Below are 144,179 nucleotides of genomic sequence, written 5' to 3' on the forward strand. Positions count from 1 at the left end.
TCAAAGTTCAATTTTTTTTTTTCTTTTTCTTTCTTTCTTATAAACGCATCATAACAACAACCCCCATCTTCTCTGTACCTTTCATTTCATGAAAAAAAGTTAAAGACTTTTCAAGTTTTCATCATCATTAACATACAGTACATATATTCTCGATCTCCATCAAAAGCTAGCTTTGATCTCTCTAAACTCTCTTTCTATCATCATCATCATAATCAACATGTTGCTTGTAGATTGTTCAAACTGCCGTAGAGCTTTAGAGCTTCCACCAGGTGCTCATTCAATTCGGTGTGCTATTTGCCATGCTGTGACTCGCATAGCTGACTCTCGTAGCCTCCAACCACCACCACCACAAGGTTTTTACTCCTCCACCCATCAACACCAACCGTACTACCCACCACCACCACCACCCTTCACTGCTCCGTCTCCTTACAACCACGCGCCACGAGGGCCGCCTCCGGCCGTGCACGGCCGCAAGCGTGCTGTCATTTGTGGGATATCTTATAGGAACTCACGGCATGAGCTGAAGGGTTGTATTAATGATGCTAAGTGCATGAAGTACTTGTTGGTCAACAAGTTCAACTTCCCTGAGTCTGCCATTCTCATGCTTAATGGTACTCTCTTCCTCATCTTTGATCTCTCCCTTTCATTGTTTATGTTGGATTTTTTGTGTATTTGTTTTGTCTGCTGTCTTATTTGGGCTGAGAGAGAGAGAGAGAGAGAGAGATTTCTTTTTTCCTTTTTGCTCATATGTTGCTGTTGTTTTATTCACCTGTTTCTGAATTCAGATTGTTGCTGAGCAAGTCCTTTTTTTTTTTTTTTTTTTTTGATACGAATTGCTGAACAAGTCCTAATGCTTATTTGCTCGCATATGCATTATTTGCAATACTTGCTATGTCTTTTCTGTGTTTGGTCTCAATTTTTTGTCAATTTAATTGTATACCTACTATGTTATGTGTCTTATTTCTTTGATTACAATTGATAAGCAGTCCCCACTCATTTGTTTCTAAAGGGCAACTCGGTTCTACCTGACTATAGGAAAGTTAATTTTGATCCCAAGTTCATTATTTGATGGCAAGAGAATTAATTGAACCCACATTTATCTTTATCTAGTTGGAAGTGTATGTATGAATTCAGATGCGGTCCATATTTCCCTAAAAGCAAAAACTTATTCTTTTAAAACCAACAAACTGACCATCACTCAATCCTTACTTTAGCATGTAACAATTTAGAACCAATAGTCTCCTCTCCTTTATAAAGGGATTCAGGGTTCGAATCCCCCTCCCCTGTTGTTGTAACTATCAAATTATCAAATGTGTTTTAGAAATGCTTTTTTAAGTGTAAACATACAAAGTTTTAATTGATTACAAGTTACTAGATAATTATATGTAGAGCCACAATCTAAAAAGATCCGTCCTTTTAATCTGAATTCAAAATTTTTTTTTTTTGGTACTCTTTGATGTCCCTGTATTTTTCTTCCATGCCATAATCTGAGTCTCATTGTGAAAGTTACTTCGCAGAAGAAGAAGCTGATCCTTACAGACATCCCATTAAAAGCAACATTAGAATGGCACTGTATTGGCTTGTGCAAGGTTGTCAACCAGGAGACTCCTTGGTTTTTCATTATTCTGGTCATGGTTCACAGAAAAGGAACTACACTGGAGATGAGATAGATGGATATGATGAAACACTCTGCCCCTTAGATTTTCAAACTCAGGGAATGATTATTGATGATGAGATCAATGAAACCATTGTCCGGCCTCTTCCTCGTGGAGTTAAGCTCCATGCAATCATAGATGCTTGCCATAGTGGCACCGTTTTAGATTTACCATTTCTATGTAGAATGGATAGGTGAGTCCCTTTTTTTTCAGTGGATATTATTGTCACACAAAATATTATGTTACATAGCTTTGATAATACAATGTGATAAGTCTACAAGACAATTTCCAAAACCTTATTAAGTCTCTGCCAGTGTATATTATCCATTGATGGGTACTAGTCTAGTTTTTCTACCATGTCCTTTCATTGTCCTTTCTTGCTTACACTTTCTTTATATATCTGTCTGTGTGTGTGGATTTAGGACTGGGAGGTATGTATGGGAGGACCATCGCCCTAGATCAGGTGTGTGGAAAGGAACAAGTGGTGGGGAGGTCATATCCTTCAGTGGCTGTGATGATAATCAGACCTCAGCAGATACTGACGTAAAGTTTTGGGCATCAGTTTATCATTCAAGTAAAATATAGTGGTATTTAAGATCTGAGCTAATGTTTTATGTGGACAGGCTCTATCAAGGATCACTTCAACTGGTGCAATGACTTATTCTTTCATCCAAGCCATTGAGCGTGGACAGGCAACTACATATGGAGCCATGCTAAATGCAATGCGGTCAACCATTCGTAACACAGATGATGATCTAGGTGGTGGTGGTGGTATAGTGACATCTCTTCTCACCATGCTTTTGACAGGAGGGAGTGGTGGCGGGTTGAGACAGGTATGGTTGTCCTTGCAATCACATTGATTTGGACACATGTATTGTGAAAAGAGACAATTGTGCTGATGTTAGTGAATTTTTTTTCATTGGCACATAGTGCAAACTGCATATGCTGCCTGAGCAAAATTTAGGGGGAGAAAAAAAAAAGCTAAACTATACTTTTAGTTCCTGAAATATTGGGTTAAGTTTTAATTTGATATACATAGATTTCATGAAGTTTCAATTTTATCCCTGAAAATTTTGATTTTGAGCAATGTGGTCGCATGAGAATAACAATGCCAAACAGAAATCAATGAGGTTGCACACCTTAATTTTTGCCATGTCATAATTTTTGTGACAACATCATTCCCATTTTGGTTGGAACAGACTAGATTGCTCAACGTTAAAATATTTTCAAATGCAAATTCAGAACTTAAAAAAAATTTAGGGACCAAATTAAAATTCACTTTGTTTATCAAGGGCCAAAGTATGGTTTAGCCTATAAATCCAAAACGCTAAAAATTAGGAGGAAATATAGGATTATAATTCTCTAGTTATTTGAATTATAAATAAAAATATAAGCACTGATCGTTATCTTTGTTTTTGTCTGCATTGTGTCTTTCACTAAGTTAATATTGTCATCATTTATGCATGGAAAAACTGAAAACTAGTTTTATATACAGACGACACTTGATTAGACAATGTTAGGGATTTTCTATTTTAGTGATTTAGAATTTGTTGGATTTGGGATTAGGGTGGCTTTTTTGAGGTAGCCAGGCCTCCTAAGAAATGAGAGAGGCTAGAAAAGTATAGAAGATTAGAAAGAGAGAAATTGGTTATTCCTTAGTTGTTCATTCCATTACAGCAAGTACAATCTTTAAAGAGCTAGCTGATTGTAACTGCCATAACAACTAACTGTTAGTAACTAACTTGACTTTAACGATTCACATGCCAATTCTTGATCACATACATGCTGGAATTACAATAAGCACATGGCTAATTGGTCATGATCTGATCCTACTGCCAGTACATACCACTCAACCTAGGTTACTGCTAACTATAACCTAGCTTCATGCTTTCAAGGACTTCACTCTCAGTCCAGCAGTACTTGTGAGGAATGGCAGCAACAAGGCAAGGCCAAACCTTCATTTATAGCAGCCTTGTGCAAGCCATTGAGACTCTAACAGACAAGAACTGAATTTCTAGTTCAGAATATAGCATAAACGGTTCATCAACCTCTGAAAAGTAAAAATTTCACCAGGCAAAAACTCATATTGGGGGTGGCATAGTATTTTCAAGGCTAAAGTCGAAACTAAATAAATATGCTGAAATTTTGCTGTCTTTCTCTCTCACACACAAATAAAAATCATCTTTGTTGAATTGTAGAATACCTAAATATATTGAAATGAGAGTTTGACATACTAAAATTCAATAAAAGCTTTTAGTCTCAACCATAATATAAGAATTTTAAAAAAGGAAGCAGATTTGAGTCATCCGTCTCTGTTATCAATATTTTATCATGGTTATATACTTATATGAGACATTTTAAATCAACTTATGTTCTTCACATTACTCCTCTCCTGTTGGATAAAAAACAGCATATGAATTCTCTCCTGTCATGGCCAAAATGTTATTTACCCACGGTTTCTGATGCTAGAGGGATGCCCTTGAAAATGCTTCTAAGGTGGTGAATGATTTTTAGGATTTAGTAGGTGATTTATGGTGTCTTTTTGCAGCTCTAAGAAGTGAATTTCTTTATTTTGAGTATTATCTATCCAGTGTTCTCTCATCCAACACATGAAATTGACTTAAAAAAGTCTGCATCTGTGCCATCAACGAACTTTCTAAGAAGTGAGTTTCTTCATTTTGAGTATTATATTCTCTCATCCAACCCATGGAATTGACTCAAAAAAGGTCTGCATATATGCCATCAACAAACTATCTAGGCAGCTCCTATGATTCCAACATGGTATTTGAGGCCTAATATTTGCTGCTTCTCATATTCAGGAAAGTTTCATGTGATGCGACACCCAATGTTAGAAAGCATGATGACTCATCTATACATATGAATTTTTAGAAAAGTAATGGTTTGTTTATCTCTTTGAATATGTCTGATAGTGTACTCAAAATTGTAGTAGGATGGTATATGCTTTTCCATTGCACCAAGAGCTATACCCTTTAATTCTTAAGTTTCAACAAGACATATGTTGTCTCCCTTTTCTTCGGTAACATTCATTAGAAGGCATTAAAGATGCACTATAGCTAGATAAATTGTATGCCTTCAAATTATATCTAATAAATTGAAATTTGATCACATGCCTTTCTGTCTTTTTGTATTACTTATATATTTATCATTGGTGCTGATGTAAGGAATGCTTTGCTGATTTTCGATTAGTATCTTTAACTTTTTCCGGTTTGTATTTTGCTACAGGAACCACAGCTTACTGCAAATGAACCGTTTGATGTGTATGCAAAACCTTTCTCCATATAACTATCAGAGCAATATGTTTTGTCCCTTGAGTGTGTACAGATAACAGGGAAAACCCATTTCTTGTTTCATTGTTGTTGTTTTTTTTTTTTTTTCCCCTGAATTCTTCAAAGAAGGGTGTTATGCATGGCTTACTTAACCTTTATGTAACATTTCAAGATTCAGAGGATGAGGATTGATGAATTCAACAAACCTTTTAGTCCCAAGGCCCAAATGGGGATTGAGTTCTTGAATATGCTGACCACTGTTTCACTGATCAATTAAATTTTCATTTTTCAATCAACACTTCATCTGAGTAGTCATCCTTTGTCATTTGGTGTAGTTCTTGAGTTTGACTCAAAGATCAGAGTTGCGTATTAAATTGAATAAAGTAAAAAGTGGGGATTATGCCATTGCCTTCGAAAGAAAAGGTTACTAATTGGAATTCTTCTCTCTTCATAGTCAGTCAGTCTTCTCTCTTCATAGTCAGTCAGTCATTCCAAAATATTATAAATTAATAATAAAAAATAAAAAATAAAGTCAAATGAGAACAACTGGTAATGAATAATACAAGATGTGAATGAGAGAAGACTCGTGAATTGGGAAAATGCTATCTCCAAACTCCAAAGGATAACCTGATCCAAGAAAAAAGACACCAGCTACACCTGAACCTGCATATTACTGTAATTTTCAATTGGCCTTTTATCATGAATTGAATGTAACTAAAATTTGATTGGAGTTTAGATTTAATATATAGTGTTAAATAATTTAGAAAAGTTACAACCATTCAATTTCATTTTCTCGTAAATCTTATAAAAATTCAAATTTTTTGATTTACTTGGCATAAAGAAACACTGGTTACCACTTACATTTTAATTTTATCTACCAGAACAATTAATTAGAAAATAAATCACATAAAATTAATTAGAAAATTTTATTTATTGGTATTGAATTATTAAAGCAATTAAAAAAAGTCATATTTTAAGCTCAAATCATGAGATGTCTTTAATTTGATTAAGATATCTTTGCAAAAAAATACAATTATCTTTTCTCTAAATCTTTCTCTCAAAAAAAAAAAAAAAAAACTCGTTAGCCACGTGGACGGATGGACCACAATAGACTACACAATGTAACCGCTAACCACTAACTATTGTTTCAAAACCGGTCATTGTCATTGTGATTCATCATTGTTCATTAGCTAAGGTCCTACGGAATTGACAACAGGAACCGGTTCATCCGGTTTTGACACTTTCGTACTTTCAAAAAACTCTGGAAAAATCATAATTAGAGGAGCATTCACGTTAAGTGATGGTTTAGATATACGTTTGCATTTAAAGTTTGCGTTTTTTTTTTTTTTTTTCGGTGTATGAACAGTAATATCATATAGATTTGTTGTACCGGAGACAAAATGTACTGTTCAACACTGTTTACACATTATTCATGGGTCTCACGGTACTATTCACACATTAAAAAATTATTTTGCGACAGTGTTTTCAGTTTCAGCAAAATAAGTTGTATTCAAACGGATTGATGTAGTGTGTATTAAAAAGTAAAGTGTTAAAATTGATAAAGTAATTTTTTGAGGTGTTAAATACTAAAATTTATAGCACCTTTGATATGAATGCTCTAAAGAGACATAAATAATACGCGAAACTAAATTGTTAGTCCCTAAAATTAACCCTATGAGGGCAATTGGTCTCTCAAGTTTCAAATTAGCATTATTGATCTCTCAAGTTTTAAAAATGAGTTGCATTAGTATTTTTGTTAATGGCTATTAGTGGTGTAATTTATGTAACTAATAGAATAGTGACCTAGCATTTTTTTTTTAATGATGTGGAAATTTTTTTAATAAAATAGTTACAATATTTTTTATACGTAAGAACCACAGAGACCCAATTCCAAATTAAATTTGAAAATTGAAATCCCAACTCGAATCCAAATTAAATCCCCATCCTTATCTAATTCTGAAACTGAAACTAAAACGCACGAGAAGGTGGCCTAGCCTGCAACATTGCCTCCCTCCGCCAGTGATAGTGGCTTCCTCACTCCACTTGGGCCCTAGCTTTTCTCTTCAAGTTTCCATTTGTCACTCAAATCATAGTACTGATTAATTGAATGCAGCTCATATGTAGTTTAACAAGATGATTAGTAAAGAAGAACCTTATGACTTAATTTCCAATCCCAATACTGGTTTTTGGGTGAAACTTATTAACTTTCCAAGAACAAATAAACACCAACTACCATAGAAATAGCAAAACTACTAAACTAAGGACACCAATTAAATTGAACCCAAAACAGATTTTGCCACACAAAAAATTAAAGCTTTAATATCATTAGCAACCAAATATTAAATTGTATACACATACACTTGGTCCCAAAAGTGTCCAACCTGTCAAAGACACAAACACAAACACAAAAAGAAATTCGTACACACATTGGGCCTAATTGGGTTGCACAACCACAAAGAGAGAAGAAAAGGTGTAATACTTGAGATGAGTTGGCTAGAGATGGGAGGAGGGAGTGGTGATGAGTGCGTGGGTAAGTCTTTGCCAATAGTGGCAATGGTTGTTGCTTAGAGGGCAAGGCCACCATCTCCAGCAGAGGGAGGTAGCGTCGCGGGCTAGACCACCTTCTCTCTTGTGAGTTTCAGTTTCAAAATTCAATTAGGGATGGGGATTTTTTTTTTTTTTTTTTTTTTTTGGATAAAAGACATAAACTTCATTAAACACAAACAGATAACAATAATACATCATGGAAAAGAGCTTGTTTAAGAAAAAAAGGACTCTCTTCAATGCAAGCAACATAGTCATCGATGCCTAAAGCATTTTTAGCTAAAAGATGGGTAGGCCTATTGCCTTGCCATTGAAGATGGGAAAAATTTACACATTGTGATCCATAGGTTGTAGCTATCATTCCATATACTAGAGGAGCAACTGACAAAAGTGCTAGAGAAACATCATGAAGAGCTTGAACAATAACTAAACAGTCACCCTCCACCACAAAGTTCTGAATGCCAACATCACCTGCAAAAACTATACCCTCTTCAAAAGCTTTGGCTTCTGCATCAATGCATAAAGCATTTTTAGCTAAAAGATGGGCAAGCCTATTGTCTTGCCGTTGAACATGGGAAAAATTTACACATTGTGATCCATAGGTTGCAGCTATCATTCCATATACTAGATAAGCAACTGATGAAGGTGCTGGAGAAACATCACGAAGAGCCTAAACAATAGCCAAACAGTCACCCTCCACCGCAAAGTTCTAAATTTCCTTGGCTATTTCTTATAATCACATCGATCCCAACTTGTTTCTGACTTAAAAGAAAACTACCCCATCCACATTAACCTTGTAGACTAAATCAACTGGAGGCACCCATCTCGACTCCAAAGGCAGATTATATTTAATTGGAATAGCCGTGGCAGCCCAATACTCATCAAGATACTTTGTACTCCAATGAAAAATCTGTTTTCCATTCTTTCTCAAACCACCATGGTGAATATTATTTCTGTTAGTCCAAAGAGCCCACACCATAGTAATGGCCAAAGTTGAATCTTCTTCTTGCCACCTTTCCTCCATTAAAACAAACCATAATAAATCCATGAAGCTTCGAAAATGTAATGATGACACAGAATGAAAGAGTTTTGAAGCTAGCCAAGTCTCACGAGCTTTTGGGGATTCCCAAGACAGATGAAACAAAGATTCAGAATTTATGCCTCACTCTTCACACGTGCCATCCCCCAATACATGCCTTTGAACTAAATTTGCTTTTGTTGGTAAAATATCCTTTGTAGCTCTCCATGCAAAATGTTTGACTTTATGAGTGACTCTCACCTTCCAAAGCTTTTTCCAAAATGATCTCATGTGACTTTCATCAGATATAGAGCCCTTATCATCATGTTTATCCAACTCCAAAGCAATCTTATAAGCACTCCTAACAGAAAAATATCCATTAGATGCTTCAGCCCATATTTGTTTGTCTTCAGGTAACCGAATACTCAATGGAATTCCTCCAATATTCTCCACTTCAAACGGCATAAAAACCTGTTTGAGCAAATCCATTTTCCAAGATTTTCTATCCACCTCAATAAGATCACTCACCAAAGAAATCTGTGGGTGAGAAACACTAGGAGAAATAACTGTGTATGAAGGTGATTTTGGAATCTATTTATCATCCCAAACTTGTATACTCTGTCCATTCCCCACATGCCATCTCATCCCCTTCCTCACAACTTCTTGAGCAGCAACTAGACTTCTCCAAATATATGATGGTTTCCAACCCAATGAAGCATTAATGAAATCACATTTAGGAAAATATCTTGCCTTGAAGACCCTATACACAAGAGAATTTTGACCTTGTTGTAATCACCATCCTTGCTTCACCAACAAAGCCAAATTAAAAGGTTTCAGAAGTTTAAAACCCATCCCACCACATGATTGAGGCACACACAATTTTTCCCAACTCAACCATGCCATTTTCTTTTCATCCTATTTTTGTCCCCACCAAAAATTTTGAATCATGCTAGTCAATTCATCACAAAGGGAATCAGGAATTTTAAAACAGCTCGTAGAATATGTTGGAATAGCTTGTGCAACTGCCTTAATCAAAACCTCTTTGCCAGCCTTTGATAAGAATTTCTCCTTCCACCCATAAAGCTTTTTAGCCAAATTTTCCTTAACCTCATTAAAAGTATTTCTCCTATTTCGTCCAACCAATGAAGGAAGACCAAGATACTTTTCATGCTGTTTGATAATTTGAGCTCCAAACCTTGTCTTAATTTCATTTTGAATACTTCTATCAGTATTGCTGCTGAAAAATAATGATGTCTTTGCCCTGTTCAACTGCTGACTAGATGCTTCTTCATAAACTTTCAAAACATGCTGCGAAGAATTTCATTCCTCTAGAGAAGCTTTACAGAAGATTAAGCTATCATCTGCAAAGAATAAATGGGAAAGACTAGGAGCATCCTAACAAACAGCCACCCCCTCCATATCACCATCTTGAACTGATTTTTTGGTTAAAGTAGAGAGACCTTTTGCACAAATTAAAAAAAGATAAGGAGAAAGAGGATCCCCTTGGTGTAAGCCCCTTGTAGGGGTGATATTGCCTCGGGGAGACCCATTAATAGGAACAAAATAGGAAACAGAGGATATACATTGCATCATAAGACCCCTCCATTTGGAATTAAAGCCTAATTTCTCCATTATTTTTTCTAAACACACCCATTCAACCTTATCATAAGCTTTACTCATATCCAATTTAAGAGCCATCTCCCCAATTTTACCAATTTTCTTTTGATTTATGTGATTTAGAATTTCAAATGCTACCAAGACATTATCCGTGATTAATCTACCATGCACAAAAGCACTTTGAGTATCACTAATAATTTTTGGTAGGATTTTTTTAAGTCTATTAGCAAGAGTTTTTTAGACTAATTTATAAATCACATTACACAGGCTAATAGGACGATAATTTGTGACCCTTTTTGGATCCTTAATCCTAGGTATTAAGACAATATGAGTTTCATTAAATTTAGAAGGAATAATACCAAGATCAAGGAAATCCAATACAGTTTTAGTCACCACACCAGCAGTAGTAGGGCAAAAATGTTGAAAAAATAAAGGAGGTATACCATCAGGACTAGGAGACTTCAGTGGATACATTTGTTTCAATGCCTTACTCACTTCAAATTCTTTGAACTCATTTGTAAGCATGATATTCATTTCCACAATTACCTTTGGTTGGACAGCTTGTAGCAACTCTGTAAACTCCACTGGATTTGAAGATTTAAATAGATTAGAATAATAGTCTAGCACTATATTCTCAATATCTCTCAAATCCTCCTTCCAAACATCGTTTTGGTCCAGCAGTCCATCAAAATTATTCTTCTAAAAAGGGCTAGTGGCCTTTGAATGGAAGTAAGTAGTGTTTTGATCTCCACCTTGGAACCAATTCAGCCTAGACCTCTGATACCACATTTAGTCTTGCTTATCTAGCCAACAATTAAGTTCAATCTGTGTTTCCCTCAAAGAGAATATTTTCAGGAGTTCCAACTTGCATCTCTAACCACTCTAATTTCCTTCTCAGTCTAGCAATATTATTTGGAATCGGATTGGGATTTCAATTTCCAGATTTGATTTGGAACCTGGTCTATATGGTTCTTATGTGTAAAATATTGCAACTTTTTTATTTTAAAAAATTGCCACGTTATTTAAAAAGAATGCTAAGTCACTATTTCGTTAGTCATATAAGTAGCACCACTAACAACAGTTAACAAAAAAACTAATACAACTCATTTTTAAAACTTGAGGGACTAGTAGTACTTATTTAATACTTCAAGGATCGATTGTGCTCACATGGTAAACTTTACGGACTAATAATATAATAATTAAATGAATCTTAATTAAATAAATCATAAGTGATTTTTTTTTCTTAATTAAGATTCATTTAATTACTATTCTAAAAAAATCATTTAATTTCAAGTAAAATTGAGAGATTTTTATTTTTATTTATTTATTTTTAAACAATGGGAGAATTTATTTTAAAGCAAGATTTTTGTTTTTAATTTAAGAAAACATCATCTTTTTAAAAATCAAATCTCATTTTAACCAGTTTTAAATTTATAAACTCTTTAACCAAAAAAAAAAAAAAAAATTTATAAACTCAAATCTCAGCCATGAATAGGTAAAGGAGCATCGTAGTCCAATTTGTAGCGAACCACCACATCCACGAGCTGCAGCGCCGGCTGGACCCAATAAAATCCTCACCACTCACCACACAAAAAGAGCTCTCTTTGTTTCGTTTCCAACTCCAACAAAAGTCACATAACAAATAACTATTCTATGGCTACCATCACCACCACCCACCTCTCCTTCCCTCTTCTCCTCTCCCCTTATCCTCACCACCAACAACAACACTACCTCAAACCCATTCCAACAGTGTCTTTCAGAAGTAGTATTAGAGTGAGGGCTCAAGGTGGTGTTGACAAGTTAGGTGATTTTGGAGCCAGGGACCCATTCCCTGCTGAGGTAGCGAGCGGTTTTGCAGACAAGGTATTAGGCAACGGAGACACTGAGCACAAGATTCTCATCCCAAATATCTCTGCTCTCTCTCTTTCTCAGCAGCAGTGTACTCCTCTTTCTCCTTTCCAATCCCCCATGTCCGCTACTGATGCTCAAAAACTCTTGAAGAAGGTCCTTCTTTTTCTGACACCCATTTGCTTATTTTCATGCCTTAGACACTGATGATGGTCTACAAAGCTGTCAATTTTCATATGATGAATTGGGTTTTATCTAATTGCTTTCTTGTACTTGGTGTCAGCTGAATGAAGTTACAATTTTGATTGATTTTCCTTTCTTTTTCTGATACCCATTAGCTTATTTTCATGCATTTGACACTATTGATGGTCTACAAAGCTGTCTTCTTTCATGTTATGAATTGGGTTATCTTATTGCTTTCTTGTACTTGGGGTCAGCCAAATGAAGTTACAATTTTGATTGATTTCCTTTCTTTTTCTGATACCCATTAACTTATTTTTATGCATTAGACACTGATAAACTACAAAGCTATCATCTTTCATATGACAATGGAATTGTTTGCTAGAATGAATTGGGTTATTTACTAGAAATTTTTTTTTATGCCCTTAGAGTAAGTTTGTTTGATAAAGTTGAATTGGCAAATTCTGTTTCGATAAAGTAGTTGTTTTTCTTCTTAGGACCCTTTTTCTTATTAAAAACATGATTTTTATGAATTTGTCAGTAGGTATTAGGTTGGAGACTATTGGAAGAAGAAGGTGGGCTTAAACTACAATGTTTGTGGAAATTGAGAGATTTTAAATGCGGGGTTGAACTCATCAATAGGATTTATAAGGTTGTGGAAGCTGCAGGGCATTACCCAAATATCCACTTGGAAGCACCCAATCAAGTCAGAGCTGAAATTTGGACAGCTGCCATCGGTAAAACTTCTATACTTGAAAATTATTTTTGTGCCAAGTGGAAAAGTTTTGTACCTAATATACCACATTATAAGTTAATTTCCTGATTTTAATTTCTGTAGGCAGAAATTAATTTTCTACATGGCCATTGAAAAGTTTCCACTTGAATTGCAGGAGGATTAAGTATGAATGATTTCATTGTGGCTGCCAAAATAGATGACATAAAAACATCAGATCTCGTGCCTAGAAAAAGAGTTTGGGCCTAGTTGAAGCTTATGTTGCTCACTGTTTGCTTGAAGAAGCTCCCAAAACCATCTTGCCATAAGGTTTTCCCAGTGACTGTAATGGCTTATTTTGTTATGAGAAAAGATGTACTTTTTTTCTAGGTGTGTCCCTCGTGTATAATTATCATTTGTTTATTTTATTGCCTTTTAAAACCTTGAGGGAGAGACTTTGTGTCACTCCCAAAAAGGACAATATCTTGCCAATGAATAGCTGGGGCATTACAATTTCACTTCAATAATTAGTGTGGCTTTTGGTGACAAGATATTGAAATGCCATTTTGATGTATGTAATTTAGTGGTATAGTCCTAGATTATACTTTTTTGGCTGACATTATGCGTTCATGGGCCTTTTCTCAAGTCCTGTAAATTATTCACACAATTTCACATTGATGCCTTGTTTTGATTTGTGCTAGTCAGCTAGTGTCAGTTTATCTAGAGATTATGTTCTCCAACTCCCATTTGTTGTGCTCTGCATCAAACTATCTCTAGTATAAGTATAAACATAATACTATAACAATTCTGTGCTTTAGTGTATGTGTGCGTGTGGCTCTGGGCACGTATCTGTGTGTGTTTGTGTGTATTACAGTAGAACATACCTCTGTTGGAAAATAAAGTGCAAGCCTTTGGTTGAGGGGGCCTGAAATGGAAGATTGATCATAAAGGAGAAATTACGTAATTATTCAAATGAGTGTAACTAGGAAGAGACTGGGGAAAAACAAAAAGATTAATAGAAAGAAGGCATATAAGATAAGTTAATATTAAGCATCAGCCTAAAAAGGCAACTTGTGTGTGAACAAGTTTGTATCTGCAACTCTAGAATTTGCATATTAACCTACAATTTGCCTACTTAAATAAAAATCATCCTACAATTTATGTATAAATAATGTCTCTTTATAAGATATACATAAATTTTTTTTCACCATTTTAATTATTGTGGAATGGTAACATTACTTTTTGGTTTGTCTATGATAGGTTTTATATTATTGGAAGGGGAAAAATGCTATTGAATGCCTTTTGTTGAACTTCTTACTTGATATAGACTCGAGTATGTCCTTGAATCACTTGTATTGACTCATTTCACTGTATGGTACGATGATTTGAGGTCTCCTTGGAAACACAAAGTTTGATTAAAAAGTGCAAGATATGTAGAAGATCCTACTATAGTGTTATAGGATATGTATGCATAAAAGTTGCTTTGAAATGTGAACGTTACCATTTTACCATTAATGTTATCTATTCTGTTGGAGATTACATTGAAAGAACACCCATTTATCTCACAGTTTTGATGTGTAAATTGGAGACATCTTTGGTATTATTTACCTGTACAATTATTTGTTGTCATATTTTTTGAGATGTAAATCTCAGAATACTATATAATTCTTTGTGAATATTATAGCTTTATAATAATGCTAAGACAACAATTTTCGCAACTGTTGAGTGGGGAAATTTTTATTGATTGTACATACACTACTTTATTATCTATCATTAACAACTTGCAATCTTGACAATTGTAAAATTTGTTAAAAATATGTTGACTCTAGACTTATTGTTGTAGAGTTGTCTTAAAGGGTACCACTTTATTGGAGAGGATTTTATGACATCCTAAGATTTTGCAAATTTCCTTGTCAATTACGAAGGAGCATTTGCATTTTTTTGTAAAAAATTTGGTCTACTCTATTCATCTCTTTGTATATATGTCATGATAAGTTTCTTGAACTGCACTTGTTAAGCATTGGCAATGGTTAAACTATGGATTGAAAATGTTGTAAACAAATGAGTACCATGCTTTGTGCTCTTGTGATTATGAACAACTCAAGGGTGAAACCAAAGGGGTGCAGAGAGTGGTGCCTCTTGAAAACATTAAAAAATTTCCTCAAGTGTGTCCTTTTAAGCAGCATGTTATGGACTGGGTCATTAGTAGGTAGGGTGTGAATTACAATTTAGCTTGTTTAAAAGGATAAAGATTTCTCCATTTCAAGGAACAATTAGCGTTCGAACATTATATCTTGTCATCAAAAATTTATTTATTTATTTTTGAAAAGGCACCAATAGTTTAATTATATACAGAAAAAGTGCTGCTTGCTTAAATGACGAGGATATGAGAAAATGCAGTTCACTGAAAATCTTTAATAGAATTACCTTAAAAACTCTAAAATCATAATGCATGTTTCTAAAATAATTAGTCCTACAGAAAATCATACGTTACATCACAAAAATTGTAAATACACTTCAAAAAAAAAAAAAATTTAATGATTCCAATAATCAATATATATATATAAAAGCAGAGACCTTATACGGAAGTGTATGAGGTCTTGCCAAGTGGCGCTTTAATTTTGCATTTAGCATTTTTTTATCTCTTTCATTAAGTTTTTTTTACCTCTTGCATTTAGCACTCATAAGAATTTAAATCAAAATCAAACCACAAAAATCATATAAAAATCACCAAATTAGAGTTTAAATTATAATTAAATTTTTAAAAGAAATCTAGGCACAATTGCACAAAAATTCCATGTAACGAAGTCATACTCAAGAGTATTGGACATTTTTTCCTTTGTATAAATAGGGGGGTCCCAATAGGATGGGGGGCTAACAATTTTCTCTCCAAAACATTTATTGTAGGAACATAAAAGTTTTCTATTGTAGACTTTTCATGCTTAAAGAACATGACTTACGAACTAATCAAACTAGAGTTTTTAATACCTACAGCAATTTCACAACATCAAGAACAAACCCCAGTGTATACAGTGTCAAATTCCATAGTCTCATGTTACATCAAATGAGTATTTAATTTTTCTCGCAAAGTATTGAATAGTAAAGCTTCTGGGCCATAGTCTCAACTACAACTCTCAATCATGTTGGACTTGGATGACACATTTACACATCGTATCATTATGAGATGTAGAAAAAATTTGGAGTGTACACAACGTTTAGTGTGGATGGGAAGAAATTCCATCCTATTCCAATTGGTTAGGTCAGTAAGGGACCTATTCCATTTTAATGATCCTGGAATTTTGTATACAAGTAATAATCAATGAAACTTCTGCCTAAAATAAGTCGAACTTTTGGCAAGAGAGAAAATTGATGTCTAGACAAATCAAGCTAAGGCCGACCAAAATGGATCATATTCTTAATTTCTTATCTCAATTTGTTCCATGTACAAGACTTACAATCAATACTTGGCGTATAAAAGTTTAAACATCTTATCTAAAGTCCATCCTTTGAAAGCTTGAGAAAAAATTCATTTAAACCAACAAAATTCTTATAAGGATGAACACAATAGCAATATCATTTTAAAAAATAACAATAAAGATAAAAAAAAATCTATGCTTATTTTGTACATATGATAAAGTCCAATCACAAAGTTTTTTGAGACTCATGTTGATTAGTGATTAGGAGTTATAAAGGAATAATCATCAATATATATATATAAAAGCAGAGATCTCATGCGGGAGTAAATGAGGTCTTGCCAAGTGACGCTCTAATTTTTCAATTAGCATTTTTTTACCTCTTTCGTTAAGGTTTTTTTTTTTTTTTTTTTTTACTGTTACTCAAAAGTTTACTGTAAGAACCAAGTACGAGGCCTATGGGCCTTGGATTATTATGGGCTCACAATCTATTTGTAGTGGGCTTGAAGATTTCCTACTATGGGTCGTTCTCGGCAGAGACTCAAAGCAACGCCCAGTTTGATGTTCACTCTTTCACTCTTTTCTCTCCCCAAAAAATCCCCTTTCTTCTCCCATCTTTCTTCTATTTATAGCCAAGGTTAGTGGGAAGATCATGATTACAGCCACCGTTTGTGCCATTGAAGGTCCAATATCATTTGATTTAAGTGGATGTTTAGGTGAGAGGGCGGTGCTGCATTTATGATCTTGGAACTTGATTCCATCTGGACCGATAATGCTCGGCAGCACCGTCTCCCGTGCATACCACATTTTCCCGGGAATAACTCATGTACATGACCGGGAACGTTTGACCGAGCCCACCTTGGAACTTAATACCCTACACCTGTTTGTTATTTATGAATCCCCGGGAATGGCGTAGGACGACTGGACCTTTCGGCTGGGCCTGTGGCCAAAGCCAGTACGGGACAAGGCCCAGGGCCTGTATGGGCCTGGGATCACCGCACTGTACAATTGGGGCAGGGCCCGGGGTCTGTATGGGCCTAAGGTCTCGGTGCCGTACAATAGCCCCCCCTTGATTCATACTCGGTCATCGAGAAGAATCAAGGAGCAGCATGGGACCTTTTGACCTCGGGAGTCTTTTAGCCTGGGACTTCTGGCCGTCATTTCTCATTTAATATTCATCTCAAAAGACGCGCCGTTTCGCGGCGCCAGGCGCAGTCGTCATTATTGCCTGACGGTTCGAGAACCGAAGCGACGTGCGGATTGGTTATGCTTGGCGTTCGTTGGACTGCTCGTAGACCGCGCCCATTTAATGCTTGATTCAGACGCTTCTTCTTCCTCCATTCATTTTTCTTTCCTCTATAAATAACCTCCCTCTGAACAGCATCCCATTTTTCCTCTGCCAATCTTTAGAGCTCTTTTTCTCTGCCGACCACATTTCTGTGCGCTTGCTTACCCAGTGTTCTTTTCCTCCTTAGAACCCAAAGTAAGTTTTTCTTCCCCTTCCTTTTCCTTTCAACTTTCATTTCTTTGAGTTTACTTTCGCATTTTTAGGCGTTATAGATGGGTTACTCTTACCTCCTAGAGTCCCCGGCTGCTTTGGCCACCTTTAGGAGTAAATTTAACATTCCCAATGACGTGGATGTGGCCTACTGCCATGAGAGCGATATTGAACTCCACCGAGGGCATGGTATAGCCTTCTTTCCTTTGATGTCCATTCTAGAAGGTGGGGTCAGGTTCCCCGTGGATCCCCTCTTAATAAACACACTCACTTACTACGGGCTGTGCCCGGACCAACTTCCCCCCAACTTTTACCGGGTAGTTAGTTGCGTCAGTAAGTTGAACCACACCTTTAACTTACAGTTAGACCACCATGACATTAACCAAATGTATAGGCTCTGTGGGAGCAAAGCCACCGGTTATTACCTAAAGACAAGGGATGCACGGGTACGGCTGATATCATGCCTACCTGATTCGAACAGGAACTCCGCCAATGAGTTCGTTAGGGTGAGCGGCAATTGGTTTGCCGGGGAGTTTCCTTGCCCCCTTACGCCGCGTGAAGTGGGTTCGTTCCATCCCCTTCATATAACTGCTTTCTTTCGCCTCTCATTTTCTTCCTCTCGGTAAAAAGAATTTTTATGATTAGAGACTAATGCGTCATTTGATCTTTTGCAGACGGCAAAGTGTTTGTGCAGGACCTCAGAGTCGTCCACGCCAAAGACTTAAACTTCGTCCTCCGCTCTGAGATATACGTGCATTGGGACGGGCAACTCCGGGCTTCGCATTTGATCCTCGGTGTGGAGCCGGTTTATTCTACTTGGCAGCCGTTCAAGCAGGCCCTGATAGTTGACAGCCCCCTGCTGTCGTATATAGACGTTCGGTACGTGAACTTTTTACCGCCGAGTCTTACAACCGGGGAAGCGAGGGAATTTGGCCGGCGGGTTACTCGCGCAGACGAGCTAGCCCCTTTGAGAGACGAATCCGCGGAAAAAGCATCCCGGCGTATCAGGGAGTTAGCCCACGAAGCCGTGCAGCAAGGCCAAGCGCAAGAGCAGCCAATCCCCGAGAATCCGGCCGCCGTGAACCAACAACAAGTGATAGAAGCGGCCGCCCTTTTAGCTAGAGCTGCCCGGCCTAAGGGAAAGATGGTATCTAGAAAAGTGCTGTCGGTAGAACGGTTTGTGCCCAGTGCCCGACAATCCAATCAGCCCCCTAATCCAGAGGGCCGGGGTCAAGTGCCGCAGCCTTCACCCCCACCGCAGGCCGGACGTGCCCGGAAGAAGCAAAAGGTCACCGATCAACCTTCCACTTGCCCGGGCGAGGTCGCTGCCCAGACTCCTCCCCGTCCAACAGGTGGTATTGTTATCCGTGAGCCGCCGACTGAAGCCGGCACGGGGGGCGCGTCCTCCTCCCAAGTGGCTCCTGCGTGGGAGCCGAAGATCCTTCTGGACGGCAAACCATTGCCGTCAACCGCCTGCATTCGGATGTGGGATAAAGGGGAGGGCGGCCGTATTGCCCAATCTTTGGCCGAAGCTCTCCAACTTCCCGAGGATGTGCATGCTTTCGAGGATGGATCCGAGGAGTCCGTAGGGCGCCGGTTAGAGTGGCACGCCATTGCGGTAATTTTTTTTGTCTATCTAGTTCTTCATACAGGTTTCCTTTTGCCTTTTTTCTAACTTTTGTCCTTGCTAGGCTGCTCAAATGGCCCACATTGTGGCTGCTCGGGCACGGGAGCTTGCTGAGGAGAGCGAGCGCGAGAAGGAGGCGCGCGAGGCGGCGGTGAAAACGGCTAAGGAAAAACTGAAGGCCGCCGAGTCTGCTGAGAAAAAGGCTGCAGTTGCCGAGAAGAACCGGTCCCTTGCCGAGAAAAGGTGTGCGGAGCTCCTAACCCAGCAGAATGAGACGGAGCTTAAGCTAGCCCAAGCTATCAGCCTTAACACCTCCAATGCCGAGGAGATAGCTGACCTTAGGGCAGGCTTGGCAGCCGCGGAGCAGAAATGGTATGATGTCGGCTTTGCTGATGCCGAAAACTCTGTAGAGCCGGTGGTTGCTCGGGCTAGGAATATGGGCTTTGAGGCCGGGTGGTTTGCCGCCCTTCAGGCAATGGGTGTTCCTGAGGATTCGCATCTGAGAGACCCCGGCCAAATCCCATTCCCGAGCCCCGCCCCTGCTGCTCAGGGTACCCCGGTGGCGATTGACGAGGAAGAGACAGCCAGTATGAGGGAGCTGGTTGAGCAAATCGACGCTCACGCCGAGCCTGAGGAAATGGAAGTCACCAGTATCCCGACTGTGCAGGAGCTTCTCGGTGACGCCCCGCCTTTTTCTTTGGCCGGCCAGCAGGAAGTGATACCGCCGAACCAACCTCCCCGCTAATTTTTCCTTTATCTTGCTTGCTCATTTTTATTTTATTAGTTTTACTTGCTCACGTCACCGGGATGCGGTGACCGAACATTTGTTTTATTTTGTTGGTTTTATTTGCCTATGTCACCGGGATGTGGTGGCCGAACAATTGCTCTACTTTAATTGGAAGTCCGTTTTCTTTTTCCGTTTGAATTTGTCGAATGAAATTATCTCTGTTCGTGTTTTGCTTGAACCACGCCAGTGCTATGGCGGCTTAATGTAATAGTACCCCCGAGAACCATTTACGCGGCGCTTAGTGTATTTTGAGAGCGCTTTTTGACTTAGTATTTGAAAAAGGGTCGGGTTAGGCTTTGGCTGAACCGGGAATCTAGCCGAGAATCAGGTTTTCGTACTTAGAGAATTATTTGTAGGTTTCCACCTGCTCGGCGATAGTGATCGAGCCGAGGATCATGTTTCTATCCTTAGATTATTATTTGTAGGTTTCCGCCTGCTCGGCGATAGTGATCGAACCGAGGGTCAGGCTTCTGTCCTTAGAGACTTATCTGTAGGTTTCCACCTGCTCGGCGATAGTGATCGAGCCGAGGATCAGGTTTCTGTCCTTAGATTATTATTTGTAGGTTTCCGCCTGCTCGGCGATAGTGATCGAACCGAGGGTCAGGCTTCTGTCCTTAGAGACTTATCTGTAGGTTTCCACCTGCTCGGCGATAGTGATCGAGCCGAGGATCAGGTTTCTGTCCTTAGATTATTATTTGTAGGTTTCCGCCTGCTCGGCGATAGTGATCGAACCGAGGGTCAGGCTTCTGTCCTTAGAGACTTATCTGTAGGTTTCCACCTGCTCGGCGATAGTGATCGAGCCGAGGATCAGGTTTCTGTCCTTAGATTATTATTTGTAGGTTTCCGCCTGCTCGGCGATAGTGATCGAACCGAGAGTCAGGCTTCTGTCCTTTGAGATTTGATGGTGATTCTTCCGGCGTACGGCTAAGGAATGAAAAATAGCTTATACAAAAGGATTCATCATGCTCTTAATTTCAATGGGATACAAGTAATGGCTTACACCGATGATTATGCGTAGAACTTCTTCAAGTTGTTGGCGTTCCATGGTCGGGGGAGTGGCCTCTCGTCAAGGTCTTCCAAGTAGTAGGCCCCTGCACCCGCAATAGCTGTGACTCTGTATGGTCCTTCCCAACTCTGAGCGAGCTTCCCTGCAGTCAAGTCCCGCATGTTTCCCACTACCCTTCTTAATACTAGTTCCCCGGCAATGAACTCCCTGCTCTTTACATTTCGGTTGTACCTCTGGGCCAGCTTCTGTTGATACTCGGCAAGACGTATGGTCGCAGCCTCCCTGCATTCTTCTAGCCAATCCAAACGCTCCATCATCAGGTCGGCGTTCTGTACGGGGTCAAACCCGGCGACCCGTGCACTGCATAAGCTCACCTCGGTTGGTATGACTGCTTCCGAGCCGTATGTCAGGGAGAACGGGGTTTCACCCGTGGATCTCCTAGGGGTCGTGCGGTACGCCCATAATACACTGGGTAGCTCTTCCGCCCATCTTCCCTTTGCTCCGTCCAACCTTCTTTTGAGCCCGTTCAAGATAGTCTTGTTTACCGCTTCAGCTTGGCCGTTGCTTTGTGGGTATGCCGGGGTTGAATACTTGTTTTTGATGCCAAGCTTACTACAAAAGCTCCGGAAAGCATTGCTGTCGAACTGCAGCCCATTGTCTGATACCAGCGAATTCGGCACCCCAAACCGTGTAACTATGTTTTTCCATACAAATTTTTTCACGTCGGAATCCCGGATATTAGCCAAGGCCTCTGCTTCAGCCCACTTTGTGAAGTAATCTACAGCCACCAATACAAAACGGCGGTTCCCCGTTGCCCGGGGGAAAGGCCCAAGGATGTCAAGCCCCCATTGTGCAAATGGCCACGGGCTGCTGACAGGATTTAGCTGTCCTGCAGGTTGATGGATCATTGGGGCGTGCTTTTGACATTGTTCGCAACTTCGTACGTATTCGGCGGCATCCTTCTGCATCTGTGGCCACCAAAACCCCTGTGTCATTGCTCGGTGTGCCAAAGATCGTCCCCCGGCATGCCCGCCGCACACTCCCTCATGCAGCTCGGTCAGGAGCTCTTTGACCCTGTCTGGATGTAGGCATAAGAGGTAAGGGCCTGCAAAGGATCTTCGGTACAATTTTCGGTCTGAAGACAGCCAGTATCTGGGAGCCATTCGCCGAATCTTGTTGGCCTCGGCCTCATTCTCCGGAACTTTATCCTCGGCAAGGAAGTCTATGATCGGGCTCATCCAACTTGGACCAGCTACTGCCACCTGCGCAATCTCTACTCCGGCTTGGTTGGGAACATTCTTCACCTGGATGCTTGGCTCCTTTACAAGTTCTACCGTGATGAGCCTTGGCGTATCCTCGGTAGCCGATGAGGCTAACGTGGCAAGAGAGTCAGCGTGCTTGTTTTGTGACCGGGCTACCTGGGATATCTTTACCGTTCCAAACTGACTGATAATCTGCTTTGCCGCGCCGAGATAAGCTTTCATTCTGGGGTCCCGAGCTTCGAAGTCCCCAGTGATCTGACAAACCACCAGTCGAGAATCAGAGTAGATCTCTATGTCCTTTGCGCCCAGATGTAATACTGCCCTCAATCCGGCCAACATGGCTTCGTATTCGGCTTCGTTGTTCGAGGCTTTGAACCCCAGTCTGAGGGAGTGTTCCAGTCGTATACCCTCCGGGGTGACAATGACAATACCAGCCCCGGCCCCCATAGCATTCGATGCACCGTCCACAAATAACCTCCATGGGCGAATCTCCGTACTACAGATTATTTTGCCTTCATCCTTGGGTGTAAACTCTGCGATGAAGTCAGCCAGAACCTGTCCCTTCACCGAGCTTCTAGGCCGGTATCTTATGTCAAACGATCCCAACCGAGTCCCCCACTTGGCAATCCGCCCTGTGAAGTCTGATCTCTTCAATAGTGACTGCAATGGATACTCGGTGAGGACGAACACTGTGTGTGCCTGGAAGTAATGTGGCAACTTTCTCGTGGCGTGCACCAGAGCCAAAACTAACTTCTCGAGAGGCAGGTACCTTGTCTCGGCATCGACCAAGGTTTTGCTCACGTAATACACCGGCATCTGCACTCCCCGGTCCCTCAGCAACACAGCACTTACCGCATGGTCGGTGACAGCGAGGTACATAAACAGATCCTCTCCGGGATCCGGGGCCGTCAACCTCGGCGCATTTGCCAAATATTCCTTTAGCCCTCGAAAGGCTTCATCGCAGCTCTCGTCCCATAGAAACCCCTTCCACTTTTTCAGAAGCTGATAAAAAGGCCGGCAACGGTCGGCAGACTTGGAGATGAATCTGTTCAGGGCCGCTAGCATTCCAGTGAGCACTTGCACCTCTTTGGGATTGCTTGGTGGTTTGAGGCGGTTCACGGCTTCTATCTGGTCGGGGTTGGCTTCTATACCCCGAGTAGAGATCAGATACCCCAGGAACTTACCAGCCCCCACTCCGAAAGTGCACTTTTCGGCATTCAAGCGCAATTTATACCGACGTAGTATCTCAAACACTCCCCGGAGATCTTCGGTGTGCTGCGACTCAATTCTGCTTTTCACCACCATATCATCGATATAAACTTCAACCGTGCATCCAATTTTTTCTCGGAACATTCTCGTCATCATTCTCTGATACGTAGCCCCGGCGTTCTTTAGTCCGAACGGCATGACCTCGTAGTGATAATTCGCATTCGGGGAGATAAATGCAGTCTTTTCTCGGTCTTCGGGTGCCAAGGCAATTTGGTGGTAGCCCTGGAAGGCATCCAGGAAGCTCATCCTCGGATGCCCGTACGTTGCATCTACTAGCTGGTCAATCTTGGGCATCGGGAATGGGTCCTTGGGACATGCTTTGTTCAAGTCTGTGAAATCCACACAAACTCTCCATTTCCCGTTCTTCTTCTTTACCACGACAGTGTTTGCCAACCACTTCGGGAAGAATATCTCCTTTATGGCTCCGGCATCCTTCAGCCGCTGTACCTCCAGGTTTACTGCCTCGACGTGTTCCCTCGACGCTCTTCTCGGTTTCTGCTTCTTTGGGGGGAATAACGGATCCACGTTGAGTCTGTGGACAATGAACTCGGGATCTACGCCGGGCACTTCATACGGGCTCCACGCAAAAACGTCCACGTTTTGCAATAAGAACAGCAACATATCTACCCTTTCCCGGTCGTTCATGCTTGTACCTATCTGGAAATACTTGTCAGCATCTGGGAGAATCCTTACCTTCAGCACCTCCTCGGCAACGTCCGCCCCAGCTTCCCCCTGGGGTTTCTGTAATTGCTATGAATTTTCTTTCTCGTTCTCCTCAGTTCGACCGAGCTGTTCGTTCTCCCACCGGACCGCGGCGACTAGGCACTGCCTTGCCACCTGCTGATTCCCCCTTACCACGGCAACTCCATTCTCGGTTGGAAATTTCATTTTTACGTGAAGGGTGGACGGGACAGCCCCCATTGCGTGAATCCACGGCCTTCCCAGGATTGCGGTGTATGGTGCGAATGATCGGACCACTATAAATGTAACTATAACTGTCTTGCTTTCCATGTTCACTGGGAGAGAGATCTGCCCCTCGGGAATTACAACCCTCCCATCAAACGAGACCAACGGCGTGTCATACTTCGCCAAATCCTGGGTCTTTAACCCTAGCCCTTCAAAGAGATCCGGGTACATGACGTCGGCTCCGCTTCCTTGATCAATCATCACCCTCTTCACCAGGAATCCGCCTATCCGGGCTGTCACCACCAAAGCATCGTCGTGGGGTTGGACCGTCCCCTCGAAATCATTTTCTCCGAACGAGATGGTCGGCCGTCCACCTTTTTTCTTCTTTTTGGATGATTCTCCTTCCGCGCAGGCTACTGTCAGTATCCTTTTAGCCGCTGCTGCCCTTCTTGGTGCGGCATGGATGACTTCGATTACCCCCAGGGGTGGTGGAAGGGGATTCCTTTTCTGTTGGGATCCCTGCCCGGTTTCTCGGTTAACGGAATCTGTTACAAACTCTTTTAAGTACCCGGCCCTTGCTAGCTGTCCGAGATGATCTTTTAATACCCGGCACTGTTCAGTCGTGTGCCCCTTGTCTCTGTGATAGGTGCAGTATAAGTTTTGGTTCCTCCGAGATGGGTCGCCCCCCATTTTGTTCGGCCACCTGAAGAATGGCTCGTCTTTGATCCGTTCCAGGATCTTGTGAACTGGCTCTTTAAACACCACATTGACCCCGTCGATCTGCCCCTCTGGTCCCTGCATTCTGAAGTCTCGTTTCGGTTTTGCCGGCAAAACGTTTTGCCGAGATCTCCCCACTAACGGAGCTTTCCCCCTGCTTTGCAACCGGTCATCTTCCAGGCGTTTGTACTCCTCTATGCGTCTCATCAGTTGCCTCATGTCCTCGGGGGGTCTTCTCGTCAGTGACTCCCGTAATTCAGAATCCTCAGGGAGCCCCATTCTGAAGGTGCTTGCCGCAATTTTCTCATTTCCTCCACCAATCTCGTTATAGAGTTCCCAGTATCGGCTGGCATAACTCCGAAGGGTTTCCCCAATCCTCATCTTCATGGAAAGTAGTGCGTCAACCGGCTGTTGCACCCGGCTACATGTCACGAACCTGCTGCCGAATTCCTGAATCAGCTCGGCAAAGCTGTGTATGGAGCCCTTCCGCAAACCATTGAACCATCTTAGTGCCGTGGAACCGAGACTAGAGGGAAAAACCTTACACATTAATGCATCGTTGTGCGCATGCAAAGACATCATGTGGATGTAATGGCTAACATGCTCCACAGGGTCTGTCCTTCCCTCATACGAATTGAATGGTGGTCGTGTGAATCTGCTCGGCATAGGGGCCCGTTCAATTTCATCGGAAAACGGTGACCGGGCAGCCATCCGTAGAGCCCGGCTCATTGCGTCCATGGAGGCATTGTGGTGTAGACGTTCTTCCGGTGATTCTGATCCTTGGTGATCATAACCGTGCGACCGTGAGCGGTTCCGTCGATTGCGTGGTTCCCGTGATTGCCGTTGCGACTCTTGGGAGCGCGACCGGTCTCGGGACCGATGCGTATTAGACCGGCTGGAGGCCTCACCCTGGCTTCTCCTTTGCTGGGAGTTGCGATTCCTTTCATCTCGCCGAACCCTTGCTTCCAGCTCTAGGTCCATTACCAGTCTGCGTAACCGTTCCAGCTCTCGGTCCCTTTCGTCATGCCGCCGATGCGCCGAGACGTCCGAAACCGTCCAGTGTGTCTGAGCCGATCCTTCTCCTTGTCCGGACCCTTCCTCCCTTCTTGAGTGCTCCCTATCTTCCCGCCTTTTTTGCCTTCTCTCCCTCCATGTTGACCCCCGAGAAGATCCCATGGAGCCGCTTGGTGCACGCTCCTCAGACATCCTCGTCGTTTGAGTCCCAGTCGAACTACAGCTTTGTAGGAGAGCCCCACGGTGGGCGCCAATTGTAAGAACCAAGTACGAGGCCTATGGGCCTTGGATTATTATGGGCTCACAATCTATTTGTAGTGGGCTTGAAGATTTCCTACTATGGGTCGTTCTCGGCAGAGACTCAAAGCAACGCCCAGTTTGATGTTCACTCTTTCACTCTTTTCTCTCCCAAAAATCCCCTTTCTTCTCCCATCTTTCTTCTATTTATAGCCAAGGTTAGTGGGAAGATCATGATTACAGCCACCGTTTGTGCCATTGAAGGTCCAATATCATTTGATTTAAGTGGATGTTTAGGTGAGAGGGCGGTGCTGCATTTATGATCTTGGAACTTGATTCCATCTGGACCGATAATGCTCGGCAGCACCGTCTCCCGTACATACCACATTTTCCCGGGAATGACTCATGTTCATGACCGGGAACGTTTGACCGAGCCCACCTTGGAACTTAATACCCTACACCTGTTTGTTATTTATGAATCCCCGGGAATGGCGTAGGACGACTGGACCTTTCGGCTGGGCCTGTGGCCAAAGCCAGTACGGGACAAGGCCCAGGGCCTGTATGGGCCTGGGATCACCGCACTGTACAATTGGGCAGGGCCCGGGGTCTGTATGGGCCTAGGGTCTCGGTGCCGTACATATACTATAAAAACCCTCAAACCCTCAGAAAACAAGGTACGCATAATTTCCCCTAGTTCTAGCACTCTAGAGTTGTGAATATTCTCTAACTTAACCTTCAGAGGGTATTTGGCCGGTATCAAACCGCTACTCTATGCAAGGCCTTCTTCTTCTTTGTTATTGTGTAGGTTTGGTCTAGAGAACGTAAGGACTGTGCAGCTTATTGACGATTTTTGGCATCATCAGTATTTATTTTGTTTCAAAGAAAATCAACGGTGGAGATCAAATTTAATAAAGTAAACATGGAACCCACAAAAATAACTTGACATATTGTACAAATCTCACCACATTTTAAAGACAAATTCTAGACAAGTGTCTATTGAATGGCTTGACACATCACCATTATGTAGGATTTGCTACAACCAAGATTGCAGCATACTAAAGATCCTATACCAAAAAGGAAAAAAAAAAAAAAAAAAGGGCTTATTTTGGGCCTCCAAATGGAACCCAAAGTTCCCAAACTAATAAAAAAAATGTAATAAACAAATCAGTTCAATAGCCATATTTTTAATGTTATTATTTTTGTAGGGTGTGTATGATAATAGCTAGAGGGCTAGGTTTCTAAAGAGTCAGCAAAACCACTTACAAAACCGTTTATCCATTACAAGGAAGTAGTGGTTTTGGGCTTAGTGGTCGACGTGGTGGTACATGTGTCTTTCATCCATGTATATTGAACACCACCGCCACTGATTTAAGAAGAAAACAAGGACCAAAGTGGACTGAACTAGACTAAATGGACCAAAATGCTACATTGTTGATAATCAACATAAACATAGCAACAATAAATATAATGCTTCAGCTTTTAAATTAAATATTTTATTAATAATTTTTTTTCCTTAACACTCAAAATAGATTGTTCTCAATGTCGTTTTATATCATGCAATTATCTACTATCACAACATTTTTATGAAATAGAAAATGCATGTAAATTTATACTAAACACAATCCTAATAACAAAACCCTAACTAGTACTTATTGGATTAGATTGGGATTGTAGGTATAGCGTTTTATAATAACTCCTAATAAATAGAATTTAAATTATAATGAATATCAGTTATATCTATAATTCTCTCACTCTTTATATTATCTAATTTATTTTAATGTTTCTATAAATAAATTTATAAATTCATGACCAAACTCGTGCAACGTTTGGGCCTTCAACTAATTATACCTTAAACTAGGAAAGTGTTTTTTAACATATTATTATGATATACAACTCATGGAATTGGGATACAATAGAACTATTGTCGCTAGTGGGTAAAAAATAACACTTCATTCCTCAAAACTATAGGGAGGCACTTTCACATCTTCAAGGGTTAATTGACACTTAGGCTAGAGACCAGAAAATTAATTGCCCAAATTTATTACAACAAAAGACACATTGAGAGTGGGTTTTAGTTAACTCAAATTGTAAAGTCTTTTGTCATCAAATAAAAAATTTAGGATTCAAACCCCCTATACCAAAAATCAATTAATATCTTGGTCTTATAATAAAATGTAATCATCATGAAGCAGATGTCTATATTATAATTCTATCATATCTATATATAAAAATAAATAAAAACCATTTAGCTAACAAATGGCTAATTGGTCGGCCCGTGTAGAAACAAAATTAACTGACCAACTGTCAAAAGACTCTATATTGACATTATTATATATCTCACCCCCTATCCTCACTTGATATGAGAAAAAATAATATTACAAGAGATATTGAATAATTAAGTTACAAATCTTTTGGCATAAAGAAAAAGAAGCTAGTTTAGCCTAAGAAGCAGCACTAAAAGCTTGTTCAACTAATTATGCTAACTTTGCAATCCATTAAGGAAATTCAAATCCTTACATAGGTTGGTGCACACGCACAATATTTCTTTAGGTCTAAAGCTTCATTTTTAAGAACACAAATCAAAATAATATCTTAATAAGGACATACTTGGACACACTTAGAAACAATATAACAGTAACACTTTATTTTTTTGAGAAACCAGACTATCAGTAGCCTGGGCTTTTATTCCACAAGAAAAACAACTCAATGAATGTCAAAGATTACAAGAGAAGCAATGTCCTCAGGCATGAAATCAGTCCATACCCGAGTCTCCCTACAATTCTTGGCTTTTTTGGCTAGTGCATCTGCTACAACGTTGCAGTGCCTAGTATTAAAAATAAATTCAACAGAAGAAAGAGCAGCAACTTGAGTTCAGATATCCTCGAGAATGTGGCCATAAGTCAAGTGATCTGTGCTGTCCAGATTAAGAGCTTGGATCACCTGGAGGGAGTCACCCTCAAAGACAACATCTTGAAGGCCTAGCTCCACCGCAAACAGCACCGCTCGGCGACAAGCAAAGGCTTCTAACTCCACAACTGTTTGAGCAGCAGGAACTAACATGGATAATGGTCCAATAGCCTCACCACGCCAGTCCCGGACAATCACACCTAGCCTTGCTTGGTTACAAGACTTGAAGACCACAGCATCAAAATTAACTTTGAACTTATTTTCATCAGGTGGCTGCCATTGCTGAGGCAGAGAAGGGTCCGTAGCAGTTGGTGTCTGGTCTTGGACGTCCAAGAATTCTTGAAGGTAACTTCCGGCCAAAGAGCTGATACGGTTGAGAGGCTGGACTTGAAGGTTGAGTCTCAGAGCATTGCGTCGGTTCCACAGCATCCAGGCAATGATGACGAAGATCTTGACTCTGTAATCTTCCTTGACCTACATGTATCAGTGAAGAAGTTCTTGAAAGCTTAAAGCATGGGCATTGGCTGAGGGCAGGGACCAAGAATATGAGCTTCAGACTGGTTCAAGTTTCGTGCAAGACCATAGAGCGTGGAGGGTGTCCTCGGGCTGAGCTTGACAGGCGCTGCAAACCTCTGTGGTGGCAATATGTCTCATAACCAAGTTGGTCATTGTGGGCAAGGCATCATTGCACGCACGCCAGGAAAAGTGCTTGAGCTTGTTTGGCACTCTAAGCTGCCATAAACTTCTCCAGAACAACCTTTGATTCTCAGATGATGATGTACCTGCAAGGTTAGTAGAATTACAAGAAACAAGAAGCTTGTATGCACTCTTTGTTGTGAACATACCAGAAGGAGTGAGGCCCCATATGATTTTGTCAAGAGGAAGTCTTATGCTCAGGGGCATGCCGCAAATAACAGAGGCTTTATAGGGTAGGAAAAGCTGATTCACCAAGGACGAATTCCACCCTCTCAACTCCGGATTGATTAGGGAGCTCACCTTAGTTTCTGGTGCAACTGAAGGAAGAGATGAGATGACTGACCTGTTGGATTGAACCGGCAGCCACTTATCCTCCCTTATTCTTACAGATTGCCCATTCCCAATCCTCCAAACCATCCCTTCCCGAATCACATCCCTAGCACTTATAATGCTCTTCCATGCATAGGACCCCAAAGTAGAATCCTTAGCTTCAAAGATTAAACAATCCGGAAAAAATCGAGCTTTGAACACTCTATGGCATAAAGAATCTGGATTATTAATCGTACGCCAAACCTGCTTGGCCAGCAAAGAATCATTAAATTTTTCAATGTCTTTAAATCCCATCCCTCCCTTCTCCTTATCTTCACACAACCTCTCCCACTTAACCCAATGTACTTTTTTACTATCTTCTCTGTACCCCCACTAGAATTTTCGAATGAGAGTTTCTAGTTCCTTGATCAGACCTTTAGGGAGCTTGAAACAACTCATAGTGTAGGTAGGAATTGCCTGAATGACCACTTTGATAAGCACCTCTCTACCAGCCTGTGAAAGAAGCTTCTCCTTCCAACCTTGTAATTTTCTCCAAACTGTTTCTCTGATGTAGACAAAGCTTTGTTTTTTAGCATGCCCCACCAATGCTGGCAAACCCAGATATTTTTCATACTGCCGAATAGCTGGTACTCCTAAAAGTTGTTGAATCTAATTCTGCATGTCTTGATGGGTGTTTGTACTGAAGAAAATGTTTGTTTTTTCTCTATTAATTTTCTGCTCGGAGCCTTTTTCATAGACTAAGAGTAAATCAAGGACCCTCTGACATTCCTCCACTTTAGCCCGACAAAAGAGTACACTGTCATCTGCAAAAAATAAATGAGATACCCGTGGGCCATTTCTGCAAATAGATACTCCTCTGATGTCACCATTAGTTTCAGCCTTTTTGATAAGTCCCTGTAAACCCATAGCACAAAGGAGGAACAAGTAGGGTGATAAAGGGTCGCCCTATCTAAGGCCCCTTGTAGGTTTAATGTTACCCACAGGTTGGCCATTAAGGAGGATCCACCTTCAGTTACACCCGTTTTGGCCATTTTCTTTAGCTTCAGTGCATTTCTTTTTATACCATCATCAGAGAGCGATGTTTCTATTTTGTTTTGATTTCAAGCCTCGTGATGAGCCCATTTTTATTTGGGGTCAACCCTAAACCAATCTTCCAAACATCACATATGTAACTCCTATTATGGAATTGGTCTGTAAAGAAAGGCCAACATAGAAATTAGACTCCCATGCTTATACCCTCCAAGGTTGAATTTCATCCACAATGGCTTAGAAAACATACTATAGAAGGATGGTCTAACACCTTCTCTTGAGGTGCCCATTCAACAATCATTCAATGATCATTTAGTCTTATTCTAAACACAAGCAAGAATTTAGCAAGTGCTCCATCTGTTATGTCTGATCGGACAACCCACAAAAATGGCTTGTCTGAGTTCAAGACCAAGTGCTAGTTCATCAAACTGTTGCTGGCTGAAGGTTGCTAAGCTGCCAAAAGTAATATAAATGACTGAACCCACAGGTTGTTTATCTAGCCAGCTTAGACAAGTTGAATTCTGAGGCCAAAAGCTTCCAACATAATTGCTCAATTGATTGCCCAAAAGTAATAGGCCAACAAGTATGATCCCAGGAATTAAATCGCAGGCTGGTGAGTCAGCTTAGACAAGTTGAATTCTAAGGCCAAAAGCTTCCAACATAATTGCTCAATTGATTGCCCAAAAGTAATAGGCCAACAAGTATGATCCCAGGAATTAAATCGCAGGCTGGTGAGTCAAGTTTGTGAAATGAGTTGCAGAGAAGCCAGTTGCATTGTTTCACATAATGGTTCACTCTCAAAGAATAATATTCAAAAATAATGTTTTGCATCTTTGAGTCTCCTGAAAAGCTCCAAGGCAACTCGGTGCTACTCCATGCTGGGATTTCCTTTGACAACCAGATCAAGTTGCCTACTCAAATTTTTTTTTTAATCAAAATTAAACAAGAATATGTCACTAATTATGTACTCACTTCACTAATTATGTATTCACTTTTTCTTTCTCAAATTTTCAAATACGTTGTATTTTCTAAATGTCAACTCAACTTTTAGTTGGTGCTTTAGAGCACTAATATCAGTTTTTCTTAAAAATTTAACATTTAACACATCAAAAAAATTACTTTATCAACTATAACATATCATTTTACAAGTCACTCTACGTTACATCTATTTTTTGTTTCAATTATTTTTTACTTCTATTTATTTTTTTATTTCTCTCTCTCTCTCTCTCTCTCTCTCTCTCTCATACATAGCAGCGAAAACACAAAACTCTTCTACATCCCATTAGCTAAACCACTCCTCTCTCTCAGTCTTTAGCCTTTCTCCTTTCTCTCACTTTCTCGTTTCTCTCTTTGAATTGAAATCGGGCTGTGGGTTCACAGTTGGGAGACAGTGAATGATCAGCTAGATTTTTAGGTTTGCTATGGTGATGAACAAGATCACCTCTCTCCAGGGTTCGTTGATGGTGGTGGATGGGTTTGGCTTTGTGGGTTTAGCTGGTGCTTGGAGGTGCGAGATTGGAGGTGGGTTTAGCAGGTGATCGATGGGTTTGGTTCTGTGGGTTTTGCTGGTGATTTTGTTTGCTGTGATCAGTGGGTTTGGCTGGTGATTGGGGTTTAGTGGTTGAAGGGGGTGCTAGGTGGGTTTCACCAATTGTTTTGTTTGCTGTGATCGATGGTGATTGGCGGAGGTGTTGTTGAAGGTGGGTCTATGATCGTTGTTGCTGTGGTGATGGGTTACGAGAGAGAGAGAGAGAGAGAGAGAGAGAGAGAGAGAGAGAGAGAGAGAGAGAGATGAATAAAAATAATAAAAATTTTAGACCATATGTCCGTACCATCAAATCTAGGACATCACTATAGCTTAATGCTAAATTTTTTGATGTTTGAAACATCTGATGTTGGTAGGTTTATTGTGTTTAGCATTTATCACACTTGATGCTAATGCTCTTAAGAGCTTACCTACTCAAAAATTATTTAGTTCTGCCCAATTTAGCAAAACGTAAACACAGAATGCCAAATATTTATTAAGATTAGTTGGTAGTCTCATTTAAACCAAGTTAAAGATGCAAATAATTGTTACGTGCACATGGAATATTTGTATTTATGAAAATATATTATTTTAAAAAGTTATTATATCTAATACAGAATAACTATTACGGTCCTTTAGGGATGAATAACTATTCCCCTGTTTTAAGGAATTGTTATTCCAAATGAATAACGTGTGTGTGTGTACGGCTTTATCTTCTTATCCTTTTTTCCTTTTCTTCTTTTACTCCAAATTTTAAATACTAAAGATGCTTAATAATGAGATGCAACAGGTAAAAGCAAAATATTTTTAATAACAGAAACAAGTTCAATCATTAATAACTAGATATTACATCTAAGTCGGGTTAGGTTCAAGGAAATTTTCAAGCATCGCAGAATTCTCTTAAATTCTTGGGCATTCCTATTTGGTTGCAAATAGCATAAGAAAATTAATTGCCCAAATTTCTTACAACAAAAGAGCCATTAAGGGTGGGTTCCAATTAACTTAATTTGTAAAATCTTTTGTAATCAAATAAAAAATTTAAGGTTCGAATCCTCTATACAAAAAACCAATTGATGTCATGATCTAATAATAAAGAGCAATTATCATAAAACTAATGTCATAAGTTAAAATTTTAATGTGTCTATAAAAAAATAAACAAATAAAATCCATTTAGCTAACAACTGGCAAATTCGTTTGCCCTTTTCGAAACAAAATTAAACGACCAACCATCAAAAGTCTCCATATTGACATTATATATCCCGCCCCTGCCCTCACTTGATATGAGCAAAAATAATATTATAAAAGATATCGAATAGTTGAGTTATATGACTCTAGCCATAAAGAAAAAAGAAGCTAATTTAGCATAAGAAGCATTAAAAGCTTGTTCAACTAATGATGCTAACTCCTTCACACACACACACACACACACACAACTAATGATGCTAACTTTGCAATCCATTTAAGGAAATTCAAATCCTTACATAGGTTGGTGAACACGCACACTATCTCTTTCAATGTAAAGCTTCATTTTTTAGGAACACGATTCAAAATAATATTTCAATAAGGACATGCTTGGACACACTTAGAAACAATATAACAGTAACACTTTATAACATCCTTAATGCTTTATTTGTTCAATAAAGCTTTCGAAATTGTTAAAAGAGGATCCAACTTCAGTTACACTCTTTTTGGCCATTTCCTTTAGCTTCAGTGCCTTTGTTTTTATAACATAATTAGAGAGCAGTGTTTCTATTTTTGTTTTGATTTCATGCCTCGTGATGAACCCATTTTCATCTGGATCAACCCTAAACCAATCTTCCAAGCATCACATATGTAACTCTTATTATGAAATTGATCTGCAAAGTAAGGCCAACAAAGAAATGGGACTCCCATACTTATACCCTCCAAGGTTGAATTCCATCCACAATGACTTATACCTTCTCTTGAGGTGCCCATTCAACAATCATTCCAAGATCATTTATTCTTGTTCTAAACACATGCAAGAACTCAGCAAGTGGTCCATCTGTTATGTCTGATCGGACAACCCACAAAAATGGCTGGCTTATGAGTTCAAGACCAAGTGCTAGTTCATCAAACTGTTGCTGGCTGAAGGTCGTTAAGCTGCCAAAGGCAACATAAATGACTGAACCCACAGGTTGTTTATCAAGCCAAGTTAGACAAGTTGAATCTTGAGGCCAAAAGCTTCCGGCATGGCTGCCCAATTGATTGCCCAAAAGTAATGGGCCAACAGGTATAATCCCAGGAATTAAATCGCAGGCTGGTGGGTCAAGTTCATAGAATGAGTTGCAGAGAAGCCAGTTGCATAGTTTGAAATGGTTCACTCTGAAAGTACAATATTCAAATAAAGCGTTTTGCATCTTTGAGTCTCCTGGACAGCTCCAAGGCAACTCAGTGCTACTCCACGCTGGGATTTCCTTTGACAACCATATCAAGTTGTTTATTATTGGATTTCCTACAAAGTCGTTCAAATTATTTCTTATCAAAATATCAAACAAGTACCGGATCATATATTATCACTTTGTAGTTTTGTATTTTAAATTTATGTTCTAATCCTTTTTCCCTTTCCTATCTGATTCTATACTGAAGAATGAAGATGGTTTTTAAAATGAAAGAAGATACTTGATTATGACTTATGAGTATCTATAAATTAGCAATTGTCCTAAATGGTTAAAGGTAAAACTACACTATTGATCCCTAAAATTTGACTAAAAAATACTATTGGTTTCTCAAATTTGAAATAAGCGCAATTAGTTCTTCAAGTTTCAAAACAAAGCACAATTACTCCTTTTGTTAAGTATGTTAGTTTCAAAATCTACATAGCTAATGGAACTATGACGTGGCATTAAATTTAACATTAAAAAATAAAACACAAAATCTGAATCTCTAAAAAAAAACCCATCTATGCAGAACCCAACCCAATTTGAAATTTTGTGATTCGAAGAGAGAGAATAGGATTTAAATGTGTTCATTATGTTCCTAATTTTTAGTTCACTTATACCTTTCCTACTTAATAATCATGGGTTAAAACTCAAAAAAGAAAAAAAGAAATTGTTTTTCTTTTATAATGATATATTTGAATTAAAATTCGGTGCATAGATTTCTACTAATAAAATTTTGGGCATAAAGGTCCATTGTGGGTTGTCAGGAAAAGACGAGTATTGTACAGCACCTTCGTGGAAAATAGAAGACATTATTTTGTTTGTCCTTTGTAACCTACACCCACTTCTCTTTGATTCCATTCAAACACTTTTTTTTTTTTTCTTTTTTATTACGAAATTTTAACTTATGACGTTCACTTTTAATGATTGTATTATTTATCATTAAACCAAGATATTAATATAATCTTTTTTTTTTCTCTGATTCATTTCATTCTTTTGTTAATTTCCCAATCAAACGTATTGATCGATTCAAAGCATTTAATTTCATTAAGTTTGAGCCTCACAGAACAAAGGCACCGGTGCAAGACTTGCTCATCAATTGTGAATACCCATTTCTTAACAGTTCACCTGAAATGGGTTTAGTTCTCTAATGTGTGGATGGTTTTTTTTTTTTTTTTTTTTTTTTTTTAAATGAGTCAGATTTTATGTTAATTTTTTAATATTAAATTTAATTTCACATCAATTAAAATTTGTTACATCATAATTCTGTTAGCCATGTAGGTATTGAAACTAATTAACACTATTAACAGAAGGATTAATTGCACTATTTTTTGAAACTCAAGGGACTAATTGCACTCACTTTAAACCTGAGAAACTACTAGTGTTCAGTAGGTAAACTTCAGAAATTAATATTATAGTTTTGCCAAGCTTAAATAGAATGGTAATTATGAATTCAATTATTTAATCATAATCATAACATTTCCCTTCAAATGTGGGTTCAAAATCCCTTTTACTAAGTGAAACCTAGTATGTTGAATTTTTAACTTTAAATGGGAAGTAGATCATGAAAAGGTTCGAACTTAAGACGATCAATTTTGATACCATGATAACTTATTGATTGTCCTATGAAGTAATGTTGAATTTAATCAATAGTTTAATAATATCCACATGTAAACTTATTTTAATAACAGAAACTCAGAAACAAGTGAGCTAGATTTTACCTTTAATATCTATTATTCCGTCCTCAATAAACTTTGTGATACGAAGTTGAAAGGCCAAGGTTCCTGGTCCAGCAGGAAAAAGTGGAGCCCTTTTAATTCCCATCCTCTCAGCAACTTCTAGTGCCCACCCAACTGTTGTGTCAGCAATGATACAGCTGATCTGATCATCATCATTTGACTGATTAATTTTCTCAATCAAGTCCTTCAAATGGACTGACATAACTTTCAGCATACTTTGTGTCAGCTTAAGAGCATCATTCCGATCATCCCCAGGTTCTAGTCCATCTGGGATTGAGACTAGCCTTATTGGGTTCTTCTCTTCACCCTTCACTGCCATTGAAGCTGTGACTTTTGCATGTATGAATTCAGTGTTAACAAATGTGACCTTGATCCCATGATCAACAATCTTGTGTGACAACTTCATTAGAGGGGCAACATGACCCTGGAAGGGTAATGGTATGACTAGCACATGCGGTTGCCTGCCCATCACACCTTAGCCACAGATTTTCAAGCTTACTTGATCCTTGTTAGGACCTTTGCCACATACTTATATCATCATAGCCACAGTTTTTCTCAAAAAAAGAATATATATATATATATATATATATATATCATCTTAGCCACAGATTTTCAAGCTTTCTTGATCCTTAGCCACATGCTTATATCAGTACTTCTGTCGACTAGACTCACACGAGCAAGATGAGACAATACATGCCAATGTCGGTCCATACTTTAACCGGTCATTTGCCATTGCTTTCTTGAAATTTTAGGACTGTTTGGTAAAAAAATTTTAATAACATTGCTTAAGTTTTATAGAAATATATGTGAGTGAAAAAATGTGAAAATACGTATTGTGAAATTTAAACAACAGTTTTTGTTGTTTAAATAACGTTATCAAACAATACCTTATTTTGATATTTTAGGCCATCGTCTAAAAAATTAACTAAAAAAATTATGTTTCGTAAATTTCGTTTTCAAGCTCAAAGGTTTCCTCTGGCCATAACATATATATAAATATATATATATATATATATATATATATATTTTCAAACAATATATCTCAAGTTAAATTAAAAGTTGTAGAAAGTTAAACTAAGTGAATTAAAATATTATTATTCTGTTTTAATGAGTTGTCTTAATCTTATTAGTTGATTGCAAAATATTATTATGGAAAAAGTTTAACTATAAAATTGGTTGTAGCCTAAGGCGACAACCTTACTCAATAAAATAAACATTACTACATATTTTCAAAATCTAATCATTGAATTGTATGTTCTTTATGCTTTTAATACACACGTCAAATTTTATGTTAATCAGATATTATTTACTATATGATTTATAAACTTATATTTTATACATAATTTTAAACCACAAAACTTGCAATTAAACAATTTATTGATAACATAGCTATTGATATTTAATTTTCAATAAATTTTGCAAGCATAGAGAATATAAGAAGAAGATGTAATCCAATGGTGGATTTGTCAAAACCAATAAAAAATATTGAATAAGGTTGTAGCCTTAGGCTAATGGCTACAACTAATTTTATAACTAAATTTTATCCTATTATTATTCTATTTTAATGAGTTGTCTTAATCTTATTAGTTGATAGTAAATATCTTATTAAAGCCTAATTGTAAACATTAACTATAATTGAAATAATCTAAATTCTAGTTGTTGTAAATTAGCTTAGGATGATGCTCAACTCATGTCTTTCTTTGAAGTCTACAAAAAGTAAATAGAAAACAAAATTGTATCCATACTTTTTTTTTCTTCAAATTTTCAATTTATGATATGTTGTACTTTCTAAATGTTAATGCTCTTGCAACTCAACTTTTAGTTGGTGCTTTAAAACACTAGTATAAGTTTTTCTAAAAAATTTAATATTTGACACATCAAAAAGTTACTTTATCTTCTATAACTCACCATTTTACAAGTCACTCTACATCACATCTCTTATATATATTTTTAGTTTTTTTTTTTTTTTTTTTTTCATTTCGGTCTATCTTTCTCTCTCGTCCTCTCCAGGTCTCTCTCTCACTCTCTCTCATGCATAACAGCGAAAACACAAAACTCTTCTACATCCCATGAGCTAAAGCCACTCCTCTCTCTCAATCTCTAGCCTCTCTCCTTTCTCTCACTTTCTCGTCTCTTTCTTAGAGTTGAAATCAGGTTGTGGGTTCACAATTAGGAGATGGTGAATGATTAGCTAGATTTTTGGGTTAGCTATGGTGATGAACAGCTAAGATTGCCTCTCTCCTCGGTTCGTTGATGGTGGTGGATGGGTTTGGCTTTGTGGGTTTAGCTAGTGATTGGCGGTACGAGTTTGAAGGTGGGTTTAGCTGGTGATGGATTAGGTTTCTATGGGTTTGGTTGGTGATTTTGTTTGCCATAATCAATGGTTTGGCTGGTGATTGGTGTTTGGTGGTTGAAGGCGATGCTAGGTGGGTTTCACCAATGGTTTTGTTTGCTATGATTGATGGCGATAGGTGGAGGTGTTGTTGAAGGTGGGTCTATGATCGTTGTTGCTATGGTGATGGGTTATAAGGGAGAGAAGAGAGAGAGAGAAGACAAAGGTAAAGAGTGAGAGAGAGAGAGATGAATAAAAAATAATAAATAATTTAGACCATATGTCTGTACCATCAAATCTAGAACATCACTGTAACTTAATGCTAAATTTTTTTAGATTTGAAACATCTGACATAGGTGGGTTTTTTGCGTTTAGCATTTATCACACTGGATACTAATGCTCTTAAGAGCTTACCTACTCAAATTTTAGCAAAATGTAAACACAGAATGGCAAATATTTGTTAAGATTAGTTGGTAGTCTCATTTAACACACGTTAAATATGCAAGTAATTGTTATATGTATATGGAATATTTGTATTTATGAAAATATATTACTTTTAAAAGTTATTACGTCTAGTAAGGAATAACTATTACGATCCTTTTAGGGATGAATAACTATCTCCCTATTTTAAAGAATTTTTATTCCAAGTGAATAATATATATATATATATATATATATGGGTGTGTGTGTGTGTGTTTTGAGTACTTTATCTTCTTATCTTTTTTTCCTTTTCTTCTTTGACTCCAAATATTAAAAAGTAAAGATGCTTAGTTATGAGATGCAACAGGTAAAGCATACTTTTTAATAACATAAACAAGTAGAATTGCTAATGGCTAGATATTACATCTAAGTTGTGTTAGGTTCTCTTAAATTCTCGGGCATTCCTATTTGATTGCAAATAGCTTAAGAAAATTAATTGCTCAAATTTCTTACAACAAAAGACTCATTGGGAGTAGGTTCTAGTTAACTCAATTTATAAAACCTTTTCTCATTAAATAAAAATTTTTGAGGTCCGAATCCCTTACACAAAAAATCAATTGATATCTTATTTTATAATAAAGAGCAATTATCATAAAACTAATTTCATAGGTTAAAGTTTTATTATATCTATAAAAAATAAATAAATAAAAACCATTTAGCTAACAAATGGCTAATTCTTTTGCCCCCTTAGAAACAAAATTAAACGAGCAACTATCAAAGGACTCCTTTTTTTTTTTCCTTTTGAGAAACATTAAAGGACTCCATATTGACATTATATATCCAGCCCCCACCTTCACTTGATATGATCAAAAATAATATTATAAGAGATATCAAATAGTTGAGTTGTAAAGAAAAAAGAATCTAATTTAGCCTAAGAAGCATTAAAAGCTTGTTCAACTAATATAGCGTTTTCAATTCTAATGAATATCAGTTATATCTATAATTCTCTCACTCTTTATATTGTCTAATTTATTTTAATGTTTTTATAAATTCATGACCAAACTCGTGCAACGTTTGGGCCTTCAGCTAATTATACCTTAAACTAAGAAAGTTCTTTTAACATATTATTATGATATACAACTCATGGAATTGGGATACAATACAACTATTGTGGCAAGTGGGTAAAAAATAACACTTCATGCTTCGAATCTACGGGGAGGCACGTACTTTCACATCTTCAAGGGTTGATTGACACTTAGGCTAGAGACCAGACCTCCGTTCAGTACTCTAAGGCTTGATTTTGACACTTCCTAGGCACCCAAAGTGCAAATCAGCCTAAAGACCCCAGTTTGCTTCCAAATTTGCACAAAAACCACTTGGGGACACATGTTCGCTAACTCGAGTTGGATTCAAATTACTGTTTTTTCATATAATTAGGTCAAATAATGTTGGCGTTGGTTGATTGTATGTTTGTTAAGATCAGTTGGTATTCTCATTTAACACATGTTAAAGATGCAAATAATTGTTATATAGAAAATTTGTATTTTTTAAAATAAATTATTTTTAAAAATTATTACATGATTTACATCTATTAAGAAATAACTATCACAATCTTTTTAGGGAAGAAAAACTACTTCCCTATTTTAAGGAATATGATTGTTATTTTAAAAAGAGGTGCTACATCCAAAACATTTTCACAATATTTTCACAACAAATCATAAGTGTTTAGTTGTTATTAGTTTAAATTTGAACCTAATGCTAAGATTATTTTTTTGCCCCAACAATAACAACCAGTAACAACCTGCCACTTAAGATTTGTTATAAAAATATTATGAAAATGTTGTGGACATATCATTTCTCTATTCAAAATGAATAATACATACATATATATATATATATATAGTGCGGAAGCCAAAAGGGGGGTTGTACTGCAAGATCTAATGCTAGAGGATGAATCACTCCTTTTAAACATTCTATTCATCATTCTAAATTAAAGCTTAAATTAAACAATTATATCCTAATTACCTTTATCTCCAAATTCCTAGATCTAACCTTTAGGTCAGAAACAGGGTATACAAACGGGACAAATGCCTTCTCACAAGCTAACTACAACCTCTTATTGCCACAAACTCTCCACACGCTAACACCCTAAAACGCCTCTCTCTCGGCTGACACGAGCAAACCAAGCATGAACAGGAAAGACACTGGGTCTGACTGGGTTGCACGACGGCTTAGATCTGGACTTACTCGTCTCAACAGTATACATCTGTAACAAACTTTGGGCTAAAAACAGAGATATGGAAAGGCAGATAACTGGGAAACAATTGATTAGCTTAAACAAATAATATCAGAATAATAGACAGAATTTTAAACGGGAGGCTCAGCCTACCACCAAAAGAGATTACAGTAAACAAAGACTGAGAAGAAATAATAGATGAAGAGAGTGATAAATGGGAATGGTAGAGTTATCAGAAAATAGATGTAAAACAAAATATAACTTGTAGGAGAAAACATATTCAAAGTAATGTATAATGCACAAAATAATGGATAACTATGGCGGTTGAACTGGCCAACTTGATTGAAAATATAAACAGTAACTTACAACTTACTATCGGCCAAAACTTGGCTCTGATACCAAAAGGGGGGTTGTACTGCAAGATCTAATGCTAGAGGATGAATCACTCCTTTTAAACATTCTATTCATCATTCTGAATTAAAACTTAAATTAAACAATTATATCCTAATTACCTTTATCTCCAAATTCCTAGATCTAACCTTTAGGTCTGAAACAGGGTATACAAACGGGACAAATGCCTTCTCACAAGCTAACTACAACCTCTTATTGCCACAAACTCTCATAGCATGTTTCATAATCCTTGTTAATGCTATAAACTTGCTCTATAGTCCTAACATGGTAGTCTGTTTTGAAAGTCTTTTTCAAGGACCACGATGATGACTTATAGACCTGGTTTGTGGGTACTTTAGGTATGTTCCAATCTCCTAACTTCTGATCTGATATCAAAAGGGGGGTAAGTTACAAACATGGGGGGTAAGGGCCGACTGAGGCCGTTACAGTGCGGAAGCATAAAGAAAAGGTTACAGTTGTGAAGGCTAAGACTATAGCGTTACAAGTGTAAACTTGAATACAAACTGAGAAAGCCATCTGTTTACAATAGTAAAGAGAGGGGAGGTTTCTGAGCTGAGAGCTAAACTTGGTAGAAGACATACTGAAGTTAGAAGCAAAGGGCTCCTTAAATAGCTGGAGGAGGCCTTGGATTCTTTCAGGAGATTGCTGGAATCACGGAGGGTGAATTGCTTTTACTCTTAGGTGAAAATCTTTTCAGCCGAAAGTAAATAGTAAACTGGATGATTCTGTCGGGGTACTGTTTAGTGAACAGTAACGGTCACTGTTCATGAACAGTGTTCTGTCCCCTTGCTTTTCTGAATAGTGATTCTGCACAGTGTTCTGGTACTGTGGGTGAATAGTAGTCTGTCAGCAACTTTGCTGGTGCGGGTACTGTTTTGAATAGTAACTGGGTTGCAAATGTTGTTCTTGAGCTATTCTGGGGCTTCTGGAGCTATTCTGGAGAATCTTGGAGCTGTTCTGGAATTGCTTAATCGATATCCAAGTTATAACCATCATAGGGATCTTGAGAATCTTGGAATGGGTCAATTGGAGCACGATTAACTGATGCTTCTGAAGAGGCAGGAGAGTTCTTTTCTTCTGACTCTAACTGTTCTGATTGGAGGAGCAATTGCTGGGCAAGATCTTTGAGTTCTTTGCTAGATTTTCCGGCAATCTATACGGAGTCTAGACTAGATTGTGATCTTGTATCAAGCTAACTTAAGACCCAGGTGTGAAGCATGATGTAAAGATTCAGCCCAAAGTAAAACATACAGCCTAAGCATGAATTCAAGAAAAGACCAAAAACAAAGTAAGAAAAAAATAAGAAGGCCAGGATTCAATCCAACGAGGATGAAGTTTGCAAAGAAATAAACTCCTAAAATCAAGCAATGAGGCATGTCACAAAAGAAATAACAGTCAACGTGTAAAGCAAGGAGTCCCTTGCATGTACGTGGCTTGGCAATATGAATTAATTCCTTGTTCTACTTGTATTAGGATTGTAGCATAGTGGATCATGCCGCTCTCTTTTTATAAGAAAAAATTTAATTACAAAATTGGTTGAAACCTAAAACTACAACTTTACTTAATAAAATAAACGTTACTATATATTTGAAAAATCTAACTGTTGAATTATATGTTCTTTAAGCTCTTAATATATATGTCAAATGTGAGTTCCAGCTAGCTCAACTAATAAAAACTGATGGTTAAATAAGAGATCTAGATTTCAATTTTCGTCTACACCAAAAACTAATTGGTGTCTTGGTCTTATATTTTATGCATAATTTTAAATTACAAAAACTTACAATTTTGACAATTTATTAATGACATATATAGCTACTGATCTTTAATTTTCCAGGAATTTTATAAGTATAAAGGAAATTTCACCTACAATAAAAAAATATTGAGTAAGGTTGTAATTTAAAGCTATAACCAACTTTGTAGCTAAAATAAGCCTCTAGGCCAGTTTATGAAATACGAGAAAAAAAAAAAGGCTAGGGTTGTAACATGTAAAGCAAATCATTAGGAGAAGAAAAGGCACCCACATATGGAGCTTCCTCGGTAGGTTTTTCTCCATGCTAGCACCGTGACTATTTCTTTATTTTATTTGTCTAGTTTAATACTTAATATTTTTAATTTTGTGTTTTATTTCAATGAATATGAGTATCAAAATTTTCAATTAAGGTTAAGGATGAAATCTTGTTAAAGATTATAAGTAGTATTTATGTGATTTACTTTTCACACAATAATCGTTCTTTAACTTGCTTCATATCAATTGACTAGGATAGGATTCTTAATGATGAAGCCGAAACTTGACCTCGTCAGTATGCTCCTCGTCAATACCAATGGACGATCTCCGGTACCTGCTGTTAAGAAAACAAAGGCAAAGGAGGTTTTCACTGGTGTGATGCCAGCTGAGAATACTCCGATGCTAAAGTTAGCTTATCAATTCTCAAAAGAAGTTTCTCACAATTCTCTCTAATGTTTCATGTCGCTTTACCTGAGTTCCATTTCCCTTTTTATAGTTTGCTTTAGGTCGGTGCAGTTATGTCTGTTAATGCTACTCTGAGCGTTTTTCTCCTAAGAGGAACGCGGCATTAGTTGACAATGATGATTCCATTTAAGGTGTAACAAGTGACCGTTGAGCCATTACTGCTCTTGTAACTGGTCCAGCGCAATCATTGCTTATTAGCTGTCCTGATTGCATTTATTTGCACCTTCAATAAGTGCTGGCCTAGCTCACCTCAAAGGACGATGTATGATGCCAAGATTTTACGCTTACTCCCGTCCCCGACTTGGGTGTGGATAAGATCATCTTTTGCCTAGACGATCTTATCTTGATACTTGTCACTTAATATGAGTTTAATCATATTTTTCTCATATTTTGGATTTATCTTAATTAATTGAATGCTTGATTTATAAATGTTTTATTTTAAAACTGATATCTTTTGTGATTTGTTTGTCAACGGATACAATTGATATTTGATTTTAAACCTAGGAAGAAAATAATAGCATGCTTTAGATTTTTTAAATAGGGATTTTAATGAGAATATCTTCCATGGTAACAAGATTGAATTCTAGATTATCTTGCAGTGGGTTAGGAAAAATTAATGATCATGAATATATGCTAATATGAATTTACAAGGCGGATTCCAAAACCTTAATTTCTTTCTCTTGATTGTTTACATCTTTTTATTACGTTAATTAATAATATCTTTACTTAGTTTAATTATTTTCTAAGCTCTATATAATTTCAAAACAACTAATTTTTATTAAACTAGATTAGGATTAATTTGGTTAAAATTTGATTAATTTTCCTACGTTCATACAAGTACCTGTGGGTTCGACCTTGATCTTGTCAAATTAACAATACTTTAGTATAGTTTGTGCACTTGCGAGTATTTTAAAATTTCACAACAATATATATATAGTGGACTTTATCTTCTTATCCTTTTTTCCCTTTCTTCTTTGACTCCAAATATTAAATACTAAATATGCTTAATTATAAGTTGCAACATCTAAAGCAAAATATTTTTTAATAACAGAAACAAGTTGAATTGTTAATAGCTAGATTTTTTTTTTTTTTTTTTTTTTTTTTGAGAATCAAGACAATGAACTTTATTAAATAGTAGGCAAATGCCTGATAAGTAGCAATGGTGTGCGATAGGACATCTTCCATCCACACTTGAAAGCCAGTGACATGTCGTGCATGTCGAGCTAGGTTGCGGGCTACACTGTTTCCTTCTCTACGAACATGTGAAAACCTAATACAATGAAATAAATTTGCAAAACATTTAATATCTTGAATAGGTAAACCAGAGGATGCCAAAGAGTGCGAATCTTCATTCAAAGCTTTTATAAGAATCTCTTAATCTCCCTCTAGGATGACATCATTCAAACTCAAATCAGCAGCAAACTGTAAAGCCTTCGATGCAATCCAAGTTTCAATCTCTACGACAGTTAGGGGGAGAGGGATGATTTCGGATATTTGTGTCAAGCCCTTTCCTTGGCAACCTCGGATAATCACTCCAATTCCTACTCTATCTTCTTCTTGAAACATTGCATCGATGTAATTTATGCCTGAACCCTCCATAGTTACATCAATAGTCGATCTCCAGAACAACACTAATCCACCTCCCCTATTTGCTTTTGGGGCACTGAATATATTCTCATACCTTATCTTCCTCAACACATTTTTTAGCCTAGCTTCATCTGCCCATGTTTCGGCTAAAAACACGACAGAGGGATTTTTGCCCGCATCAAATTTGCAAGCTCATTCTCTGTACATGGGTTCCCAAGCCCACGACAGTTCCATACTAGGCAACTCATGGCGATTAGCGGGGCTGATGCACAGCCTCCACCATTAAATTTTATGAGCTTTCATCATCTTTTGAAACCCTTCTCCGCTTTTTAGGTAACTCCAAATGATCAATACAACCTCTCTTCACACCCAAGTGTTTACTCATAGTCTTACTACCCGTGCCTCTGGTGCGTGCTTGTTTTTTCTGATTTCTTTTGATGCTCATGAGAGTAGGGTTGCGTGTGTATTACAAATTTGAAATTTTCGGATCTATGTGAGTAAATTTCCTGATGGGTGACTCCACTGACTTGCACGTGCTCCTGGTATTATGATGAGTATTCTATTTTTGGGCTGAATTAAAACACTCATTAAGAGCATTATTTGGCTTTCCTTTCATAGACGGAATCTCATTAAACCTGTTGAGGTCAGCATCAATTTCATTTATTTGAATATCAAATAAATTTTCCATTGGTACCTGAACAGGGAATAAATCCTCCATCAAATCTGTTACACCCTCATTAATACACGGATTCCTTGAATTATGGGACTCAACTAGAGGCAGCTGGCTCGGCAAAGAAATCTGATTCGAATGAATGACTGGAACCGTGTGGAACATCTCCCTCAACTCACTAACTGTTGTAATGTGCCCAACGGTTACATTAATTGCTCGATCTCCTTCAGTTTCCCTACTCACCTAAATCATCTCCGATCCGCCATCCACCGCTTCTTCCCCCATCACTTCCGAGGCCATTCTTGTAGCGTGAAATGCTTTTCTTGTCCAAGGTTGCTAATTCTCATAGAATCCTAGCACATAAATAACAGCTTTTTCATGCGCCAGGCCTAGAGTTGCCTTCTAGGAGGAGTTGAATTGCCGGTGTTCCGGAGTTAGTGTGCCTTTGCTCTGTATCCATAGCTTGCAATTCTTATCGCTGTGATTTAAGCACCCACACCAAAAACAGAAATTTGGTAACTGTTTGTATTTGAATTTTACCTAGTGTTTTTTCCCATTCTCCAAAGTGATGAGCCTACCACGGCACAGAGGCTGCGTTATATCCAGCTCTACTAACTCGCATGAGGTAACCACCCTCTTCGTCAGCTCTTTTCGTCGATTTTTGCACTTTGCCAATTATTTCACAAATATTCTCAGCCACCTCCATTTTCAAATAGCAGCGTGCTGGAATATCATGAACTTGAAACCAGAATTTTGTTCTTAAAAAAACCAAATCTTGAACCGGATGGTTCAAGTTGTATCTCTGAAGCATCACCAGGTGCTTGTCAAAACTCCATGGTTGATTTTGAATGATTCTGTTAATATCACCCAGATTATCAAACACAAAAAGGACCCTGTGCTCATTCTGATTACGAATCTTGAAACCCATTGTTGATCGCCATAATTGTTTGAAAGTTCGGGCCATAGCTTCCATATTAAGAAAGCGAGGAGTAAGGAATTCTGCCGCCAAAATAAATTTCCCGGAGCGTTGTTCCTTTAAGAAAGTATAGCTAGCCTTTTCCTTCTCTGACAAAGAAAAATTATTCCACTGACTTGCCAACTCTTCCATAGTATGTAAATGATAAGAGAAAGGAGAGTCGAAAACCCATGTATTTCCCAAAACCTCGAAAAAGAACCACAAGCTCTGAAGGTAAAATTGTTACCATAAGAGAACACACTCTCTCCTTTTGAAAAAGGGACAAACACTTCAACTGCCTAAGCGAAGAGAGAGAACCTCACTTTCTTAGCGATAGAGAGACTTTGATTCTAGTGAAGGGGTGTTTTAATAGCTAGATTTTAGATCTAAGTTGTGTTAGGATCAAGGTAATTTTCAAGGATCTAAGTTGTGTTAGCATCATAGGAGTGGACAGAGAGGTTCGAATAGAACTCTCTAATCAAGGTAGCCAGAGGAGGATGAGAAATGTCCAGCAGAGGAAGCCAACCCCTACGCTCAAAGTTTCTCCTAATCTCACCATCTAGTTCATCTAATAAAACCTTTCGCTTAGCCCAAATGTTTCTCTTAAGGTTAAGCTTCTTAAAGTTTTCTTGGTTTTTCTCACTCAAGATCCTCTCACTATCAAAGGTGGGGGAAGGAGAAGAAGTGGAGGTCCTATTAGCTCTAGTCTTCCTAGGCATGATGCTAAGGAAAGGACGAGACAAACAGAGAAGAACCAAAAAGGAAATAAGAAAGAACCAAGGTCGGACTATAAGTTAGCACAAAACAATATAGAAAATAACAATCTATATGATGCATGAACAGTGTAATCAAGATCAAGTGTTAAAGTCATGCAAGTCTGTCCAAGATTCAAGTGCAGAAAGTGTTGTTCATTAAAGCTCGACAGCTAGCCATCTATCGAGCCTTGAAGAGCTATTGAAGCCCGTAGCTCGACAGATAGGGTATCGGTCGAGGTTTATGAAAAACAGAATTTCAGTTCTGTTTTGACTCCAATCCGTGATTATATGATTGGGCTTTCTTTTCTCACAACCCTAAACATATAAAAGGATTATTTTAAGAGTCGTCAAAGTGGACACAAGTTGCACAAGTGTTGAGCAAAGTTTGTTCAAGCAAATTGTGACTAGGGACAGAATTTGCCCTAGTTCATCGTTCTTGTGTAGAAGTTGTTGTGTTTATCCACCTTAGGGTTTTGTAACCAAGCATCTTCTCTATCTTCATCATGTGATGAATTGAAAAACTTTGTAGCCAACAACCTTCTCTAGTTGGTGATATAAGTTGCGTATTGGGATCCGCGCAATTAGTTAGTCACGTATTGGGAGCCATGCATTATAAGGAGAGATTGTCATGGCAAAACAAGTCCAATTGGGTATTAGGGTAAGTGTTCAATTGTAGGTTGGTATAAGGTACTGGGATTCCTTTATTTTTAACCGCTTGTGATGATAATAGTGGATTCTCAGGAGTGGTGACCTTAAAATCACCCGATGGAGTTTTTACCATGTAGGTTTTCCCCATTTGTAAACAAATCACCATATCAATTTATTTTCTGGTGCATACTTAGTTTATTGGTGATTTGTTTGTACTACCACGCATTTGCATGTTAGTTTGATTAATTAATAAACGGGTCATGCTAACGAGTGCCCTTAGGGTACTCATTAATAATCCATTTTAGAAAAGTTTTGATACCACTTTTATAAGAAATGAAAAAAGCTGTCAAAATATTAATTACTTTTTTTTCATTTCCCATAAAAATTTTCTTTAAATGGATTATTAACCAGTACCCTAAGGGCACTCGTTAGCATTTCCCTTAATAAAATTGGCTAATTAATCAATTAATCTATCACAAGGGGTCAATTCGTTTTTGGCCTATTAAATGGTATCAGAGCAGGCATACTCTGATTATGTTTTAATCTTTGTTGTGTGATCCATTGACCCCTGTTTGTCATAGATAGAGGACAGTCTCTTATAATACCTCTTTTATTTGATAGCACTAACTATGCATACTAGAAAGTACACATGAGAGCTTTCTTGCAGTCTCTAGATGAGAAAGTGTGGCAAGCTGTGGAGATAGGCTGAACCAAGCCAAAGGAAGCGTCGGCCGATTGGGATGATGCTAAGATCAAGGTAGCAAACTTCAACAGCAAAGCATTGAATGCCTTATTCAGTGCAGTCAACAATGAGGAGTTCAAGAAAATATCCTCCACTGAAACTGCAAAAGAAGCATGGACCATTCTCTAGACAACTTATGAGGGAACAAAGGTTGTTAAGGACTCGAAACTTCAAAGGCTCACTACTAGCTTCGAAGAGATTAAGATGGAGGAGGATGAGTTGTTTGATGAGTTCTATGCCAAGCTCAAAGACATAGTGAACGCAGCTTTCAATCTTGGGGAAACCATTCCTGAACCCAAGATTATGAGAAAGATGCTCAGATCTCTACCCGAGAGATTTCATGCCAAGATCACTGCTATAGAGGAATCAAAGGATATTGACAAGATTCCTTTGACAGAGTTGGTTAGCAATCTGTAGACCTACGAGCTAAGGTTAACAAGAATTGGTAAATCGGGTAAGAGCAAAAGCATGGCATTGAAGGCCAAGAGCAATGATACTAAGGAATCTTCAGACGATGAAGATTCTAAGATGAAGTCCTACATTATAAGGCAATTCAAGAAGTTCATAAAGAATGCTAATGGAAAGGGCTTCGACAAAGACCGTAGGCAATCTAGCACCTCACAGTTCAAGAGCCAAGATAAAGGGAAGAAGGATGCTAGGGATAGCGGTCAGTATATTATTCCTTCAAGACCAAAGTGCTTTGGGTTTCAAGGCTTCGATCATATGAAACAAGAGTGCCCTACATATCTCAAGACCATTAGGAAGAGTAAGGCACTTGCTGCTACTTTGAGCGACACTTAGCCTAAGGATGATTCCGACAATGAAGATGACGGAATACTAAATGCTTTCACTACCACTGTCAATCCTACTGAGGGGATTGTTGAAGATGTGGATGAAGAAGAGGAGTTGGTGGAGTCTAAGTTTGAAAAGATGGATGAACAAGATGACATCCATACAGCCTATGTAAAGTTATACAAGGTCTCAGAGAAGCATGAGAAGATGTATAGGTTGACCACTAAGAAGCTTAGTAATGTAGAGCTAGAACAAGAACTTTCCACAAAGTTTGATAAAGCCAATCAGACTATTGGAGCACTGAGGTTTGAAAATAATTTCTTGGTTGAGAAGATCAATAAACTTGAGGCAGAACTGTTCCAAATCAGAGCTCAACTAGAAAGGACTTCAAGCGCTAAGCTCGATGAAATGCTCAGTCTTCAAAAATCCGCTTCCGATCGAACCAGTTTAGGGTATGATTTCTCTTCTCCTAGTATTGCTTCTACTATCCTACTGTTTTGGTTCCTCCTACTAATAATGTTGAAATTGAGAACACTAATATCAAAACTGATTTAGCTAGTGAGAACAAAGACAAGGGCAAACCTATCTTAGGAGCACCCCCTAAGCAGGATAAGAAAGAAGTTAAAAACCCTAAGGCTAAGAAGGCTAACTCTCAAAAGCCTAAACAGAAGAAGTAGCACCTCTGTCATCACTATAGAGCAGCCGATCATACTCGACCTAATTGCTATAAGTGGTTAGCCACTCAATAGAGCAATGGCATGATAGCATCGAGAAACCAGAATCAGTTTCCATCCTCTTTTGCTCCTCTTGGAAATCTTCTCAAAGCCCTCATGTTCCTTTCAAACTTGAACGGTTTTAATTCTTCCCCCTCACTTCCGGCTCAAGAGTTTGCTAGACAAAAAGGTTCTTCCAAGGTGTGGAAGGAAAAGGGCTCCAAGTGATTCTGTCACTTCTTCTCTCTCTCCCTTCTTGTTTTTGTTTGCATTACTTGTGTGTTTTACTTTACGATTTTGAGTCAGTCTAGTTTTTATGCTTTGCTTTGTTTAACATGTTTTTGTTTGTTTTCAATTTTGTTTATTTTTTTTTTCATATATAAATAAATAAATTGAAAAATAAAAAAAAATACAAAAACAGTGTGGGTTTTGTACATTGGTACTTATGTACCTTGGATGGCCATTAAAACAAAGTTTTCTAAACTTTGTATCTTTTGTAGCTTAGATGAGCATCTCTATGCACAACTAAGCAAGTGAGTTTTGTGGTTCATGTTTGTGATGAGTAAGATTAAGTAATCTCTTGTACTTAACACTTGTATCACTCTTTTTGATAGGAAGGACTAGAAAATCCTAAGAGAAAGGCATAAATAACCATTTCACCACTGTTGCCTGCCAATCATGAAATGACATTTGTATACTTCGGCATAGCAAAAGTGGAATGTCAAATGCTTAACATAATTATGTATTTCTTTTTTATCTCTTATAGGCCCATGCATGATTTGCTTAAAAGAAAAATAAAATGCAAAAAGATCAAAATGCTTTTAAATACAATTGCAAGCGTGTATTCTAGGAGATGTGGGAGTTATAGGATGTACCTCGAAGATGATAGTCTCCATCAAATAGTTATGATTGTGCGTGAGTTAAAGTGATTTTCTCATATCTCAAATCATCATAACATGTATATACTTATGCAATTTTGCGATCTTTTTCACACACAACACGCAATATTCTTTGCTACTCTTGATACATGTGCAAATACAATGTGATTTGGCCATCACAAGGTTTACATGTGTGAATGTATGCTCACTAAACTGTCTTAACTTGTTTTTGAAATATAAAATTGGTTAGACTTGTTTAGTGTGTGTGTGTTTTTGGGATCTATGTGCTTAAAATTTTTCGTTGAGAGATGATTTTGAGAGTTCAAAATGTTGTTTGGATCCTTGGTTGTGTTGCATGCTTGATTGCATTCATATTTGTGTTTTTTCCTTCTTGAAAAATTGTTTTTAAGCAATCTCGACACCTGGCTTATCTATCGAGCTCTTCAGCTAATTTTTATCGCAATCTCGATACCTCCCGATAGCTAGGTGGATCGATCGAGAAATCTCCTATCCCCTCGATACCTCCTCGATACCTCCTTAATCCATTGAGCCTGCTTTGTTGTAGACACCTGGACACCTCTCGATAGCTGCTTCTGTTGAAGCTTTTAAAGCTCGACACCTGTCTCCATACCTCTCGACACCTTGATCTGTCGAGAATTACTGAACACTTGTAAATAGGTTTTAGCGCGATCTGATCGTCACTTTCTCAATCTCTCTCGATCTGTCTGCGCCTTTTCACCTCCCAAAACTTCTCTCTCTCACCTTAAACCTCTTCCTCAAGGTTTCTTCGAGATTCATCAAGTTTTTCTTCTCTTGGTAAGTCTCTAATCCCTCATTTTCATGCATTTCATACTTTGTAACCTAAGTTTTTGGGATTTTTGCAAAATTTGGGGTTTTTCAAAATCAAAGAGGTTTTTGTGCAATTTTTGGGATGGATTTTGAAGATTTGATTTTAAAAACTTCATGCATTGCATTCCATGTGCATTATAACTATATTTTCATGCATTTAGATGTGTGTTATATATGTCAAACTGTTTGTGTGCTGGTAGGTTTGGATTGAGCTAAGCCTGTGATGATATTACTGTTGCACGTCACATGCTCATGCATTTTCATGCATACGTACTTTACATTCAATATATTTCTATATATTTAAACTGTTTGGGACTTTTCTGAGTGTTTCTTTCTTCCCCCTCACTCTTTAGTTTACGTTAGTGCGTCAATGGCACCAAAACGTAAGTCTACTCTGTCCCAAAACCCTCTTCATTCCAAGGCATCGTCTTCTTCTGATCCTACCCCTTCCTCTATTCGGTTCCGTGATAAGGATGCCCGAAAAGACTTCTCAGAGAACTTTTCTCGACAAGGTTTTCATTCGAAACACCGAGTCATCTTGTCGGACTTCTCCGACACTGACCTACCCACTGTCATTTATAGTCGGGGTTGGGAGTCACTGTGTGACATCCCGGTCACTTGTCCATCCGTGCTAATCCAGGAGTTTTACTTCAACATGCATGGACTCAATTCTTCAATACCTCTCTTTCATATTCGCGTTCGAGGTACGCGCGTTCGAGGTACGCGCATAGTTATCACACTGGAGTTGGTATCCGATGTGCTCCGTGTCCCGAGGGTAGAGCATCCTAACTACCCCAGTTATGAGCATCTAAGGACTGTGTCCAAAGACGAAATGATTTCTGCTTTCTGCGAACGTCCCACTAATTGGGGCGATCGTCAGTTTACACCATGTTCGACCTTTGCTAAAGGTCCTAAATTCATGAACATGGTGATGACTTTTGTTTTGCACCCTCTTTCTCACTATAACTCTATCACAGAGCCTCATACTCGATTTTTGCTTTCCCTTCTTGGGCATCTCACTATAGATTTTCCTTCACACTTTATTCTTTCTACTATAGATATCTATAGGGATACAGCGACCCGTGATAAGCTCATCTTCCCTTCAACTATCACACGGATTTTATGCCATTTTTCTATTCCTTTTCCCTCGTCCAGCCACTTCTCCATTATGTGTGCCATTGACTACGCTACCGTTAAACGGAGCGTGGTGCAGTTTCGATCGAGGTGGTCCAGTACGGTAACTCCTCCCACTCCCTCAACTACATCCACCTCCGCTCCCTCTACATCAGCGAGAGGTGTTACTCTGGACGCTATCATGGTGCAGCTTCAACGTATGGATGCTCGCCTTGATACACTCTCTACTGAGTTGTATCAGGTGAACACCCATGTCGGCCGTATTACTAAACGACAGGCTCGCCTTGGTGGTTTTGTGAAGTCTCCCTCTCCTCCTTCCGAGGCACCCGAGGCATCCAAGGACGATGACGACTTCGACGACGATGATGATAGTGAGGATGGAGATGCTAGCTCTTCCAACTTTGACGAAATATCTATTTGACACTCTTACCCTTTGTCACTCATGACAAAAAGGGGAAGTAGTTTTGGTTATGAAAGTAGTCATAATTAGGTGGAGGGTTAGTATGGGAGATTTTTGTTGAGGGGAGAGTGCACATTAAGGTATGTAGTGAGGCTTATTTGTATCTTTTTCTTTTCTTTCTAGTTTAGACACATTGTTCATGTACCTTAGATCTTGTGATCATATTGTGATAGCAAACCTTGTACTTGTTTATATATATACATTTGAGGTTGTTATTAAAGTTCTTTCACCTATCTCTCCATGTGTCGTTTCTTTTCTTTCTTTATATACATGTTTCTTATACTTGTATGTAATCTATTATTTCTGTTTCACACAAAGATACCTCAATGAGTTTTGTTTCAAGTGTTTCAGAAATATAGGTTGTCAAAGTCTACTTGCCATAAACTCTCTTCTTGCAAAGTTTTTCAAGAGTTTTTATTAGGATAAATTTTATTGTATTCAACAAGTGAATATGAGTTAAGTGATTTATAACTTCTCTCATATGTTCATTTGTTTGTTGTGGTTTTGTCACGGATTGCCAAAGGGGGAGATTGTTAGGACATATGTGATTCACTTGTTAGGAACATATGTCACTATTTTATGTAATTGGCTATTCCTTTGACAAAACGCACATTACTTGTAATTGGGTAGATCTATGATGTGTTTAATACTTTAAGAAACCTTGTTTCAAGATCAAGTGTTAAACCCATGTAAGTCTATCCTAGATTCAAGTGCAGAAAGTGTTGTTCATTAAAACTCGACAGCTAGCCATCTATCGAGCCATGAAGAGCTATTGACGCCCGTAGCTCGACAGCAGCTCAACATATAGGACATCTATCAAGATTTATGAAAAACAGAATTTCAGTTCTATTTTGACTTCAATCTGTGATTATGTGTTTGGGCTTTCTTTTCTCACAATCCCAGACATATAAAAGGATTATTTTAAGGGCCGTCAAAGTGGACACAAGTTACACAAGTGTTGAGCAAAATTTGTTCAAGCAAATTGTGACCGGAGACAGCATTTGACCTAGTTCATCGTTCTTGTGTAGAAGTTGCTGTGTTTGTGCACCGTAGGGTTTCATGACCAAGCATCTTCGCAATCTTCATGTGATGAACTAAAGAACTTTGCAGCCAACAATCTTCTCTAGTTGGTGACAAAAGTCATGTACTGAGATCCGCGCAATTAGTTAGTCACATACTAGGAGCCGTGCATTACAAGGAGAGATTGTCACTACAGAATAAGTCTAATTAGGTATTGGGGTAAGGGTTCAATTGTAGGTTGGTATAAGGTACTGGGATTCCTTTACTTGTAACTGCTTGTTATGATAATAGTGAATTCTCGAGAATAGTGACCTTAAAATCACCCGGTGAGGTTTTTGCCATATAAGTTTTCCCCATTCGTAAACAAATCACCATGTCAATTTATTTTCTGTTGCATACTTAGTTTATTGGTGATTTTTTTGCACTACCACGCATTTGCATGTTAATTTGATTAATTAATAAACTTGGCTAATTAATCAATTAATCTATCACAATGGGTCAATTCGTTTTTGGCCTATCACAATGTATGATGAAGTACACCTAGGGATCTTAAAACTTCTAGAGCATGTATGTTCCAAAGTTAATGTCTTTAGTTGGTAGCTCCTCTCCTTTGTCACCTCTGTTAGATAGGCAACAAACTTGCAGTTTTCCTGGCAGACAGCTCTTACCCTTTACAGGTCATTTTTTACAAATTTGATCCCCTATCCACCAAGAACTACATATTCTGTTATAGCTTCCTTGAATTGCTTGGGTGTTGAAAACAGCATCTCTTTTTCAAAAGAAATATGCTTTACCTTAGCCACTAGCTTAAACACAGGGAACTTCTTCACTTCCTCATTTTTTTTCCCTTACCATTTCCCACATGCGTACTTCTATCATCCTCAAAAATATCATCACCATCATACCCAAGCTCATCATTAGATGATGATTCCACCAGATTGTGCAATTCCTCACTCTTATAATCAGAGTTCATTACACCAGTACCCATTTGGCCTGGTTCAACAACATCACCATCATCCTTACCATCCCAATTATCACTACTGTCTTCAATAAAGTCCCGAACACCATGGTTCAACTCTTTCTCATCATCTAGCCCATTTCCCCCACCACCACTTCCCCCACTATCACTGCCATCACTTACAATAAAGAACTCAGATGGGTGCTCAATGATAGGTTCTTTGCCTACTCTCCTTGAACCCACATGGGAAGCAACAACCTCAATGGGAACATCAGCATTAACCTCCTCAATAACAGGTTCTGCACCTACTCTCCTAATATGTACCTGTTCAGCATCCACCTCATTTGACTCATCCTCATTGTTAAAAGTTTGATCATTAGCATACATCTCATCACTATCATAAAAACTATAAAATTCACCCCCATCATGGTCATCATCATCACTATAATCACTATAATAACCCATAGGGCCTTGCTCCACTGCCAATGGCTACACACCCTCACTAACATCCTCTCCTTCATCAACTAGTATAGGATTATCTATTGGGTGCTCCACATACACATGAATCTCTTCATGAACCTTCACTAACTCTATCATGTAAATGGCATCATCATCAACAACAACCAAATGGAAGTTTGCCCTTTCTTGGTCCATACCAGGCATTGTATACCATAGCCTACTAACAAATGTGTACCCAAAGTCCCTACATATACCCTCTATCTCAACCTTGGACTACTTATCAGGGTCACAATTATCAACTACACTTACTTCACCTCCCACATATTTTTTAAGGTTCCCAGTAAAATAGCCACCATGATGCACAGATATACTGAATAGGTCATCTATTCTGCATGCCATACACTCAAAACCAATTAAACAATGCTAGTTAAAGAAAAAGAACAAAACAACTCTTATTTAAGAAAACACTACTCATTTACCAACACATCACTAAATGAAGTAGTTCACTCTGCATGCAACATACCATCAATACCAATTAAATAGTACAAGAACAATACAACACTCATTTACCAACACAGCACCTAATAAAATATTTCATTCTGCATGCAGATAACACAACACTAAATAAAGTATTTACCAACACAACACTAATCAAATAATTTTTCACAACACGACACTGACTCCAATAGTTCTGGAGTACTAAAATAGACATGCATAGTTATCAAATTATACAAAAAACCCACATACAATACTGTTAGGCTTACTTAACTCTCTTCAACAGGGGCACATAGGGAACATAGGGAACACATGGACTACAATCAAAAGTAACATACAAAAGCATACAAACACATTGTGACCCCTACTACCAAAACCAACCAACAAGCATATTGTAAAGTTGTAAATAAGGACATAGACAGAGAGAGTATATACCTTCTCACATACACAAAGAGAGAGAGAGAGAGAGAGAGAGAGAGAGAGAGTATTGCCTTCAAGTGGCAGAGATGGGTTTTGAGCGATGGTTGATGGTGATGGTGGCTTCAAGTGACAAAGCTGGTTGATGATGGTGGTTTCAAGTGACAAAGCTAGATGATAGTGGTTTCAGAGAGAGGCTGATGGTGATTTTAGGGATTCATGGTTGATTTGGGGATTTTCAATGTATACGCGCCATCTTTAGTGGGTGGTTGACTCATGTGATAAACACGTGTGAAGTAAATTGGGTGGGAAGGCCACGCGGCATGGCAGACTTGGCCACGGTGGATTTTTAATGTTTTTAAATGATTTTTAATTCTCTCCGTCAGCTACATCAACTTTCCCTATTAGTTGGCTGACAGTAAGGACTTAAACGTCACGCGTTAATTGGTTTAGGGACTAAAAGTGGTAAAAATAAAATATAGGAACCAGAATAGAAAAAGGTGCAAAATGTAGGGACCAAAAGTGTATTTACGCCAATAAAAATTTTGGGATTCAAACCCCCTACACCAAAAATCAGTTCATGTCTTGGTCTTATGATTAAGAGTAATCATTATAAAACAGATATTATAGGTTAAAATTCAACCACATCTATAAAAATAAATAAAAACCATTTAGCTAACAAATGGCTAATTAGTTTGACCGTACGCGTTGAAACAAAATTAACTGACCAACTATCAAAAGACTCCATATTGACATTATTATATATCTCACCCCCTACTCTCACTTGATATGAGAAAAAATAATATTATAAGAGATATCAAATAATTGAGTTATATGACTCTTGCCATAAAGAAAAAGAAGCTAGTTTAGCCTAAGAAGCACTAAGCTTGTTCAACTAATGATGCTAACTTTGCAATCCATTAATGAAATTCAAACCCTTACATAGGTTGGTAAACACGCACAATATTTCTTTCAATCTAAAGCTTCATTTTTATGGAACATGATTCAAAATAATATCTTAATAAGGACATACTTGAAAACACTTAGAAACAATATAACAATAACACTTTATAACATGCTTAATGCTTTAATTGTTCAATAAAGCTTTCGAAATTCTTAGAAGAGGATCCACCTTCAGTTACACTCGTTTTGGCCATTTTCTTTAGCTCCAATGAATTTCTTTTTATACCATCATCAGAGAGTAGTGTTTCTATTTTTGTTTTGATTTCATGCCTCGTGATGAGCCCATTTTCATCTGGGGTCAACCCTAAACCAATCTTCCAAACATCACATATGTAACTCCTATTATGGAATTGGTCTGAAAAGAAAGGCCAACATAGAAATCGGACTCCCATGCTTATACCCTCCAAGGTAGAATTCCATCCACAATGGCTTACAAAACATGCAATAGAAGGGTGGTCTAACACCTTCTCTTGAGGTGCCCATTCAACAATCATTCCACGATCATTTAGTCTTGTTCTAAACACATGGAAGAATTCAGCAAGTGGTCCATCTGTTATATCTGATCGGACAACCCACAAAAAAGTTTGGCCTATGAGTTCAAGACCATGTGCTAGTTCATCAAATTGTTTCTGGCTAAAGGTTGCTATGCTGCCAAAGGCAACATAAATGACTGAACCCACAGGTTGTTTATCAAGCCAGCTAAGACAAGTTGAATTCTGAGGCCAAAAGCTTCCAACATAATTGCTCAATTGATTGCCCAAAAGTAATGGGCCAACAGGTATGATCCCAGGAATTAAATCGCAGACCGCTGAGTCAAGTTCATGGAATGAGTTGCAGAGAAGCCAGTTGCATTGTTTGACATAATGGTTCACTCTCGAAGTATAATATTCAAAAAAAAAGTTTTGTATCTTTAAGTCTGCTGGAAAGCTCCAAGGCAACTCGGTGCTACTGCATGCTGGGATTTCCTTTGACAACCAGATCAAGTTGTCTTTTATTGGAGTTCCTACAGGGTGATTCAACTATTATTATTATTTTTTTTTTCCTCAAAATTAAACAAGTATATGTCACTAATTATGTGGCCGGTACATTCTCATCCTTTTTCATCTTTCTTATACCAAATATTAAATACTGAAGATGCTTGATTATGAGTTGCTCAATAAGGTTTCAACATGTAAATCAAAATCTTTTTTAATAACATAAACAAGTTAGAATTATTAATAGCAGCAAGATTTTTACCTTTAGTATCTATTATTCCATCCTCAATAAGCTTCGGGACATGAAGTAAAAAAGCCAGGTTTCCTGGTCCACCAGGCCAAACTGCCGCCCTTTTCATTCCCATCTTCTCAGCAACTTCTAGTGCCCACCCAACCCCTATACTAGCAATGACACAACTGATCTGACCATCATCATTTGACTGATTAATTTTCTCGATCAAATCCGTCAAATGGACTGGCATAACTTTCAGCATACTTTGTGTCAGCTTAAGAAAATCTTTTCGATCATCCCCAGATTCCAGCCCATCTGGGATTGAGACTAGCCTTATTGGGCTCTTCTCTTCACTCTTCACTACCATTGAAGCTTTGACTTTTGCATGTATAAACTCAGTGTTAACAAATGTGACCTTGATCCCATGATCAACAATCTTGTGTGACAACTTCATTAGAGGGGCAACATGACCCTGCCCAGGAAATGGTATGACCAGCACATGCGGTTGCCTGCCCTGGCTGTCCATGACACAAATTTTCAAAGGGATTTCGGGCTCACGCATTTTAAGAGGTATTGGTTCGATTTTTATAGCTCTTTCTCACAAACGTGAAATCGGAAGGGGGAGGAGCTACAATTAATAAAATAATATTTCTCAATAATTAATAAAACCTAAGATGCGACTTGAGGGGATAAAGTATGGGAGGTTGTGTGGGATTCCCATTTTAAGCAGGGGCTTCGCCACGTTGCCCTGAAAAAAAGAAATTATATATAATAATTTAAAATTTTTTATTTGTTTACTCTTTAAAAAAATAAAAAAATTTAGGAATATCCACACTTTTTTTATGCCAATAAAATTAAATTTTACTCCATAATTTTTTTCTACATTCAATGGATGAATGATTGTTTAGTTGTGTACATTGAAAGAAATATAACTTGTAGCATTGATAATGAGACTATCATGTAACGATTTCAAAATAGAACAAAGTTTTTCTCCAAACTAGTTTGGAAAGAAACTCTATAAACTTCTCATATATTTCTTTTTTGGGGTGTAAATTTTGAAAATCTAACCATTGAATTTCATTGTTCTTTATGTTTTTAATATGCGTATCAAATTTCGTTTAAATCGGATGTTATTTACTATTTGATCAATTAACTTATTTTTTATATACAACTTTAGATCACAAAAACTTGAAATTATAACATTTATTTGATGACATAGCAATTGATCTTTGATCTCCTTGAAATTTTGTAAGCGTTAAGGATGTAATAAAAACATGCAATCTAACGATTAGATTTTCAAAATTCACACTCAATATAAAGATATATGATGAGTTTGTATGGTTTTTCTCCAAACTAGTTTGGAGAGAAATTATCTTCAAAATATGAAAACTCATAGAAAACAATTGTAAACTTTATGTATTTGCATGTTTTCTTATTGTTGTTGTTGTCAATATATGAATTTTTTTTTTTATTAGATTGTGTAATTCATGCTTCTTGAGAAACGCCTTGAGAAAAAATTTTAGAGCCGCTACTGATTTTAAGTTTAGAATTTTTTTTTTTTTTTTAAGGGGAATGAAGTTAAAATAAAATTATAATAGACTTTTAGTTTAAATAAAATATAAATTTGATAAAATTTAGGGTAAAATATCATTTTCATTCCTAAACTTCCACAGAAGTTTGTTTTTGGTCCTTAAACTTTCAAAAATTCATTTTTGTCCCTAAACTTTGCAAAATGTTCTACTTTTCACCCTTCCGTTTATATCTGTAAACATATGGACTAAAAAGTTCTGGTGAGACAAATTTACCCTCAAAGGCTCACACCCACTGACCCCCATAACACAGTCTCAAAAATCCCCAAATCTGAAAAGGTCGTTGAAGATAACCGTTACTAAAGCAACAAAAAGACTTTGAACCTTCTTGTTATACGCAAACAAAAGACAAATTTTTTGCTTAATTGAAAGTTTCTGAAGAAGAAACCTCTCCTGCGTTGTTGAAAGTTCACTAGTGATTTTAAATATTGACTTGCTTGGTTTGGTGTGGAGGAAAAGAGAAATCTTTGAGGGATTCTTGGCTTCTTTGAGTTGGCCGAAAGTTGCTCTTGGAGGTTTGTTAGAAAATTTTGTTTTGTCGGTCTTTTGTTTTTGTTCATTTGATTTTTTTTTTTTTTTTTTTTTACCTTGAAATTTACTCTGATTGTTGTTTTGTTTTGAAGATGAGCCCATGATATGCCAAAAATTTGATATGGGTGCATGGATTTATTATTTTTCTTTTTTCAAGTTTAGTGAAGTTCATAGTTCATACTGAATCAGTATTTGATTTTGTCACATTTCTTCTTGTATTGTTTGAAATTTGTTGGTGGATTTGAGTTTAATGAGTTGTGTCTTGGTCAAAACTTTCATGTGGATTTCTCTTAATCGTCAACGGGAGTTGCCTTTGAACACTCCATCGTCGGTACTTCGTTTCCGATTTGGGGTCGCCGGTTAGGGTCGTCGATTAAGGCTGTGGACTGGCCCGTGAGATTGTGGCGTTGGAGTTTTAAGCGTTTCAAATTTGGGGATTTTTAAGACAGTTGAGGTTTTGATTGGGTTGTGTGGGTGTAAGGGTAAATTTTTCTGACTGGTAGAACTGTTTAATCTATGTGGGCTAATCATTGTGCGCCATGTGTTTATAAGTTTAAAAATAAATTAGTTTCATCAATGTTAAACGCCACATCAACATTCCATTAAGCCACGTAGGATCTAAACTAACAGACATATACGAAATGATAAAAAGTAGAACATTTTGTAAAGTTTAGGGACCAAAAATGAACTTTTAAAAGTTTAAGGACCAAAAACAAACTTTTATAAAAGTTTAGGGATGAAAATGATATTTTACCCTAAAATTTAAATGATAAAATTTTGCGTAGATTAAACTGTTGTTAATTTTATCCCATAATTTAAGAAAATATGTCCTAACAATTAAAAAATAATACTACCTCCGTCCAGTTTTTTTGTCCTCTATTCTATTTTGGTATGTTCTAAAATATTGTCTTGTTTCTAAAAATAAAAATAATTAATTTACCAATATTCCTACTTTATTTTCAAAATCATTTGAAAAGAAAATTAACAAATATTTAAAAAAATCAATCTAAGTGAAGCACCTTTTTAGTTGCCTCATTAAGAATAACTCTTTAAAAAAATAAAAAAATAAAACTGATAAATTTATATAAAGGCAGTTTTGTAAAACTTATATATTTTTATAAGCCAGATAAGACAATAAATTATGTTCCTTAAAAAAATTTGACTTTTCAAATGACAAACAAATTGAGATAGAGGGAGTAATTTAATAATTAATGACAAAAGTTGTTTATTAGGAGAAAAAATTGTTACAATGTGAGAGAGTATCTTACAAATTTATCAACTTCTGTAAATCTATACAACATGTATATCTATACATATGCATAAGTTGTAACTTGAAAAAAACAAAAAATAAATAAATAAACAAAAACATGGGGTGCAAAAGGGATTCTATATATGGAAAGTCAATTGGTGAATATATGTATTAAAAAAACGATAATAGATTTTTAGTTGGAGTGGGATTTAAATTTCTAGAACATAGATGCGTGTTGCATGTCGTAAAACACTTATTGTTACTTTAAGCAAAAAAAAAAAAAAATGATTAAAAACAAATAAGTTGGTCTCTATCTATTGAAATTTAGATGCACGTTGCATGCTTTATTATAAAAAAATAAAAATAAAAAAAAGAAACTTATAGTTATTTTACTTAAAAAAATTAACAAGAACAAATAAGTTGTTGTCTCTATCAATTGAAACACAATTTTTTGTTAAAACACTTATTGTTATTTTATCTAAAATGCATGTTGCATACTTTGTTAAAACACTTACTGTTATTTAATCTAAAGAAATTGATAAAAACAAATAAATTGTTGTCTTTATCAACTGAAACTTAGATGCATGTTGCATGTTTTGTTAAAACACTTATTGTTATTTTACCTTAAAAAATTGACAAAAACAAATAAATTGTTGTCTTTATCAATTGAAACTTAGATGCATATTATATTGTATGTTTTATTAAAACATATTGTTTTTTTTTTTAAGGTGTAAATACACTTTTGATCCTACATTTTGAGCCAATTCCCATTATGGTCCTCACCTTTTTCTCCCGGCTACAACTTCATGAGAGGCTCTCCAATCTCCATGGCCTTGTGCAGGGTATGCTATTGCTAGCACGTGTTCGCTTGCCCATAATAGGTGGTGGTCACTTACTGCCTTCATACACCAACATATACATATTTATATCAGTAGTATGCCCTTGACACTCTTTTATATGAGTGAAGTAATTACGGATTTGCTGGCTTAAACAAATCTTTGAAATAGGCTAAATCTTGTTATACACTCTTAGTAAAAACACAACTTTAATTAACCCATATGGCAGGAAAAATTGCACTGACCTCCCTAAGGTTTTATGTCATTACACTCACCTCTTCTTGATGACTAAAAAAATGAGTTAAAAATCTCAGAAAAACAAATTCAAATCCTCTATTAGAGAGTGTGAGGATGGCAGTTTAAGTTAAGGGTAGAATACGAAATTCATCATTTCTAATATAAAAAAAAAAATTTTAAAAAAAAAAAAAAAAATCAGTCATCTAAGGGAGGTTAGAGGTAAGTATTTTATTCCAGACTAGACGGGAGGTGAGTCTAATTTCTGAAAAACTCAAGAGAGATCAGTGCAATTTACTCTCATTAACTATTATAAAATAGAAAAAGTGAAAAAACAAGATACCAAAATCAGCAATGATGAGAGCAATCTGAATCAATATCATTTTGATTGGTCTTCTTATCAAGTCCTCCAGTTAACCAGGCATGACTCTACTGAGCAATAATCCCACCTAGCTTCCTTTCATCTTTTGGGTCATCACCTGTCTCCAACCCCTCACGAACTGAACAGATGGCAGTGCTGATCCTCAATTCCAATTAACATGGGTACAATGCAATCTTCATTGACATTGTCTTAAGAGTATAATTATTGTTGAGTATGTAAGCGTGAGTAAAGTCTCACACTGAATAATAATGATAAGAATGAGTAGTTAATTATATATAATTAGGCCCAAACTTATAGGTTTAAAGACTTTTGAAATAAGTAGTGTCCTTATATGTTATATTAACTATTCAATTGGAAAAGAAGTAAGGTCGAGATATGTGTACTTTGAACCCACACAAATGTGCATTCCACAACACAAGCTGTGAGAGACCACGACCGCGACCTCGGCCCACTTCTACCTTGGGCCAAACCAACATGAATGGTTGAGATCTTGTTCGTGTCCCTCATGGTGGTGATTCAACTTAATATATATTTCGTTCTAAATCAAGGGTTTTGAATGAAGTTACCACTTATTTTATTGGAAAATTAAGAAAACCATAGATAAATAAATAAAATGTCTAATTTCATTGGTTTGATAAAAATGTACATCAATTTGAATACAACTTAAAACATTACATGGCTGCAGTCCTAGATATAATCTAAGAGAAAATTTACATGGCTTTGATTCTAGTAACATTCTACAAAGATGATACTTGCATAAAACCTTAATCTAAGAACCCGTAATCTAAGTTTAAATGTTAAGTTACAAGGTGAGAAGGTGTTCACCGCTAGATAAAATCGATTCACCAGGCTATGGTGACCAATTAACATGTCACATCCCCAAATAAATAATGTGCTATAAGCAAACAAGTGCATGTCAAGATTGAAAAGAAGGGGATGGTGAACATGCCATAAGAAGATGATTTGAAATTTAAAAGAAAAACATGTGATTGTTTGTGATTAGTGATGATCATGGACCTCTGATATAAAAAATTATGAGAGAATGGAAAAATAAACATGTTATTGCATGTAATTAATGGGAATCAAAGATTAACCATGATTAATTTTATCTCATGAACTACATATGAACAAATTAATATCACAAGAACATCACTAACATGCTTTGATCCTAGTTACCATGATAACATCACCACAAAATTTGTTTTTATTCTATCATAATAGCACTAAAACATAACAACACTAACATGCATAAAATTAAAAATAAACAACAAGGGGGGGGGGGGGGGGGGGGAGTTCTCTAGAACCGTAAAATAGGAGCAATGAAATACTTAGTCGCAATCCAAGACTAGGAAGGTTGAATGCACAATGACCATTATTTTTTTTCTTCCACTAGAGATCTAGAAGAGTGGACTGCCTTGAACTCTGAATCCCCCATATATTTAAAGAGCATAAGAAGACTCTAGAAAGGGTGTAGGTGCATGGTTTTAAAAACCGAACCAAGAACCAAACCATTTTAAAAAAAATTTCCGGGTCAACCCAGTTTTCACTGGTTTTAGGGGTTTTTACCGGACCAGACTAGCTCTTGATTCCCGACTGAATCAGTCAGACCAACTAGACCAGTCTGGTTTTTAAAACAATGGGTAGGTGGGCTAACTCGGATTTTGGGAGCTTTGAATTCAAAATTTGAAGTTGGAGGGAAAAAAGGAGCTAGAATTTGGAATTTTGTGTCAATTGGTTTCAACACTTGGATATTGCCCTATGTCTACCGATCAGTAGATGGAGTAGCAAAGCCAATGCTAGCCTACGTTTTTATTCTTTTTTTGTATAAAAATTTAGGTAAAACTAGGATTCTTGCCAATTTCTGGCCAAAGTACATTGACTTTAGTAATAATAACCCTTAATTATTGCCTAATTATCCAGTATCCCTTTTAAAATATTATTTAACCAATCAATTAGGGATTATTAATGTTTGACAATATAAATTGTCCAATGTGTTCTCCCCCATGATTATTTTCAGTCAAATCCAAAAAGATTGTGACACGTCATTTATTTTTAAGTTATTCCTTATGAAACCAATCAAAATCAATTTTTCATAATTACACGTGATTAGATTAAATCATGCAAATGCATTCAACCATTGAAATTTGATTTCACAATATCTTTCAATCCAATGGTTCAATGGGAGCTCATGGCATATCATTTTGATCGTTAAGTTTTAAGATTTATTTTGAATTGAGATCTAAATTTATCTTGGACAAAAACAACAAAAACACAAACCCAATTCAATATCATTAGTAAACCCAGCACATCCCCAAATTTTATGTCTTATGCACCACGCCAAAATTGAAGACTTCAACAGATCCACTCGATGACTCGGCTTCTCAAGTTCGAAATCTCAGATCTTTAGTCACTGTATTAGTATTGGGAAGTTGCAAGGATCAGTTGGATTTGAAGGGATTTTGATCTAATGGTCTTTGTTTGTTTCGAATTTTTCTAGTTCTGAAATTTATGGATTTGTTTTCCAGGTTTGATATTTGTGGATAGTTTGATTTTTCTTTGTTCGTGTGAACTTCTGGGTTTGTGTTTGGTTTCTCAAAAAACATAAGAAAATGGAAGAAAAGTTCAGTGTTCTTCCGAAAAAAAAAATGAAAAAAAAAAAAAAAAAAAAGGTGTGGCTGTGTGGTTTGAAATTGAAATCTAAACTCAATTTTGAAGTTTTAAAGTTGTGTGGGGGGTTTGATTTTTTGGATTTGTTCATATTTAATTTTGTTTTCATGTGGATGTTAATTTTTTGGATTTTAAATTTTCTGGGTTTGTGTTCTTGTTGTTTTTGTTCAAGATAAATTCAGATCTCAATTCATGTTATTTTTTGTTTTTGATTCTGTTTTTTATTTTGTTAAATTGAGAAGTTAATTTTTAAAATTATATGTTGACGTGGATGCTAAATAAAATTTTTTTAATATTATTTTTAACGGCCACGTCAACATTTACGGTGCTAATAGTGCACTTTGTTTGCCATGTAGGATATTTTCGTTAAGTAAGTAATGGTAGGGACTAAAATGGAATGTTTTTTTCATTTAGGGACTAAAAGTGATAAAATAAAATGTAGGGACCAAAATAGAAATAGGGTCAAAATGTAAGAACTAAAAGTGCATTTATGCCAACTTTTTTTTAATCACCCAAGAGAGGTCAGTGTAAATAGTTTGCATTTTAAGGGAGGTGTGTGTTTTATTCCAACTAAATGGGAGTTGATTGTAATTTCCAAAAAAAATCTCGAAGGAGACCAGTGTAATTTTTCTCATTAATTATTATAAAATAGAAAATGTGAAATGACTTTTTTTCCATTTCTTCTTTGACACCAAATATTAAATACTAAATATGCTTATTAATTGAGTTGCAACATCTAAAGCAAAATAATTTTTAATAACAAAAACAAGTTGAATTTTTAATAGCTAAATATTAGATCTAAGTTGTGTTAGGTTCAAGGTAATTTTCAACGATCCCAGGAATTCTTGAATTCTCGGGCATTCCTATTTGGTTGCAAACAGCTTAAGAAAATTAATTGCCCAAATTTATTACAACAAAAGACACATTGAGAGTAGGTTTTAGTTAACTCAAATTGTAAAATCTTTTGTCATCAAATAAAAAAGGCGTAAATGCACTTTTGGTCCCTACATTTTTCACATTTTTCTATTTTGGTCCCTACATTTTATTTTTACCACTTTTAGTTCCTAAACCAATTAACGCGTGACATTTAAGTCCTTACCGTCAGCCAACTAATGAGGAAAGCTAATGTGGTTGACAAAGAGAATTAAAAATCATTTTAAAACATTAAAAATCGATTGTGGCCATGTTTGCCATGCCACATGGCCTTCCCGCCCGATTTACTTCGCAAGTGTCCTTCACGTGACCACCACTACTACGTTAATCTCCCAAATCAATACTAGAAAACCCAAAATCTCCCAAATCAATACCAAAAACCCTAACAACAAAAAACATTCCTCACCTCCACCCATATAGCTATTCCTTGAAGCTTAGACCAGAACGGAAGCAAGCTCTTCAACAAGTTCCAACGTGAGGAGGAGAACACCAATGAGGTGTTACTGTAATCAAAAACCTGTCCCAATTGTGTCATGGACATCAGAAAATCCTGGCAGAAGATTCTACGGCTGTCCAAACTACTGGGTAAATTGTTTAAGTGGGCTTTACTACATTAATTAATTTAAGTATTTTGTTTCTACAATAGTTTATGGGTTTTCATTTTCTAAGCATTATTTGCATTTCAGGTGGGGCATAAGTGTAGGTTCTTCCAATGGCGTGATGATGAGACATGTGATCGTGGTAAGGTGCTTATCGCACTGAAAAGGTAGAGGATCATCACACTTAAGGCTGAGGTTGCAAGCTGCAAGAAGAGAGAGATGTATTTAGTTGTGGCTGTGGCATTGTTAGTGGTAATGTGTGTAGTTCTATGTTTGGTTAGGTAATATATGTAGTGTTGGCAGTGTTAATGTATGTATGGTTGTATGTAGGGTTGGCAATGTTAATGAGATAGGGGTGAGTAAACTATTGCTATGTTTGAGCACCATCTGCTGTGTGAAGCAACAAGTGTTGTTGCTGGTATGTGCTACTACTGCTGATGCTGTGTGCTGCTGCTGTTGATGCTGCTATTGTAATTAATATTGTTAACAAGGCATTAGCAAGGCTGGCAATTTAAATGTATGTAGGGTAGTGATTGTTATGGGCATTATTAGGGATGGTAGTGGTAGTGGTGATGTATGTAAGGCAGTGTTAGTTTATATTGGGTTGGTAGTGTGTACAATTTTTGTATGAGATGTGTTTAGCCATGTATTACCTCCTGGTAATTTTGTGCTCCTGCCAGTTATTAGCAATGTAACCCACTTCCCTATGAAATGAATACACTTTTTGTGCCCATGTAAATGTAAATTCTTATTTGTTTGCATCTACCTATGAATTCCACAATGTGAATGAAATGAATACACCTATTGCAAAAAATAACTGCATTACAAATTCATTAACTACTAAAAATAACAAACTCAATATTAACCAGAACAAGATCTATTTTGAATACAAATACATTATCTGCCTCTCATTGACGTGAGTACCAAAAGTATGCCAAGATATATATGTTCAACAACTGCTATCACTGCCATCACCTACAATAACTGCCTCACTGCCATCACTTACAATAAAGTTCACATGAGGGTCAACTATATTATTACTATGTATTCCAAAACAGGACACAAGATTCAATATTAAACTAAACAACACAAATTGAATAGAAATACATCTTCAACTTATCATTGACTACTACTCATTAGTATGAGTATTAAAGCAGGACAAAGGGTTCATTTTTAAACAAAACAACACCTACTATCATCACCAGAATTGCACAAAACACATTGGCATTATTCAACTACAACACTAACTACCACAGTTAACCCAAAACACCAGTTGGTACACAATCCCCATAATTACATAGTTAAGCCAAAATAGGGCATTGTTCCATAGTTAACCCTATCACCGTGAATACACAAAACAAGTGACCCTCATCAACAAAAGGAAAAATCAACTTCTTGCTCTCTTCATTTCCTTGAACCCTGCACAGATGATTGACTCCCAACATGTCTGATTGCTTCCATGTATCTGGATGCATTCTTAGAAGCCTTCAGAGTCTTTGATGTGACCACCTTTTCTTTTACTGCCTTGAAGTTGGGTTACTGCTGTTGGAGCAATGATGTGCACCTGATTGGTGTGGTGCACTTGGTGTGGAGCTATGCTGCTATGTATAAGAGTGGATGAATGTGCCTCTACTTGCTTCAAATGGATTAGATTGGGGCATACTGGTCTAATATGGTGCAAACTGAGTGGCTGACCTTGTCCTGGACTGGGATGGAGCACCTGGTCTAAATTGGTATGGTGCACTTGCAGTAGATGGGTTATGCATGCTAAATTGTGGTGGTGTACTTGGACTAAAGCTATGCATGCTGGCCTGGTGTGGTGCAAATGGTGTGGCTGAGGCTGTCCTGGCCTATGATGGTGCACTTGTGCTTCTCCTAGTCTACAAACAAGAAATTTACAAACATTAATAGTGAGTATTGAACAGCAAATATTTCACCCCTAATGTCACTTTATTACCTTATTATATGTGCTGGTTCTGTTTGTGGTGCCAAACAGTAAAGAGTTTTCTCCAATCTCACCCTTGCAACTACTCCTATTGTGCCCTAACTTACCACAGTCCTTACACTGCTTAGAGATGCCAACTCTCTTACTTGTTGGCTCATTAGGTTCTCTTACTCTCTTCTTCTTAGGCCTGCCAAGTGGTCTTCTTTTGATAGGGGGCTGAACTGAGGTCACACAACTTGGTCTCCACATATTCTGCCCATTGATTGGTGCTATGATTGGCTCGTAGCATGCTCTGTATGTAGAGACATGGTAACAGGGGTGAACATACTGCTCGGCATCTTGTCTGTTGAAAAATATGCAAGTGATTGCATGAGCACATGGTATGCCAGTTATGTTCCACTTCCTACAACTGCAATGTACTATGGCCAAGTCAACAGTGAAACTCTAGAAACAATTTTGCACTTCAAACTATGTCTGTCCTACCCTGCCCAGCAAGCTAACCACTTATTGGCTGCCAGCTTTTCCTTGTGCAACCTCTTCATCACTTTGGCACAAATATTTGACTCTAGCCTCAATCAAACCCTTCTCTCTATTCTCTTGGAACCTAGTCATCAGATATAGCCTGATACATTCAAGCTACAATCACATACAAGTACAATGAAACATTAGGTATTAATTGCAATAACTGCCAAAAAAAGTACCAAACAATCACTATAATTAACTATAGGTGATCATAAACACTCATACCATGCTAATTATGGGCTTAGATATGAATTTAAGAATCCTGTTGTTGAAGCTCTCACACATTTTGTTGAGTATGGTGTCAGTCAAGCCATCCTCACTAAACATGTGTCTGGCCCATTTTGTTGTTGAGTGAGCATCCAACCAACTATATGCATCAGTACCAAACAATCACTATAATTAACTATAGGTGGTCATAAATACTCATACCATGCTAATTATGGGCTTAGATATGAATTTAAGAATCCTGTTGTTGAAACTCTCACACATATTGTTGAGTATGATGTCAGTCAAGTCATCCTCACTAAACATGTGTCTGGACCATTTTGTTGTTGAGTGAGCATCCAACCAACTATATGCATCAGCATCAATCTCCTTCAACTCATCCATCACCCTATCAAACTCTTGTTTGTAAGTTGCCTTGGCTGCCCTCCAAAATGTATCTCTGATCAAAACACCAGGATGGTTCTTCCTGAAGTTGTTATAGAGGTGCCTGCAGCAAATCCTATGTTCATATCGTGGCTAGTTGTCAATGAATATTTGCACCAACCCCTGTCACAAACAGTATCACAGGCAAGTATGTGAAGTTAGTGGACCAAAAGTACAATGACTAAATACAGATTAAAACAACCAAAAGGAGAATTAACTACACACCTTTTGCTGGTCTAACATAAACATCCATCTCCTATTCTAACCTATGTCTGCAAGTAACAGGTTGATGAACCAAGTCCAAGAGTCCTTGGTTTCAGCCTTTATCACTACATATGCAAGTAGGAAATACTCTTCATTAGGATCTCTGCATACTACAGTAATCAATTGTCCCCCTGACTTAGTTTTCAAATGGCAGGCATCCAAACTAATGAATGGCCAGCATCCAACCAGGAACCCCTTCTTGTATCCCTCCAAACATATATATAGCCTCTCAAAATAAGGCACTCCACACACCAAGTCCATCTCAGCTACTAAATCACCATCATTGAAGGTATGTACCTTCATAAGTATTTTACTGCCAGGACTAGACCTCCTTAATTCCTCACAGTACTCCCACAGCTGGTTGTACTATTGTGTATAAGCCACATCCACATATTCTCTAGTCTTATCCCTAGCCCTACTTGCTTTTCCTGCACTTATGTTTAGGGTATACTTCTCATGGACAGCATCTTAGATGTCTCTCAGCTTGATGTTAGGCTATCTTTTCACCTTCTTCATCAACTTCTTCCCAATGTTAGATGAAGTACACCTAAGGATCTTAAAACTTCTAGAGCATGTATGTTCCAAAGTCAATGTCCTTAGTTGGTAGCTCCTCTCCCTTGGCATCTTTGTTAGATAGGCAACAAACTTGCAGTTGTCCTGACAAATAGCTCTTACCCTTTACAGCTCATTTTTTACAAATCTGATCCCCCATCCACTATGAATTGCATATTCTATTTACAGCTCATTTTTTACAAATCTGATTCCCCATCCACTATGAATTGCATATTCTATTATAGCTTCCTTAAATTGCTTGGGTGTTGTAAACAACATTTCTTTTTCAAAAGAAATATGCTCTGCCTTAGCCACTGGCTTAAACACAGGGAACTTCTTCACTTCCTCATTTTTCTGTACCTTACCATTTCCCACATGCATACTTCAATCATCCTCAAAAATATCATCATTGTCATACCCAAGCTCATCATCAGATGATGATTCCACCAGATTGTGTAATTCTTCACTCTCATAATCAGAGTTCATTACACCAATACCCATTTGGCCTGGTTCAACAACATCATCATCATCCTTACCATCCCAACTGTCACTACTGTCTTGAACAAAGTCCCGAACACCATTATAACTCTACCTCATCATCTAGCCCACTTCCCCCACTATCACTGCCATCACTTACAATAAAGACCTCAGGTGGGTGCTCAATGATAGGTTATTTACCTTCTCTCCTTGAACCCATATGGGAAGTAACAACCACAATGGGAACATCATCATTAACCTTCCCAATAACAAGTTCTGCACCTACTCTCCTAACATACACCTATTCAACATCCACCTCAGTTGACTCATCCTCATTGTTACAAGTTTGATCATTAGCATACATGTCATCACTATCATAAAAACTGTAAAATTCACCCCATCATGGTCATCATCATCACTATAATCACTATAGTAACCCATAAGGCCTTGCTCCACTGCCAATGGCTGCGCACCCTCACTAACATTCTCTCCTTCATCAACTAGTATAGGATTATCTATGGGGTGCTCCATATACACATGAATCTCTTCATGACCCTTCACTAATTCTATCATGTACATGGCATCATCATCATCAACAACCAAATGGAAATTTGCCCTTGCTTGGTCCATACCAGGCATTGTATACCACAGCCTACTAACAGATGTGTACCCAAAGTCCCTACATATACACTCTATCTCAACCTTGAACCACTTATCAGGGTCACAATTATCAACTACATCTACTTCACCTCCCACATATTTTTTAGGGTTCTCAGTAAAATAGCCACCATGATGCACAGATATACTGAATAGGTCATCCATTCTGCATGCCATACACTCAAAACCAATTAAACAATGCTAGTTAAAGAAAAAGAACAAAACAACTCTTATTTAAGAAAACATTGCTCATTTACCAACACATCACTAAATGAAGTAGTTCACTCTACATGCAACACACCCTCAATACCAATTAAATAATGCAAGTTATATTTCAATGCAACATATCCTCAATACCAATTAAATAGTGCAAGTTATATTTCAATGCAACATACCCTCAATAACAATTAAACAATGCAAGAACAACACAACACTCATTTACCAACACAACACCTAATAAAATATTTTATTCTGCATGTAGACAACACAACACTCAATAAAGTATTTACCAACACTACACTAATCAAATAATTTTTCACAACATAGCACTAACTTCAATAGTTCTATCGTACTAAAATAGACATGCATAGTTACCAAATTACACAAAAAACCCTCATACAATACTGTTAGGCTTACTTAACTCTTTTCAACAGGGACACATAGGGAACACAGAGAACATAGGAACACATGGACCACAATCAAAAGTAACATACAAAAGCATACAAAAACATTGTGGCCCCTACTTCCAAAACCAACCAACAAGCATATTGTAAAGTTATAAATAAGGACATAGACAGAGAGAGCAAATACCTTTTCACATACACAGAGAGAGAGAGAGAGAGAGAGAGAGAGAATATTGCCTTTAAGTGGCAGAGATGGGTTTTGAGCGATGGTTGATGGTGATGGTGGCTTCAAGTGACAGAGCTGGTTGATGATGGTGGTTTCAAGTGACAGAGCTGGATGATGGTGGTTTCAAAGAGAGGCTAATGGTGATTCTAGGGATTCATGGCTGATTTGGGGATTTTCAGTGTATAAGCGCCATGTTTAGTGGGTGGTTGACTCATGTGATAATCACGTGTGAAGTAGGGCGGGAAGGCCACGTGGCATGGCAGACTTAGCCACGGTGGATTTTTAATGTTTTTAAATGATTTTTAATTCTCTCCGTCAGCCACATCAGCTTTCTTTGTTAGTTAGCTAACGGTAAGGACTTAAATGACACACGTTGATTAGTTTAGGGACTAAAAGTGGTAAAAATAAAATATAGGGACCAAAATAGAAAAATGTGCAAAATGTAGGGACCAAAAGTGCATTTACACCAATAAAAAATTTGGAATTTAAACCCCCTACACCAAAAATCAATTCATGTCTTGGTCTAATGATTAAAAGTAATCATTATGAAACAGACATTATAGATTAAAATTCTACCACATCTATAAAAATAAAGGGATAATTACACATAACCCACCTGTGGTTTGGGCGAAAATCACGTTGCCTACCCGTGATTTGAAAAGTGTCACTTAACCCACCTAAGGTATGTTCCGTTTGTTTTCCGTAACCCACCTCTGTTAAAATTAGGGGTGAATAGATATTTTTACTCACATTTTATATCTCTCTCCTCCCAAAACAAAAAATAGAACAAAAATGCAAAATGAACAAGATCAAAAATTGGAATTTGTCTCTCTCTCCATTCACAAAAATTTTGAACATGAAGAACATGAAGAACCCACCAAAGCCATCACCACCACTACCACTGAAATACCACAGAATCAAAACACCACAACACTGGCCACCACCACCGAACCACAACCACCCACAAATCACCTGCCACCACCACTACAGCATTAACACATCACAAACCCAAAAATTCCAACAGAATTTCCAACCCACAGAACCACAAACAACCACCAAGATCCACACCCATTGCCACTACCAAACCCACCGTTGAATCACCAGCCACCACTGCCAATCAAACACCATGACCCAAGACCAATCTTCAAAACCCAGAAACATCAATCAAACCCAAGACCCACAACCCACATGATAAAACCATCGATCAAACCAAGAAACCATAGAAACATCGATCTAAACCCAAGACCCACGCGATATAAACCCAGAAACGACCAATCTTCAAGCCATCGTCGTTAGTCTTCTAGCCTCTGCCATCGCCTTTGCCGTTGCCATTGCCACCAAGATAGACTTGGCTGACATGGGAGAGTCGATTACGACGACGTTTGGCAAAACCCAAATCCAACCCAACGTCATGCTCCTCCTCAAAACCCAGACCCAATCCAACACTGTGCTCCTCCTCAAAACCCATACCCAACCAACACAGCCAACTCGTGCTCCTCCACAGTCATCACCCAAGCCACCACAACCCATAGCTACCAACGATCTGAACTGGAGTGTGAGAGATGAGAGAGACATGGACAGAATAGAGAGAGAGGGGCAGAAAGAGTGTGAGGAATAAATTTTTGTGTCTTGGAGAATTAAAGACCATACAACAGAGTGAGGTTGGTGAGGTCGATTTCAAGCTCAGGGGTTGGGTTCTCTCCTTTCGTGTCTCACTATGATATTCTCTCTCTTTCTCTTTCTCTCTGTTTGTGTGTCTGCGTGAGGAATAAATTAATGTATTGAAAAGAAAATAAGTTAACAAGATAAGTAAAATTTTCCTTGTGTTATTTTCTTTTGAGTGTGTTACAAAAATATAGTTTGTGATTTATTGGAGTTCTTGAGACAAGTTTCTAATTCTTACAAATAGCATCTTTTGATCTTATTTTCTCTTGTTTTAGTGTCTTTTTTTTGTTTTGGGAGGAGAGAGATATAAAATGTGAGTAAAAATATCTATTTACCCCTAATTTTAACAGAGGTGGGTTACGAAAAACAAACGGAACATACCTCAGGTGGGTTAAGTGACACTTTTCAAACCACGGGTAGGCAACGTGATTTTCGCCCAAACCACAGGTGGGTTATGTGTAATTATCCCAAAAATAAATAAAAACCATTTAGCTAACAAATGGCTGATTAGTTTGACCATACACGTTGAAACAAAATTAACTGACCAACTATCAAAAGACTCCATATTGACATTATTATATATCTCATCCCCTGCTCTCACTTGATATGAGAAAAAAATAATATTACAAGAGATATCAAATAATTGAGTTGTAAGACTCTTGCCATAAAGAAAAAGAAAGAAAAAGAAGCTAGTTTAGCCTAAGAAGCACAAAAAGCTTGTTCAACTAATGATGCTAACTTTGCAATCCATTAAGAAATTCAAACCCTTATATAGGTTGGTACACACGCACAATATTTCTTTCAATCTAAAGCTTCATTTTTATGGAACATGATTCAAAATAATATCTTAATAAGGACATACTTGAAAACACTTAGAAACAATATAACAGTAACACTTTATAACATCTTTAATGCTTTAATTGTTCAATAAAGCTTTCGAAATTCTTAGAAGAGGATCCACCTTCAGTTACACTCGTTTTGGCCATTTTCTTTAGCTCCAATGAATTTCTTTTTATACCATCATCAGAGAGCAGTGTTTCTATTTTTGTTTTGATTTCATGACTCGTGATGAGCCCAGTTTCATCTGGGGTCAACCCTAAACCAATCTTCCAAACATCACATATGTAACTCCTATTATGGAATTGGTCTAAAAAGAAAGGCCAACATAGAAATCGGAATCCCATGCTTATACCCTCCAAGGTTGAATTCCATCCACAATGGCTTACAAAACATGCAATAGAAGGATGGTCTAACACCTTCTCTTGAGGTGCCCATTCAACAATCATTCCACGATCATTTAGTCTTGTTCTAAACACATGCAAGAATTCAGCAAGTGGTCCATCTGTTATATCTGATCGGACAATCCACAAAAATGGTTTGCCTATGAGTTCAAGACCAAGTGCTAGTTCATCAAATTGTTTCTGGCTAAGGGTTACTATGCTGCCAAAGGCAACATAAATGACTGAACCCACAGGTTGTTTATCAAGCCAGCTTAGACAAGTTGAATTCTGAGGCCAAAAGCTTCCAACATAATTGCTTAATTGATTGCCCAAAAGTAATGGGCCAACAGGTATGATCCCAGGAATTAAATCGCAGACCGCTGAGTCAAGTTCATGGAATGAGTTGCAGAGAAGCCAGTTGCATTGTTTGACGTAATGGTTCACTCTCGAAGTATAATATTCAAAAATAACGTTTTGTAGCTTTGAGTCTCCTGGAATGCTCCAAGGCAACTCAGTGCTACTGCATGCTGAGATTTCCTTTGACAACCAGATCAAGTTGTCTTTTATTGGAGTTCCTACAGGGTGATTCAACTATTATTAAAATACCAAATATTAAATACTGAAGATGCTTGATTATGAGTTGCTCAATAAGGTTTCAACATGTAAATCAAAATCTTTTTTAATAACATAAACAAGTTAGAATTATTAATAGCAGCAAGATTTTTACCTTTAGTATCTATTATTCCATCCTCAATAAGCTTCGGGACATGAAGTTGAAAGGCCAAGGTTCCTGGTCCACAAGGCCAAACTGCCGCCCTTTTAATTCCCATCTTCTCAGCAACTTCTAGTGCCCACCCAACCGTTGTATCAGCAATGATACAACTGATCTGATCATCATCATCATTTGACTGGTTAATTTTCTCGATCAAGTCCATCAAATGGACTGGCATAACTTTCAGCATACTTTGTGTCAGCTTAAGAACATCTTTTCGATCATCCCCAGGTTCTAGCCCATCTGGGATTAAGACTAGCCTTATTGGGCTCTTCTCTTCACTCTTCACTATCATTGAAGCTTTGACTTTTGCATGTATAAACTCAGTGTTAACAAATGTGACCTTGATCCCATGATCAACAATTTTGTGTGACAACTTCATTAGAGGGGCAACATGACCCTGCGCAGGAGATGGTATGACCAGCACATGCGGTTGCCTACCCTGCCTGTCCATGACACAAATTTTCAAAGGGATTTCGGGCTCACGCATTTTAAGAGGTATTGGTTGGATTTTTATAGCTCTTTCTCACAAACGTGAAATCGGAAGGGGGAGGGGCTACAATTAATAAAATAATATTTTTCAATAATCAATAAAACCTAAGATGCGACTTGAGGGGTTAAAGTATGGGAGGTTGTGTGGACTCCCGATTTTAAGCAGGGGCGGCCCCACGTTGGCCTGAAAAAAAATATATATATATAATAATTTAAAAAATTTATTTATTTACTTTTTAAAGAAAAATTTAGGAATATCCTCAGTTTTTTTTATGCTAATAAAATTAAATTTTGCTATATAATTTGTTCTATATTCATTGAATGAATAATTACTTAGTTATGTACATTGAAAGAGACGTAGTTTATAACATTGATAATGAAACTATCATGTAACAATTTCAAAATATGAAAACTCGTAAAAGACAATTGTAAACTTTATGTATTTGCATGTTTTCTTATTGTTGTTGTTGTCAATATATGAAAAAAAAAAAAATTTTTATTAGATTGTGTAATTTATGCTCTTGAGGAACGCCTTGAGAAAAAATTTTAGAGTCGCTACTGATTTTAAGTTTAGAATTTTTTTCAGTGGAAGGAAGTGAAAATAAAAATTATTATAGACTTTTAGTTTAAATAAAATATAAATTTGATAAAATTTAGGGTAAAATATCATTTTTATCCCTAAACTTTCACAAAGTTTGTTTTTGGTCCTCAAACTTTCAAAATTTCATTTTTGACCCTAAACTTTGCAAAATGTTCTACTTTTCGTCCTTCCATATATTTCTATTAGTTTAAGTCCTACCTGGCTTAATGAAATACTGATGTGGTATTTGACAGTGACCAAACTAATTTATTTCCAAACTTATAAACACATGGACTAAAAAGTTCGAGTGAGACAAATTTACCCTCAAAGGCTCACACCCACTGACCCCCATAACCCAGTCTCAAAAATCCCCAAATCTGAAAAGCTTGAAAAGCTAACCGTTACTGAAGCAACAGAAACACTTTGAACCTTCTTGTTATACGCAAACAAAAGACAAATTTTTTGCTTAATTGAAAGTTTTTGAAGAAGAAACCTCTCCTGCGTTGTTGAAATTTCACTGGTGATTTTAAATATTGACTTGCTTGGTTTGGTGTGGAGTAAAAGAGAAATCTTTGAGGGATTCTTGGCTTCTTTGAGTTGGCCGAAAGTTGCTCTTGGAGGTTTGTTAGAAAATTTTGTTTTGTCAGTCTTTTGTTTTTGTTCATTTGATTTTTTTTTTTACCTTGAAATTTACTCCGATTGTTGTTTGTTTTGAAGATAAGCCCATAATATGCCAAAAATTTGATATGGGTGCATGGGTTTATTATTTTTCTTTTTTCAAGTTTAGTGAAGTTCATAGTTCATATTGAATCAGTATTTGATTTTGTCACATTTCTTCTTGTATTGTTTGAAATTTGTTGGTGGATTTGAGTTTAATGAGCTGTGTCTTGGTCAAAACTTTCATGTGGATTTCTCTTAATCGACAGCTAGAGTTGCCTTTCAACACATCATCGTCGGTACTTCGTTTCCAGTTTGGGGTCGCCGGTTAGGGTCATAGATTGGGGCCGTGGACTGGCCCGTGAGATTGTGGCGTTGGAGTTTTAAGCGTTTCAAATTTGGGGATTTTTAAGACGGTTGAGGTTTTGATTGGGTTGTGTGGGTGTAAGGGTAAATTTGTCCCACTAGTAGAACTTTTTAATACTTTAATCTATGTGGGCCAATCATTGTGTGCCATGTGTTTATAAGTTTAAAAATAAATTAGTTTCGTCAATGTTAAATACCACATCAACATTCTGTTAAGCCATGTAGGACCTAAACTAACAGACATATACAGAATGACGAAAAGTAGAACATTTTGTAAAGTTTAGGGACCAAAAATATACTTTTGAAAGTTTAAGAACCAAAAACAAACTTTTATAAAAGTTTAGGGATGAAAATGATATTTTACCCTAAAATTTAAATGATAAGATTTTGCCTAGACTAAACTGTTGTTAATTTTATCCCATAATTTAAGGAAACATGTCCTAACAATTAAAAAATAATACTACCTCTATCCTAGTTTGTTTGTTCTCTATTCCATTTTGGGATGTCCCAAAATATTGTCATGTTTCTAAAAATAAAAGTAATTAATTACACATTTTCCTATTATATTCCTACTTTATTTTCAAAACTATTTGAAAAGAAAATTAACAAATATTTAAAAAAAAATCTAAGTGAAGCACCTTTTTAGCTGCCTCATTAGTAATAACTTTTTAAAAAAACTGACAAATTTATATAAAGGTAGTTTTGTAAAACTTATATATTTTTATAAGCCAAACAAGACAATAAAAAATGTTCCCTTAAAAAGTTTGACTTTTCAAACAGGATAAACAAATTAGGACAGAATGAGTAATTTAATAATTAATGACAATAGTTGTTTATTAGGAAAAAAAATTGTTCCAATATGAGGGAGAGTATCATATAAATTTATCAACTTTTGTAAATCTATACAACATGTATATCTATCCAATAAAAATACATATGCATAAGTTGTAGATTGAAAAAAACAAAAATAAACAAAAACAAGGGGATCAAAAGGGATTCTATGGAAAGTCAATTGGTGAATATATGTATTAAAATAACGATAATAGATTTTTAGTTGGAGTGGGATTTAAATTTCTAGAACTTAGATGCATGTTGCATGTCGTAAAACACTTATTGTTACTTTAACCAAAAAAAAAATGATTAAAAACAAATAAGTTGATCTCTATCTACTGAAATTTAGATGCACATTGCATGCTTTATTAAAAAAACCTTATAGTTATTTTACTTAAAAAAATTAATAAGAACAAATAAGTTGTTGTCTCTATCAATTGAAACACACTTTTTTGTTAAAACACTTATTGTTATTTTATCTAAAATGCATGTTGCATGCTTTGTTAAAACACTTGTTGTTATTTAATCTAAAGAAATTGATTAAAACAAATAAATTGTTGTCTTTATCAACTGAAACTTAAATGTATGTTGCATGTTTTTTTTTTAAACACCTATTGCTATTTTACCTTAAAAAATTGATAAAAACAAATAAATTGTTGTCTTTATCAACTGAAACTTAGATACATATTGTATGTTTTATTAAAATATATTGTTACTTTTTTTAAGGTGTAAATACACTTTTGATCCTACATTTTCCAATTCCCATTATGGTCCTCAATTTTTTTTCCCGGCTACAACTTCATGAGAGGCTCTACATGGCCTTGTGCAGGGTATGCTATTGCTAGCACATGTGTTCACTGGCCCATAATATGTGGTGGTCACTTACTGCCTTCATACACCAACATATACATATTTATATCAGTAGTATGCCCTTGACCCTCATTTATATGAGTGAAGTAATTACTGATATGCTGGCTTAAGCAAATCTTTGAAATAGGCTAAATCTTGTTATACACTCTTTGTTAAAACACAACTTTAATTAACCCATGTGGCAGGAAAAATTGCACTGACCTCCCTAAGGTTTTATGTCATTACACTCACCTCTCCTCTATTTTGAAATAAGACACTCACCTCTTCTTGATGACTAAAAAATGAGCTAAAAATCTCAAAAAAACAAATTCAAATCCTCTATTAGAGAGTGTGAGGATGGCAGTTTAAGTTAAAGGTAGAATACGAAATTCATCATTTTTAAAACTTTTTTTTCAGTCATCTAAGGGAGGTTAGAGGTAAGTATTTTATTCCAGCCTAGACGGGAGGTGAGTCTAATTTCAGAAAAACTCAAGAGAGATCAGTGCAATTTACTCTCATTAACTATTATAAAATAGAAAATGTGAAAAAACAAGATACCAAAAACAGCAATGATGAGAGCAATCTGAATCAATATCATTTTGATTGGTCTTCTTATCAAGTCCTCCAGTTAACCAGGCATGACTCTACTGAGCAATAATCCCACCTAGCTTCCTTTCATCTTTTTGGGTCCAACCCCTCACGAACTGAACAGATGGCAGTGCTGATCCTCAATTCCAATTAACATGGGTACAATGCAATCTTCATTGACATTGTCTTAGAGTATAATTATTGTTGAGTACGTAAGTGTGAGTAAAGTCTCATACTAAATAAAAATGATAAGAATGAGTAGTTAATTATATATAGTTAGGCCCAAACTTATAGGTTTAAACTTTTGAAATAAGTAGTGTCCTTATATGTTTTATTAACTATTCAATTGGAAAAAAAGTAAGGTTGAGATATGTGTACTTTGAACCCACACAAATGTGCATTCCACAACGCAAGCTGTGAGAGACCACGACCACAACCTTGGCCCACTTCTACCTTGGGCCAAACCAACATGAATGGTTGAGATTTTGTTTGTGTCCCTCATGGTGGTGATTCAACTTAATATATATTTCCTTCTAAATCAAGGGTTTTGAATGAAGTTACCACTTATTTTATTGGAAAATTAAGAAAACCATAGATAAATAAATAAAATGCCTCATTTCATTGGTTTGATAAAAATGAACATCAATTTGAATACAACTTAAAACATTACATGGTTGCAGTCCTAGATATAATCTAAGAGAAAATTTACATGGCTTTGATTCTAGTAACTCTACAAAGATGATACTTGGATAAAACCTTAATCTAAGAACCCGTAATCTAAGTTCGAATGTTAAGTTACAAGGTGAGAAGGTGTTCACTGTCAAATAAAATTGATTCACCAGACTATGGTGGCCAATTAACATGTCACATCCCCAAATAAATAATGTGCTATAAGCAAACAAGTGCATGTCAAGATTGAAAAGAAGGGGATGGTGAACATGCCATAAGAACATGATTTGAAATTTAAAAGAAAAACATGTGATTGTTTGTGATTAGTGATAATCATGGACCTCTGATGTAAAAAATTATGAGAGAATGGAAAAATAAATATGTTATTGCATGTAATTAATGGGAATTAAAGATTAACCATGATTAATTTTATCTCCTGAACTACATATGAACAAATTAATATCACAAGAACATCACTAACACGCTTTGATCCTAGTTGCCATGATAACATCACCATAAAATATGTTTTTATTCTATCATAGTAGCATTAAAACATAACAACACTAACCTGCATAAAAGTAAATAAACAACAAGGGTTGGGGGGGGGGGGGTGAAGTTCTCTAGAACCATAAAATAGGAGCAATGAAATACTTAGTCGCAATCCAAAACTAGGAAGGTTGGATGCACGATGCATAATGACCATTATTTTTTTTCTTCCACTAGAGCTCTAGAAGAGTGGAGTGCCTTGAACTATGAATCCCCCATATATTTAAAGAGCATAAGAAGACTCTAGAAAGGGTGTAGATGCATGATTTTAAAAACCGAACCAAGAGCCGAACCGTTTTTTTCAAAATTCCCGGGTCAAATTACATTGACTTTAGTAATAATAACCCTTAATTATTGCCTAATTATCCAGTATCCCTTTTGAGATATTATTTAACCAATCAATTAGGGATTATTAATGTTTGACAATATAAATTGTCCAATGTGTGCTCCCTCATGATTATTTTAAGTCAAATCCAAAAAGATTGTGACACCTCATTTATTTTAAATTTATTCCTTATGGAACCAATCAAAATCAATTTTTCATAATTACACGTGATTAGATTAAATCATGCAAATCCATTCAGCCGTTGAAATTTGATTTCACAATATCTTTCAATCCAATGGTTCAATTGGAGCTCATGGCATATCATTTTAATCGTTAAGCTTCAAGATTTATTTTAAATTGAGATCTAAATTTATCTTGGACAAAAACAACAAAAACACAAACCCAGTTCAATATCATTAGTAAACCCAGCACATCCCCAAATTTTATGTCTTATGCACCACGCCAAAATCGAAGACTTCAATGGATCCACTTGAAGACTCGGCTTCTTAGGTTCAAAATCTCAGATCTTCAGTCACTATATTAGTTTTATATGGGTTTGGCTTCTCAGCTTCATATGGGGTTTGTTTGTTTGTATTGGGAAGTTGCAAGGATCGGTTGGATTTGAAGGGATTTTGATCTAATGGTCTTTGTTTGTTTCGAATTTTTCTAATTCTGAAATTTATGGGTTTGTTTTCTAGGTTTGATATATGTGGATGGTTTGATTTTTCTTTGTTCGTGTGATCTTCTGGGTTTGTGTTTGGTTTCTCAAAAAGCATAAGAAAATGGAAGAAAAGTTCAGTGTTCTTCCGAAAAGTAATGAAAAAAAAAAAAAAGAAGAAGAAGAAGAAAAGTGTGGTTGTGTGGTTTGAAAGGGAAATCTAAACTCAATTTTGATGTTTTGAAGTTGTGTGGGGGTTTGATTTTTTGGATTTGTTCATATTTAATTTTGTGTTCGTGTGGATCTGAATGTTAATTTTTTGGATTTTAAATTTTCTAGGTTTGTGTTCTTGTTGTTTTTGTTCAAAATAAATTCAGATCTCAATTCATGTTATTTTTTGTTTTTTATTTTGTTAAATTGAGAAATTAATTTTTTTTAAATTACATGTTGATGTGGATGCTAAATAAAATTTTTTAAAATATTATTTTTAACGGTCACGTCAGCATTTGCGGTGCTAACAGTGCACTCTGTTTGCCACGTAGGATATTTCCGTTAAATAAGTAATGGTAGGGACTAAAATGGAATGCTTTTTTTATTTAGGAACTAAAAGTGGTAAAATAAAATGTAGGGACCAAAATAGAAATAGGGTCAAAATGTAAGGACTAAAAGTGCATTTATGCCAACTTTCTTTTAATCATCCAAGAGAGGTTAGTGTAAATAGTTTGCATTTTAAGGGAGGTGAGTGTTTTATTCCAAACTAGATGGGAGTTGATTGTAATTTCCAAAAAAAAAAAAAACCTCAAGGGAAACCAGTGTAATTATTATAAAATAGAAAATGTGAAATGACTAGATGACACAAATTTTGTGGACTTCATCTTTTTATACTTTTTTCCCCTTTGTTCTTTGACACCAAATATTAAATACTAAATATGCTTATTAACTATGAGTTGCAACATCTAAAGAATAATTTTTAAGAACAGAAACAAGTTGAATTTTTAATAGTTAGATATTAGACCTAAGTTGTGTTAGGTTCAAGGTAATTTTCAACGATCCCAGGAATTCTCTTAAATTCTCAGGCATTCCTATTTGGTTGCAAACAATTTAAGAAAATTAATTGCCCAAATTTATTACAACAAAAGACACATTGAGAGTAGGTTTCAGTTAACTCAAATTGTAAAATCCCTTGTCATCAAATAAAAAAAGGCGTAAATGTACTTTTAGTCCCTACATTTTTCACCTTTTTCTATTTTGGTCCCTATATTTTATTTTTACCACTTTTAGTCTCTAAACCAATTAATGCATAACATTTAAGTCCTTACCGTCAACCAACTAACGAGGAAAGCTAATGTGGCTAACAAAGAGAATTAAAAATCATTTAAAAACATTAAAAATCCATTGTTGCCAAGTCTGCCATGCCACATGGCCTTCCCGTCTAATTTACTTTGCACGTGTCCTTCACGTGACCACAACTACCACGTTAATCTCCCAAATCAATACCAGGAAACCCAAAATCCCCCAAATCAGTACTAGAAACCCTAACAACATAAAACATTCCTCACCTCCACCCACACAGTTATTCCTTGAAGCCTAGACCAAAACAAAAGCAAGCTCTTCAACAAGTTCCAACGTGAGGAGGAGAGCACCAATGAGGTGCTACTATAATCAAAAACCTGTCCTAGTTGTGTCATGGACATCAGACAATCCTGGCGAAAAATTCTACGGTTGTCCAAACTACTAGGTAAATTGTTTAGGTGGGCTTTACTACATTAATTAATTTAAGTATTTTGTTTCAATTTGTTGCTACAATAGTTTATGGGTTTTCATTTTCTAAGCATTATTTGCATTTCAAGTTGGGCGTAAGTGTAGGTTCTTCCAATGGTGTGATGATGAGATATGTGATCGTGGTAAGGTGTTTATCCCATAGCAAAGGCAGAGGATCATCACACTTGAGGCTGAGGTTGCAAGCTGCAAGAAGAGGGAGAAGTTTTTAGTTGTGGCTGTGGCATTATTAGTGGTGATGTGTGTAGTTTTGTGTTTGGTTAGGTAATATATATAGTGTTGGCAATGTTAATGTATGTAGGGTTGGCAGTGTTAATGAGATAGGGCTGAGTAAATTGTTTCTGTGTTTGAGCACCATCTGCTGTGTGCAAGCAACAAGTGCTACTCCTGGTGTCTGTTTCTTCTACTAATGTTGTGTGTTGCTGTTGCTGATGCTGCTAATATAATAAATATTGTTAACAGGGAAATAGTAAGGCTGGCAGTTTAAATGTATGTAGGGTAGTGATTGTTATGGGCATTATCAGGGCTGGTAGTGGTAGTGGTGATGTATGTAGGGCAGTGTTAGTTTATGTTGGGCTGGCATATGTACAATTTTGTATGAGATGTGTTTAGCCATGTATTAGCTCCTGGTAATTTTGTGCTCCTACCAGTTATTAGCAATGTAACCCACTTCCCTATGAAATGAATACACTTTTTGTGCCCATGTAAATGTAAATTCTGATTGGAATGCATCTACCTATAGATTCCACAATGTGAATGAAATGAATACACCTATTGCAAAAAATAACTGCGTTACAAATTCATTAACTACTGAAAATAACAGACTCAATATTAACCAGAATAAGATCTATTTTGAATACAAATACATTAACTGCCTCTCATTGATGTGAGTACCAAAAGTATGCCAAGATATATATGTTCAACACCTGCTATCACTGTCATCACTTACAATAACTACCTCACTGCCATCACTTACAATAAAGTTCACACAAGAATCAACTATACTATTGATGTGTATTCCAAAACAGGACACAAGATTCAATATTAAACTAAACAACACAAATTGAATGGAAATACATCTTCAACTTATTATTGATTGCTACTCATTGGTATGAGTATTAAGGCAGGACAAAGGGTTCATTTTTAAACAAAACAACACTTGATATCATCACCAGAATTACGCAAAACACACTGGAATTGTTCAACTACAACACTAACTACCATAGTTAACCCAAAACACCAGTTGGTACACAATCACCATAATTACATAGTTAAGCCAAAATAGGGCATTATTCCATAGTTAACCCTATCAACATAAATACACAAAACAATTGACCCTCATCAATAAAAGGAAAAATCAACTTCTTGCTCTCTTCATTTCCTTGGACCCTGCATAGATGATTGACTCCCAGCATGTCTAATTGCTTCCATGTATCTAAATGCATTCTTAAAAGCCTTCAGATTCTTTGATGTGACCAACCTTTTCTTTTTTTGCCTTGAAGTTAGGTTGCTGCTGTTGGAGCTGTGATGTGCACCTGACTGGTGTGGTGCACTTGGTGTAGAGCTATGCTGCTATGTATAAGAGTGGTTGAATGTGCCTCTACTTGCTTCAAATGGATTGGATTGGAGCATACTGGTCTGATATGGTGCAAATTGAATGGCTGACCTTGTCCTGGATTAGGATGGAGCACCTGGTTTGAACTGGTATGGTGCACTTGGAGTGGATAGGTTATGCATGCTAAATTGTGGTGGTGCACTTAGACTAAAGCTATGCATGTTGGCCTGGTGTGGTGCAAATGGTGTGGCTGAGGCTGTCTTGGCCTATGATAGTGCACTTGTGCTTCTACGAGTCTACAAATAAGAAATTCACAAACATTAATAGTAAGTATTGAACAGCAACTATTTCACCCTAATGTCACTTTATTACCTTATTATATGTGCTGGATCTATTTGTGGTGCTTGGCAGTGAAGAGTTTCCTCTAATCTCACCCTTGCAACTTCTCCTATGGTGCCCTAACTTACCACAGGCCTTACACTGCTTAGAGATGCCAGCTCTCTTACTTGTTGGCTCATTAGGTTCCTTTACTCTCTTCTTCTTGGGCCTGCCAAGTGGTCTTCTTTTGATACGAGACTGAACTAGGGTCACACCACTTGGTCTCCACATATTCTACCCATTGATTGGTGCTATGATTGGCTCGTAGCATGCTCTGCATGTAGAGACATGGTAACAGGGGTGAACATACTGCTCGGTATCTTGTTTGTTGAAAAATATGCAAGTGATTGCATGAGCACATGGTATGCTAGTTATGTTCCACTTCCTACAACTGCGGTGTACTATGGCCGAGTCAACAGTGAAACTCTGCAGGCCATTTTTCACTTCAAACTATGTCTGCCCTACCCAGCAAGCTAACCACCTATTGGCTGCCAGCTTTTCCTTGTGCAACCTCTTCATCACCTTGGTACAAATATCTGACTCTAGCCTCACACCCTTCTCTCTGTTCTCTTGGAACCTAGGGTCCGTTAGGATTGAATTTATTTTTGTTGAAACTGAAAACACTGCAGCAAAACAATTTTTAAATGTGTGAATAGTGATGTGGGATCCTTGAACAGTACACGAATAGTGCATGAACAGTGTTTTTTGTCCCCTGCACAGTAAATTCATGTGATTTTACTGTTCACGCGCAGGAAAAAAAAAGACTAAAAACGTAAACACCAAATTAAGTGCAATCCAAACGGGTACCTAGTCATCAAATATAGCCTAATACACTCAAGATACAATCATATACAAGTACAATGAAACATCTATATCTATATAATAACTAATAGCCGAAACGTTTGACTTTTTGTTGACCTTACCTCATTGCACCATGTGGCTACATAAATTAATGCCACGTCTACCATTAAAAAAAGTAGAACAATGTATCTTTTCGGTGGTGACTTATTTAGTTTCAGTGGGTAACTACTTATTTGTTTATATACGCTGATTATGTTGTGTTTTCTTCTTTCCGTTTTTCCATTTTCTGTTTTTTTTTTTTTCCCCCCCGCTACAAGAACAAACTCAGCGAACGTTGTGAACCAAAAACAGAGTGTCCTTGATACTACTGCTACTGATAATTCTTTTCTTCACAAACATTAGTTGGTCTTGCTTACTCTTGCATTAGTTGGTCTAACTCTTTCAAACCCACACCGTTTCATTGGGTAGTTATTTACAGCGAAGATTGTGGAGACAAAACAGAGTAACCCAGCACAAGTGGTGGAGAAAAAACAGAGTAACCCACAAAATCACTACGGTAACCTTCCACTAATTTGGTAGAAATATTGGTTTTCCATTGTATGTTTTGATTTATACAACTTCAGTAAATTTTCTAAATTACGCTATGTTTGCTTTGGCAATAGAAAAAAACAATGTTTCCATACTCTGATTTTGATGTTCTTAGTGTCCGTTTTTCTCTTCTCTATGAATGTTGGGTTTTCCTTTTTCAGATTTTAGGACTCAATTTACTTTCGGTGGTCATATAGATTTTGATGTTGGATTACATAGTAACGTTGGGTTACTATCTTTTGTTTGCTTTTTGTTTTCTTCTCTAAATTTTTCCGTTTTCTTTTTTTTTTTTTTTCCGGCTGTGACAACAGACCCAGCGAAGGTTCTTCACAAATATTAGTTGTTCTTGCTTATTCTTGCATTAGTTGATCTAACTCTTTCAAACCCACATTGTTGACATTTCGTTTTCTGTTTTGTGTTTTGTTTTTTCCCTCTGTTAGAAGGAACCCAGCAAAGGTTGTGGAGAAAAAAAAACAGAGTAGCCCAGCAAAATCATTACGGTAACTGATTTATTCTTTTCTAATATTATTACTTTTTCAAACAACAACTTTAGACAACCTTACAATGCAACAGTAAAACGAATATAGTAAATAGAATATGTTTGTTTTGGCGTTTAAAAACAAATGTTAGACATGTTGATGAGAAATATAAAAGCCATGGAGGAAGGTTTTTGGCATTACAGGAACTGTTCAATTTGTCAACAGATTGTATATTTCTGTTTTAATTTTTTTTTTCCTTAATAATAAGGAATGTTAATAGCTAAGACATTAAAATTTTGTGCATACCATTTGTTTGATAAAATGCCTTACTTACTCTTGCATTAATTTGTTTGATAAAATGCCTTACTCTTGCCTTACTTACTCTTACTTACCGTATTTAATATAGGATTCATTTATGACAGTGCTGATTTGTAATGATGATATAGGATTCAATAGAATTTTTTTTTAAAAAAAAAAATCAAAGTAACCTTAGTATTATTATTACAATAAGAAGCTACGAACATGTGGCTTCTAATATATTAAACGTAGCATAAACATGCTATGATTATTAAAAAATAATAATCATGAATTTCTTCACTATTAGCACAAAAACTTTTATTCCTCCATCTCATATGTTAAATGTAGCATAGCATATAGGTTCAAAAATCAAAAGAGATTTACAAAAACAATCACAACAGAAAACTAGAACACCAAGAAATAAGTTTTTCTTTAATTATAAAACTCAATCACATGTTATATATTTTCTAAAAAAATTTTATTTATAATGAACGATGATACATTCATCATGTTTGTATATGTTGAGACAATGGTAGAACTTTGTTTCTAAGGTATTTAATTTAATGCTTGGTAAATGAGTTTCTTTTGGAACATGTAGCTCCTCCTACCAATGGTTTGAAGCCATATCATATCTGTAATGCATTAAAAATGGAAAGCAAATGGCTGTTTCTAAGCAGATCAAATAAACATGAATGGATTTGGGTGAACATGGCTTAGAATTTGGGTGAACATGGCTTATGAACCGAACTAATATGGCTTATGAACCTAACTGATAGTTTAAATTTTAAAATTAAAAAGTTATAATAAAACTTATTTTGCAGGTCCTTTCATTTTTGGATAAAGAGCTGCATACTTTTTGAGGGAAAGAGCTACATAGTTAACTGTGTCAAGTCCAGGTTTGTTAACAATTGCTCTATTTTTTTAAAAAAGTTTATGTTGCATTTCTTTTCTACATATTCATAATAATTATTAATGTCATCTTCAACAAAAATTTACAGCATAAAAATGCTAATTAACAATAGATACATGCTTGAAAGAATATTCCCCTTTTTAACGTCTATTTGCTATCTTTTATTTATACAATAATAGTTATGATTTGATCTTCTATAAATACTATGTTTTTTTATTATATTAGTATGGAGTCCACTTTATTTTCAAGAGCGAGAAGAAAACTGATTCTATCACAAAAATGAAACAGAAATGTACCTACCAAATTTACAAATTCTTCATTAAAGGGAAGTCCTTCAGATGTTTCAGTAACTAGAAGAATGCTGTTAAATAAAAAAAGAAATGTTTCTGATGGTGTATCCAATCCCTTATCTTGTGGTGATGCTTTACAAGGAGAAGTTTCAATAGAAAGAGACTCAATTTCTTGGAATGTATTGTCGCACACCACTATTCATGAAACGTAATCATTGCATTCTAGAAGCAATGATGAAACATTTGTAAGAAGAACTCGACGGAGACAATATAATCCCGAAGCTGAAAATACAAACTCATTAGTGAATATATTAGGAAGAACTATTGTGAATGAAGATGGGAGTGTTACCACCAATATAACTGAGCAACAATTGCCTTTGCTAGAAGGTAGCATTCTATCTGCTGCAGCTGAAGGTATATTAAGAATTCTATTATATTAAATAGAAATTTTGCTTTGAAGAATTCGTTTTTGATTTTGTTTACATCTTAGACTTGGAACGGACAAATGATAGTGAAAGCTCAACAATGAATATTACAGTTGCTGAACATGATTTTTGTGATGACTCTGATAGAGAAGCAAATAATCTTTCAACCTTTGACCCTAGACGAAAACATCGTAAGTATTACAATTTTTAGTCCTCAATACCAACCTTAAATATTAGGTTCCCAAAAAATGATCCTTCAATTTTTTTGTAGGAAAATTTATGGACGCAATGAATTTAGGACCTCTAACACAAGTATGTGAACACTGTGGAGCTCAACTTTGGTATGAGGAGAGAACAATTAAATCTAGAAAGCCTAAGAAGCCTAAATTCAGTTTATGTTGTTCAGAAGGCAGAGTTGAACTTACATTTTAGAAGGATCCTCCACCTTTTCTTAAAAGATTGGTCAGCATAAGCAATGATCAGAAATCAAATAAATTTCGAGTGGGGATAAGAATCTATAATTCTCTCTTCGCTTTCACTTCTTTGGGAGGTAATATAGATCGTTCAGTGAATAATGGTACTGCTCCATATGTTTTCCGTCTAAATGGCCAAAATCATTGTAGAATTGGATCTCTTATTCCTGTTGATGGCCAAAAGACACAATTTGCACAGCTTTATATTTATGATACTAAGAATGAGATAGCAAACAGAATTGATGCCGTTACATCTGCTAATCATAGAAAAGATGTGGATATAGATATTGTCATTGGATTATTGAATATGTTAGACAATTGCAATCAATTGGTCAAGTACTTCAGGATGGCTAGGGATAGATTCAATGAGTCTGATCTGCATGATGTAAGGATACGTCTTATTGGAAGTCGCAATTATGATTCTAGACAATATAACTTACCTGATACTACTGAAGTTGCTGCTATTATTGTTGGAGATTTAAATACCGAAAATTGTGAAAGGGATATTATTGTTGAAAACCAGAGTTCAGGATTGCAGCATATATATGGAAGTCATCCGAGCTATATGGCTTTACAATATCAATTGCTTTTTCCTTACGATGAGGATGGGTATAGATCTGATATACCTTATAAGAATTTTATTATTCACTTTATATACATTCAACTAACATCTTTTGCTTGCAGAATAATGCAATACATTCTACCATTCATAAGAATATTTCAAAAAAACTCAAACCTTTTCTGAAAGAAGGGCAACTGTATGCATTATCAAACTTTGAAGTTGGTAATTGCAATGAATTCTATAGGCCAATTCAAAATGAGCAAAAGATCATATTCTTGCCAACAACCAACATTCAAGAATTAACAGAAACTGAAGTCAATATACCTCATCATAAATTTGAATTTGTTGACTACAACACCATCGTTCAACGACTTAACAACCATGTCCAGCTATCAGGTATTAAATTGACTAAATATAAATTTTGCATTCTATTATTGTTAGAAAATCTTACATTATATTGTTGTTATATAAAGTAAATTATATCATTATCATAAATGAAAATAACTAACATTAGAATTTTTATGATGCATAGATATTATTGCAAAAGTGGTTTCTATCGGTCCAATTGAACATCCTACCATTAAAGGATCAAAAGTTGCAATGAGAAACATAACATTGATGACTATACAGTACGTTTTAATTCTTACAAGTTCCAATACATTGAATATATATAATATAAATTTACATTAATAACAATATTTGAACATAGGAAATAAAATAAAGCTTACCCTTTGGGGACCAGTTGCAAATGAAATTGATGATAACCTCTTCAAAAGGAATCCGGGACCTTTTATTATAGTTGCTACATGTCTAATTGTGAAAACTTTTAAAGGTCAGTACATTGTTTCTTTCATTTGCATATTTATAACTACATTAATAAATTATATGTGCATTTTAAAAAATTCCTCCATATAAATGTAGGGGAATATAACTTATCATCTACAAGAGGAACAAAAATTTATATAAATTTGGAGATTCCATAGACTTCTGCGTTTATGGATCAGTAAGTAGTCTATATCTTTTTAGCAATATATGTTATATAATATTTTACAGTATACGCAAGCTTATACTACTTCTTTATGTTACAATCATAGGGAAGTGAAAAATGATCATCTTATAGAAGAGCTGCCAAGACAATTTAAGCCACAGAGAACAATTGAAGAAGAGATGAACAATAGCAGAAGAACCATAATTGAAATATTAAACATGGTCTGGAACTCTGAAAATAAGGTAAGGGAAAAGTTCTACAAAAGAAAAATCCTAAAATGAAATTGTCAATGGCATGTTAAATTTTACAAATAAATCATTCAATAAATTTGAAATTCCAGGAGACTATCTTCACCTGCCATGGAAAGATTACAAAAATTGAAACAGCTTTTGGTTGGTACTTTATGTCATGCGAAACATGTCGTAAAAAGGTTAAACCAAGAGGTGAACATTTGTGGTGTGATCGTTGTAACAAACTGGCAGGCTTCCCAATCCCAAGGTATGTATAATATAAAAGTATAAATATATATATATATATATATATATATAAAGAAAAGTGAAAAAAAAAATTAATTAAAATTATATCTACCATGCCTTCTTTCAGGTATAGAATTGAACTGAAAGTTGAAGATGACACATGATTGACAACATTCATTTTATTTGATTCTATGGCTGAAAAATTACTCCATATATCAGCAAAAGAACTTATAAATAAATGTTCACAGGTGAGAATTTGAAATTCACAAATAGTACTTAATATATTCTTTAGTATAATTGATCTTACAATTTATGTCCTACTATTTCTACAAGGTACCTGAAGAGTTTGACATGCCTATGCAAATAGCAAACCTTATTGGGAAAACATTTGTCTTCCAATTGGAACTCAATGATTATAACCTCAAACAAGGATGGGAGATCTACACAGTAAAGAAAGTTTTTGATCCTGTTATGCAGATTGACAATTCAGTTAAACTTGATCAAATAACTGATGTGAGTACTTTTATATTAAATTTAAATAAAAAAAATTAGATATTTTTAATGTTACTTATTCATATCGGAATAAAATTTACACCATATTCTTTTAACAGTATTATATGAGCGATGCTACAAATGATTCTGACAACAACTTACCAAGTGAAAAAGATGCTAATCCTACAAATGATGCAAGTCATGTACAGCTCACACCTATTGCAGATCGACAAAAGAGGAAAAGGAAACAAAAACTCCTTTAATATGTTGAAACTTATGTTACAAATTATTTCAACTTTTCTTACAATAATGCAATCACCATTAGGAAGGTGTTCTGCTATCTGTTGGGAATAGATAAATGACCTTACAAAATAGTTAACGAAGGAATAGGTGGTGTTAAATATTCTGAGAAATTGATGTTAATGGTTTTGTCTACGTGTGTATTGGTTATATTTGATGGATGCATGTTATCCACCTGTTGTATTGGTCTTACTTGATGTATAAATGATGGTCCACCTGTTGTTTTCTCATATTTTTGGCAATTAACTGGTTTTGCATGATTGTCCACCTGTTATATTGGTTTCAATTGATTCATGCATGATAGTCCACCTGTTGATTTCTCATGATAGTCTACGTGTTGTTCTTACTGACTAATGTTTCTTTGAACTTTCTTTGCCTATTGCTCTTACTTTTCATCAAAGAAGAGACTTTTACCTTTTGTTAAAAGTGTGGAAGTGTGCCCTGACCCACATGAACCCCTTTTTTTTTAATTATTTATTTATTTTAAGTAATTTTTATTATTCATCCAAAAAAAAATCATCAAAAGTATAATCTATGTATTTTCTTTTATTTATGAATTATGCTAGGACCACATAAATGGGCAAAATTTTGTGTCACATGGTGAGTTATGATTGGTAAAAGTATGTTCTCACATGGCACATTGACACATCTTTGCCAATTACAACTCGTCATGTGGCAAGTTGTAGTACAAAATTGTGTCCATTTATGTGGTCCTAGCACAATTCTAAAGGTTAAACATATATGTAAATTATCATTTTAAATATTTGCAACAAATTATATAGATTTTGAATAATGAATATAAAAAATTAAAGGTAAACCGAAATCGTACACCAGTATTAATCGGTATCGAAATCTTTCATTTTTTTTTATCAAACTGAAATGGCCACGGATGGTATTGACTTCCTTGTGCTATACTATGCAGCATATCTATTAAAAACGAACTATAATAGACTCTATAATAATATATGTAATTTTTATATTTAATATGTTTGCACAAAAAAATTACTATAACCCTATATATAGTAATTTTAATGTGTTTATAATACGTAATATTGGAAAAGTAAGTCGTACGCCTATCATGCACCTTTCATATATAATTCAACTTTACAGCGGGTATATTTAGCAAAAAAAAAAAAAAAAGGTTCAAAAATCATAAGAGATTTACTAAAACTCAAACATGTTATATATTTTCTACATTTTCTTTACTTATAATGAATGATGATATATTCATCATGTTTGTATGTGTTGAGACAATGTTGTCACTTTTAGATGGTTCTTGGACTTAAAAAATCATTATTTTTCATTTCAAATGTCTGAAACGTATAGCTGTTAGCAAATGTTTTAGATACATGATTTTCTTTTAATTTTGGTGTTGTAGTAAAATAAACCAAGATTAAATTTTATATTATACTCAATAATTTTCCCATGCATCGCACGGATTAGCGACTAGTATATATATAAAACCGAAACCTTTGAAGCTCTTACAATTTTCCACGTCATCACTATTTTCTTTTTCTTTTTATTTTAGGTTTTATATCTTATATATTTATTATTTTTCTTCAATGTGTAATTATCTTATCAAGTGTTACAATAGTTTAATTTAAGTAAAACTCTATCAAATATATGTTTCAAGAGCTTGAAATTCTACTTCAATTAAAATTCTATAGCTCCCACAATTTCCACGTCATCACTATTTTCTTTTTCTTTTTATTTTAGGTTTTATATCTTATATATTTATTATTTTTCTTCAATGTGTAATTATCTTATCAAGTGTTACAATATTTTAGTTTAAGTAAAACTCTATCAAATATATGTTTCAAGAGCTTGAAATTCTACTTCAACTAAAATTCTATAAGGACTCACGTTTACAATTTTTCAAACCCATAATTACACGGCTACTGCAAGAGTAATTTAGATCACAAAAACAAATTGAAACACGCCTTTCCCCCCTTGGTTCCTTATTTAATCTGAATTCATTATTCACCACCACACACTAAAATTTTAGAACTTAAATCGAAACAAAAAAATCTAAAACCGACAAACCCAAATCCTTAAACAAAGTTTGTTAGAGAAAATTTCTCAAAACCAAATGGCTCTTGCTGTTACTTCTTCTTCATCTATTGAAATTTCTAAAGGTAGTTTATTTTCATAGTTTGAATGGAATTGTTATTTTTTTTAAGGATGTTTGGTTGTTCTAATGATGATTGTTTGGCTTTTTAGATAAACTCAATAAATTTATTTATAGTCTTTTATATTGTCGATGCATTTATTCTTTATTTAGTATGTTTTCACGTTTTAATATTTGATGAATTTTCTAAGTTTGTGTTCTGCAATTCATATTGTTCTGCAATGTATTGTTATGTGGTAATCAACATGGTTGTATGTTTGACTTCTAGCCAAATACAATAACACACTCCCACCATCCACTACTTCTTTTCTTAGTCTCTTCATATGCTGCATGTCCTCTTCCTCTTTGCTCACATTGGTAAGGTATTGCATTGATTTGGTTCTTGGAATGCCTTCAAAACTTGGGTTTTGGATTTATTTTGTCAAAAAGGTATGTAAGTTTTTTATCAGGTTTAATGTTAATAGAATTAAAGAACTCACAATCTAGAAAAAATAAATAAATAAATAGAAAAGTGATTGTATTAGATTTTTATTTATTTATTTTTTTTTTATGTGGAACCAATAAAATGAAAGAAAAAGAATTTTCTAAACTTTTATTTTGAATAAAATTACTTATTTTCATTCAATTTCAATTGTTTTCAAGTCATACCTTTTTTAAGGCAAGTCATAAACCTTTAAGCAAAATAAATATTTTTAATTTTTGCTCCAAAAAAATAATAACTATTTTTATTTTTTATTTTACTTACCCCGTGCATCGCACGAGTCAGCGACTAGTTAGATATTAATTACAAAACCTACCAAAAACAATACCAAACAATCACTATAATTAACTGTAGGTGATCATAAATACTCATACCATGCTAATTATGGGCTTAGATATGAATTTAAGAATCCTGTTGTTGAAGCTCTTACACATATTGTTGAGTATGCTGTCAGTCAAGCTATCCTCACTAAACATGTGTCTAGCCCATTTTGTTGTTGAGTGAGCATCCAACCAACTATGTGCATTAGCATCAATCTCCTTCAGCTCATCCATCACCTTATCAAAGTCTTTTTTGTAAGTTGCCTTGGCTGCCCTCCAAAACGTATCTTTGATCAAAACACCAAGATGGTTCTTCCTGAAGTTGTTATAGAGGTGCCTACAGCAAATCCTATGTTCATACTGTGGCCAGTTGTCAATGAATGTTTGCACCAACCCTTGTCACAAACAATATCACAGGCAAGAATGTGAAATTAGTGGACCAAAAGTACAATGACTAAATACAGATTAAAACAACCAAATGGAGAATTAACTACACACCTTTTGCTGGTCTGACATAAACACCCATCTCCTATTCTAACCTATGTGTGCAAGTAACAGGTTGATGAACCAAGTCCAAGAGTCCTTGATTTCAGCCTCTATCACTGCATATGCAAGTAGAAAATACTCTTCATTAGGATCTCTGCATACTGCAATAATCAATTGTCCCCCTAACTTGGTTTTCAAATGGCAGGCATCCAATCCAATGAATGGCCTGCTTCCAACCAGAAACCCATTCTTGCATCCCTCCAAACATATATATAGCCTCTCAAAATAAGACACTCCACACACCAAGTCCATCTCAGCTACTAAATCACCATCATTGAAGGTATGTACCTTCATAAGTATTGTATTGCCAGGATTAGACCTCCTTAATTCCTCACAGTACTCACACAGTTGGTTGTACTGTTGTGTATAAGCCCCATCCACATAATCTCTAGCCTTATCCCTAGCCCTACTTGCTTTTCCTGCGCTTATGTTTAGGGTATACTTCTCATGGACAGCATCTTGGATGTCTCTCAGCTTGATGTTAGGATGTCTTTTCACCTTCTTCATCAACTTCTTCCCAATGTTAGATGAAGTACACCTAGGGATCTTAAAACTTCTCAAGCATGTATGTTCCAAAGTCAATGTCCTTAGTTGGTAGCTCCTCTCCCTTGGCACCTTTGTTAGATAGGCAATGAACTTGTAGTTTTCCTAGAAAATAGCTTACCCTTTGAAGGTCATTTTTTACAAATCTGATCCCCCATCCACCATGAACTACATATTCTTTTATAACTTCCTTGAATTTCTTGGGTGTTGTAAACAGCATATCTTTTTCAAAAGAAATACGTTCTGCCTTAGCCACTGGCTTAAACACAGGGAACTTCTTCACTTCCTCATTTTTCTGTCCTTTACCATTTCCCACATGCATACTTCTATCATACTCAAAAAATATCATCACTGTCATACCCAAGCTTATCATCAGATTATGATTCCACCAGACTGTGCAATTCCTCACTCTCATAATTAGAGTTCATTACACCAGTACCCATTTGGCCTTGTTCAACAACATCATCATCATCCTTACCATCCCAATTGTCACTACTGTCTTCAACAAAGTCCCGAACACCATGGTTCAACTCTACCTCATCATCTAGCCCACTTCCCCCACTATCACTACCATCACTTACAATAAAGACCTCAAGTGGGTGCTCAATGATAGGTTATTTACCTACTCTCGTTGAACCCATATGGGAAGCAACAACCTCAATGGGAACATCAGCATTAACCTCCTCAATAACAAATTCTGCACCTACTCTCCTAACATACACTTGTTCAGCATCCACCTCAGTTGACTCATCTTTATTGTTAAAAGTTTGATCATTAGCATACATGTCATCACTATCATAAAAAACTATAAAATTCACCCCCATCATGGTCATCATCATCACTATAATAACCCATAGGGCCTTGCTCCACTGCCAATGGCTGCACACCCTCACTAACATCCTCTTCATCAACTAGTATAGGATTATCTATTAGGTGCTCCACATACACGTGAATCTCTTCATGACCCTTCACTAATTTTGTCATGTACATGGCATCATCATCACCAACAACCAAATGGAAATTTGCCCTTTCTTGGTCCATACCAAGCATTGTATACCATAGCCTACTAACAGGTGTGTACCCAAAGTCCCTACATATACCCTCTATCTCGCCTTGGACCACTTATCAAGGTCACAATTATCAACTACATCTACTTCACCTCCCACACATTTTTTAGGGTTCTCAGTAAAATAGCCACCATGATGCACAGATATAATGAATAGGTCATCCATTCTGCATGCCATACACTCAAAACCAATTAAACAATGCTAGTTAAAGAAAAATAACAAAACAACTCCTATTTAAGAAAACACTGCTCATTTACCAACACATCACTAAATGAAGTAGCTCACTCTGCATGCAACATACCCTCAATACCAATTAAACAATGCAAGAACGATACAACACTCATTTACCAACACAACACCTAATAAAATATTTCATTCTGCATACAGACAACACAACACTCAATAAAGTATTTACCAATACAACACTAATCAAATAATTTTTCACAACACAGCACTAACTTCAATAGTTCTGTTATACTAAAATAGACATGCATTGTTATCAAATTACACAAAAAACCCTCAAACAATACTGTGGCTTACTTAACTCTCTTCAACAGGGGCACATAGGGAACACATGGACCACAATCAAAAGTAACATAAAAAAAGCATACAAAAATCATACAAAAACATTGTGGCCCCTACTACCAAAACCAACCAACAAGCATGTTGTAAAGTTATAAATAAGAACATAGATAGTGAAAGCAAATACCTTTTCACATACAAAGAGAGAGAGAGAGAGAAAATATTGCCTTCAAGTGGCAGAGATGGGTTTTGAGCGATGGTTGATGGTGATGGTGGCTTCAAGTGACAGAGCTGGTTGGTGATGGTTGATGATGGTGGTTTCAAGTGACAGAGCTGGATGATGGTGGTTTTAGGGAGAGGCTGATGGTGATTCCAGGGATTTATGGCTGATTTGGGGATTTTCGATGTATAAGCGCCATGTTTATTGGGTGGTTGACTCATATGATAAACACGTGTGAAGTAAATTGGGCGAGAAGGCCATGTGGCATGGCAAACTTGGCCAAGGTGGATTTTTAATGTTTTTAAATGATTTTTAATTCTCTTCGTAAGCCACATCAGCTTTCCCTGTTAGTTGGCTAACGATAAGGACTTAAATGTCACGTGTTAATTGGTTTAAGGACTAAAAGTGGTAAAAATAAAATATAGGGACCAAAATAGAAAAAAAAGTGCAAAATGTAGAGACCAAAAGTGCATTTACGCCAATAAAAAATGTGGGATTCAAACCCCCTACACCAAAAATCAATTCATGTCTTGGTCTTATGAATAAGAGTAATCACTATGAAACAGACATTATAGATTAAAATTCTACCACATCTATAAAAATAAATAAAAACCATTTAGCTAACAAATGGCTGATTAGTTTGACCGTACGCATTGAAACAAAATTAACTGGCCAACTATCAAAAGACTCCATATTGACATTATTATATATCTCACCCCCTGCTCTCACTTGATATGAGAAAAAATAATATTACAAGAGATATCAAATAATTGAGTTATAAGACTCTTGCCATAAAGAAAAAGAAGCTAGTTTAGCCTAAGAAGCACTAAAAGCTTGTTCAACTAATGATGCTAACTTTGCAATCCATTAAGGAAATTCAAACCCTTACATAGGTTGGTACACACGCACAATATTTCTTTCAATCTAAAGCTTCATTTTTATGGAACATGATTCAAAATAATATCTTAATAAGGACATACTTGAAAACACTTAGAAACAATATAACAGTAATACTTTATAACATCCTTAATGCTTTAATTGTTCAATAAAGCTTTCGAAATTCTTAGAAGAGGATCCACCTTCAGTTACACTCGTTTTGGCCATTTTCTTTAGCTCCAATGAATTTCTTTTTATACCATCATCAGAGAGTAATGTTTCTATTTTTGTTTTGATTTCATGCCTCGTGATGAGCCCATTTTCATCTGGGGTCAACCCTAAACCAATCTTCCAAACATCACATATGTAACTCCTATTATGGAATTGGTCTGAAAAGAAAGGCCAACATAGAAATCGGATTCCCATGCTTATACCCTCCAAGGTTGAATTCCATCCACAATGGCTTACAAAACATGCAATAGAAGGGTGGTCTAACACCTTCTCTTGAGGTGCCCTTCAACAATCATTCCACGATCATTTAGTCTTGTTCTAAACACATGCAAGAATTCAGCAAGTGGTCCATCTGTTATATCTGATCGGACAACCCACAAAAAAGTTTGGCCTATGAGTTCAAGACCATGTGCTAGTTCATCAAATTGTTTCTGGCTAAAGGTTGCTATGCTGCCAAAGGCAACATAAATGACTGAACCCACAGGTTGTTTATCAAGCCAGCTTAGACAAGTTGAATTCTGAGGCCAAAAGCTTCCAACATAATTGCTCAATTGATTGCCCAAAAGTAATGGGCCAATAGGTATGATCCCAGGAATTAAATCGGAGACTGCTGAGTCAAGTTCATGGAATGAGTTGCAGAGAAGCCAGTTGCATTGTTTCACATAATGGTTCACTCTCGAAGCATAATATTCAAAAATAATGTTTTGTTGCTTTGAGTCTCCTGGAAAGCTCCAAGGCAACTCAGTGCTACTGCATGCTGGGATTTCCTTTGACAACCAGATCGAGTTGTCTTTTATTGGAGTTCCTACAGGGTGATTCAACTATTTTTTTTTTTTCTCTCAAAATTAAACAAGTATATGTCACTAATTATGTGGCCGGTACATTCTTATCCTTTTTCACCTTTCTTATACCAAATATTAAAATACTGAAGATGCTTGATTATGAGTTGCTCAATAAGGTTTCAACATGTAAATCAAAATCTTTTCTAATAACATAGACAAGTTAGAATTATTAATAGCAGCAAGATTTTTACCTTTAGTATCTATTATTCCATCCTTAATAAGCTTCGGGACATGAAGTAAAAAAGCCAAGTTTCCTGGTCCAGCAGGCCAAACTGCCGCCCTTTTAATTCCCATCTTCTCAGCAACTTCTAGTGCCCACCCAGCCGCTATACTAGCAATGACACAACTGATCTGATCATCATCATTTGACTGATTAATTCTATGTTGCACGGACACGAACACGGACACGGGGATACGAAAATTTTTGAAAAATAAGGACACGACACGGCGGGGACACGGCGGTTAAATAATTAATTAAATTTTATATTTAGGCATATTTTTTAATATTTTTAGACAAAATACATTTATGTTTAGAATTTAAATTATGTAAGAACTACAAATAAGTAAACTAACACCCAAAATACTACAATAATACACAAAATCTTCAAGCACTTTCAGTATTTATTTTAGTAAAATTACCTACAATATTTAACTTTAATAAATAAATAAAACTATAGCAGGACACACAAAAACAAATTTATAAGTTATAACTAATATTAAAATATATATAAATATATATTAAAAAAAAAAAAACGACGGAGGGCACACAGGCCACACGCCACAGCAGCAGTAAAAATAAAAAAAAAAAAAACAAAAAAAAACAAAAACAAAAACAAAAAAAAACAAAAAAAAAAAACGCGTTATATATTATGTCTAAGTGCTAGTTTGGATAGCACTTTTATTTGCTGCGTTTGCGTTTCCCCCTTCCTTTCTCTTTTTTTTTTTTTTTTTTTTTTTTTTTTTTTGCCTTTTCAGCCGCAATGGTTGACCCATTCTCTGGTGAACAGTGTATTTATGCACTGTTCACGGTCCCACAAACTCCACTTTTTATCAATTTTTTCACTAAAAATGGGTCACATAATACTATTCACACATTTAAAAATTATTTTTCTACAGTATTTTCAGTTTTCAGTTTCAGCAAAATAAGTTCTATCCAAACACACCCTAAGTAACAGTAGATTCAAGTTAACATCGGAAAAGAAAAAAAAAAAAAAAAAAAAAAAAAAAAAGACAGAGAGAACAGAGAAGAGATCGGTCCGCGCCAAGAGAGAAAGGAAGGGACAGAGGACAGATGGCACGGCGTCGACGTCGGAGCTCGCCGATCGATCCGATCTAACTCCGGCGAGGGACAGAGGGCAGCGGCAGCGGCAGCGACAGCGGCAGCGGCAGCGGCAGCGACAGAGGGAGGGTGGATTGAGAAGATCTTGAGATGTGGTTTCAACTTTCAGTCTAAGAGACTCTAAACTTGCTATATTATTTTAGGGTTATCACAAAATCAACGGCATTGGTAAGTTCCGGTCAAAATCTGTGATTTTTTTCTTTTTTTTTTCACTGGTGGCGTGTCAGAGGCGTCGGAACCATGTCGGCGCCGTGTCGGAGAAGCGAAAAAAAGAAAAAGAAAAGGGACACCGCCGGACACCGGAATCTGGCGCGTCGTCCCCGTTCCGGTGTCCAACACGTGTCGGACGCAGACACGACGCCAAAAATGGTGTGTCCGTGCAACCTAGGATTAATTTTCTCAATCAAGTCCATCAAATGGACTGGCATAACTTTCAGCATACTTTGTGTCAGCTTAAGAACATCTTTTCGATCATCCCCAGGTTCTAGCCCATCTGGGATTGAGACTAGCCTTATTGGGCTCTTCTCTTCACTCTTCACTACCATTGAAGCTGTGACTTTTGCATGTATAAACTCAGTGTTAACAAATGTGACCTTGATCCCATGATCAACAATCTTGTGTGACAACTTCATTAGAGGGGCAACTTGACCCTATACAGGACATGGTATGACCAGTACATGTGGTTGCCTGCCCCGGCTGTCCATGACACAAAGTTTCAAAGGGATTTCGGGCTCACGCATTTTAAGAGGTATTGATCGGATTTTTATAGCTCTTTCTCACAAACGTGAAATCGGAAGGGGGACGGGCTACAAATAATAAAATAATATTTTTAAATAATTAATAAAACCAAATATGCTACTTGAGGGGAAGTAAAGTGTGGGAGGTTGTAGGGGATTCCAGTTTTTCAGTTTAGAATTGTTTTTTGTTTCGAGGGAAGGAGGTTTAAAAATATTTATAATAGATTTTTAGTTTGAATAGAATATAAATTTGATAAAATTTTTCGTAGATTAAACTGTTGTTAATTTTATCCGTTAATTTAAGGAAATATATCCTAATAATTAAAAAATAATAATTTAATAATTAATGACAATAGTTGTTTATTAGGAAAAAAATTGTTCCAATGTGAGAGAGAGTATAATATAAATTTATCAACTTCTATAAATCTATATACAACATGTATATCTATCCAAAACAAATACATATGCATAAGTTGTAACTTGAAAAAAACAAAAAATAAAATAAACAAAAACGTGGGGTGCAAAAGGGATTCTATGGAAAGTCTATGGGTGAATATATGTATTAAAATAATGATAATAGATTTTTAGTTGGAGTGAGATTTAAATTTCTAAAACTTAGATGCATGTTGCATGTCTTAAAACACTTATTATTACTTTAACAAAAAAAAAAATGATTAAAAACAAATAAGTTGGTCTCTATCTACTAAAATTTAGATTCACATTGCATGCTTTGTTAAAAAAAACTTATAGTTATTTTACTTTAAAAAAATTAACAAGAACAAATAAGTTGTTGTCTTTATCAATTGAAACACACTTTTTGTTAAAACACTTATTGTTATTTTATCTAAAATGCATGTTGCATGCTTTGTTAAAACACTTATCGTTATTTAATCTAAAGAAATTGATAAAAACAAATAAATTGTTGTCTTTATCAACTGAAACTTAGATGTATGTTGCATACTTTGTTAAAAACAAATAAGTTGGTCTCTATCTACTAAAATTTAGATTCACGTTGCATGCTTTGTTAAAAAAAACTTATTGTTATTTTACTTTAAAAAAAATTAACAAGAACAAATAAGTTGTTATCTCTATCAATTGAAACACACTTTTTGTTAAAACACTTATTGTTATTTTATCTAAAATGCATGTTGCATGCTTTGTTAAAAAACTTATCGTTATTTAATCTAAAGAAATTGATAAAAACAAATAAATTGTTATCTTTATCAACTGAAACTTAAATGTATGTTGCATACTTTGTTAAAACACTTATTGTTATTTAATCTAAAGAAATTGATAAACAAATAAATTGTTGTCTTCATCAACTGAAACTTATATGCATGTTGCGTATTTTGTTAAAACATTTATTGTTATTTTACCTTATCATTTAAAATCAAATAAATTGTTGTCTTTATCAAGTGATACTTAGATGCATATTATATGTTTTATTAAAACACTTATTATAATTTTTTTAAAGTGTAAATATACGTTTGGTCCTACATTTTGGGCCAATTTCCTTTTTGCTACTCACTTTTTTTTCTCCGGATACAACTTCATGGCCTTGTGCAGGGTATGCTATTGCTAGCACGTGTTCGCTTGCCCATAATATGTGCTGGTCACTTACTACCTTCATACACCAACATATACATATTTGTATCAGTAGTATGCCCTTAAGCCCATGAATCAGTCTCTCTTAAAAAAATAAATAATAAATTTTATATATATATATATATATATATATTAAGAATGAGGTTTTGATCTCAAATTCTGCAAAAGTAAAAGTTACGTGTACAATATTATTTAGACCTTCAGTATAACCTTTTGCCTTGAAACATTTATATAAGTGAAGTAATTACGGATTTGCTGGCTTAAGCAAATCTTTGAAATAGGCTAAATCTTGTTATACACTCTTTGTAAAAACACAACTTTAATTAACCCATATGGCAGGAAAATTGCACTGACCTCCCTAAGGTTTTATGTCATTACACTCACCTCTCCTTTATTTTGAAATAAGACACTCACCTTTTCTTGATGACTAAAAAAATGAGCTAAAAATCTCAAAAAAACAAATTCAAATCCTCTATTAGAGAGTGTGAGGATGGCAGTTTAAGTTAAGGGTTGAATACGAAATTCATCATTTCTAAAACTTTCTTTTCAGTCATCTAAGGGAGGTTAGTCATGTTAGTGTAAATAATTTGTATTTTAAGAGAGGTGAGTGTTTTATTCCAGACCAGATGAGAGGTGAGTCTAAATTCTGAAAAACTCAAGAGAGATCAGTGTAATTTACTCTCATTAATTATTATAAAATAGAAAATGTGAAAAAACAAGATACCAAAATCAGCAATGATGAGAACAATCTGAACAACATCATTTTGATTGGTCTTCTTATCGAGTCCTCCAGTTAACCAGGCATGACTCTACTGAGCAATAATCCCACCTAGCTTCCTTTCATCTTTTGGGTCATCACCAGTCTCCAACCCTTCACGAACTGAACAGATGGCAGTGCTGATCCTCAACTCCAATTAACATTGGTACAATGCAATCTTCATTGACATTGTCTTAAAGTATAATTATTGTTGAGTATGTAAGTATGAGTAAAGTCTCACGGTGAATAATAATGATAAGAATGAGTAGTTAATTATATATAGTTAGGCCCAAACTCATAGATTTAAACTTTTGGAATAAGTAGTGTCCTTATATGTTATATTAACCAGTCGCTAACCCGTGCGATGCACGGGAAAACACAAAGAATATCTACAAAATCTATATAACATTATAGTTATATTTGTTAGGTTCAAACACCCCCTTCTTGAATTATCAAATTATTAAAAAAAATTAACCCTCTTGTTTTCATAGCTCATATTTAAACAATCGCAGTAGAAAATTTTCTATTAATAGTAAAATTTGTGTAAAGACAAATTACAGTTTCATGTAAAGTGTACATACCCATACTCTATACCTCTAAGGAAGGAAACATCACAAACTCTTTACATATGTAGGATAGATTTAAAACAAACTACATATATTCCAAGTTTGATAAGCCAACTCAATGGTAGAAAAATGTTCTTTATAAAATTAGATAGTAACATATTTTACAAAAGGGGGCAATTTTTTGTAACTCTATCTTGCTGCTCATATTCTGCAATATACAACAAAGTGATTTATTTATCTAGGTATAATGGGCAATAGCATTGGTTGTTCTTAAGCACAATTCAATATAGACAAATGAGATAGAAAAGAAAAAAAGTAACATAACAAATACAAAAAATACCATTGTTCCAGCCCTCTATAACTCCATAAACAGAATCCTTTCCTAGCCTAGAAATACAAAAAGTTCTGTCCTTCCCCACATACCTGAGAGGGCCAAGACCACCAACAACTCTCCACAGCAGTCAGACCAACCTCTCAAAGAAACCCAAGGAAAGCACAACCAAAAACATATAAAGCTTCCTCCTTTTTCTTATTGAACCAAGAAACCCAGCAAAGGCAGCTTCTTTTCCCATTCACCCTGCACAACCAACAGCAAGAACATATACAACAAAGCAAGCAGCAAGGCATAGGAGCAAAAAACAGAAAATAACTCTATCTCTACCTTTCCCAACATCCTTGATTGTAGGTCCTTACTTTCTCTTATCTTCTGCTTTAACATATATAGTATTAGATTAGATATTGATTTGAAATCACGTGAATAAACTGCTAGTTTTCCATCATTCTTTGGACAATATTCTCCCCCCTCCTTGCAATAGGATTTCAAAAAGAGCAATTAAGAATTTTGATTGAATGATTAAATTTACGATTTTTAGATAAGTGGTAATTTATTTATAAATAGCTTTTCTCTCTCTCTCTTTCTCTGTTTCTCAATTAATCATTATATCTCTGTCAAAGACCCAAACTCTCAACCCAATAATATAGATTCAATTTTGAATGTGTGTTTGTCTTCCTTATAATCTCAGAAACTGAGTTGTGTGTTCAAAACCGCGCAGCAAACCATTACTACCAATCCATATAACAAAATGTAATAAGGGAAACAAAAATCATCAAGCAAAAAAACATTTCTTGACAAAAAAACCATTTGTAAGTGAATTTAATATCAGGGTCTGAATTGTAATTTGTGAGCTTGATTGAATAATTTAAAAATGGAAAATAAATTGAATATAAATTAAGTCAAATCAATGTCAAGACCATGTAAGAAAACATTTTTTTTCACATTAAATTCAGTAAAGAAAATTGAGTATAGCACATACACAGCAAACTGAATTAGTGAAAAAATCTTCAACTGATCCAAGTTCAATCAAACATAAACTCTGTCAATTTATATAAAATAAAAATCAGACATAGTAACTTTATTTTTTTGCTTAGAATCAAGACAAAAAAATTTACTATTAAATTCCCACGTTACTATCATAGTATCATCATAAGAGAATCAGACCAAATGTTATAAAATGATAACATGAGTAAGACCTGGTAGTTGAAGGAATTGAGTTTTATAAAAAATTTGTGAAAAAAATCAGATAGAAAATTATGAATATTAGCCTGCACCCATTATAGACCAGCAGATCTGGCCTTAGTATCATATAAATGAAGTACCAACACATAGTGAATAACAGAAGGGAGAAATAATTTGTACTTTTTGGCCAATCTGCTAGTGTCGGGTCCTCCCAAGCTTGGCCAGCAGCTTTGCAAGGAACTACTCTCTTCTTGGTTTCTGCTTTGTGCTCAATCTCATTGCTTGCAAGGGCAGCCTTTATGCTCTCAAGTGCTTCTGGTGTAATTTTTTGTGCATGTATTTGAAACAATTGTTGTGCCTGTTCAAATACAGCACTTTTAATTATAAAAATATAATATTCATTTATAAAATAAAGAATACAAAGATCAGAAACCATCCGCACGATTTAATTCTCCTTTTCTTTTGGTTACAGACAGATTGGTGCTCTTCCTAATCATTTAAAAAAACTGATTTCATGTCACAAAGGTGGAGAATGGTGGTTTGGGGAGTGGGTTTGGCTATGGGTCTTTGTTTTGGAAGAAGGAGAAGGGGAACGGTGGAGGAAAGTGAAGGGGTTTGCATTTTCTCTCGAAAGTGGAGATTGGTGGTTCTGGTATCGGGTTTAGCTGTGAGTCAATAGACAGCTAAAACTACAAATACAAAACAAAGTCAACAGACTCAAGAATACCCCCAAGTTTGAGATAACCAAGAAACTTAAATATGCAATCACATTCCAATTTCAAATTCTTTCTCAAAACATATTATTAATAAATATGCAAGAAACAGTACATAATAAAGGAAAGGTAAATACCTGATTGTCCTCGTCTTGTAGTACAAAGAATCATATGTAACCCCTCCTTAATCATGTTCAGCTACAAACTTGAAAAAAAGAAAAAAGAAAAATGCAAGCACCTACAACAAAAGTGAAATAAAATAGAATACCATAGAAAAATCTTAGTAGAAATAACATAAAGTAATTCACAATTGGCAAATAAACAAAGCAAAATTCACAATTCACAAAGGTATCTAAAAGGAACCTTCACAATTGATTGTGCTTCCATTTACTTTTGCTTCATTGTTGTTTTTTTTCCTCAACACCCAAACCGATGCTCAAAAACCAATTACGCAAACTGGCCACTATCAAAGTATTTGTATTTGCACATTTCTAGTAATTACGCAATTTACAAAAAAACAAAAAACAAAACCACATTCACAATGTTTCCACAAGTTCATCCTATTAACTATTACCTAATTGGGAAAACAATAGGGGGGGGGGGGGGTCATCAACCTCAAATGTGTCATTTACAGCATCTCCATATTGTCCAATGTATTGGGCACAACAATTTTACACACCAATACAGCATTACAAAAAACCCAGATATATATTTTCAACCCATAAACAGGGCAAAACCCAGGTGGGGGATTTCCATTGAATTTAGTTCAATTTGCAATGAGAGGAATAAGATGATGACATTAGAATTTAGAAGGCTAGATACATTACAGACCAGAAGTTGACAGAGGAGCTCCATATCAAACTAAGATTGGAAAAACTAATAAGGAATTGGGATCCAAGACTTTAATAAGTTAGCTGAGAAAATATTGTATGAAACCCCAACCCCTTAAAAAGTCTCAACTGTACCCAAAATCAACCTCAATTCAAGACGTCAATATACAAATTTTACATATAAACCACACATAATCAAAACCATACTACTAACAACAAAATATACCAAAGAAGAAAATGTTACAGAAAATTAATTTATATATATGAAAAGAAACATATATATACAGCAATTTCTTCATCACAATTTGTGAATAGAACACTACAATATACTATGATATTAAAACTCCAAGCATAAAAGCAGATTTAAAACAGCAACCAAATATTTGCTGTAACTATTAAAAACCTGCTCCATATCTGTAAAGAAAAAAAAAAGAAAAAAAACCCACCATGGTATACGTTGACCATAACCCAGAAACTTAAATTAAATCCAAATGTTACAATTTCTTCCCATAAAGCTCTGCCTAAAAATATAGTTTTGCAAGCTTTTGTGGAATATAACTTTCATCAATTGTTCAAATATTGAAAGGACAACACAAAGTTCAACAAATGTTAGAATTTCTTCCCATAAAGCTCTGCCTAAAAATATAGTTCTACAAGCTTTTGTGGAATATAACTTTCATCAATTGTTCAAATATTGAAAGGACAAAACAAAGTTCAACAACTGGTGCACAACATTAAACCTGGTCATAAAAATTAGTTTTTTTTTTTTTTTTTTGGTTCCCTTTCTCTTATGGCAAAACAGAAGCTTTATATCAAGCAGATGGTGTGTGTCTATGAAAAGTGAAACTATTTTGATTCTAGGAAAGTTAACTAACCTGGGTTGGAGGAGAAAGATGAAGAAGAAGAACATGATTTATCAGCTACGAAATCAGAGAAAGAAATCAAATTAAAAAAAAATTAATTTAACAAATCCTTAGGTGTAAATTAAATGAAATCAACAATAATCAAACTGAAAGCAATTCAAACATTAACGAATTAGTAAAAATAAATAAAAGTTAAAACGTTTCACAGATATTTAATGCGATTCGTACTAACAGGTTTAATCATAAAGAAATCAGATTAAAAAAAATTTAATTTAACAAATCCTTAGGTGTAAATTAAATGAAATCAACAATAATCAAACTGAAAGCAATTCAAACATTAACGAATTAGTAAAAATAAATAAAAGTTAAAACGTTTCACAGATATTTGATGCAATTCATACTAACAAATTTAATCATAAAGAGAGAAAAGAGTTACCTTCTTTGGAAGAGTCGGCAGTTTGGGCTAATACCTTAGAGAGAATGATTGAGAGGATTAAACCCAGATTTTGAAACCCAGAGGATGAAACCCAGAGGCCTGCGTTAGGAAGGGGTGAAGTGGTTAGAGAGAAGAAGGTTTTGGATGAGCATACTTGAGGGCTGAAGAGATAATCAAACGGTGGAGCCGACAAATATAGAACTGGAGAAGGGTGGTGCCGGAGAAGGTGGAGGCATTGAGCCGTTGAGCTGCGATTTGCGTGTGGGGGAACAGCAGAGCATTGTCTGCGTTTTGGAGGAAGGAAGGAGAAGGTAGAACATGATAGGGGCTTAGGGTTCTGATTTTGCGTTTAAGTTTTTTTTTTGGGTTTAAAAGTTTTTTTTTTTTTTTTAGGAAGGAGAAGGTAGAACGTGTTAGGGGCTTAGGGCTCTGATTTTGCGTTTAAGTATTTTTTTTGGGTTTAAAAATTTTTTTTTTTTTTTTGGTTTATGATTTTTTTTTAATATTGTGCTGACGTGGAAAATTGTGGGAGCTTCAAAAGTTTCGGTTTTATATATATATATATATAGACTATTCAATTGGAATGGAAGTAAAGTCGAGATATGTATACTTTGAACCCACACAAATGTGCATTCCACAACGCAAGCTATGAGAGACCACAACCGAGACCTTGGCCCACCTCTACCTTGGGCCAAACCTCCATAAATGGTTGAGATCTTGTTCGTGTCCCTCATGGTGGTGATTCAACTTAATATATATTTCCTCCTAAATCAAAGGTTTTGTATGGAGTTGCCACTTATTTTATTGGAAAATTAAGAAAACCATAAACAAATAAATAAAATGTCTCATTCCATTGGTTTGATAAAAATGTACATCAATTTGATTACAACTTAAAACATTATATGGTTGCAGTCCTAGATATAATCTAAGAGAAAAGTTACATGGCTTTAATTCTAGTTACATTCTAAAAAGATGATACTTGGACAAAACCTTAATCTAAGAACCCGTAATCTAAGTTTGAATGCTAAGTTACAAGGTGGAATGGTGTTCACCACCAGATAAAATTAGTCTACTAGACTATGGTGGCCAATTAACATGTCACATCCCCAAATAAATAATGTGCTATAAGCAAACAAGCGCATGTCAAGATTGAAAAGAAGGGGATCGATGATGAACATGCCATAAGAACATGATTTGAAATTTAAAAGAAGAACATGTGATTGTTTGTGATTAGTGATGATCATGGACCTATGATATAAAAAAATTATGAGAGAATGGAAAAATAAACATGTTATTGCATGTAATTAATGGGAATTAAAGATTAACCATGATTAATTTTATCTCATGAACTACATATGAACAAATTAATCTCACAAGAACATCACTAACATGCTTTGAACCTAGTTACCATGATAACATCACCACAAAATATGTTTTTATTCTATCATAATAGAACTAAAACATAACAACACTAACCTGCATAAAATTAAATAAACAACAAAAGGGGGGGAAGTTCTCTAGAACCATAAAATACGAGCAATGAAATACTTCATCGCTATCCAAGACTAGGAAGGTTGGATGCACAATGACCATTATTTTTTTTTCTTCCACTCAAGCTCTAGAAGAGTGGGGTGCCTTGAACTATGAATCCCTTGTATATTTAAAGAGCATAAGAAGACTCTAGAAAGGGGAAAAAACTTAGGTGGTCTGGGAGCAATGCTCCCTTCTCTCACATGAGGGGTGGGTCTCACCTCTCATGTGAGAGGAGGGAGCATTGCTCCCGGAGCATGTAAGAATTACCCCTAGAAAGGGGGTAGGTGGGCTAACTTCAATGGTGGCTCCAAGAATTTTTCTTAGGGTGTTCCTTAAGAAGCATAAATTATACAATCTAATAAAAAGAGAAATTCATATATTGTCAACAACAATAATATAAAAAAAAAAATACGCAAATACATAAAGCTTACAATTGCCTTCTACGAGTTTTCATATTTTGAAATCAATACATGATAGTCTCATTATCAATGCTACAAGCTACATCTCTTTCAATTTACACAACCAAGTAATCATTCATCCACTGAATGTAGAACAAATTATGGGGCAAAATTTAATTTTATTGGCATAAAAATTTTAAAAATAAAATAAAATAAAAACTGAGGATGTTCCCAAATTTTTTTTGAAGGGTAGACAAATAAAAAAAATTTAATTATTATATAAAAAAAAAAATTCAGCCACCCCTGGCTAACTTGGATTTTGGGAGCTTTGAATTCATATTTTGAAGTCGAAGGGAAAAAAAAGAGCTAGAATTTGAAATTTTGAGTCAGCTGGTTTCAACACTTGGATATTGCCCTATGTCTACTGATCAGCAGATGGAGTAGCAGAGCCAATGCCAGCCTACGTTTTTATTCTTTTTTGGGATAAAAATTAAGGTAAAACTAGGACTCTTGCCAATTTCAGGCCAAATTACATTGACTTTAGTAATAATAACCCTTAATTATTGCCTAATCATCCAGTATCCCTTTTAAAATATTATTTAACCAATCAATTAGGGATTATTAATGTTTGACAATATAAATTGTCCAATGTGCGCTCCCTCATGATTATTTTAAGTCAAATCCAAAAATATTGTGACACGTCATTAATTTTAAATTTATTCCTTATGGAACCAATCAAAATCAAATTTTCATAATTACACGTGATTAGTCTAAATCATGCAAATGCATTCAGCCATTGAAATTTGATTTCACAATATCTTTCAATCCAATGGTTCAATTGGAGCTCATGGCATATCATTTTGATCGTTAAGCTTCAAGATTTATTTTGTGAGAAGTAATTAGAAATCCAAAGTCTAAAATTATAATTCAACCGTTAGATGTGAAACTACCTTCTTACCCTTATATGAGGTTAAATGCAAGTAGTGAAATAGGGTTAAGGCTTCATTTGGGAGTTCATAAGGGAATGAAATGGAATGATCATAAGGGAATGGAAAGGAATTGAATGGAATGGAATGTATTTAAGTAAGAGAAAGAAATGGAAAAGAATGGAATGGAGTGGAAATAAGCAACCTTGATTGGATGTTTTAAAATAAAGAAATGGAAATGAATGAAAATAAATGGAATGTAAGTAATCTTGTTTGGAAGTAACATGGAAGGAATGGAATTGATTCATTTTATGACAATATTACTATTAGACCCCTATTTTAAAATAAAGGGTTGAATATATAGGGGTATTTTGGGAGTTTTAGTAAAAAAATCATTAAATCTAATTCTATTCCCTCCCATTCCTCCCAATTTCGAGGGGAATGACAATTTGAGGTTTTAGGGTAATAAAGAGGAATGAGTGTTCCCTTCTACCCATTCCATTCCCTCCCACTTAAACTCCCAAACAAGGAAATGAACTCTCCATTCCCTCCATTAAAACTCTCAAATAGGAGAATGAAAGAATATTCTAAAATTATTCTTTTCATTCCTTTCCATTCTATTCCATTTCCTCCCCCCAAATGAGGCCTAAGGGTGTGCATGGGTTGAGTTAGGTTGGGCTGGAGGGGTTTTTCAACCCAACTTGACCTTGTCGGGTTGAGAATTTTCTAACCTAACTCACATGGGTCGAGTTGATGGGTTATGCATATATATTTTATGCCTTATAAAAGTTGGGATTTCATTAATTATTTAAACATTATTTTCAATAAATTATTACAATCCATTTAATATGCTTAAATTATATTCTAAATTCCAAAAATAATTCTCAAAATACCAAAATCAATCAAACAGTAAGGGTCATATTTTTATGTATTGCCATATCCGAGATCAAAACGTAGTTTTTATGTAATTCATTCTAAGTTTAAGCTTGTCACATTTTATCTACAACTAGGATAAATCGAAAACACAATACTGCTCAAGAAATGTTGAAATTGCAATTCTGGCTACTTGTCAATCTATTGAGAATAAATGAATCTCAATACATGTCTCAACACCTCTCGATCCATAGAGACTTGGGAAAACTAAACAAAAATTTTCTGTTTTAGCTTGCAGTGACTTGGCCTTTCTAGAGATTCATGCACTAGGGTTCCATAGCATATAAAAGATATTTTATCATCTTCATCATAGATATAGAAAGACACACGCATAACAAGGAGTTGTTGCAACGTTTGTGCACTTCGGGTTTTGCACCAAGATGATACCGGTATAAGGAAATTCGCACACGCACACTATTTCTTTCAATCTAAAGCTTCATTTTTAAGGAACACGATTCAAAATAATATCTTAATAAGGACGTGCTTGGACACACTTAGAAACAGTATAACAGTAACACTTTATAACATCCTTAATGCTTTAATTGTTCAATAAAGCTTTCGAAATTCTTAAAAGAGGATCCACCTTCAGTTACACTCGTTTTGGCCATTTTCTTTAGCTTCAGTGCATTTGTTTTTATACCATCATCAGAGAGCAGTGTTTCTATTTTTGTTTTGATTTCATTCCTCGTGATGAACCCATTTTCATCTGGGGTTAACCCTAAACCAATCATCCAAACATCACATATGTAACACCTATTATGTAATTGGTCTATAAAGAAAGGCCAACATAGAAATCGGACTCCTATGCTTATACCCTCCAAGGTTGAATTCCATCCACAAAGGCTTAGAAAACATGCAATAGAAGGATGGTCTAACACCTTCTCTTGAGGTGCCCATTCAACAATCATTCCACGATCATTTAGTCTTGTTCTAAACACAAGCAAGAATTCAGCAAGTGCTCCATCTGTTATGTCTGATCCAACAACCCACAAAAATGGCTTGCCTATGAGTTCAAGACCAAGTACTAGTTCATCAAACTGTTGCTGCCTGAAGATTGCTAAGCTACCAAAAGCAACATAAATGACTAAACCCACAGGTTGTTTATCAAGCCAACATAGACAAGTTGAATTCTGAGGCCAAAAGCTTCCAACATAATTGCTTAATTGATTGCCCAAAAGTAATGGGCCAACAGGTTTGATCCCAGGAATTAAATCGCAGGCCAGTGAGTCAAGTTCATGAAATGAGTTACTGAGAAGCCAGTTGCATTGTTTCACATAATGGGTCACTCTTGAAGAATAATATTCAAAAATAATGTTTTGCATCTTTGAGTCTCCTGAAAAGCTCCAAGGCAGCTCAGTGCTACTCCATGCTGGGATTTCCTTTGACAACCAAATCAAGTAACCTTTTATTAGAGTTCCTACAAGGTGGTTCAACTTTTTTTTTATCAAAATTAAACAAGTATATGTCACTAATTATGTGGATGGTACATTCTTATCCTTTTTCACATTTCTTATACCAAATATTAAATACTGAACATGCTTGATTATGAGTTGCTCAATTAGGTATCAACATGTAAAGCAAAATCTTTTTTAGTAACGTAAACAAGTTAGACTTGTTAATAGAAGCCAGATATTGCCTTCAATATCTATGATTCCGTACTCAATAAACTTTGGGATACTGATAAGGGTATTTTTGGAATAAAAAATTAATTCTTAAACAATAAGAGCCCATTAGTAAAAAGTAAAGCCGACGGTGCCAATCCCCAAAGGAGCCATCAGTCTCGTGGAAGGTCCGTCTGGAACCTTGAGCCCTACACCAGCAGAAGCTAATGGCTGAGCAGATGGACCCCTGTTAAGTTGACAGATACACTTTTGTACTAAGCGAACGGATCACATCAACAGAAGGATGGGCATACCGACGGATCTAACGTGGCCTTGCGTGGTCTCCACGCACGTTCTCATATGGAAATATCTTGCACACCACGCACAAAGAACCTACTCCACGACTTTTGCCTTCCCAGTATGGAAGGTATCCCCAAGATCTCGGTGTCATTAACTCCACCTCCTCCCTATAAGGAAAACTCTATCTTCTCAGGATCTAGGTCTCCTACGCATCACTATAAAAACCACAGGTCTCCTCCTTTCCAAGGTACGCAGAAAATTCCTAGCTCTCTCACTATAGAGTTCTTGGAGATTTCTCATTCACTGACTTAACCTTCGGAAGGTCTTTGGCCGACACCCTACAGGTACTCTCTATTAGGTTCTTGGTTTCTTGTTCTTTAGGTACCCATTAAAGCGCTCGAGGACAATCAACTCATTGATGATTTTTGTGCATCATCAGTTGGCACCGTTTGTAAGGATGAGTGATTGGCCATATCACCACTTCTAAGAAAAAGAACTGCATGGTCCAGACGCAATCAATGGCTACCATCAACCAGGAGACAAGGAACCCCTCCAATGCCTTGGAAAGACAAGTGCAAACCCTAGCAGCAACAATTGAACGGCTCACCCAGTGCAACCAGGAGTTGGAGTTGTAGCTAAACCAAAGGAATGAGTGACGGCCCGAAGATCAGTGCGATGGATGGGACAACAAGGAATAGAACGGCAGCCACCTCCCGATGGAAGACTGACAGAAGAGGGAGGATCAGGAAGAAAGCAAAGTCCTTAGCAGGTGAGACAGGCAGGAAGACACCAACTACTTGTTGGAACTAGAAATTAGCACAATGCACATGGCTCAAGACATGCAGATGATGAAGGACAAAATGGACATGATGATGAACACCATGAGGGGACAAGTATCCACCAACCTAAACAAGCTAGTTCAGCAGACAGACTCACCTTTTATAGCACAGGTAACTTCTTTCCCCCTTCCAACCAAGTTCCGGATGTTGCAAGTGGAAGCATACAATGGGTCACAGGACCCACTCGACCATTTGGAGTCATTCAAGACCCTTATGCACCTACAAAGGATTCCAGATAAGATTATGTGCAGGGCATTCGCCACTACGCTCAAAGGACCAGCAAGAGTATGGTTCAGCAAACTGACCCCCAACACCGTCTCTACCTTCAAGGAGTTGAGCGGACACTTTGTCACCCACTTTATCGAAGGGAAGAGGTACAAGAGGTCCTCAAAAAACCTATTGAACATTAAGCAATGGGAAGACGAAAGCCTGAGGTCATACGTGACTCGTTTCAACAAGGAGGCCCTTTTGATTGACAAGACTGACGACAAAGTTTTGGTCATCGCGTTCACCAATGGACTCCAATTAGGAAAGTTCCTCTTCTCCATCTACAAGAACAACCCGAAGACAATGGCCAACATGCTATATAAGGCTACGAAGTATAAGAATGCTGAGGACGCCATGATTTTCCAAGGGGGCAAACCAAAGAAAAGGGAAAGACAAGACTATCCCCGTCCCGACAGAGGAAGAAAGTCTACCCAAATGAGTGACCGAAAGGACGATAGGAGATCAAGACCTCCTCCCGGAAGGACTATCAACTTCACCCCACTAAATACCCCACTTGACCAAGTCCTCATGCAGATAAAAGACGACGCGGCATTGACTTGGCCAGACAAGCTAAAGGGCAATCCAAATAAAAGGCCTAGAAACAAGTATTACCGTTTCCACCGAGATCATGGGCACGACACTTCCAAATGTTATGACCTAAAGCAGCATATAGAAGTCCTCATCAAGCAAGGAAAATTACTGCAATTTATCAGAGGCAAAGAGAACCCGCCAAGGGACCCCGAACCCAACTGACAAGTCAAAGAACAGCCGAGGGCCCCACTTAGAGAGATAAGGGTGATCATAGGAGGAAATACAATGCCTAGCTCCTCTAAGTAGGCAAGATTATAGTTCTAAAATGGCTGGCTCCTTTAAAATTATAGTTCTAACCGTTATATGTGAAACTACCATTTTACCCTTATATGAATTAAATGCAAGTTGTAAAATAGGGTTAAGTGTGTGCATGGGTTAGGTTGGGTTGGGTTGGGTTGGGTTGGAAGGGCTTTAAACCCAACCCGACCTTGTTGGGTTGAGAAATTCCCAACCTAACACACATGGGTCGAGTTGATGGGTTTTGCATATATATTTTATTCCTTGTAAAAGTTGGGATTTCATTAATTATTTAAACACTATTTTCAATAAATTATTACAATCTATGTAATATGCTTAATTATATTCCAAATTCCCAAGCTCATCAAAACTAATTCTCAAAATACCAAAATCAATCAAACACTATAAGGGTCATATTTTTATTTATACGCATATCTGAGATCAAAACGCACTTTTTATGCAATTCAATCTAAGTTCAAGTTCGTCACATTTTATCTACAAGTGGGAAAAATCGAAGACACAATACTACTCAAGAAATGCTGAAATTACAGTTCTCGATACTTGTTGATCTACTAAGAATAAATGAATCTCACTATATGTCTCAACACCTCTTGATCCATCAAGCCTCAAGAAAACTGGAAAAAAAAAATTATGTTTTAACCCACAATGACTTGGCCTTTCTAGAGATTCATGCACTAGGGTTCCATAGTATATAAAAGATATTTTATCGTCGTCATGATAATATAGAAAGACACGCATAACAAGAGTTGCTACAACATTTGTGCACCTAGGGTTTTGTACCAAGATGATACCGGCTTATCAAGGTGTGATTTGAAGAACATTACAAAGCTACAACAATCAAATAGGTTGATGTGATGTTAGTCAAAAATAGGAGATTTTTGTGAAGGAGAAGTCTTCTCCAAGAAGTAGTCCAATTGAGGATTAGAGCTAATTAGTTTTCATATAGATCAGTAGGTTCTATTGTAGGTGGGTACTCTAAGATTGGGTAAGATTCCTTGTACTTGTAAATTCTATTCATGTTAGTGGATTCTTCAATAGTGATGACCTAAAATTCACTAGGTGGGGTTTTGTCTGCTATAGTTTTCCCTATCATGATCAAATCGCCCTATCAAACTTATTTTCCATTACATTTAATTTAGTTTGGTGATTTGATTGTGCTTTAATTAGTTTTGCATGTAATTTGGACTAATTAATCAACTTAGCCCATTGGTTAATTAACTGGGGGTCAATCTATAATCTAACACAAACTAAAAAAATAAAATAAGGGAAATAAAATAAACTTAAATAGTTGGGTTGGGTTGGGTTAGGTGGGTTGAAAAGACTATCAACCCAAACTTGAGCTAACCTAATGCTCAAAATAAAATTCCAACCCAACTCTCAACCTACGAAAACCAACCGAGGCATCGGGTTGGTGGATTTCATGTGCACCCCTAAATAGGGTTACTGCACAAGCACATAAAGTCCACTCAGAGATGATTAGAGATGGCCATGGGTAGGGTATGGATCGAGTATACCCATCCCCGACCCGAAAAGTTTACCCATGGATACCCGATCATCAATATCCGTTAATATCCATACCCGAATCTTACCCGAATATATTATCCATGGATATCCATACCCTACCCGAAACCCATTTAATTTTTTTTTAAATTCAAAACATTAACATAAAAACTAACCAATCTTAAAAAAGAAAAACCTAATCAATAAAAAAAATGTATTGATTAGTTTGTATCTTTTTTTTTCTTTTTTCTTTTTTTTTTGAGATAGAGATAGAAATTTTATTAGATAAAAAATAAAATAAAGAAGCAACATTTTCCTCTCCATCTTCAATTGTTTGTCAAGCAAATGGCAACTCCAGCTATAGAGTAGGCTTTTTTCAAACTGTTCCGCGAGACTCACGCTCTATTTAGCTTTAGCTTAGTTCACTTCCAATAAACAAACATGAAAAAAAAAAACAATTCAAAATAAAATAAATAGTCACACACGGTTTCTTCATCCTGATCCTAAGAAAACCGCAAAAAAAAAAAAAAAAAAAAAAAAAAAAGAAGCACAGAGAAAGAAAGAGAGAGAGAGAGAGTGTGTGTGAAAATCTTAAATCTCAAGAGTGTGTGTGTGTGAGAGAAGAATCTGGGTAGCCCTAGAAATCCGGGGAGGGCATGGCATCATCGAAGGTAGTTGTAACGACGAATCCGGATCTGCCACGGCAATCTTCTCTCTACTATGCTTGCTGATCTCCAACAACAACAGCAGCAAAATCAGTCTATGAACATGGACGATCTCTTGAAGAATCTCTACTCCACCTCGTCTGACCAATTCGCTGAAGGAACCACCTCAGCTGGCAGAGGAGGAGCAGGAGGAGAAGGAGACAAGACTGTCGATGAGGTTTGGAAAGAGATCGTCGTCGGCACCACCATGACCAACGCCGACAATCACAGCAAGGTGGAGGAGATTAGCAGCAACAATGGTAATAACACAATGGAGGAGATGACTTTGGAGGATTTCTTGACTAAGGCTGGGGGGTGAGAGAGTGTGAGGACTGAGGAGAGGCAGAGAGAGTGTGAGACTGAGTGACAGTGAGAGAGGATTAGGGTTTTTTTTTTACGGGTTGAGTTTGGATAATATCCATACCCTACCCGAACAATTCGGGTAATATCCATACCCTACCCGGTTAAGCTCTACCCATTAAGAACCGGGTATTACCCGAAACATTTGGATCGGGTAGGGTTGGATATCCATTACCCAATGGGTATGGCCATCCCTAGAGATGATCTTGGAAAACAGATTTTGTAACTTAAGGACCTAGTTACTTACAAAACCTTTGCACATCTAGACTATCTATTATGACCTCTACAAACGCCTAAAAGTTCGCTATTAGTGACAAGAAGCAATGTTGTCACTAAAATTCACTTTTTAATGACGACAAATGTCGTCACCAATATAAAAATCACATATATTATATTTATCTTGGCCACATATCAATGATGACACAGAAGATCATCACTAGCAAAAACAAGGTCTGTCACGAATATAAATCTTATTTTAGCAACGCAAATCTCATCGTTAAAAAATTTATGGTTGTCGCGGAAAAGTTTTTTGCACCATTCATGAAGTTGTCACACCATCTTATTAAAGACCTATCAACTACGAACATTTTTTTTGTTTTTTGGCATTTATTGAAGACTATAAGTTGTCGTGGCTATTGTGTACTTATTTTTTGAATAGTTAGATCAATTAGAAATCAATAGAATAATAAAATAATAAATTTATTTATTTATTTATTTTTAGTCATTTTTAATTATGTTATAGAGGGTCCGCCTACATAATGTGTACTTATTAGTAGCAACTTTTTGGTTGTTCGTTGATAATTTGGTCGCTAAAGACCTAAATTCTTATAGCAACTCATCATCCGCACAAATGAGAACATCTGGAACTTCAAGGAACCTTCTTGAAGATTTGCTACAGTGAACTCACTAGAAAAGTCACTGGAAAAGTTTTTGTGGTTTCAAATGTTTGAGGCTTTAGATGCATAGGAACACACAAATGGTTTTTCTTGTTTTAGCTCTAGCATAAAGATGATTTCTCTATTTAGCTCTGGCATATCTGCCTCTAAAAGTTGTGCAACAAGTGGTTTATATATATGCACAAAGTAGGGATAAAACTCAAAACATAGCAAAAACCTTTTTTTTTTTAACTGAATTTAGATTGCAAATAAAATATTAAAAAATTGCTTGTGCTTAGTTGGAGCAACCCTATGTCAACTTTCAAACAAATCTAATATTTGTATTTATTTTGAAGCTTTAGATGTTTATTATCCAATAACTACTCATCTTTGAGGAGATCAAAACATTATTAACTGTCTTTTAAACAACTTTTGGCCCTAATTGATACAGCCTTATTTTGACATGTTTCGACACTATGATTTGCCCAACACACCTTGAGACGTTTTAATGCTTGATCTGTTCAATAAAGTACTCCAAGTTTTTTGCAGAAGATCCCCCTTTCCCAACACTCTCTCTGGCCATGTTCTTCAGCTTCAGTGAATTTGCTCTTATGTCATCATCAGAAAACAACTCTTCAATCTTCCTCTTAATTTCATGGCTTGTAATGATCCCATTGTCATCTTTTTTTAATGGTAAGCCAACCTTCCAACCATCACATATGCAGCTCTGGACATAATGTTGATCTCCAAACTGAGGCCAGCATAGGAAAGGAACTGCATTGCTTAAGCTCTCCAAGGTTGAGTTCCAACCGCAATGTGTCAAGAAACAGGCAACAGAAGGATGAGCCAACACCTTTTCTTGAGGTGCCCACTGAACAATTTTTCCATTAGCAAAACCATCTGGGTATTTGGGGTTGAACCCTTTGGTGAGGTCTGACTTTATCACCCACAGAAATGGCCGACCTGCAAGTTCAAGTCCAAGTGCTATTTGATCAAACTGGTGCTGGCTAATGGATACAAGTGACGTGCTGCCAAAGGCTACATAAATGACTGATCCAGCTGGTTGTTCATTGAGCCAGCTCAAGCAAGTTAAATCCTCTCTCCAAAGGTTTCCAACAGGATGCTCATTTGCCAGCAATGGACCAATAGGTAACATGTTTGGGAGTAAATCACTGGCTGCAGGGTGGAGGTCATGAAACCAGTGGCACAGTAGCCAGTTGGATACCTTCATCTTTTGCTGGATGGCAAGGGCATAAGAAAACATGGTCTTTTGCATCTCTAGGTTCTCTGGCCAGTTCCAGAAGAACTCAGAAGTGCTCAGAGCTGGTACGTTTGGTGACAATTGTATTTTCCCATCCTCTCTCGGAGTTCCTGCAGGTTCATTCTCCCTAGTGAAATTTCGAAAATCATATATTTTTCTTTGTTTTTTTTGTTTTTCATAATTCAATAGTTAGGGGAGGGGAGATTTGAAACCTGAACATCTCCAAGAGGCAAGAGGTGCCAGTTGAGCTATATGGCTCTTGACTTAGAAAATCATATTTATAAGTGGTGATCTTGTCACAAAGCACATACATTATAAACAATAATTGGCAGTCTTTCCATAGCTTCACAGGCCTCAAGGCACTGCGATCCTGTTATGCTATAGACATTTTACTCATAATGGAAAACAAAATATGAAGAACTAGATATAATGATCCAATAGCAGAAGTAAAAATGAAAAGAAACAAAATTAACACACAACAATCACTGTCACAGACTAACCATTTTTGTCAATGATGCCTGCCTCAAGAAGTTTCGGAATGTTAAGTGCCGAGGCCAAGAGTCCTGGTTCGGATGTCCAAAACACTGCCCGCTTGAGCCTCATCTTCTCAGCAATCTCCAGAGCCCACATAAAAGCTGCATCAGTAATAACACAAGTGATCTGATCATCATCACCACCCAATTGGTTAGCCTTCTTAATCAAGTCCTCAAGATGACCAGGCAAGACTTGAGCAATACTCGAACTGAGCTTCCTTTCATCTTTCCGATCATCCTCAGATTCCAAACCATCAGGGAGTGAGACTAGCCTCATCAGGTGCTGCTTCTCTCCCAGCTCTGGCAATGCATTCTTCATTCGTACATGTGTAAACTCTGTTATCACAAATGTCACCTTTACCTCATGATCAACTAGAAGGTGTGACAACTTCATGAATGGTGCAACATGCCCTTGTGATGGGTATGATATCAGTAACACATGAGCATTGGTTGCTCCCATGCTTTTAGAATTGGAGTTTATTTGGGTCTTTGTTTTATGGTGCGGTTCAGTCTCTCCGTACAATTGTGTTTGTTCGAATTTTGTAGGAAGATTAATATAGAATTCTAGCAGTGAATATTGAGTTTAAATTCCAATGTCCATTATCTAACTTGCAGTTTTAGTGGAATGATCGACAAATGATATGGTTCATTATGAGAATATTATAATTTCTCCACAATGAGATCAAAATTATAATTTCTCCACGATTAATTATTAAATATGGTTAAGAATTTATTTTTCATATAACAATTTAAGATAAATAATGAACATTTTATTTCTATATATTATTAATCATTTATTGTTTTTATCAAATTAAGAGTAATAATGTATAATAAAGTAAATTTATTACTATTAATCTTCTTTTTTTATCAAATTAAGCGTAATAATTAATAATAAAGCAAATTTATTACTATTAATCAGTTAGATTAACTAGTAAAATCTCTTATGGTTAAATAAGAGATCTGGAGTTTAATCTCTGTCTACACCAAAATAAAGACTAATCATCAGAAGTAAACGTCATAGGCTGAAACTCTCTCTACAAAATCAAAACAAAAAATTGGAGGACACAAAAAAAAAATCATTTATTATTTTTATAAAATATGAGTAATAATTGATATATTTATTACTATTAAATGATGTTCATCAATTATAATAAAAATAAAAAATATATTTATTAATTTTCGAATGCAATATTATTATTCAGAGAAAAAAACAAAAAACAAAAAATTGGAGTACACCAAAAAAAAATCATTTATTGTTTTTATAAAAATATGAGTAATAATTGATATATTTATTACTATTAAATGATGCTCATCAATTATAATACAAATAATAAAAAAAAAGATATTTATAAATTTTTAAATTTAATAATATTATTCAGAGCGTGAATGTTCTCTTTTTTTAATGAAGAAGCATTTGATTCCTCTTGTTCTCGTATCCCGACTGTGTCCTGTATTTTTTTAAAAATTTTTAAAAATGACACAACTGGGACACATATGTAGAAATGTCAAGTGTTAGACACGGGTACAACACCTCAAATAAAGTGTCTGTGTTTCCTAGCTTGTAACTTAATTGGCACATCTCCATGCACAAAGTGCTAAGGCGAAAGGGTTTGAATTGTGAGATTAGCAGCACATTGTAACTATCTAAAAAGAAAAAATCAGAGTACACCAAAAAAAAAAAATCATTTATTGTTTTTATAAAATATGAGTAATAATTGATAATAAAGCATATTTATTACTATTAAATGATGTTCATCAACTATAATACAAATCAAAAATAAAGATATTTATTAATTTTCAAATGCAATATTATTGATTATTCAAAGCATGAATGTTCTCTTTGTTTTGTGAAGAGGTATTTGATTCCTCTTATTCTCGTATCCCGATTGTGTCTTGCATTTTTTTTTTTTTTTAAATGACACAGTTGGGACATGCATGCAGAAGTTTTCAAGAAGTGTCAATTCCGACATGGGTAGAGCACCTGAAATAAAGTGTATATGCTTCCTAGCTTGTAACTTAATTGGCACATCTTCATGCACAAAGTGCTAGGGTGAAAGGGTTTAAATTGTGAGATTAGCAACAAATTGTAACTATCTAAAAAAAAATTTTGGAGTACACCAAAAAAAATCATTTATTGTTTTTATAAAATATGAGTAATAATTGATAATAAAGCATATTTATTACTATTAAATGATGTTCATCAATTATAATACAAATAAAAAATAAATTTATTTATTTATTTTCAAATGCAATGTTATTATTTAGAGTGTGAATGTTCTCTTTGTTTTGTGAAGAGGTATTTGAAAGTTCAAAAACGTGTAAAAAACACCTTAATTTAAACGTTTAGACCCCCAAATTACAACTTAACCAATTCAAGCAATATGTCAAACAACTAGTGTGCGGAAACTTAACATATGCTATAATATGAAACTGGTTAAAAACTATCTAAGCCATAACAAAATAAAATTTACAGCAGATAATAAAAAGGCAAAGATAAAGAGGAAGGAAGATGCAAACGCAAAGACAACACGCGATGTGTTATCGAAGAGGAAACCGAAGCCCTCGGCGTAAAACCTCTCCGCCGCCCTCCAAGCGGTAAACAATCCACTAGAAAATACAGTTGGGATACAAGGACAGCAATAGACCCTCCAAGCCTAATCTACCCAGTGCACCTAAGCCCTCCAAGCTTCTTGCTCCAACGAGGTTGCGCCGAACCTTTTTCTTTTCTAGCTTCCCGGATTCCGCTACTAAACCGTAGCATCAACCAATGAAAATTGGTTCCTTCCTAACTGCTACCCAGAAATCCAAACAACTGTCTCACAGTGATGATGATGGTGAGAACCAGGTTTGATATAATACCTCTCAAGGATTTGACAATAGAGAGGAAGAGAGTTGAGGAATTTGAAGAGTCTTTAAGGTAGAGATTGTAGGTGAAACAATCTGGTTTTTCTTTAGGGTTTCTCTCTCAAAATTCTCTTTGGAAGCTCTCTTTCAATCGTGGGTAAAAGGGGTATTTATACTGGAGTGAGAGAGGAATGTGAAACGTCAAGTTTTACAAAAACAGGGGTGGCTCGCGGCTTGACCTCGCGGCTTGACTAAGTCGCGAAATCCAGTCGCGAGATAACCGTATGGCCAGTTGTCCTGTTTTGTCCTGTAGTGCTCCAGCTAGCATGACTGTTCATCTTCTAGCATGCTTGGCACGTGTGCTGCTTCTGGCGGCTTGCAGCCGCGAGTCACCCGCGAGTCCCAGCCGCGAGTCTCTGTTTTCTTGCACACTCTTGAGCAATCTTCACTCTATCTCACTCACTACCCTTACATCAAACCCACCTAAATACAGGGTTACTAAATGCTGAATTACAAGCAAATTTGGCACGGAATAAAGCCAATTAGATGGTTGAATAAATTCAACCTTACAATCTCCCCCTTTGGCTATTCCGTGACAAAACCCTACAACAGACTCTAGACTTAACATGTGAGTTGGGAACAATTGAACAAAACTCACTCACACCTAACTCTAGAAGCTGTGAAGCACTTGAATCATATGAATATAATACTCCTGAAACACAACAATACACCATGATCATTGTAAGCAGAAAATCATAGAATGCATATGAAACAGGCAATATGTGATCAAGCAAAGAAGGAGTTAAGAAACAAATCATAGCTTGATCAACCAAGTGAACACCACAAGGTAGTGATCACAGTGCTCATTCACACTTGGAATGAACACAAGGACATACAAGTTAACAAGCACAAGGCAAGACACTTGTATGCTTAACACTCAACCAATGCATAACACACAAGGTATATGCATCTAGGAACAATCCTACAAGGGCACAAGAGTGACAGTACATAAACCAAAATGCAGAACATTTAGATTAAAGTACTGATTTCAACATAGCATAAAGGCTGCACTAAGCAAGGTACAAACTGTAAGGTTGAATTTAATCAACCATGTGTTGGCTTTATTCCATGACAAATTTGCTTGTAATATAGCACTTAGAAACCTTGTATTTAGGTGGGAATCATGTAAGGGTAGTGTGTGAGAGAGTGTGAAGAAATGCTCAAGACAGTGCAGTGAAGCAGAGACTCGCGGCTAGGACTCGCGGGTGGCTCGCGGCTTGCAAGCCGTCAAAAGTTGCTCACGTGCAGAGCATGCAGGGGAGCTGAACAGTCACGCCACCTGGAGCACTACACGACAAAAATTCAGACTGGCCATTAAGTTAGCTCGCGACTTGAACTCGCGACTCAGTCAAGTCGCGAGGTCAATTCGCCAGCCAGCCCTGTTTTTTTTGGAAAAACTGACTCTTCGTATTCCATTCTCACACCAGTATAAATACCCCTCATTCCCACAAGATATGGGTGGCTATTCAGAAAGAAAAACCCTAAGAGAGGTTTCTTCAAAACACCTACCCAATTAGAGAGAGCTACTCATTCTTAGAGAGAAATCTTTGTAGTCTCTTCTCATTCCCTCTCTCATTGTCATATGTATTAAGAGGAGATTTCTATCCAAACACTACCCACACCCATTTAGAGTGTTGAGTGTTCTTGGAGTTTTGGGAAGCATTGGAAGATGCCAAGGATGGCGGATGCTATGGTTTAGTAGCGGAATCCGGTAAGCTAGAAAAGAAAAAGGTTCGGCGCAACCTCGTTGGAGCAAGAAGCTTGGAGGGCTTAGGTACATCGGGTAGATTAGGCTTGGAGGGTCTATTGCTGTTCATGTATCCCAACTACATTTTCTAGTGGATTTTTGACCGCTTGGAGGGCGGCGGAGAGGTTTTACGCCGAGGGCTTCGGTTTCCTCTTCGATAACACATCGTGTGTTGTCCTTGTGTTTGCATCTCTCTTCCCTTTATCTTTGCCTTTTATTTTCTGCTGTGGATGTGATTTATAATTGGCTTAGATTGATTTCCAATTCTGTTTATAGCTTATGTTCATTTTCCGCACACTTGTTGTTTGTCATAAAGCTTGAATTGGTTATTTTGTATTTGGGGGTCTAAACGTTCAAGAGTGTTTTATACACATATTTGAACTTTCACAAACCATATAGCCTACAAACTATGCATAAAACAATAACCCTAAAAGCTTACAAAAGCACAAGGGTACAAATCACAAAACATCCTGAATAACATCATCAAAATATATTAAAGTTTAAACCAAGAGTATAAGTAAAGAGTTAGAAACAGCTATACACCAAAACACAGTGTATCAAACCCATAAAAACATTAAATAGTACCCAACAAACATAAACCTAAAATCATAAGTTTAGAGGATAAGACTAAAAACAATAGTATGTGTGTACTCCCCCTATCACTATGCACACTTCCCTTTGAACTTTTCTCCCCCTTACTGAATGCTCTCCCCCTTTTTGTCACGAATAGCTAAAGGCTCTCGTCCAACTTTCGTTGAATATCATCTAGCTGATTCTCCATAGTCTCGAGACGCATTTGGACATGGTTGTTTGTGGAGTAGAGAAGTGCCACAAGCTCATCAACGCGTTTCTGAATATGCTCAAGTACACTGCCGACTCTATCAGTATGAGGAGCAATCTGTGCTTGCGGAATACTAGCCGGTGAAGCTTCAGGAACAGCACGTGATGTAGATGTGGTATGTGCAGGTGTCTCTGAGTCAGGGACAGATAGAGTAACCGGAGAGATGTGAGCACTCCTTGGTGATTTAGAGGAGTGACTTCTGCTAGCTTGAAGAGTAAACAAGGAAATGGGACGTTGACGAGTCAACATTTTTCCATCTGCAGGAGGAATAATGCCTTCACGAAGAATGAGCTTCATGATGAGACTGCAAAATGGAATAACTCCTCGAGCTGCAGATCGACACGCGGTCTTCCTCAAGGTGTAGTAGATGTGTGCACATATATCAATGGGGGCTCCTGTAATAAGGTCGCAAAGAAATAGAGCTCTCCCAAGATTGATGAATGTAGTGTTGGACAGTGGGTAGAGATTGGTGAACATGATCAACTTCAGTGTGGTCAGCTCAGGTGCAAACTTTGCAGTGCTGATGGATGTTCCTACACTGGATACTTCATGATCGTATCCTAGGATTTGTAAAATCTCTCCAACTTCTGGATTTCGTTCATCGTAAGGAGTTATATTCACATTCTGAGGTCTGGTGATGCCGAGAAGATCTGCGATGGAGTCTGGGGTAACACTAAATTCTGTTCCTCTGACCCAGAAAATGAGTTCAGGTCCAAGATCAGTTGCATTGGAGAAGCATTCTTTGACCAGCTCATCCATTGGATCATCAAAGTTCCCGAACAAGTTTGCCCAATCTCGTTTCTCAAAGATTCGAGGGATGAAAGTGGTCCCTAAGGTGTTGAACTCTACCACCCGTTCCACTATAGTGGTTGACTTGTCAAACACGTTTGAGTAGACGTGTGAGTTAAGCGGAAGTCTGAACCTATCCTCATTGGGATCTTGAGATGCCTGAGATGATAGTCGAGTCCTTTTAGCAACTGGTGTTGCTGGTTCGTCAGCAACAATGTCTTTACCCCTGGAAGATCGACAAGACATCTGCAAGAGAACAGGCCCACAGCAAAGAACCAAACAACAATACCACACAAGATAACTGTCAACAAGATTCAGTGTAAACAAAATTTCAATATATAAACACAAACTAAAGATAGTGCTGTCCCAACCAAACTACCAACAATACAAAGGAGCACAAAATGATAGGTGCAACAATATGGTGATAGTGCACAAAGACATAGATGGACAAAACAACTAACAACTGTCAGTGAGACAGTTTATCATGACCATGATATGCAAACAGATACAGCATTCGATCATTTAGAGCAGATAACATAAAGTACTCCACAAGAGATATGAAAATGGGAAAATATTTCAGCATGAAGAACAAATCATCCACACTAGAGCACATGGTTGAGAGACACACATAATGATATCATAAAAACTCAATAACCAATACTGAAAACCAACATCAATACTCAGGCAAGTGAAATGTGTAAGTCAAATAAACACCAAACCCATTTAAGAAAAGATTTTCATACTCAACAACAGGCAAAAATCAGAACAATGAAAAACACATTGTGACCGCTCAACATAAAAACAGATGAGGACAATATCAAACAAGACACGCCATACCCATTACACAAAGAGAGAAGTATTTCGAACACAAAATCAATCCAAACAGTAACAAAAATATCCAGGAAAAGGAAAATGAGATTGAGAAAGCAAAACCCATACCTTTTCTTGATGATTTGGATAAGAAATGAAGCACCAATGAGGGTTGAAAATGGATTCACGAAGTGTTTGGAAAGGAGGAAGTTTAGAGAGAAGATGAACAGTTACAAATGTTCGAGGGAAAACTGAAAAAGGTTTAAAAACTACTCCTGTTTCTGCCAAACACGCGAATTTCGCGACTTGATTAAGTCGCCACACAGTCGCCAGCTCAAGCCGCCAAAGCACTCAAGAACAAAAATTTGAAAAAATTTTCTAAGTGTTTTTCGCGACTGGAAGGTCTACCCGCGAGTGAGTCGCGAGCTGAGCCGCGAAAATCTCTGAGTGAATGTCGCGACTAGACCTTCCACTCGCGAACAAGTCGCCAAAAATGACCAGCGAAGATGCGACTGAGGCTCGACTTGACATACCCGCGACTGAGCCGCCAAAACAGGGCAAAACTGGATTTTTGAAATTTTCAGATTTTTCAAACAAAATACTTTCCAAAAACACTTAAAACACTCAAAAATCTTTTTGTGCTTGAATTAACAAAGATTGAGCATGTGAAAACACATTTCATTAAGTACAATCACACAAATGAATATGGCATTTATTGAATATAAACTTGTGTGTTGTGTGTGGATATCAACAATGAGATAGTCCTTAGTCTAATGTGAAACTTCAATGATCAATTCAACCAAGACATACACAATTAGCACTAGATCAAGTGACCCATCTCAATTATAGAAGTATGTATATATGATCTCCCACAAAACTTGATAACATGACTTAGAGCTTTACATTTGACTTCACTTTTAATCAACATTTGATCTATTTGATCTTTTGAGGCAATCATCTCTCATTGTGAGAGTAATATATGACATTTCACTTTAAAGAACAGGCCTTTGGCCTTTTTGAATAAACATTCACTTTAATATAAGGTCGCTTACCCTTTTTTCAAAGTCGAATACTAGAATGTGCGACAGGCTTTTGCAGCTCAATATCTCTTTTCATTTGGAGATTTACATTTGGTGAGCTCTTTTTAGCAAAACAAAAATAAAGAGTGGGAAGATATATAGACACAAGTCTATGCAAGTCTCAAGATCAACATAACCATTCACTAATCATTCATGACAAGTTTGAAAATCTATTTACAACAATCACAAAGATTTCAAGATTTTTCCCACAGTGATATGAGTGCATGAAAACAAGCAATGCTCGAAAATGCACAAAGCCATTAGCACAAAGGTACAAGGCAAAACAAGTTTTGAGACAAAAACTCAACAAAGTCAATCAAGCTTTTTGATTTTCTAATTTTTTATGTGATTTTTGGATTTTTGACACAAGAAACAAAAAGATTGATAAGACAAAATTAAAGATATTCACAAGTAAACAAGCAAACAACCAACATCAAAAACAGCAAGCAAAACAAACAAACATTGTCACAAAGCATAGGAAGTATTAATGCATGGACATGTTGTAATGCTTATGCATGAGTACCCTTTTTCACCCACACGTCACTTGCATTTGGGGTGATTTCCATATAGGATTGGGTACGAGAGTTAGGGCTTTCAAACCTTCGTGAGAAGCTTTCCAAGCAGTTGGTGAATGCACCAATCATCTTCATCACGTTCATCATTCCAAGATCTCCATTTTAATCTCTAGATTGATCACCTGCCCAAATTCTCCTATCATTTCTGGGTCCTCCTGACCTTTGAGGAGTTGCACTGTTCTTTGCTCTCAGCTTTTGGCAATTTGGTCGAGTATGCCCTTGAAGTCCGCAATAATGGCACACATAAGTTCCTCTAGGACCTCTTTGTGGTCGTGGACGTGACTTGGCACGAGATTCAAACCTGCCCACAGACTGATTACGGGGATTTAACATCCGTTGGTTCACCACATTCTTCTTCTCCTCCACCTCGAGCTTCTCACCAGTAAGGTTAGCTACAACTGGATCTTTGGCCTTTACAAACTTCACTTCTTTAGTGACATTTCCAGATGAACTACTTCCTCCGATATATCCCAATCCGGATTTGTCTGAAAAGCTCTTTTGAGATGAGATAACATCATCTAGCTTCTTGGTGGTGACCCTCTCTACTTTAGCATTTGCTTGCACAACCTCATTCTCAAGAAATCTTACTTTTGTGTAAGCTTCGGACAACTCACCATTCAGGGTTTCTATCTCACATTTGGCCTCCCTATATCGGATTAGGAGACTTTTGTAGTCCTCCTCAGCCTTCTTCATTTTTCTCACAACAGTCTTGGCCACCCTTGTGTACTCACCCGACTTCTCCAAGAGTGAGTTATAATTCTCTTGAAGATTTGTTGTGCTTTCTTCCTCTTCAGCATCTGATTCTTCAACAATTCCTAGTGATTCATCATCACTATGTTCTCCAAGGTCTCGTACAAGCAAATTCAACTCATCTGAAAACTCAACATGAGCAATAGTCATAAAAGCCGAATAGTTCCCCTCTCCATCGCAGCTCTCTTCAGATTCTGAGTTAGACGAATCCGAGTCACTCAAGGTCGTGGCATACACTTTACCTTTCAATTTCAAATAATTTGGACATTCCTTCTTAAAGTGTCCATGCCCGTTACATTCGAAACAAGTGACACCTTGTGTAGGTTGAGATTCTTTTCCATCTTTCTTTTTGAAACCCCTTTTCTCCCTTCCTGAACTTTGGAATTTTCTTTTATCATCAAATTTGCCATTATTTTTGAATTTCAAGAACTTTCTGAAATTTTTGACAAGGTAAGCAACATCTTTGTCAACCACATCTTCTTCCGATGAGTCTTGATCTTCCACCTTCTCATTAATGGTCTTAAGAACAAGAGATTTACTCTTCCGTTGATTGGGCAGCGACATCTCATAAGTCTGCAGAGAACCAACCAGCTCCTGTACTTTGATGTCATCAAGGTCCTTGCTCTCTTCAATTGATGTCACTTTAGCACGAAAACTTTCCGGCAATGATCGAAGGATCTTCCTTACAATCTTTGAGTCCTCCGTTTTCTCCCCCAAGTTGAACTTGCTGACAACCACTTCATTTAGCTTCCCATAGAAAGAATCAAAAGACTCATCCTCACTCATTTTGAGCTCCTCAAACTGAGTGGTCAGCATTTGTAACTTGGTGTCTTTCACTTTCTTCGTGCCTTCATAGGTGGTTTCCAAAATCTCTCATGCTTCTTTGGCAACGGTAATATGAGAAATCCTGTGAAATTCATCTGGAGACACACCACAGAAAATAGCATTGAGTGCTTTACTGTTAACATTAGATGCAGCAAGTGCTGCCTTATCCCATGTGGATTTGGCTGCCTCAGGTTTGGTCCAACATATCTCAACAGCATCCCAAACGGATTCATCAATAGAACACAAAAAAGCTCTCATGCGAACCTTCCAAAAAGCATAATTACTACCATCAAAATATGGAGGTGCATTTAGGGATTGAGACCTATCCATCTCAAAAGGGAGTCAAGGATCACACAATGGTAATGAAACCAATAGCAATGTACCCGCTCTGATACCAATTGAATGTTCAAAAACGTGTAAAAAACACCTTTGAACGTTTAGACCCCCAAATTACAACTTAACCAATTCAAGCAATATGTCAAACAATTAGTGTGCGGAAACTTAACATATGCTATAATATGAAATTGGTTAAAAACTATCTAAGCCATAACAAAATAAAATCCACAGCAGATAATAAAAAAGCAAAGATAGAGAGGAAGGAAGATGCAAACGCAAAGACAACACGTGATGTGTTATCGAAGAGGAAACCGAAGCCCTCGGCGTAAAACCTCTCTGCCGCCCTCCAAGTAGTAAACAATCCACTAGAAAATACAGTTGGGATACAAGGACAACAATAGACCCTCCAAGCCTAATCTACCCAGTGCACCTAAGCCCTCCAAGCTTCTTGCTCCAACGAGGTTGCGCCGAACCTTTTTCTTTTCTAGCTTCCCGGATTCCGCTACTAGACCATAGCATCAACCAATAAAAATTGGTTCCTTCCTAACTGCTTCCCAGAAATCCAAACAACTGTCTCACAGTGATGATGATGGTGAGAACCAGGTTTGATATAATACCTCTTAAGGATTTGACAATGGAGAGGAAGAGAGTTAAGGAATTTGAAGAGTCTCTAAGGTAGAGATTGTAGGTGAAACAATCTGGTTTTTCTTTAGAGTTTCTCTCTCAAAATTCTCTCTGGAAGCTCTCTTTCAATCGTGGGTAAAAGGGGTATTTATACTGGAGTGGGAGAGGAATGTGAAACGTCAGGTTTTACAAAAACAGGGGTGGCTCGCGGCTTGACCTCGCGGCTTGACTAAGTCGCAAGATCCAGTCGCGAGATAACCATATGGCCAGTTGTCCTGTTTTGTCTTGTAGTGCTCCAGCTAGCATGACTGTTCATCTTCCAGCATGCTTGGCACGTATGCTGCTTCTGGCGGCTTGCAGCCGCGAGTCACCCGCGAGTCCCAACCGCGAGTCTCTGTTTTCTTGCACACTCTTGAGCAATCTTCACTCTATCTCACTCACTACCCTTACATCAAACCCACCTAAATACAGGGTTACTAAATGCTGAATTACAAGCAAATTTGGCACGGAATAAAGCCAATTAGATGGTTGAATAAGTTCAACCTTACAGTATTCAATTCCTCTTGTTCTCATATCCCAAATATGTCCTGCATTTTTTTAAATTGTTAAAAAAATGACACAGCTGAGACACATATGTAGAAGTGTCTAACATGGGTACGACACCTCAAATAAAGTGTTTGTATTTCTTAGTTTGTAACTTAATTGACAACTCTCCATGCACAAAGTGCCAAGGCAAAAGGGTTTGAATTGCGAAATTAACAGCATAGTGTAACTATCCAAAATAAATAAATTTGGAGTACACCAAAAAGAAATCATTTACTTTTTTTATAAAATATAAGTAATAATTGATAATAAAGCATATTTATTACTATTAAATGATGTTCATCAATTATAATACAAATAAAAAATAAAGATATTTATTAATTTTCAAAAATGCAATATTATTATTCAGAGTGTGAATGTTCTCTTTGTTTTGTGAAGAGGTATTTGATTCTTCTTGTTCTCGTATCCCAACTATCCTGCATTTTTTTAATTTTTTAAAAATGACATAGCTAGAATACGCATGTAGAAGTGTCTAAGAAGCGTCAAGTGTCCAACATAGGTACGGCACCTCAAATAAAGTATCTGTGATTCCTAACTTGTACCTTAATTGGCACCTCTCCATGCACAAAGTGCTAGGGCGAAAAGGTTTGAACTGCAAGATTAGTTACATATTGTAACTATCTAAAAAAATCATTTATTGTTTTTATAAAATATGAGTAATAATTGATATAAAGCATATTTATTACTATTAAATGATGTTCATCAATTATAATACAAATAAAAAATAAAGAAATGCAATATTGTTATTCAAAGCGTGAATGTTCTCTTTGTTTTGTGAAGAGGTATTCGATTCCTCTTGTTTTTGTATCCCAACTATGTCCTACATTTTTTTTTTTTTTTTAAAATGACACAGCTAGCAGTGTCCAAGAAATGTCAAGTGTTGACATGGGTACAGCACCTTAAATCAAGTGTCTGTACTTCCTAGTTTATAACTTAATTGGCACCTCTCCATGCACAAAGTGCTAGCACTTTGAACTGCGAAATTTACAACATGTTGTATCTATCTAAAAAATTTATAGTTAGCAACACGTCTTATCCGTGCAATCCCAATGGTTATTCCCAATGGTCATGCAAAATCATCATCCGAAACATACTCCTTCCATTACGCATTGCCATTATTTTAGGTATATTATTTTTTACAAACATCTTGTAGGTATATTATTGTTAAGTCTTCCAATCGAAGCCTAATGGTTGTTAAAATAAAAACCATTCATAGTTGTCATTCATATGTTATGAACAGCAACCTCTAATAGTAGAGATTTCATGGTTATAAAAAATGGTGTATTATAACTATCTGCCCGAAACTATGGATCATTTAATATGCATGCTAAACTATTAATTTTTGCAATCAATATCTTAATTTGAGATTTTTTTTTTTTTTAAAGTAAACAGTAATACTTATTAGAACACACACGAAAATAGTAATACTAATGTTTTACACTGAGTTTATAATACATTACATAATCAGAGTATAACTACAAAAGGGCCTTTATAGTTGTAGACTAGGATTATAAACAGCAAACACTAGATACACAAAACCATTGTGGGATAAACATCCATAGTTTTTTTTAGTAAACAGTAATACTTATTAGAACACACATAAAAATAGTAATACTAATGTTTTAAGTTGCAATGTTTACCGTACCATCCAAAATCATTGTCAAAATCAAAATATTAGTTGGGAATTGGGATAGATATTTATTTACAAATAATAGGAACTAGGGGTGGCAAAATTTAACATGACCTGTGAACACGACGCAACTCAATACAAAATTAGTAGATTATGGGTTGAGATTTAATGGGTTTGTGTCATATTTGGATTGACATGACTGACCCGTTTAATAAACAAGTAGCATTAGTGTCTAATTCATGGAACCTATCTTACCCATCTAACCCATTTAATTAAATGATATTTTACCAATATACCCTTTAGACCCTAGGTATATAAACTTTTTTTTTTATATATACAAGATAAAAATTTTATTCTAACATAATTTAAGTGTATATATGTATAAATCTCCCTCCTAGAGACTTGAACCCCAGCCCTTACCCTCCACACCCCACAAGCAATTATACTTGTGAAGTGACCATCGCAATAAGGGTGTGCGGTGGTTAGGTATATAAATTTGTTATATTAGTTGTTGTGATTTATTTTCCTTAACATATTGTGATTGATTATTTGTGATATTGAGATATATTTTAATTTTAAATGATTATTTGTGATGCATTTACTTATTAGTTCCGAATTTTATATTAAAAAAAAAATTTTTTAGTTTTTCATTATTTAGATCTGTAAGGGCCGGTCAGTCACTAAAGTTATTAAAGTCAAGTTAATTGGGCCTGTGGCCCATCCGAGGAGGCAAATCTGCCTGAGGAGGCCCATATCAGATTGAAGGGTTAACCAAACGAAGGGAAGAGGGAATATCATGAAAGATGAGTTCAGTATTCGTCTAAGGACAAAACCCTTCTCGGCAATACGAGTCCGTGGACGATCAGGACTTCGTCTGGTTACAAACATACCTCGGAGCTACGTCACCACTCAAGGTGGGATAAGGGGCCAAAGGTGGGAGAGAGAGAGAGAAGGCCAACAAATATCTATGGTAACAGCTGCCTCCGCATTAATTACCTCTCAACCACTCTCTAGCCGCATTAATGTGGAAGTGATGCCTGAACAGTGATGAAACAGCCTTACAGCTACTAGAAAGAGGTTCCAGAAGGTGTTAGATGGGACAGAAAGAGATCTCCTGAACCCAACCTACACGTGTGTGGTGAAAATGGAATAAAGGGGGCGGTATATAACATGAAAGGAGGGCATGCAGAAGGGGGATCAGAACAGAGAGAGAAAAACAAAGAGAAGACTCAGAAAGAAACTTGGAAAGAAAAGAATTGTATTTGTTTCAAAGAAAAACCGATCGTTGTATCAGCTCTGATCCATCAATAAACGTGAGGTTGAATCTTTTTATTTTACGGAGGTTAATCTAGTTCTTGAACACCCACGCTATACAAATTATATTGTTTGGGCCTTTTAACGTACGAACCTAAGACTGGTTTTGGGATCGTTACAAATTGAGTCCTTACAAGATCAATTTGGTTAATACTAAATTTTTTTTTTTTTTTTTTTTGCTTTGATAAAACCTAATAAATGGGTTGATACGATTAACCTGTTTAATAAACAGGTTGTACCAAGGTTGAAAAATCTTGACCCGTTTAATAAATGTGTCTAGCTAGTGTTGACCCATATAGTCAAATACTCATTAGTCGACACGGCACCAACCCGACACGCGACCACGAGTTGCCACCCTTAATTAGGAACTAATAAATTTTTTGCAATGAATTTTTTTATAATGGGGTGAAAATTAAAATTTTATTTCAAATTAATGTGTTGATTGCAAGAATTTATAGTTTGTGTTAAATGCGATCTCATAATTTAGGGAGACATTTACGATTGTAAATTAACCCATGTCATTTTGGGGTGGGTTGGGATTATGTTTGTTTATTTAGTAAAGACAAAGTTTGGCTACAACCAATAATAAGAAAACGAATTGCACATAACTTACTTAATATGGTTGTATACAATCACTTAAGTATTGTTACACATGTGACATATGTCATTTTTCTATTGTTGGTTGTAGCCTTATTTGTAGTCAAACTTTGTTGTTTACTTTATTCTCAAAAAAAAAAAAAAAAAAAAAAAAAAAAAAAAAAAAAGGTAGCATTACTTTTGAAAACTAGGTGTTAAATGTATACTTTTTTCCTATACTCCTTACGTTTTTAGCAATTTTCAATTAATTTTGAGAGACTTGATTTTGCTACCATTTTCTTCCCCAAAAATTGATAGTATAAGAACCATAATTGTCAAAACATAGATCATATCATGAATCTTTTTTTCTTTTTTTTTTCTATATTGTGTATTCTAATAATTTTTTCTTTATATTTTTTTTTTTTTTTTTAGCCTTCTTGCTTCTTAGACTTATAACAATAATAACAAAAATAAATTTGCAAATATAAAAGTGAAATGTCAAGTATGTAGTCCAAATTTTGTAGAAGAAAGAGAATAGAAGGGAAAAACTCATGGACATTTTATTTTATTGGACTCAATTAAGTATTCCAATAATTTTGTGTTAAAAAAATCTAACAACTTGTTTAAATCAAATATAATCTCAAATTTTGATCAAAAAACTCATTTTAAATTCACATATCTATGTATCGTACAATTCACCAGTACGATATGATTCATCAATAAGCACCTATGTATCGTACAACTTATGAACACTTATAATATGCCCTTACAATACAAAACTTTTTGTACGCATATGATATATATCATAAAATACTAATCACATGTTGTATGATGCTAACAACTATGGCAATAACCCCAAACAACCCATCTTTGATTAGCTTCCCTAATCATTAAAACCAGACCTGCTATAGTACTGTTGAGTTTTCCTGAACCTCCATACCCTACACTTTGCTCTATTAGAAACCCAAAATTCCTCAAGTTTCACCTACCTCTGCCGCCATAAAACCCTAACCCTAAATATCCTTGAATTTTACAAGCTGCTCCACAGAAAAATCATGCAACTTGATTCCTGTATCCAGTCCCTCAAAGGCTCAAACCCCCGTAAAATTCAATCTTTGCTAGCCTAATTTTGAATCAAAAGCCCTCTAATTTCTTTTCCCATCCTTTATCCTTCAAAGCAGAAATCCTCCCTTAAGCTTTTCCTTAATTCATCGAAGACAAACATCCCTGTCCTGCTGTCCTACGTCAATTTGGACATTGATGCACTTGAGAAAAACATGATTTTCCCTTAAGAAACAATACCAAAAGGCAAAACATCCATGTTATGGAAATAAAAACAGAGCATTTGGTCACTGTGGCTTCAACTCTACTGTAGCTCAGAAAAGTTGGCCAGCTCTAAGATCACTGTGGTCCTCCATGAGAACTATGTAATTGGTTTCTGACTGTTCAAATACTTTTTTTTTCTTTTTTTTTAATTCAATAGATGGGGGGGGGGGGATTTGAACATTAAACATTTCCGTTACAAAGGCGCCAATTGAGCTAAAAAGCTCTTGGCGACTGTAAACATATTTCAAACATGCATGACGTAATACTCTTTTAAGTGCTATAGCAAATGCAACACTATATTAGTATACTCTGCATCAGCATAAATAAATAGATGAAATTGAGAACCAAAAATGCATTTTCACCATTCATTATTCTATTGATACTTGAATCATTAAGTAGGTAATGCTACAACCTGCCTACTAGTCTTGGTAGTTAGTACACCAATGTCATTAGGTTTTGTCGGGTTTTGGGGGGGAAGGGGGGCTATGTGAAGCACTTCTTCCATGGTAGAGCTAAAACTGCATCCATATAATTTGAATAACATTGTCACAGAAGGTGTCCAAGCAAAATTACAAATTTCATTAACAGTATACCCCAAAACAACAAAAAAATCACCATCAGAAGAACGGAGCCTTCAAAGAGTTTGTCTTGACTATGTGAACCATGAAATCTTAACCTTTTCTGCCTGGTCGAGCA

The 144,179-nt window shown here is 36.2% G+C and overlaps 11 protein-coding genes, 2 long non-coding RNA genes and 2 pseudogenes across 14 annotated transcripts in view; 6 read left to right on the top strand and 9 right to left on the bottom strand.

Moving 5' to 3' along the window:
• The window catches only part of LOC115960704 (metacaspase-1-like), a 5,461-nt gene extending 221 nt beyond the window's left edge, over positions 1–5,240 (top strand). The window contains exons 1-5 of the mRNA XM_031079675.1: positions 1–611; positions 1,518–1,848; positions 2,078–2,198; positions 2,279–2,488; positions 4,899–5,240. The exon at positions 1–611 is cut by the window's left edge and continues 221 nt beyond it. Coding sequence (XP_030935535.1) covers positions 218–611; positions 1,518–1,848; positions 2,078–2,198; positions 2,279–2,488; positions 4,899–4,958 — 1,116 coding nt within the window. The 5' untranslated portion in view covers positions 1–217 and the 3' untranslated portion in view covers positions 4,959–5,240. The remainder of the gene's footprint in view (positions 612–1,517; positions 1,849–2,077; positions 2,199–2,278; positions 2,489–4,898) is intronic.
• Positions 5,241–11,645: 6,405 nt separating this feature from the next.
• LOC115960902 (probable pterin-4-alpha-carbinolamine dehydratase, chloroplastic) lies at positions 11,646–13,601 on the top strand. The gene is made up of 3 exons (XM_031079906.1): positions 11,646–12,125; positions 12,694–12,886; positions 13,040–13,601. Exons 1-3 carry the CDS (start codon positions 11,775–11,777, stop codon positions 13,129–13,131), a joined length of 636 nt encoding a protein of 211 aa, XP_030935766.1. The 5' UTR covers positions 11,646–11,774; the 3' UTR covers positions 13,132–13,601.
• A 4,594-nt stretch (positions 13,602–18,195) lies between these two features.
• On the top strand, positions 18,196–20,589 carry LOC115959596 (uncharacterized abhydrolase domain-containing protein DDB_G0269086-like). The gene is made up of 3 exons (XM_031078039.1): positions 18,196–18,336; positions 18,447–19,390; positions 19,464–20,589. Exons 2-3 carry the CDS (start codon positions 18,917–18,919, stop codon positions 20,142–20,144), a joined length of 1,155 nt encoding a protein of 384 aa, XP_030933899.1. The 5' UTR covers positions 18,196–18,336; positions 18,447–18,916; the 3' UTR covers positions 20,145–20,589.
• Positions 20,590–29,468: 8,879 nt separating this feature from the next.
• On the bottom strand, positions 29,469–31,561 carry LOC115961495. The gene is made up of 4 exons (XM_031080471.1): positions 31,508–31,561; positions 31,356–31,424; positions 30,135–30,773; positions 29,469–29,978 (listed from the first exon to the last, which is right to left on the bottom strand). The coding sequence occupies exons 1-4, from the start codon at positions 31,559–31,561 to the stop codon at positions 29,469–29,471; spliced, it is 1,272 nt and encodes a 423-aa protein (XP_030936331.1).
• A 3,078-nt stretch (positions 31,562–34,639) lies between these two features.
• Positions 34,640–37,745, bottom strand: LOC115960973 (annotated as a pseudogene).
• A 21,957-nt stretch (positions 37,746–59,702) lies between these two features.
• On the bottom strand, positions 59,703–61,354 carry LOC115961496 (UDP-glycosyltransferase 83A1-like). The gene is made up of 2 exons (XM_031080472.1): positions 60,823–61,354; positions 59,703–60,589 (listed from the first exon to the last, which is right to left on the bottom strand). Exons 1-2 carry the CDS (start codon positions 61,352–61,354, stop codon positions 59,703–59,705), a joined length of 1,419 nt encoding a protein of 472 aa, XP_030936332.1.
• A 16,945-nt stretch (positions 61,355–78,299) lies between these two features.
• Positions 78,300–79,873, bottom strand: LOC115961497 (UDP-glycosyltransferase 83A1-like). The gene is made up of 2 exons (XM_031080473.1): positions 79,339–79,873; positions 78,300–79,186 (listed from the first exon to the last, which is right to left on the bottom strand). The coding sequence occupies exons 1-2, from the start codon at positions 79,871–79,873 to the stop codon at positions 78,300–78,302; spliced, it is 1,422 nt and encodes a 473-aa protein (XP_030936333.1).
• Positions 79,874–91,509: 11,636 nt separating this feature from the next.
• LOC115959926 lies at positions 91,510–93,046 on the top strand. The gene is made up of 3 exons (XR_004085050.1): positions 91,510–91,545; positions 92,643–92,717; positions 92,957–93,046. It is a non-coding gene; the product is annotated as an uncharacterized LOC115959926 (long non-coding RNA).
• Positions 93,047–96,116: 3,070 nt separating this feature from the next.
• Positions 96,117–96,770, top strand: LOC115959606. The gene is made up of 3 exons (XM_031078052.1): positions 96,117–96,193; positions 96,279–96,458; positions 96,557–96,770. The coding sequence occupies exons 1-3, from the start codon at positions 96,137–96,139 to the stop codon at positions 96,698–96,700; spliced, it is 381 nt and encodes a 126-aa protein (XP_030933912.1). The 5' UTR covers positions 96,117–96,136; the 3' UTR covers positions 96,701–96,770.
• A 6,611-nt stretch (positions 96,771–103,381) lies between these two features.
• Positions 103,382–106,592, bottom strand: LOC115961498 (annotated as a pseudogene). The gene is made up of 3 exons (XR_004085296.1): positions 106,237–106,592; positions 104,705–104,892; positions 103,382–104,476 (listed from the first exon to the last, which is right to left on the bottom strand). The product of XR_004085296.1 is annotated as a UDP-glycosyltransferase 83A1-like (transcript).
• A 6,760-nt stretch (positions 106,593–113,352) lies between these two features.
• Positions 113,353–113,989, bottom strand: LOC115959240. The gene is made up of 2 exons (XR_004084809.1): positions 113,876–113,989; positions 113,353–113,496 (listed from the first exon to the last, which is right to left on the bottom strand). It is a non-coding gene; the product is annotated as an uncharacterized LOC115959240 (long non-coding RNA).
• Positions 113,990–118,195: 4,206 nt separating this feature from the next.
• Positions 118,196–118,987, bottom strand: LOC115961499 (UDP-glycosyltransferase 83A1-like). Its single transcript, XM_031080474.1, has one exon. The coding sequence runs from the start codon at positions 118,985–118,987 to the stop codon at positions 118,196–118,198; it is 792 nt and encodes a 263-aa protein (XP_030936334.1).
• A 1,400-nt stretch (positions 118,988–120,387) lies between these two features.
• On the top strand, positions 120,388–121,425 carry LOC115961500. The gene has a single exon (XM_031080475.1). The coding sequence runs from the start codon at positions 120,388–120,390 to the stop codon at positions 121,423–121,425; it is 1,038 nt and encodes a 345-aa protein (XP_030936335.1).
• Positions 121,426–125,275: 3,850 nt separating this feature from the next.
• Positions 125,276–127,402, bottom strand: LOC115960450 (UDP-glycosyltransferase 83A1-like). The gene is made up of 2 exons (XM_031079369.1): positions 126,722–127,402; positions 125,276–126,331 (listed from the first exon to the last, which is right to left on the bottom strand). Exons 1-2 carry the CDS (start codon positions 127,212–127,214, stop codon positions 125,466–125,468), a joined length of 1,359 nt encoding a protein of 452 aa, XP_030935229.1. The 5' UTR covers positions 127,215–127,402; the 3' UTR covers positions 125,276–125,465.
• A 16,418-nt stretch (positions 127,403–143,820) lies between these two features.
• The window catches only part of LOC115959106 (protein Asterix-like), a 3,514-nt gene continuing 3,155 nt past the window's right edge, over positions 143,821–144,179 (bottom strand). The window contains exon 3 of the mRNA XM_031077409.1: positions 143,821–144,179. This exon is cut by the window's right edge and continues 39 nt beyond it. Coding sequence (XP_030933269.1) covers positions 144,155–144,179 — 25 coding nt within the window. The 3' untranslated portion in view covers positions 143,821–144,154.

Source organism: Quercus lobata, chromosome 9 (genome assembly GCF_001633185.2).
Source record: "Quercus lobata isolate SW786 chromosome 9, ValleyOak3.0 Primary Assembly, whole genome shotgun sequence".
Lineage (NCBI taxonomy): Eukaryota > Viridiplantae > Streptophyta > Magnoliopsida > Fagales > Fagaceae > Quercus > Quercus lobata.

Bases quoted from the DNA above. Each gene is read 5' to 3' on its own strand.
- LOC115960902 (XM_031079906.1), top strand. From the start codon at position 11,775: ATGGCTACCATCACCACCACCCACCTCTCCTTCCCTCTTCTCCTCTCC. The intron at 12,126-12,693 runs GTCCTTCTTTTT...ATTTGTCAGTAG, and splicing joins CTCAAAAACTCTTGAAGAAG to GTATTAGGTTGGAGACTATT. The intron at 12,887-13,039 runs GTAAAACTTCTA...CTTGAATTGCAG, and splicing joins AATTTGGACAGCTGCCATCG to GAGGATTAAGTATGAATGAT.
- LOC115959596 (XM_031078039.1), top strand. From the start codon at position 18,917: ATGGTATCTAGAAAAGTGCTGTCGGTAGAACGGTTTGTGCCCAGTGCC. The intron at 19,391-19,463 runs GTAATTTTTTTT...TGTCCTTGCTAG, and splicing joins TAGAGTGGCACGCCATTGCG to GCTGCTCAAATGGCCCACAT.
- LOC115961495 (XM_031080471.1), bottom strand. From the start codon at position 31,561: ATGGCCAAAACGGGTGTAACTGAAGGTGGATCCTCCTTAATGGCCAAC. The intron at 30,774-31,355 runs GTATCTCATTTA...CTGGCCAAGCAG, and splicing joins TTTGCAGAAATGGCCCACGG to GTTTGGCGTACGATTAATAA. The intron at 29,979-30,134 runs GTTTGCAGCGCC...TGATACATGTAG, and splicing joins GACATATTGCCACCACAGAG to GTCAAGGAAGATTACAGAGT.
- LOC115961496 (XM_031080472.1), bottom strand. From the start codon at position 61,354: ATGCGTGAGCCCGAAATCCCTTTGAAAATTTGTGTCATGGACAGCCAG. The intron at 60,590-60,822 runs GTAAAAATCTTG...ATCACCCTGTAG, and splicing joins TGGAATAATAGATACTAAAG to GAACTCCAATAAAAGACAAC.
- LOC115961497 (XM_031080473.1), bottom strand. From the start codon at position 79,873: ATGCGTGAGCCCGAAATCCCTTTGAAAATTTGTGTCATGGACAGGCAG. The intron at 79,187-79,338 runs GTAAAAATCTTG...ATCACCCTGTAG, and splicing joins TGGAATAATAGATACTAAAG to GAACTCCAATAAAAGACAAC.
- LOC115959606 (XM_031078052.1), top strand. From the start codon at position 96,137: ATGGCTGAAAAATTACTCCATATATCAGCAAAAGAACTTATAAATAAA. The intron at 96,194-96,278 runs GTGAGAATTTGA...TATTTCTACAAG, and splicing joins TTATAAATAAATGTTCACAG to GTACCTGAAGAGTTTGACAT. The intron at 96,459-96,556 runs GTGAGTACTTTT...TTCTTTTAACAG, and splicing joins AACTTGATCAAATAACTGAT to TATTATATGAGCGATGCTAC.
- LOC115961499 (XM_031080474.1), bottom strand. From the start codon at position 118,987: ATGCAAAACATTATTTTTGAATATTATTCTTCAAGAGTGACCCATTAT.
- LOC115961500 (XM_031080475.1), top strand. From the start codon at position 120,388: ATGCACATGGCTCAAGACATGCAGATGATGAAGGACAAAATGGACATG.
- LOC115960450 (XM_031079369.1), bottom strand. From the start codon at position 127,214: ATGGGAGCAACCAATGCTCATGTGTTACTGATATCATACCCATCACAA. The intron at 126,332-126,721 runs GTTAGTCTGTGA...ATGAACCTGCAG, and splicing joins AGGCATCATTGACAAAAATG to GAACTCCGAGAGAGGATGGG.